Source organism: Glycine soja, chromosome 19 (assembly GCF_004193775.1).
Source record: "Glycine soja cultivar W05 chromosome 19, ASM419377v2, whole genome shotgun sequence".
Taxonomy (NCBI): Eukaryota; Viridiplantae; Streptophyta; class Magnoliopsida; order Fabales; family Fabaceae; genus Glycine; species Glycine soja.
In genome coordinates this window covers 30,305,266-30,449,444 of record NC_041020.1, presented here as the reverse complement: position 1 = coordinate 30,449,444, position 144,179 = coordinate 30,305,266, and the positions used below count along the sequence as shown (strand labels likewise).

At 34.4% G+C, this 144,179-nt stretch overlaps 7 protein-coding genes and 1 long non-coding RNA gene across 16 annotated transcripts in view; 5 read left to right on the top strand and 3 right to left on the bottom strand.

Annotated features, from left to right (window-relative positions):
• The window catches only part of LOC114398716, a 14,675-nt gene extending 9,783 nt beyond the window's left edge, over positions 1-4,892 (top strand). The window contains exons 3-4 of the mRNA XM_028360882.1: positions 1-367; positions 2,699-4,892. The exon at positions 1-367 is cut by the window's left edge and continues 108 nt beyond it. Coding sequence (XP_028216683.1) covers positions 1-367; positions 2,699-4,892 — 2,561 coding nt within the window. The remainder of the gene's footprint in view (positions 368-2,698) is intronic.
• Positions 4,893-6,159: 1,267 nt separating this feature from the next.
• Positions 6,160-6,903, top strand: LOC114398715. Its single transcript, XM_028360881.1, has one exon. It carries the CDS (start codon positions 6,160-6,162, stop codon positions 6,901-6,903), a length of 744 nt encoding a protein of 247 aa, XP_028216682.1.
• A 3,530-nt stretch (positions 6,904-10,433) lies between these two features.
• LOC114399364 (50S ribosomal protein L9-like) lies at positions 10,434-14,230 on the bottom strand. 2 transcript variants are annotated; one of them, XM_028361553.1, is made up of 6 exons: positions 14,119-14,230; positions 13,019-13,203; positions 12,793-12,927; positions 12,348-12,464; positions 11,895-11,999; positions 10,434-10,750 (listed from the first exon to the last, which is right to left on the bottom strand). In XM_028361553.1, exons 2-6 carry the CDS (start codon positions 13,163-13,165, stop codon positions 10,586-10,588), a joined length of 669 nt encoding a protein of 222 aa, XP_028217354.1. In that variant the 5' UTR covers positions 13,166-13,203; positions 14,119-14,230; the 3' UTR covers positions 10,434-10,585. The 2 variants fall into 2 exon arrangements, with proteins under 2 accessions (XP_028217354.1, XP_028217355.1); XM_028361554.1 differs by lacking the exon at positions 14,119-14,230 and adding an exon at positions 13,905-14,050.
• A 16,884-nt stretch (positions 14,231-31,114) lies between these two features.
• LOC114399805 (putative U-box domain-containing protein 58) lies at positions 31,115-36,168 on the bottom strand. 4 transcript variants are annotated; one of them, XR_003663832.1, is made up of 5 exons: positions 33,709-36,156; positions 33,329-33,389; positions 31,890-31,987; positions 31,477-31,537; positions 31,115-31,399 (listed from the first exon to the last, which is right to left on the bottom strand). XR_003663832.1 is itself a non-coding variant. In XM_028362018.1 (3 exons), the coding sequence occupies exon 1, from the start codon at positions 35,564-35,566 to the stop codon at positions 34,955-34,957; it is 612 nt and encodes a 203-aa protein (XP_028217819.1). In that variant the 5' UTR covers positions 35,567-36,168; the 3' UTR covers positions 33,556-33,582; positions 33,709-33,887; positions 34,045-34,954. The 4 variants fall into 4 exon arrangements, 3 of the variants coding, with proteins under 3 accessions (XP_028217820.1, XP_028217819.1, XP_028217818.1); XM_028362018.1 differs by lacking the exons at positions 31,115-31,399; positions 31,477-31,537; positions 31,890-31,987; positions 33,329-33,389 and adding an exon at positions 33,556-33,582 and having other exon boundaries at positions 33,709-33,887; positions 34,045-36,168; XM_028362019.1 differs by lacking the exons at positions 31,115-31,399; positions 31,477-31,537; positions 31,890-31,987; positions 33,329-33,389 and adding an exon at positions 33,418-33,589 and having other exon boundaries at positions 33,709-36,168.
• Positions 36,169-40,830: 4,662 nt separating this feature from the next.
• On the bottom strand, positions 40,831-44,507 carry LOC114399073 (kelch repeat-containing protein At3g27220-like). Its single transcript, XM_028361176.1, has 7 exons — positions 44,136-44,507; positions 43,191-43,379; positions 42,717-42,946; positions 42,213-42,383; positions 41,874-41,979; positions 41,499-41,705; positions 40,831-41,207 (listed from the first exon to the last, which is right to left on the bottom strand). Exons 1-7 carry the CDS (start codon positions 44,412-44,414, stop codon positions 41,040-41,042), a joined length of 1,350 nt encoding a protein of 449 aa, XP_028216977.1. The 5' UTR covers positions 44,415-44,507; the 3' UTR covers positions 40,831-41,039.
• A 23,241-nt stretch (positions 44,508-67,748) lies between these two features.
• Positions 67,749-72,294, top strand: LOC114400705 (cytochrome c1-2, heme protein, mitochondrial-like). 2 transcript variants are annotated; one of them, XM_028363298.1, is made up of 8 exons: positions 67,749-67,911; positions 68,842-68,908; positions 69,434-69,648; positions 70,373-70,652; positions 70,737-70,808; positions 71,464-71,580; positions 71,677-71,742; positions 71,824-72,294. In XM_028363298.1, the coding sequence occupies exons 2-8, from the start codon at positions 68,852-68,854 to the stop codon at positions 71,938-71,940; spliced, it is 924 nt and encodes a 307-aa protein (XP_028219099.1). In that variant the 5' UTR covers positions 67,749-67,911; positions 68,842-68,851; the 3' UTR covers positions 71,941-72,294. The 2 variants fall into 2 exon arrangements, with proteins under 2 accessions (XP_028219099.1, XP_028219100.1); XM_028363299.1 differs by having other exon boundaries at positions 67,749-67,943.
• Positions 72,295-77,944: 5,650 nt separating this feature from the next.
• Positions 77,945-83,259, top strand: LOC114400711. 3 transcript variants are annotated; one of them, XR_003663991.1, is made up of 9 exons: positions 77,945-78,172; positions 78,561-78,636; positions 79,037-79,126; positions 79,455-79,506; positions 79,762-80,402; positions 80,853-80,918; positions 81,105-81,170; positions 81,274-81,355; positions 81,629-83,259. It is a non-coding gene; the product is annotated as an uncharacterized LOC114400711 (long non-coding RNA). The 3 variants fall into 3 exon arrangements; XR_003663990.1 differs by having other exon boundaries at positions 77,959-78,172; positions 79,458-79,506; positions 79,762-79,985; positions 80,262-80,402; positions 81,274-83,259; XR_003663989.1 differs by having other exon boundaries at positions 81,274-83,259.
• Positions 83,260-84,506: 1,247 nt separating this feature from the next.
• Positions 84,507-93,486, top strand: LOC114400710 (transcription factor GTE8-like). 2 transcript variants are annotated; one of them, XM_028363306.1, is made up of 11 exons: positions 84,507-85,026; positions 85,300-86,613; positions 86,753-86,801; positions 86,881-87,012; positions 90,487-90,557; positions 90,701-90,773; positions 91,935-92,015; positions 92,098-92,213; positions 92,316-92,382; positions 92,482-92,615; positions 92,700-93,486. In XM_028363306.1, exons 2-11 carry the CDS (start codon positions 85,366-85,368, stop codon positions 92,967-92,969), a joined length of 2,241 nt encoding a protein of 746 aa, XP_028219107.1. In that variant the 5' UTR covers positions 84,507-85,026; positions 85,300-85,365; the 3' UTR covers positions 92,970-93,486. The 2 variants fall into 2 exon arrangements, with proteins under 2 accessions (XP_028219107.1, XP_028219108.1); XM_028363307.1 differs by lacking the exon at positions 84,507-85,026 and having other exon boundaries at positions 92,485-92,615.
• Positions 93,487-144,179: the final 50,693 nt, after the last annotated feature.

Genomic DNA, 144,179 nt, shown 5'->3' with positions numbered 1-144,179 from the left:
AGGTTGGGAGTGGGGAAAGAATCAAATTTTGGACAGATAAGTGGCTAGGGACAGACTACACTCTTGAGCAGAAATATAATCAACTTTCTCGGATTAGTAGACAGCAAAGTTCCCTCATCTCTAGCATGGGTAACTTTAATAATGATAGCTGGGAGTGGGATCTCACGTGGAGGAGGAATCTATTTGATCATGAAAATGATATAGTTGTGCAGTTTATGGAGGAAATAAGCTTCATTCCTATCCAGAGGCATAGTAAGGATTCTATGGTGTGGCTAGCTGAACACCACGGGCATTACACTACTAAATCAGCTTACAAGTTCACCCAAAGTGCCACTTTACTCAATTCTGTGAAGGCTTTGGGAACCCTGTATATCAGGACATAAGGGGTGGATGGTGGAGTGCCTTGACTAGTTCTATCTGGCACCATAGAAACAACCTGATTTTCCAAGGAAGACCTTTTGATCCATATAAAGTTATGGATCATGCTATATACCTAGTTTGGTCCTGGTTCAAGGCTAAAGATAAAGATTTCAATATTAGCTTAAATCATTGGTCTTCAAATATTTCGAATTCCTTTGGATATTCTGCTGGGCTTTCTTAATTCTGTTGTATTAGGGTGGATTATTGGTTGGAGGGCAGCACTCTGGTGCTTTGTAACTTTTATTTCTGGTACCACTGGTACTAGTTTACCTATTAATAATATATATATTTTGCCTTCCAAAAAAAAATTTAGATTGGCACCTGATTCGTAAGACCTATGCTTCTGCTAGTCTGCTGGTTTCTACCTTGTATATTTAGTACCTCTGGTACTCAGTTATTAATACAACTTATAATTTTGCTGATAAAAAAAAAAGATAATACAAGAGAGAGAGAAGGGCAGTGGCAGTCACAACATATATATAGAGAAGGGCAGCAGATAAAATTACAAAAACATTCAACACTAACAATGAACAAGTTATGAGAGTTTAAATCACAGTAAATACTTCAAAGATATCAGTCCAATGAAACAAAGGTCATGTAGACAGGCATAGCATAAGTTACAAATATACCAGTAATGCATACAACAACAATTTCAAATTAGTTTTTGAATCAAAGATATAAATACCTGACTTTGAGGCTTCAAAGATATAATCAAAGCGCTTCCGCAACAACGCCAATTAGCAGTAGTAAATGATAGCCCTAAAAAAAACCATACAGAATACATATCAAAAGACATTATACTGAGAGTGTATTTAAAACCTTTTTCAGTCATTCTATCAAACAGCTCATTGACAATTTTTTAAGAATACATATCATATGAATCTAAATGACAGACCTCTATCCCAAGTGGAAGTCACTCTTAAGAAATCTCTTCAAGTTCAATTGTGGGAGGCAGCTTATGCATATGAATCTATGTTGAGACAAAAGGCTAGAATTAAGTGGCTAAAAGAAGGGGACAGCAACTCTACTTATTTTCACAGATTGATCAATCATAGAAGAAGAAAAAAATGCTATTCCAGGTATTTTCATGGATGGTGTGTGGATTCAAGATAAATTACTCTAAAAGCCACTTTGGTTGTTTGGGTAAATCAGCAAGTTGGTGCAGGGAAGCTGCCCAATTCCTTAATTGCAGTACTTTGGCATTTCCTTTTACTTATCTTGGAATTCCAGTTGGGGTGTCCTGTAAGAGCTGGATCGTGTGGCAGCCTATTGTAAGGAAGTTTGAAGTCAAACTTGCAAAATGGAAGCAAAGAACTCTATCAATGGGGGGCAAAATCACTCTTATTAATTTTGTCCTCTCATATTCCAAGGCAAAAGATTTGAAACACCAAAAGTCATGGAGGATGCTTTATTCCTTTTGTGATCATGGTTGAAGTCTAGGGACAAAAATTTCTGAACTTCCTTTAACTATTAGTCGTCTAATCTTGGAGACTTCTTTGCTAAATTAGGTTCTCTTGTATTTGTGGGGGGTTTTGTTGTTCTAATCCTGTAATGGTGGGCGGTTTTAGATGCACTGCATCTATGTAAATCACCAGTAGTACTTCTGGTGCTGCTGTGTCCTATTATGATTAATATATAAATTATCTTTTGCTTTTCAAAAAAAAAAATTTAATGCGGCTTTACTTGGCAAATGGGGGTGGCAGCTGGCTAACAATCAAGACCAGCCTTGGTCTAGAATTTTAATCTCTAAGTATGGTGGGTGGAAGGAGTTAATTTGTGGTGGAAGGAGGAATTTCAGTTCCCAATGGTGGCAGGATTTGAAGAGTATCTTCCAGCAGCATCACAATGAATGCTTAACTGATAATTTAAAATGGAGAGTGGGAAGGGGGTCCAGCATCAATTTCTGGAAGCATAAATGGATGGAGGACAACTGTACTCTCCAAGGAAAATATCCCCAGTTATATTTAATAAGTAAACAGCAGAATTCATCAATCAATTATATGGGAGATTTTGTGGAGGGTAGGTGGGAATGGAAGTTATCATGGAGAAGGACTTCCAAATGCACTTTAATTTCTGGTCAACCAATCTAAAGGATGTTCTTTCTTAGAGGGGATGGGTTTGTATTTTTGTGGGCTATATTCGGTCTCTCCTGATGGGATGCAGACTGTAATTGTCTTGCTTTTTAACTTTGTATCTTCAGTACACCTAGTACTGAATTTCATATATAATATATTGATTTTTGCTGTGCAAAAAAAAAATGTGTCTTTGTAATCTGTAGTACCACTGGTACTTCTAATTATCAAAGAGAGGGGCTGACTGCCCCTTTCTCTAATTCAGAAATCAGAGATGCTATTTGGAGTTGTGATGGCGATAAATGTCCGGGCCCAGATGGGTTTAATTTTAGATTTATCAAGGAGTTTTGGGGGCTGCTCAAACCTGATTTTCGAAGATTTGTGGATGAATTCCATGCTCATGGAAGCTTTCCAAGAGGCAGCAATGCATCTTTTGTGGCTCTTATTCCTAAGATATCTCAACCCCAGTCTCTAAATGATTATAGGCCCATCTCTCTCATTGGCTGCATGTATAAAGTAATAGCAAAACTCTTGGCAAATAGGTTGAGGATTCTGCTGGATGAGTTAATTGATGAAAGGCAGACAACGTTCATAAAAAATAGGCACATTCTCCATGGAATTCTGATTCTCAATGAAGTGGTGGATGAAGCTGTTCACAGAAAGAAGCCTGCTATGATTTTCAAAGTGGATTTCGAAAAAGCTTATGATTCAGTATCATGGTCTTTCTTGGACTATATGATGACAAGGCTAGGATTCTGTCCTATATGGAGGAAGTGGATTTCTGCTTGCCTTCAATCAGCCACTATCTCAATTCTAGTAAATGGGAGCCCTACAAAGGAACTAGTCCCATCTAGAGGATTGAGACAAGGAGACCCTTTGGCTCCTATGCTATTTAATATAGTGGCTGAGGGCCTTACTGGCATGATGAGGGAGGCTTTGAATAAAAACCTCTATAGAAGTTTCTTGGTTGGGAAGCAAAGCGTCCCTATAAATATATTGCAATATGCTGATGACACAGTTTTTGTTGGAGAGGCTTCTTGGGATAATATTATTGTGCTGAAGTCCATGCTTAGGGGATTTGAAATGGTCTCAGGTCTGAGGATTAACTATGCAAAAAGCCAATTTGGGGTTGTTGGTTTTCAGCCCAATTGGGCTCATGATGCAACCCAACTTCTGAACTGTAGGCAGCTGGACATTCCTTTTCACTACTTGGGAATGCCTATTGCTGTAAAAGCTTCCAGCAGGATGGTTTGGGAGCCTTTGATTAACAAGTTTAAAGCTAAGCTCTCCAAGTGGAATCAGAAGTACTTATCTATGGGTGGCAAGGTCACCTTGATAAAATCTGTCCTCAATGCGCTTCCCATTTATCTCCTATCTTTCTTCAAGATTCCTCAAAGAATAGTAGATAAACTGGTGTCTCTTCAAAGAACATTTATGTGGGGGGGAAATCAACACCATAATAGAATCTCTTGGGTCAAATGGGCTGATATATGCACTCCAAAAATTGATGGGGGATTGGGGATCAAAGACTTGTCCAAATTTAATACAGCTTTGAGAGGTAGATGGATATGGGACCTAGTCTCCAAGCATAAGCAGCTGTGGGCCAGAATTCTAACTTCTAAATATGGAGGATTGATAGATTTGCAGAATGGTAGAGATAAAGGATGGCACTCCCAATGGTGGAAAGACCTTAGAAAGCTTTATCATCAGCCTGAATTTCAAATTATTCACCAGAATATGACCTGGAAGGTTGGTTGTGGGGATAAGGTCAGATTCTGGCAAGATTCTTGGCTGGGACAGGGAGGCAGCCTTCAGCAGAAGTACAATCAATTATTTGTGATTAGCAGACAGCAAAACCTTCCCATCTCTAAAATGGGAAAGTTTTATCAGAATACTTGGAATTGGGATTTTAAATGGAGAAGGAACCTCTTTGATCACGAGAATGAGCAAGCAATAGCCTTCATGGATGATATATCTGCTATATCTATTCATCAGCAGCTGCAGGACTCAATGTTGTGGAAAGCAGACCCTATTGGGATCTACTCTACTAAGTCAGCATATAGGCTCTTGCTACCTACCAACAGACCTGGTCAGCACAGCAGGAACTTCAAGATTCTATGGAAGCTTAAAATTCCCCCAAGGGCTGAGTTGTTCTCATGGAGGTTGTTTAGAGATAGGCTCCCTACCAGGGCTAATTTGCTTAGGAGACATGTGGCTCTACAGGATATTATGTGTCCTCTAAGTGGAAATCACCAGGAGGAGGCTGGGCACCTTTTCTTCCATTGCAGAATGACTGTAGGGTTGTGGTGGGAATCCATGAACTGGACCCGGACTTTGGGAGCTTTCTTAGATGATCCTGCTGCTCATTTTATCCAATTCAGTGATGGGTTTGGGGCATAGAGGAATCACAATAGGCGCTGTATTTGGTGGATTGCTTTAACTAGTACTATTTGGCAGCATAGGAATTCCCTACTGTTTAAGGGCACCCCATTTCAACCTCCCAAAGTGATGGATGATGCGTTATTTCATGCGTGGACTTGGCTTAAAGCTACGGAGAAAGGCTTTAATATTCCTTTTAACCAGTGGTCTACCAATCTTCTGGAGTCCTTCGGTTAATTTGTAATCTATCTCTAATAGTGGGGCTTTTTGTTGGGTTTGTTTTTGGAAGGTGGCACATTGAGTGTTTTGTATCTATTTCACTCAGTACCTCTGGTACTGTATGGTTTCTATATTAATAATACTATAATTTTGCCTTCCAAAAAAAATATAAATTATCTTTGCAGTTCAAAAAAAAATTATTAAATAGAACAGTACCACAGGTACTGAAAATATAAGATACAAGACACAAAAGTGCCACCTTCCAAAAAGCAAAACAAACCCAACAATAACCCAGCACAAGGACCCCAATACATATAATCAGAAATTTAACCAAAGGCCATCATAAGCACCTTTTGAGGTTCAAAAGGAATGCCATGAAACAGCAAGGAATTCCTAAGCAATCACCAGACCTTTCTATTTCTATTTTTTACACATTTAAAACTCAAACATATAAAATAAAAACTATATAACAAACTAACAAAGATAAAGACAAAAAAAAGGAAATATAAACTCACCTCAGTTGGTGCTGCTGCCCATCATTTCACTCTCACAACAAATAGGAATCATGTACCTGCATGGAAGAAATAATCACACAACACACAATGATCAAAATAAGCAAATGCATATAATTAAGCATGATACAATATCAATATTCATGGAAGTAACAATGACTTGTCAAAAATTTGGATGAAATTCAATATGTAAATCAAAGCTTTGTCCCTGAAACCCTCTGTGTAAATCAAAGCTTTGTCCTTGAGACTGATAAGGTTGCTAGTGAACATACAGCAGATTTAACAGCTGTGTTGGGAAAGGACAATATTGACTCATGAATATTTTATCCTTTAACTCTAGAGGGTTGGGTAGTGGTGTCAAGTGGTCAGCCATCAGAAAAATGACCTTGACCAACAATCTTGATGTTCTATGTATCCAAGAAACAAAAATCGAAGCCATTGATTGGAGGATATGTCAGTATTTATGGGCTGACTGTAATGTTGCCTCGGAATGTGCCCCTTCAATTAATCCCACTCTATTTTTAATAAGCAATCAGCAGACCTCCTCAATTAATTCTATGGGGAATTTTGTGGAAGAGAGATGGGAATGGAAGCTAACATGGAGAAGGAACTTTTTTGACCATGAAATTGACATGGTAGCTGATTTTATAGCTGACATCGAGTCAAACAACATCAATCACTACAGCAGGGATTTCCTTTGTTGGAAGTCTGATCCTAATGGCCTATATTCCACAAAGTCTGCTTACAAAGTGCTGCAGGAGGGTCATGCTAGTGCTATTGAGGACAGGGTTCTTAACATCATGTGGAGTCTGAAAATTCCCCCAAGAGCTAGTGCTTTTTCATGGAGATTATTCAAGAACAGGCTCCCTACTAGGGATAATCTTAGAAGGAGGCAAGTGTCATTGGATACATATAGTTGCCCCTTATGTGACCTTGAAGAAGAATATGTCAATCATCTTTTTTTCAACTGCTCCAAGACTAGGAGTCTCTGGTGGGAGCCTATGAGATGGGTTAATAGAGTGGGTCCCTTCCCCACTGACCCAAAGAATCATTTTCTGCAATTCTCTCAGTGGAATAGGCCAACCTACACAGTCAAGAGATGGGAATTTGTCTGGATAGCTTTGTCAGTGTCCATTTGGCATCACAGAAATGGCATGATTTTCAATAATCAGCCTTTTAATCCAGAAAAGGTCATGGATGAGGCTCTATTCCACACCTGGTCCTGGCTCAAGTGTGTGGAGAAGGGTTTCCAATCGCATTTTAATTTCTGGTCAACTAATCTGAAGGAGGCTTTTTCTTAAAGGGGTTGGGTTTGCTTTGTATGTTGTCCTATCTACCGTTTCTCCCTAGTGGGGTTTAGGCTCTTTTTGCCTTGTATTCCTATCTTATTTTCAGTACACCTAGTACTGATCTTTATATATAATATATTGATTTTTGACAGCCTCATGTCTCCCTTCCTGAAAACCCACTAAAAACTGCCTAACCCCCCTGCTGTTACTCCATAATTTATTCTGCAATAACTGCTTAAGGCAGTTACATATGGTCCTAAATCACTACACATTCAGTTACGATTATCCCTTTGTGCCTAACTAGGGTTTCGAAACATCACAACAAAGACACACCATTGAACAATGGATTTTCATCATTAACATACAACAGAGACATACCTTCGATGGAAGCGCAGACACGAACTCCACAAACGTGAACTCGACAATGTGGTTGCAATCACGAAATCGCAGCCCACTTTGCGAAAAACACGAACTAAGGCAGAAGGAGAAACAACAATAAAGACTGGGTTAAAACGACGAACGCCTAATGTTAAAACGACGAACGCCTAATGTTAAAACGAAAGGACGTACCTCAATGGATAAGTGCCAAAGACGATCTCCACAAACACGATCTCCACAATGTGGTTGCAGTCACGGAAGCGCAGGCGACTTTGACACAAGGAGAAAGAAGAAGAACGATAGGGTTCAAGCGCAAGGAGAAAGAAGAAGAATGATAGGGTTCAAGCGCAAGGAGAAAGAAGAAGAACAATAGGGTTCAAGCGTGGATTGTGCAATTTCAGAAGTTTAATTTATAATGATAACAACATCGGTTTTTTAAAACTAACCGATGTTAACATCAACTACGTAACATCGGTTATAATAAAACCGATGTTAACATCGACTCGATAACATCAGTTTTTACAAAACCGATGTTAACAATGGCATACTAACATCGGTTTTTCCAAAACCGATGTTAACTAAGTCTACTTATTTACAAAAATGCCACCGCGCTTTCGTTAACATCGGTTTTAGCTATAACCGATGTTAATTGGGCGATGTAGAAAGCTGTTTTTTTAGTAGTGTTGGTGTTGTTGGCAAAAAAAATTGAATTCGCAACAACAATCAATTGTTGTCATGAAATGTCTATCATTGCCAACAATTTATTTTTTGTAGCAAAGAAGTCGTTATGAATAACCTTATTTCTTGTAGTGGTGATGGTTTAACCACGGATGATTGGGGGAGATGGATTGTAGGATATGCTAGGAAATTAGGGATAACTTGAGCCTTTGTGGCATAGTTATGGAGAATGTATTAGGGTATTTGTATAGCTCAACACATGAGAGTTTCTTGAGATAATTGTTGATTCTCAAGATGTTGCTTCTATGTTGACAGAGTTAATGAGGGGTGTGCATCTAGGAGGACTATCATGCTAAGGTAGTTTGATCATGCTCAAGGAATCCCATGCCATCCACTGTAGCATCTCATGTATGAGGCATCTGATACGACACAAGCGGAGTGGCAACAACATGTCATTCCATTGGGCGATCGATGTTGTGCCACCCAGGGGTCCTTGGGCTTGCACCCCTGACTATTTGCCTTGGTTTTACTGGGTTTCCATCCCTATGCCATTTCACCAAAGGAGGGACAACCACCATGCCCTCCTATACATTTACCCCGCATCCCGATGCAGCTACCGTTTGGGCAACCACTAGAAGAGTATGTACCAGGTGGAGATTACTCTTGCTAGGTAAATCAAAATGGATTTTGTTAATTTTTCACTAAATTATCACTTTTAAAATAGTTACTGATTGAAATTGTTCTTGCATAATCAATTCCAAATGGCATCACCATGTAGATCTTGTTGGACCTCAGAGTTGTGCCAAAGGGCACAAGTCATCATCTGACCATACAACAAGCTTTGCAATTGCTGCAAGAGGGCTTCGAAGCTAGGCGCAACTTAGAGAGGCAAAGGAAGAGGGCTGCCAAAGGCAGCAGGAAGGGTGGCAAAGCTGGATGATTTTGTAATTATTATTATTTGTACAAATTTTTATTGTTTTGGCATTTTTTTTGTTGATAGTGTGTTTCATTTACTTATTTTTTGTGTTCGTCAATTGTTTGAACAACACACGTCTAGTAGTAACAACAACTCTTTAATTGATTCATAAGACAAACATTTGGATAAATAACAACTAAATAAACACTGATAATACAAACTTTTTTTGAAAATAGAATAAGCAAACAATGTACGATTTTGATAAAGTAAAAACATGACTACGCAGATTTAACACGCATTAGAGCAATGATCTCATCAACAGATCTTGGTTTCATTGGTTTGTGCATCAATGCAAGGATTTCATCTAGAGATTGGCCAAAATTTGCATTCAACTCAATCAGACCTTTGCTACTAAATTCCGAAAAAGATGAAAAATATTTTTCTCATATCATTGTCACATTTAAGCTTCATACATTCGTATTCAATACAACCATTACCAATGTAAATTAATTGACGGTAAAAAAGATAAGTAAAATTTTGTAACCTCCAATTGCATCAATAATTGTTTTTCCTTAAGGCATCAAGTGACATGTGGTCACTTATTGTGACGACTTGAGGACCACTAGGACATTCAAACAATATCCCTTTAAATGATGGAATCATGTTACCATTGCAATACACAAGAGCAAATACACTCTCCATGTGTTTAAGCCATATGGTGAATATCAAATAAAAGTGTTTAGTTGCATCAAACTCTTAGTGATATTTATTAGATGATCTATTGTTCTCTCGTGACCCATATCACATCAACAGTTCAAATGACACCAAAAACAAAAACATAAACGGTTAAGATTGTGTCTATATTTAATACGGTTGGTATGCATATAAGAAAAAAACGATTGTTCACCAAATACTCTTGAAAGAAGTGGTATTCAGTCAATATGTTCAAGAAAAAAGCAATCTCAGTCAATAAATGGACAATAAATGCAGAGTTGCAGTGTTCAATAAAAAACACACATTTAACTTCACATGCGTGTTTTTTCTTTTTTTTTTAAAAAAAAAAAAAACACCATAGCAGAATGAAGATTTAGTTGTGAATAATTTTAACACAACGGAATCGTGATTTTGTTGTGATAAAAATTATTCACAATGAAATTGGGATTCTATTTTTGTTAGGGGGGTGGCACAAAATATAACAGAATTACGATTCTGTTATATTTGGGATAAAGAAATACAATGGAAGCATAATTCCGTTACATTCATATACACGAAATTACTATTCCGTTGTGTATAAGAAGAGGGGGGTGGGGTGCAAAAGCTGATCTGTAACGGAACTGTGATTCCTTGAAAAGGGTGTTTTTGGAATAAAAAAGTTTCGGTCCCTTAATAGGGGCCAAGAGCAATTACCAAGGGGCCAATAGTAACTCCGATAGTTGTTTCTAGTTTCTTTTTGGGGCGTTAAGCCCCGCCCATTACGGGGGCAAAAATATTTGACACCTAGACAACTTTATAAAAGGAATGTCGATAAGACCATAAGGCGTGATACTTAACTCAATAAAAACAGAGAATATTAAGGAGACACTGCTAAATGTGTCGCATTTCTATTTCTATAAATAAAAGCAATGTCAAAATCTTATAATTCTCGGGTTCAATTCAATAACTTATCAGCATCAAACAACAATTCCATCGCTAGTGAACTTTGGATTCAACAAGATGAGTGATTTATTTACTCCTGATTTTAACTTTCAAACTCCAGTTAACCTTGCCCTCTGGCAAGGGGATGGACCTTGGTAAACGCAGTGGCACCTCATATTCTCCCAATGTGGATAAAGGTGATGGAAGATGCAGGTTATCGGGTGCAACGTTTACACAGAGTTGTCTTGCCACCTTAAATTAGAACAACATATAAAAGTCAGTACCAGAGAAAGAATGAGGGGAAAAAAAGAAGGCAAAGAAAGAATATTACACTTCTAGGAATGAAATTAAAAATTGGCACATACACATTTTTCAGACAATTGATCTAGAAGTAACTTATCACTTATTTATTTTAAAGTAACAGAATAGTAATGAGATGAAAATGAATCCTAATTTTCTTTGATAAGAAACCAATATTAAATTAAATTCAATATGATTTGCAACAGAAATACTAACACCTCAAACAAACTTGGATTCTTTCAGTTTGAGAATAAGGACTTTAGAGACAACGCACCAGCAAGAACAATAATCTGTCCATACTCCATAGCAATAATTGGGTGGCAAATAAGGATAATTTTCATAGAAATTCTTTATTTCCGGCACTGTCATACACATCATCCGACCCTTTTTTCCTTGATAAAAAAAATAGAGCGATCCCTAGTTTTACTAACATGTCAAGTTAAGTAGTAGGGTGAACCGTAATATCACAGCAACTGTAATTTATCCATGACATAAGGTAAACATGTATACTAAAGTTAATTGACAAAATTAAGTGAAGGAAAAGAAGGACAGGAGAAAATAGAAGACTATTGATTTGGTGGAAGACAGAGCATTAATACCTATTTACACTAATATTAGACTTCTAATTATAATGAAATAAAGAAACAAATCATGAAATATGAAAACGATTCAAAAGAGGTCATCTAATATACTCTAAAATGTTAAGATACAGCAATAATATTATTTTTTTTGAAAGGAATCAACTAATTATTTCACTAGAAATGAGATTGTCAATACAAGTTGGAATGAGATTGAAAACTTGTCTACAAGCAAAAGATTGAGACACCCTAGCAAGAGAGTGAGCGACTTGATTGGCTTGCTAACAAACAAACTTTACAGAAAAGTTTTGGAAAACAGGGAGTTCTTAATAGCAACTTCTAGATACAGTAATAATATTATAAAATATTATACAGATATTCTAACATGAATCATTCTCTATTCCATGCTCCGAATAATGACAAGAAAGGTACATATATTACAGACTATATTCTTATTTCTTAATTTGTTACTTAGCTAATATCAACAAAACATTTAAACTACAAAGAACAAATATTACCTCAGCCACAAGAATATCTTTTGTCACAGGATAACGTAACTCCAAGGGATCTTCTTTTGATTCACGTGACTTGGCTTTTTGAACATTAATTAACCTCCGCAAGACCTATTAGATCATCACATCCAGGCCCATATTAAAATTATATACCAACTTGTGAGTTCTAACATGAAATATTCTATCAAATTACAACTTTTCAACTACATATTTCTATTTTATAACTTTTAACAGTTTATGGGAGTATCTTCACAAGCATAGTCTAAATTGAAGTTTTAATCAGTAAAACATTAAAAAAAATCTCAGAACAGTTCATCTGTACTTAACTACACCAAATTCCCCAAGGAGTGATAATAAGTACATAGCAATACAATACCAGAAAAAGAAAATAATTGTCCCAGAAACAATAGCAGAAATAATCTAAAACAGCAATGAAACGATTTGAACACTACTACAAACCAGCTTAGCTTTATCAAGACGTAATGCTGCCTTTTCATACTCTTTCATCATATCTTCCTTTGACTCTTTAACTAGAGTAACATCTTCTTGATTTTCTTCTTCAGTTGGTTGATAGATCTGAACCATTTAAAACATAACACCGGCAACTGGTGAATACAGAGAAAAAGATTATGGAGACTGCCTAAGTGTCACGTATGCAAGCATAGAACATTGGCTGCACACACATTCACATAACCACAGAAATAAATGCAAAGGACACAGTTGTTTTAAGGATTAGACATCTAACATCTAAGTGTCACATATCAAGAATTTAAAAGTTTATTCTAGAAGATAATAAAATTCAGAAAATTGTAAGTGGAAATAAATTTACCTAATGATGAATGGCATTGACAAAGTAGTATATATAAATAGGGAAAACAGATATTTATTGAAAGAAAAAAAAAACCTTGCGCTGCTCATTGAGGAGATAAGCAAACTTATCGATGTTAGGGAAAGCAAGGAGCTTGGGCATTAGGTGGTTGCGAAAATATCCAGGGGCAACTTTGACAGTATCACCTGCCTTTCCCAGCTTATCTATGTCCTACAAATTGGAAATTATAACTTTGACAGTCAGCAAATTGAATTAAATGAAATCCCAAAAACAAGCATCACAACTCAATATAAATAATTACAGTTGTAAGGATGACTTGGAGCTTCCTCTTGTAACGAAGTCCTTGGGAAGCATATAGGAGTGGGTTTACCACAACATTATCATAACTGGCATCTCTAAATCTAATGATCTGCTTAACACCATGTCTGCCAAATTGAAGATAACCCATCAAATTTGGATTCAGATTCCAAGTCACTTCTTTTCTAACTGTCAAGAGCCAAAAAAAAAATACCATCAATATCAAACCAACAAATTTCATTTTTTTTTATAAAAATAAACAGTGCTTAGGCTTCTTAAGAATAAGAATAGCAACGAATCTTCCTGTGATGTGTAATTTCTTGTATTACATTATTAGTAATGTTATAAGAACCAAATTAAAAGCCAAAAAAGGCCTTGGGTAACCTATGGTTAACCCAATCCGACAACAACCTTGAGGTCTTATTGCTTTGATTTCAGGTTCAGGTATCAAAACACAAGTAAATTATGGTATTGTAGCACTTTAAGAACACAGATATAAACAGTCATGTGTTCAAAACTCAGCCGGTAACTTCATCAATATAATAATAAACAAAACAAAACTCTCATGTTTTTGTTAAATTACTTCAGATGCAAACAAGAAAATCAACAGGTGTAGTATCACAAATTCAACCGCCAACATATCACACTAGTTTAATTCTGAAAAGTTCAAGCATTTCATCAAACAGGTGGCGGGCAGGTAGGCATGTTCATTAAATCCCAAAGAAGATACAACCCGCTATACACATTATACAAGGCCTCAACCAAGACTCAATTTGATTACAATTCGACCCAAACATAGATTCTGTAACCGAAAAGCAAATAAAAGTGAAACACACACACACACACAAAAAAAAAAGCCTTTGAGAACACAGAAATTGCTAAGAACAAACCTTGTCATGTGGAATGTGAGTCGAATTATATAATATTTTGGTGGCAATAGTAGCATCCGCGGATCATGGTCATGGCATTCACAAAACAATTATTATTAACATTAAGACATTGATTCAGCATTGGGTTTCGATGACAACCAACGAAGATGAACTAAGTAACTACTCAACTAATACATATTGAATTGTTAATAGCTTCAGATCAATAAGGACTAACCGTAAAATCGACGAAGTGGGCTAGGATATGGCTGCTATCAAAATGCACAGTGATAGAGTTTAAAGAATGCTTGACTCAAGGTTCATAAATTAAAGACATAAAGGTTGGGTTTTCATTTACAGTAACTTTATATCATCACACTATTCTAATTGTTTAGTATAAATCTAAAATTATTTATTTATTATAAATTTTCATTATAATATAATTTATATATTGGAAAATATTTATTTATTATAAATTTTAATTGAATAATAATTATTAAATTAACTTTCATCGAGATAAAGTATTTCTTAAAAATTAAACAAATTATAAGTTACCATGAACAGGTAGATTAATTGACACTTTTATCTTAATGAAAAGTATTGACTTTGAGTACTTGGGTATGATAACTTGAAAATTCCCCAATTTACCTCAACAAAATTGTTTGCGTTGTTCAAATTTGAGGTCACCATGCAGCACTCCTTCATATGAATTCTCTACACTTTGTTTTTTTAGCACACTGGGTGTTTGTTAAAATGCATTGTCTCACTTTTCCCTAAATCGTTGCTCATGAGTTTTTGGTATATGTACGTTCTTGGATTAGTTGTTAGAGAACAGCAGAAAAATCGTTTCTCTTTCTCTAATTTCATGTGAAATTTCTAATGACTTTTGTAACTTCTGATGTTCTTATATATAACCTAAGCAACACTATTTTAATAATTTCAATAGTTGTTGAACTAATATTTGTTTTATTAGTCTTTCATTTAGCAAAGCTAAAAAGACAAGAGATGAGGGTGAAGTTGAACTACCCATGTATGGATAATTTTGGAATTCCAATCAAATATTTTGAGCTATCTTATCTCTTGGAAATTAAATAAGGATTGGATTTTGAATTTTGAATTTTGATGCAGGATTATGTTCGCTACCAAACCACCTTGCTACACCTGCGTGACTTGTGCACCAGAATGTTCCACCAACACCATTGTGTCTATTTCAAGCTCCGTGCAAGTAAACCTTAACACCATTCTTTCTTCTTATAGATTTATTATTAATTTAGTTTTACTTGCATTGATGATGTGTTCAAGGTTCTTCATCAGCATAGCTTCATTAGTTTCTTGTTTGTTCTTAAAGAGTTTTATAGATCATTATCTTTTAAGTTGAGATTCTGTTATGTTTTTTTTTATAGTTATGCACAAATATTTAGGTTTAAATGTGTTTTTCATACATGTAATATATTTCTTTTTCATATTGTTATCTATTAATTTCTTTTATTTAGTTACCTGCCATTTTTAGATTTTTGTATTTGATACTCGTCATTAGTTTCAGTCTGTTAAGTCATGACATGACAAGTTAACAGTGTTACATCATCATAAGTAGCTAAGTGATGATGTGACAAATTAACATAGTGTTATGTTATCATTTAATGGACTTAGACCGATGACATCACTACTACAAGAGGGTTTCCTACATTGGTTATTGGACACTTTTCTAGACAGTTTTTAGCTGTCTTTGTAGTCGTCATAGTAGAAAGTGTTGATTTTTTATGATGGTTTGAAAACCATCTTAGAAACTTGATTTCTGTATTGATTTATGCAAAAACCTTCTTGGAATGTCTTTTTTTAAAAAAAATGAGAATTCGAAAGTAGACTTTCTAAGACAGCTCTAAAAAACTGTCTTAGAATATCGTTTTCCTTAAAAAAGAAATAAAAAAAAATTAGGATTTGAAGACAGTTTTCCCAAAAATCATTTTTAAGATGATTCTCTGAAAAACTGTCTTAAAATGTCTTTTAAAAAAAATGAAAATTCTAAAACGATTTTCCCAAATCTAATACGAACACAATCATCTTAAAAAGCGTTTTTTTTTCACCATACAACTCCTTCTCATAACCTATTCATTTAGATACTTTTGCATGTCACTGCCCAAAAAAATGAAAAAAAATCCAAATTTATTATACATTTTTTCTAAAATTGTGTTGACTAAACACAGAATGTACATTACGATACAAATTACAAAATTCATTACATGAACCAATTTAACAGTGAGAAAGATTAGAAATCCAATAGCATGGATTTTACAAACAAGATAGCATGGCTTATATATGTACCACACTCTTATAAGTAACACATCAAGCTTTTGTAAATTAACCTTCTTTATTTACTTTAAAATCTTATATCCCAATAGCATATTGGAATATAGAAAAGGAAACATGGAAACACTTTTTTTAGAAAATAAGCATAGTTTTATGGAATACAAACTTTTCACCTTAACAAAGAAAATAAACTAATGCATACAAAAAATTTGTTTCTTAAACTGTATTTTTGACAAACAAAATAACTTTTAGACTATCTTAAAACTTACACAACAAAGCAATATTTACGGGCCACGCAACTATAAATGTTGCATACCTCTGGAGATATGTCAAGGTATACTACCACATCTGGTGTTGGAAATCCAATCTTTGGGACTTGCAAAAAAAAAATTACAAATACTCTAATATAGAATGAACATAAGTAATTAAGTAAACTCTAAAATATACTACCAGAAGACCTCCTAAAAGTCCTCAACCATGCTAAACCTTTTACCTTACACCTTTCAAAATCAAGTCCCTTGGCAGATGAGAAAGTCATCCCAGAATAAGAATAATGGTCAACAATGAGGGTTGTTCTAGTTTTCAATTTTGATTCCATCAATGACCTACAAGGAATTACAAAACTTGATTGATGATATTCAAATGTGACCTTGGAATTTTATTGCTCATCAAAAGTAATGGAAAAAAATTCAAATGGTTTGAGTGCTACAAAAAACCACTAGGCATTACCAGCTAATAAGCACAGTGTTCCATGATATATACATAACACAAAGTCATGATATCACCAACGTCATAACTTTGATATATTATGTAGTCACTTCACAAGTTTGTACTAGCTTCCCTCGAAGCTAAAGCTTAACTTTCTCGTATGAATATGTCATGATGTGCAACATCATGGATTACAAAAAGTTAAGCTAGAAGTGATGCAACACATCAGGCTTCTGATTACAAAAGGCATATGTTCTTATCATATCATAAGATGTTCCTAGTTTTGCTACTAAAATCATTATGACAACTCGAGTTTTTCATTAAAGGATTAAATGCCTTTATCATGGAATGGTTTTGTTTCTTGCTTTATACCCCTACTCTTCTGAGAAAATTTACATTTGTCAAACATCAAATATCATGAATCAAGAATTTGCAATATTCATCTTATGCAATGTCTATCATCATACTTCAACAAGGACAAAAGCAAAGAAGGTTATTTTTAAAATAACATAAATTTAACTAATATTTAAGGGCAGGACAGCCATAAAATGTACATAATGCAAAAACACAAACTGTTAGAAATACAATATCAGTCACATGATTGGAGTTCATTGATGAAATCATTGACTTATTAACCACAAAACACACATTTACACATTTTAGACAACTAAAAAAGCTATCCATGCAAGACCATCTTGTAATATTGTCCCCTATGAGTAACATAAAGGAATTATGTGAAATTGAGAAAGTACTCACTCATTCCCAGAATTCATCTGAATGGGGTGAAAGTTGCCTAGGGCATGGACTCCATTAACTACATAACAACTTGATATACCACAACCCATGGAGTCAATATGATAGCCTTTGTTTGGGATCAGCTCGTGACATCTTGACCAGATCTTTGGCACTGTTCGATATAGAAGGCCAAGGATCTGATGTGAAATCAATATGGCCATGAAGAATCAAACCTAAAAAATTTGAACCAAAAAACAAATGAACAACCATTGAACATCCTAAATCTCACGCAAATATAGTTACTTACGCATCAATGTTCAATTATAAAACAGTATATTTTACATTGTTATGCAGGATAATAATACTCACGATATGGTTTCCACAGAAGAGATATCCACTTTCAGTCTTTTAATTTCATTTAATCCATCAAAAAACAAAAAGGGCAAAATTATATGAGAACAAGAAATGAAATTTAGGGGGGGAGAATAAAAGAAAGGATGTATATAAAATTGTAATTCTTCGAAAAGATAAAGGCAGTTAAAATAATTGCATGACATTTACCAGCCAAAAGTTTAGCTTTATTGTGATCACTTTGTAGCTTTCCAAGATTTTCCTGCAAAGCAACGAGTGCAGCAACACAAAGGATGGCAACCTGCCTCATTCCACCACCTAAGGTTTTTCTTAGCTATCTAGCCTAAAATAGCATATGCATATAATACAACTTGACTTAGTATCAAGTATTTTTTAGAATGAATATATATATATATATATATATATATATATATATATATATATATATATATCCAACTAGAGCACCTAGGCCTTTTGATAGACATACCTAATTCATATATTCAAGGAATAATCATAAGTTGGTTAGTTCGATTACTATATAATAGGATATAGAGGTAAAAAAAAGTTTGATTTGAATTTGGTAAGAAAATTATGTTTTCAGAACTTCTATGAATAAGATAAGATAGCTAAAACTGCTAAAGTCAACGAATCATACTAATGTTGTTTGTCTTCTTTTAAAATAAACAAACTAAGTTAAATATAATTTAAAAGATTATTAAAATTGAAAGTAATTTTATTAAAGAAAAATAAAAACAACTTTTGCACAAGTAAATTTCATAGGAGTTTTTCTCTCTCCCTTTTTTTATATTTGAAATTCCAAATGCTTTTAAATTGTAAATTAATTTTTATATTAGAAATTCCAAATGCTTTTACTCATACATTACTCAACAATTTTTAACTTTAAATTAAATTAATTCATAGAATTTGTGCCTATCATGGATAGAAAGAAAACTTGTAGAGAAAGCTAAAGAGAAAAAGGAATAAAAGAAGCCATGATTAGCATAGAATGGATTAGCTTACAAGAGCTGGTTATATAGTTAGTTACAAGAATAACTAATTTACAACTAACTAATCTAACTCTAGTTACATTATGATCAAACTCAATTAACCATGATCAAGCCATGATCATGTCCAACATCCATTCCTAGCTTGGAATGCAGAAACTGAAAAAGCGCCCAACATTAGAGCTTTAGTGTAGATATATGTAAGTTGATTTGCAGAGAAAACACAGAGTAATTTCACAAGTCCATTCAACATCTTTCCATGAACTATGTGACCATCAATCTCAATGTGCTTTGTTCTATCATGAAAAGCAAGATTGACAGCTATGTAGAGAGTAGATCTATTATAATGATACAAAACAGTAGGGTGCTGAAAATCAATTTTGAACTCTTCTAGCAGGAAAGTAAGCCATTGCAACTCACAAGTGGCACTTGTCAAAGCTCTATACAAAATCTCTTATGAGCTTTTGGATACAGTGGCTTAGCATAGATATAGACTTGATCAAGGCTTGATCAAGTCTATATTTATGCTAAGAGTAATGTTTAAGATAAAAAAAAAAAAGCAAATGTTCTCTAAATCTTGAAAAATGTTCCTCTAAGATGAAATTGTCTCTAAAGAGATGAAATTAATTTTATCTAAATATATTGTGATAGCCCATTAGGCAATTGACAAGCTAATTATAATTTAAGCTAGACACAATCTTATTTACTCATTTTAAAAATAGGCTTACTTTAGAAGAGCCTATCCATGAAACATGTCCAAAAAAAAAAGAGAGAGAAAAGAGAAACACACTGATACTGAATCAGTTGCTTGAACAAGCCTATCCATAGGGACACCTAGTGACTATAAGATTTACAATAGAAAAGACATGCGGATGTTATTCCCATATCTCCTATTACAAAAGTAAGAAAGTGCAATTAAAAAATCTCAAGCGTGGAATATTATGCTGAGAAAAATAGATCTCAGATAAGTTAGTAGTCCCTTCCCAGCATAACAGACAGTGGGGATACAAATCCTATGAGTATACAAATCCTAGAAGCTCAATGTAATCAAACTAAATAAGAACACGATTTATATTTGAATAATTTTGATCCATTAAACCACAAGGAATCAAGTATTTAAATAAGAAAGAATAGGCAATAAGCAGTCACACAAAAAAAATCCCTTGAAAATACTTCTAATAATGGATAAGCATTGATCAAATGGCATAACAACTTTATATTAAAAAAGAATCGTGTTGCTTAATCAATGATAACTACTTTGGGTCCACTTGCTAGATAAAATACATCCATCCGTAGAGAAAAGGGGGTTATAAATTTATATTATACAATAAGAAATGCAGCATCCTTCATTCAACGTTTCTCCAAGTCTTCCCTGATCTAGAAGTTGGAACTCCCGTTCAAATTTCTACATTAACCTGAACTTTGTTCTTTGCAACATATCTCATCCTATCCCTAACTATATTGTGTAATATTGGATAGCATAAGCATTTCAAATGAAAAAAAAGGTAGACTTCTTTAAATCTTTTAGAAGGTAATGATTCTTGAGTCCATAATGCATGTTGATAAACACAATAATAATAATAGTTCACCTTTCATTTTCAAGGTAAAAAAGTATATAATAAAATTATGTTTAAGAAACTTAGTGTGTATACACCAATAGTTATATATGTTAATGCTAGTTCATAATTTCACTGATTAAGAGTGACAAGAAATGTATTCTTTCAAACTGTTGACATCTTGCCCAATAGACATGAACAAAGCATATTACAGATTTAACCAATCATATAGAGAAACACACAAACCTATATTATATATGAAAAATGAGATTGCACACAAAATTTTAAATTTATCTAAAAAAAATAAAAAAAATGGAATTTATCCATAAATATGTAGTATGTACAACTCCTTTTATCCCTCCACTTCATGCTAAACAGCAAAGAGGACAAAGAAGAGAATTTTGAGCTGATTGAGATGCAAATTCCATGCATACCTCTGATCCATGCAATGCACCAAAAATTATTCGGCTCCTTCCTCCAAACATCTGTTTTGCCAGTTTCATATATTAATCAAAATTTCACTTCATAAAAATGTTCACAGGTAAAAAAAATTTAAAGAAAGTACTGAAATATTTCTCCTTCTTACCTATTAATCCTTAAAGGCACATTTTTAGATAACATAATCACCAATGGTATGTTTCTCAAAGATGAAGATTCCTAAAATATAACATCAGAGAGAATACTATTAAGTTTGTGAGCCAGTTGGTTCCAAGTGGAACAAGTAAGCACATAATTTTCATAGATTCTCAAACGATTTTCACTCAAATCAAATCCAACAACAACTAAAGTAGGACCTTTTGGAAAAGAAAGAAAAACCTTTCCATCACATATTGAACCTAATTTGTTTTGGGGTGGAAAACTAAAAAAGCAGATGGCAAAATTATTCCAGGAGGATTATTACACTTGATAATGAATTTTGTGGTGGTGAGTAAGGAAACTAAGTCCAACTTGACAACTTTATTCCAGGAGGATTATTACATTTGCATCTCATCAGCCATGTTGTGGTCCTTGCCCACACCGCCTGACTTTCTAAGACGGTTTTTAGGAACCGTCATCGAAGGTTCATTGTAAAAACTATTTTTTCAGTAGTGCAAGTACCAAATGCAAAAATTTGGAAAGTTCAGAAAGCAAAAAAAAGGTAATAATCTGAAAAATGGATATATTGCAAGTAAGAAAATATATATTTAAGCCAAATATTTAATAAACAAGGCCAAACAAGTAACAACAATATATCATAATAGTTTTTTTTTCTGTTTTTCTTACAATTTATAAATTTTTCACTTTTTGGGAGGATTTTTTTAGTTTTCTTGGATGCCAACCTGGGTAGGATGAGTCAGGTTGACCAATGTTTTGCTCACCACTATTTCAAGCTCACCTAGGCGGCAAGCTCCTCCCCCTATTTTGCTATAAATAGGCGTGGGAGGCTGTAGGGAAGGGGTCAACACCCTTGGCAAGCATATTTCACTTAAAATTAGTGAAAAGAAGGAGAAAGAAGAAGAAAATCAAGGCTGAGGCGCTTCTGTAACATTTCCGTGATCAATTCCATGAATGTTCTTCGCCGTTCTTCATCGTTCTTCGTTCTTCATCCGGTTAGTGTTTGCTTTCAAGGACTTGAATTTGGTTTATGGACCCTTAGGGGTCCCCTTTATTGTTTGTACATCTTCATCTCCTTCTTTGATCATCAATGATCTTTTTCTTTGTTTAAAGCGAGTTTCGACCGATCGTTCGTGCCATAATCTCGTTTAATCACCATTAAAATAAATTTCAACTGATCGTTTGTATTACAATCTCATTTAACCATTGTTTAAATAAGTTTCGACCGATCGTTTGTGTCGTAAACTCTTTTCATCAATGTAAAATAAGTTTTAACCGGTCATTAATGTGGCAAGTTATCTTGAAAAGGGATTGAAGATTAATGAGTCAAAACCAAATAAAACCAACTCATTAACTTCTTCATTTCATAAAAAAATTGAGAGATCGTTCAAAGGTCCAATGCCTTAACGATTCTCTCCTTAAAAAAATTAAGAGACCGTTAAAGGTCCAACGCCCTAACGATTCTCTCTTTTCAAAGAACAAGAGATCGTTTAAAAGTTCAACGCCTTAAACGACTTTTGTTTGCAACTAAAATCAATCTTTCAAAAAGATAAAAAAAAACAACTTAACCAACATTCAGTTCTTAAAGAACTACGTAAATCTGATTTTTTCATCGCAATTGAGAAATACGTAGGAGTGAGGGAAACACCATTGTCGACCCCAAAAAAATAAAAAACATAAAAAGGAACAAAAGTTAAAAAACGTAAAAAGGAAAAAAGATAACATAAAAAGGGAAAATACATAGTTCACCATTGGATCGTCGTGAAATTTAAGCACCAGGTTTGCAACCCATTTCTGAGCATTCTCACCGTTGGGAATTTTGAAATCTTATCTGAGCTGAGAGAAATACACTTCGCATCGTAACCTTTTACTTTCCCACAGGAACCCAAAACTGTCTCGGTAAAACTATGATCTCTGATTCGTTAACCGTTGGATTGTCGGAAACTTTTTATATGTGGTTCGTAATTAATTTCCGCACGACTTCACCGTTGGGATTTGCAAAGTAAAATCTTTGGCTGGAGAAAGATGCATCGCACGAAGACAGTACAAAATGGAGACTTCAATCCCTTCTCTTTCTCTCTAACGTTTCGAAACTCTATCAGAGCAATCATAGGAAAAAATTGAAGAATCTTAGGAAATTGCTAGAGATGTCACTATCGCTTTCGGAAGACACGTGAGTCCACTTAGAGGTAAGGGATGAGTTATTCACAATTGGGGATTAGTGAGAACATGTGTAGGGGTCCTTAGGGTATCAATTGAAATGAGTTTTGGGGTGTTTCCACAATTTTTATTTTATCCTTATAATTATAACGGTGAATTATATATATTTGATGAACCAGTTGATGTCCCAATGAGAAATTACTGTGAAATCAATGTGTTCTCTTGTTGAGTGTGAACCCTTTAAAAAAAATGAGCTATTTTTATTAACGTAAATTATATTTTAAATAATATTATTTAATGACTTATTTTATACAAATTATTATCTTATTCTAATTTTTCTACGACGATGATCAACATGTTATGTGTATATATTTATTGTAATACTAGAATAATAAATTAAATAAAATTGTAAGGTTAATGCCTAGTGGTAATTTCTTTTGATGTAATATTAAATTAATTGTTATAAAAATTCTTTGATTAAAAATAATGTAGTTTTATTTACTATATACATATACATATATATGTTTTGTGTCATGCAAATGTTATTATTGTGTGATGTGTATATGAGTTATAAGGTGTAATAAGTTATTATAATGATATTATAATATTATTATGAAGATTGAGTAGTATCAACTTGAATGTGTCAATTTTCGAGATACATGTAAACATGAGATGATTGATGTGATATTATGAGATGTTAAATTGTGAGCATGATATTGATTGTGAATAAGTGTGTGTGTTTGACACTTAATGTGACAATAATTATATTGTGAGCTATGAATTATACAATAACCCAACCAGTCTTGATATTGAGAAAAGTGTTGATGCACAATGTTAAAGAGAAATTGTAGATTTCTTATTTAGGAATCAATGTTAAATTGTAGCGCAATGTGTTAAATATGTTTGAAACACGAGTGTGAGGTTGTGGGTATTGTATAATTCATGAGCAGTGCTTATAAATGAAATATGTGGTGAATTATGGAATAACATGTGGTCTTGAGATTATAGTATTGTTATTGAGATTAACTATAAGTGCAAAGTTGAACATGTGTTAATTTGTCAGATACGTGTAAACATGTGATAGTGGATTGTGACGTTATGAGATGTAAAATTATGAATGAGTTTTGGTTGTGAATAAATGGGTGGTTAACACTTAATGTGACATTACTTGTGTTGTAAACTGTGAATTGTACAATAACCCGACCAGTGTTGATGTGCAGTGTTAAAGAGAAAATGTAGGTTTCCTATTCAGGGACCAGTGTTAAATTGTAGCGCAGTTATGTTAAACATGTTTAAAACACAAGTGTGAGGTCGTGGGTATTGTATAATTCATTAGCAGTGTTTGCATGCAAAAATGATTTTAGGGGTTGGACCTGAATCAGGAGGGAGAGGCCCTGACGGACTCTTCAGAGTGTAGGCCTTAGGGGTCACCCAGTTTGAGTGCTCCTTTAAGCCTATGTTGATGCCATATGGTTGGAGCATTCTCACAAAACACTGTGACCCTGACTAGTCTCCCTATGATTTTACTTAGTGAGAGTGACCTGACATACCCATTGTGTGGTGTGTCTTGTTATGTACTCCTAAGCACCCCAGGGTGGTTTTTCACTGACATGGTACCACATTGCATATAGGCTTGAGTCTTAGCATAACTGTTGCATACGCTTGCTAATTGTTTATTTTGAAATTGATATGTTATCAGGTATTGATCAGAGTGTGTGATTCTTGTTTAATGTGATTGACAATTGAAAAGTGTGATTGATGATTGAAAAGTGAATTTTGAATGACAAAGTGGTGGAATTACGTGAGTTATGTTTAAGTAATTTTATTTTGTGTATATGACATGTATATCTAGTTGTCTTGCTTCTCTATTAGTTAGGAATGTGATAACTCATTCCCCGTGTGTTGTTTGTGTTTAGATCCTGTGATGATCTTGAACTTTGTGTTCGAGGGAGCAGATGACTAGGTGAATTGCTCTAAGGAACCTTGTGCTAAAGGACGTCGGAACACAACGCTCTGATAGGATGTGACATTGGGGTATAGGGTTTTATATTAATTGTATGAAGTCTCAGATGGTCTTGTTTGAGCCGAGATGACTTTATTATTTATTTGGACAAGTTTGAATATGATGTAGAAGAAAGTGAATGTGATTCATTTACCCCTTTGAAAGACTAAAATGTTTTAAAAATACTTTTAATTAATAGTTAATTTTTTTATTCCTTTGTTAGTATATATGTGAGGGGTAGAGGGTGTCACACCTTGATCTTTGTTGAAGTTATTCCTAGGATGGGATCTCCAACCTTGGCCTTGATTTTGAGAGAAATTTCCCCCTTGATGGTATCCTAGAGGCCCTCCTTGATAGAACCTTTGATGGTGTGGATTGGTCATATAGTTGACCTCTTTAGATGCATTATCTTGAGCCATGCACATGCATGACTCACAGGCCTCACCATAAATGTTGCATCCCCCAATTTGTATGACTGAAGAATGGACAAGTTGCACTGCATGCAATTATTGAGGAAGTTTGCTCAACGTCTCTATGAGGGTCTCTAGTTGCTTGGCTAGGAGCTTGTTTAGGGCTAGTAATGCGTCTTGTGATGTGAGCTCGAGAAGACTCTTCTTTATAGGTGTGTTGACTCGATCACGAAGGATGGCATGGTCACTGGCTGCCATATTTTCAATCAACTCCATAGCTTCATCAAGTGTCTTTAGTTTGATCTTCCCACCAACGGAGGCATCAAGTAACTACTTCAAATGGGGTCGCAAGCCATCAATAAAGATATTGAGTTGAACTGGCTCGCTGAACCCGTGGGTGGGAATCTTCTAGAGTAAACCATGGAAGCGGCCAAGAGCTTCACTCAATGATTCATCAAGGGCTTGGTGGAATGAAGAGATCTCCACCTTTCCCTCAGCGATCTTGGACTCTGGAAAATATTTCTTCAAAAATTTCTCCATCACCTCTTCCTATGTTCGCAAGTTGTTTCCCTTGAACGAGTGCAGCCATCCTTTTGCTTCACTACCAAGGAGAAGGAGAATAGGTTGAGGTGGATGGCATCTTCAGGATCTCCAGTTATTTTCACTGTGTTGCAAATCTCTATGTATGTAGCAAGGTGGGCATTTAGATCTTCATTGGGTAGCCCATGAAAGAGATTGCCTTGAATCAATTGGATGAGAGAATGTGGATAAGTGATGTTGGAAGCTTGAGCTTTGGGCTGAGCTATGCTTTCGAAATATTGAGGTGTAGAGGTACTAGAGTAGTCTTCTAGAGTGATCCTCTGTGGCCGATCCTCTGCCATGATGTATTCTTCAAAGTTGGGATGTGGAAAAGAGGAAGATGATATAGAGGATGATAGTTCTTGATTCCTTTGTTATTCTCTATTTTTCTTGCAGTGTCATTTCTTCTACACGTTGCTTCAATCTCTAGATCCAATGGAACAAGATTGTTTCCTCGCATACAAGAAAGAAAAAAACTATCGTGCACATTATCACATAAAATAAAAATTAAAGCTAAAAATTAAAATTAAGAGTGAATAAAGAAAAATTGAAAATTGAATTTTTTATTTTTTATTTTTTATTTTTTTTGAAAAATTAAGGAAAATAAAAATAAAAAATAGAATATCCAAAATATCATATCAAGTCCTCGACAACTGGGCTAAAAACTTGTTGATGGATTGGCAAGAGTACCAATTTGTCCCAAGTAGTAAACTTAAAACGGAAGTCTGAGTATCATATCCATAAGAACTTTGGTTGTACTTATGTAGATGAATATTTGATAAAGAAAAAGATTTGGAAAGATTGTAGAAAAACAATAATTTAAATTGACAGAAAATTAAATTAAACAAGAATTTAAATTAAAAGAGAGAAAGATTAGAGAATCCAATAATATTGTAGAAGTAAATTCAGAAGATGAGAATGTTGAGAACTTAGCCTACCAGAGCTACTCTTTGATGTAATGTTAATGATTTTTCTCTATTTATAATTATTCCAATTTACACCTGCATCTACTAGTATATTCTAACTTTGATCCCCCGCATGAAAGAGCCTAATTTATCTATTTTCTCTCCTAACTCCCTTTGCAGAGCTAAAATAGTAAATTGCATTAAGAATAAAGATGTATAACAGGCTAAACAAAAATAAACCTATCCCTAGTGATGACTTTATTTAGATACACTTTCTCAATTATATTAGAAAATAATGTTTCCCAACACTACCCTTAAAACTTACCATGCAAATGGGTGATCAAGCCACAAGCAATAATATTAAGCACAAGAAAGGATAATGCAAAACTAATATTATCAAATAGATAGGAAGAGAAATTACATCAATAGTAGTTGGTTGTCAAGTTTCCAACAAAGGGGGTTTAGCCTCTCATTGTCTTGGAGACTTTACAATTGCAAGAGAGGAATATTTAGTAAAGGGGGAAAAGATAAGAAAGGGAATGGAGGAAAGGAATGACTCTAAATGCTTGCTTCTCCTTCTTCTAATCTTTGCCTTCTATAAGAAATTATATTCTCTTGGAATTTTGATGTGTCTTTTCCTTCTTCTCTCTTCTTTTATAGGTGTAGATTAGCGGGCTTCTTGAACTAAGTTCAACTTTACTTTCCTGAATTAGTCATGCTTTCCATAATTAGTTTGTTTTCCTTAATTAGTCATGTTTTTCTTAATTAGCTAGCTTTTCTTAATTATTCCTATCTTCCTGAATTATCTTGTTTTTTTAGCGTTATTTTACTCACCAAGCATCATAAATTCATAACTTTTAAGATTCTATGCATAAAAACTTAAATGATGTTAATTTAACAATTATTTGCTCAAAAAGGAAAAATTACAAATTCATATATAATTTAATCCCAAAATATACTCATAATTAGGAGTTATCCCTCCCAACGGTGTATAAAATTTCCTGCTTCTTGTTCAATGTGGATATCTGCTTTTTCAGTATGTGGCTAGAACAGTCCATTACATGTAAATAAATTAAGTTCAATTTCAGGGTTCACATGTTACTGGATCTTGTACCATCAAGAGTGCACATTTGACTTACTCCGGTAGCAAGCTGAGAATCAATTGACATAAACCTGAAGCAATGCACTTAATGTCTTTGTTCCTCCTGTTCCAGGCCCATGTCTGATACCGCTGTAAATCTTGCAGTGTATGTGAAGAAGTATTTTACTGGTCTTCCATCAACCGCTATAATCAGTATAAGTTAGCTTGGACGTGATTATATTAGTTTACTACAGGAATTTTTACTTTACTCGTGTAAAGGCATGGATGCTGGTGCCAAGACTGAGATTTAAGAATGAACTTGTTGTAATGTTACTGCCACTATTCTACTTAAGAAGGTATTTAGCTCTTGTAAGCAAATATGTACAGCATTTGATATAAGTGTTAAGCTAATTTAACAAGGTAATTTATAAATTTTCATCACCTGCTTCAGATGTGGATGTACTGAGTACTGGTCAAGCTCCTACGTACGAGGAACCTAAACAAAAAAGGAATTGTCCGTGGGGTTTTACAGTAGTAGATGATGTGGCTCCAGCATACAAAATAGAAAACTACTTGACAACACAACCTCTTCTAAAATTGCTATGTGCTGAAGCCACATCATCAACTATTGTAGCCCATGCCTCAAAACTATGCTCAAAGAAAGACTACCACATTGCTTAAGTATGCTATTGTAATGAAGTAAGAAGAGGGATATTGTTAAATGTTGCCAATGAATTTGGGAAGTCATCTGAGATTGCTTTTGAATTGTTAAGTGGCACATTAAATGGGCTAGAAGTCGATTACTCTATGAATAGAGAGCCTATAATTCTTGTGTTGGATTATGAGGTGCAGGTAAGTGAATTGTTTCCAACTCTCTCCATATTGCTTGGATGGTATATGGTACAATAAATCAATAAAATGCTTTTACATTTTTGAATTCAACCTTTTTATGAAAAAATGAGGGTTAAACATATAATTTAGTTCATATACGTCTCGTGAATTCTCAGTTTGGTCTCTATAGCAATAAAATTTATTAAATTGGTCCTTACATGTGTAAACGTTACTGGTTTGGTCCTTGCCACTCTTAATCCCATTATGCACTCTTAATTTGGTCCCCCAATACATCTGCTAGGCTAAATTTATGGTTCCCCCTTTTAAGGAAAATGACAGCCTTAAGGAAGTGTGCTTTTTGCTAATGTTTTCCTAATTGAGCTATGCATGTCTTCTTGTTTTAACCTATCACCTAATGTGTTTGTTTTTAATACTGACAACTATAGTGACAGATGCTTCCTTGGGAAAACTTACCCATTCTAACGAACCATGAGGTTTATCACATGCCTTTTATAAGCTGCATTTTTGTTGTTCTTCACAAAGATAGCAACCAGAAGGAGCAAACGGGAAGGAATTTGGTGCCCTTTGCTTCGATGGATCCACTGAATGCTTTTTATTTACTAAATCCAGATGATGATCTCATTGGCAATAAGGAATTAGAGAAATATATTTAAAGATAAAAACCAGAAGGTATTTTAGCAATTTGAATTTGATTAGAATACAATGGAGGAAATATTACATATGTTTATATCTCTGCTGATTGTTTTATCTATACTTGTACTGAATAATTATGTTTTTGTTTTTTTTTCTCATCTTGTTACTTTACAGGGAAAGGATGATTTAAAACACACCATCAAAGAATTGACTTCAGAATTGAAGGGTCATGACCTTTTCATATATTCAGGGCATGGAAATGGTAAAATATTTTTTACACAACACATTATATATTTGTCATTCCCTGTGGCTCCCATGTTTATACGGGTGACAAAATGTGTTTTTACAAGAGGACAGTACATTCCCTGGCATGAGATTTAGAAACTAGACAAATGTTCTGCTACGCTTCTACTGATTTCTACCGAGCCTTCCTCTTTGCTCTAACCTTGTAGCCATTAGCCTCAAATTCTTCAGACAACTTGCATTTCGAGCATTCCGTTAGCATATTTGATCTTTCTTTAAACCATGCTTCAAGCACAACCTTAACAAACATATCTAACATTACTTGTTAGAATTAGTTAATTGTAGATCGACTTACAGCTGTCATTTAGTCTTACATGCAGCTGTCATTAAGACAACTCACCTATAAATACTCTATTGTAACCCCTTTGTTAATATAATTGACTGAAAATAATATCAAATCCATTTACTTTCCTCTCTAGTTATGTTTGAGTTAATTTAACGGTGTAGAGTGAGGTCAAGAACCTTACTATAGTAACTTCCATTTTCTAAGCTTTCATTTAGTTTGTTTTTTTCTTGCCCCTGCATAGGGGCATGTAAACTAACACTACTACAACAGGCTCATTTTACATCGGTTAAATTGGTCATTCTACATCGATTATGGACCGACGTTGTAGAAGACGTCGTAAAAGGGGGGGTTGGTGTTCTACGACGGTCGCGGAGACCGTTGTAGAATGGCGTTAATTCTACAACGGTCGCTTGGTTGGACCGATGTAGATTGACTTCTATTCTACTACGGTCCCTTGGCATGAACCGATGTAGAATTCCATAATTTAACATCAGTTGTCTAATTAACCGATGTAGAATTCCATCATTCTACATCGGATTTGGCCGTCAAACGTCGTTGAATAGTAGCCCATATCAGGCATTCTACATCAATTTTTCAGCTAACCAATGTAGGATATTCATAATTCAACATCAGTTGTCCTAATAACCGATGTTGAATCATTATTTTTTTATTTATTTTTTCGTATTTCTTCATCAATGGCAATAACAATATTACACATGCAGTCACAAAACTAATCACTGTATCTTAGACATTCAAAAAGTCTTGAAATAAAAAAGGGAAGTCTGATTATCCTTCTCCCATATTATTATAAAAAAAAATACAATCACACCATTATTCTTGCACTTCTATTCAAATTTAAAATGGAAAGAAGAAACATCAATAAACACAAAAATGAATTAATGAAGTTCTGGTGTGTAACACACTGGTGTGACTTTTCCAACTGAAGTATCCTGGAATCCAAGTCCAAGTATGCCATCAAATGGAAGTGCTACAAGTGCCAAAGATCCTTCCCTTGTAATCTTAGCAAATTCCTTGAGGATGGGAAGCAACAAGCTATCAATGAAACCAAAGAAGCATATAAAATTCAATCACAATTCTGACTGAAAAATAATAGAGGGCAAAATACTGACTTGATCTTTGATGATGATATCCCTAACTTGTACATTATCTTGGCTGAAAATAGCAAGCGATCTGCACGTGCCATATGTGTTTTCAAAACATGTTCATTCAAAAAGACAAAATTCAAATGAGTAACCAAATGCATCAGCTTCAGATCATTGAATTGAATAACTTACAGAGAAGATGCATTAATACACCTGCAGTAGTGTATTAAAGTCATATTTTTTATATTTAATTTATTTTAAAAGAATAATTTATGTATTGACGATAAATATATAATTTTCCTCTATCACTAGCTTTGTTATTTTCACCAACTTCTTCCATCTTCGTATCGTTTTTTTCATCAGAATAATTGTTTTATGGCTTACATACCAAAAGTCAAGCAACAAACATAGAACCTATAGCTTAGAGCTAATTGACTCACTAGGAGAGCTCTTTCTTGCTTGTAACTGATTGAACTCTTCATCCGTTGAAGCATTTCGCTCGAGCAGCTTCTCTTAGTGTAGCCCTGATTGATCATTTCTGAATGCCGCAGCAGCAACATATTCAATGAACAGAATGCATTTGTGATCAAAAAAGAAGTGTTACTAAAGATCACAGCTCAAAGATGGTACTTACAACTGAGATATTGCAAAGCCAGGGTGAAGAGAAAATTAAACAGAAAAGCATAACCAATCAATGCTCCTATTCCAATCCAATACCAATAAGCTTCAGGGAAAAATCCATGAGAACTCAGTATCAATACTCCCAATGTTTCATTGGAATTAGGACTAACATGCAAAACATCTCAGCCAGTATGAAGACACAATAGCAACTTTTTTTTATGAAATTTCCTTAAAAGCTATATTCTTGCCCCATGTTTCTTTTTTTTTTTTATGAAATATTAAATTTTACTTAAGAATGTGAAGTAGATGCCGGTTTTGCGCGGTCCCACCTTGCCATCAAGTTTTATGTGTGTTTTTTTTTCTTTTGTTCTAAATTGTATGTTATCATCACAAAGTAGTTCAAGTAAAAAAAAAAAATTACTCTTTTCAAAACTAATTTCCAAAACATATAAATTTAAAAAATTCTGATGCACAGCTAATAACATCATTACAGAAATTAGTTTCTACTAGGAGCGGATCACGGATTTTTAGCAAAAGAAGAAAAAAATGCAAGGAAAAGAAAGAAAGGAAAAGAGTAAAATGTTTTAAGAAAGAAAGAAAACAAATCATTAATTTTAAAGGTTTGTTTTAAACTTTCCACCGAGTGTACAGTAATTAAACTCACACAAATTATTTTAAAATTTAAATTTACAAAAATTTAAATAATTTTATTTTAAAATACTAAAACTAGCTAATTTACCCATATCAACAACTACAAATATATTATTGTTTCAAACTAGAATAAGCAAATAGTCAAATTTCTCATATACTTATTTGGGCGTTCCTAGGCCCACCTAACACCTCTGGCCAACAGCAAAGAACACAAAGGTGAACCAGAATAAAAATATAAGACATGCCCAAAAGAAATTTTCAACAAAAATATGCAGCATATAAACATGAAATTTTTCTACTGCATGTCATGAATTAACGGCTTTCCCATAAATAAGAATAGTATAGAAGAAAATTGTTATATTTTATCAACTACATCACACCATATAAATATATTTGAATGCTAATTGATAATCATGAATGGAGCCAAATGTTGATTAAACGCCCAAGCAATCAAACGTGTAGAGTCTCATTATACACTTTAAATAGGACTTAGATTGCCTCATATTACTAACATGATAGCATTATAATAATAAGAAGAAAAATATAAATTAAGGAAAATCAAATAAATAACTATAACTGGTTATACTGAAGAATTGAAATAACTTACTATGTATGACAAATCCTAGTCACCATGCCCAAAGTAGCTTCTTTGGAATTAAGGAAGTTTACTGCAAACACTCAAGAGCATATTTATAAGGCTAGCATGCATATATGTACAGAAAAACTCACAAGAATTGAATGAAAGAGTTACTTGCATGCAGCTAATTAAAATATTAAATTATGCTCCCTGCTTTTCTAGTAGGTTAGTAGCCCTGCTTTCTAGGGAATAAAATAGCCACAATGGCTGCTTTCTCCAAGAAACTATATACTTAAAATAAAGAGTGTGAGGAAATTATTTAGACGTCACAATTTTATAAAACCACACAATAACTTGCTAGCTCCCACAAGGGTGAACAAAGATAATAATAACTTAATAAGCTTAATTACCGGAACTGTTCGGTGTGCTCTATTCTTGAAGCCTCGGGAGTGTCCTCATACAAAGAACCAACATTGTATGGGAGTTGCATCTTTCTTTTCTTTATTGATGCAGCAATAACTTGGAAAATGTGGACAATGGGGCTCCCGAAACTCCTCTTGTATCTGTATCTTTTACCTATCCCCACAAACTCAAAGTAAAAAAATAAAAAAGTTACTAGGTGTAATAATAAAAACAAAACTCAGGAGGAGAAGTCCGTGTAATTCACTCTTATATAAATGAATATGCCAATAAGGTTGACTAAATTTTTATGACAAAAGTAGTCACTAGTAATTGATGTAACTAACCAGCGTTTGTATTGAAGCAAAGATTCCAATTGTCTTGTATCGGCCAAGGAAGGAATCTGCTAGAAAACCTCCCAGCAAACACATGTAGATCTTATGCTTGCCTTTCGATATAAACAAAAAATCTTTTCATTGAGTAATTTTAACAAACACAAGTTAATCCACACTATATATATCTTCAAGTTAAGAAAAACACAAGACTTGTACTTTCATAGTAATTTTAACAAACACTTACAGCACAATATATTAGAAAACTCATTGGTAAGAACAACTCCATCCACACCAAGCTAATTACTTTCATAGTAATTTTAACAAACACTTACAGCACAATATATTAGAAAACTCATTGGTAAGAACAACTCCATCCACACCAAGCTAATCCACAGAGATGCAGGTAAGAACATCCAATCAATAATCAATGTATACTCGTGAGGACTAGAAAGCACTGCTGGACCTCAAGACCATTTATTCCTAGGAGCATGTACTCGTGTCGTCCAATTCAATAATCAATAATGTGGTGGAATATAAAGAAAAAAAATAAAGCAACTCCTAACAAAGGCGTACATAGACTTGGTGTGTATAATTTGGTTTCATTGCGTATCCATATATATTAACGAATAATTTCTTTTAAGGATGAGTTATCATATGGTTTAGGAAAGATAACCAACCTGGATGACGAGGACGTTGGGCAACATAGCATTGAAAGCCTCTTAGGTTTCCTTCCTCTCCACGGCGCCCAGCATCACCTTCAAGCTGAACCTCTCCATGACCACCACCGTCTCCGACAACACTATCCCTCGCAACTCAACAATTTTATTCTCGAGATTGACCTTGACCTCCTCAATCTCACTCCTCCCCTTAACAGCTTCATCAAGCTCATGCTACTTATCCTCCAACTCCTTCTGAACCACACTCAGAGCCTTATGAACACCATATGTTTTCCTCTGTCAACATTCATTTTCACCTCCTTCTTCTCCTTCAGATGAGCACTTATCCCCATTTTCATCTCCTCTTCCTTTTGCATGGCAATGCCAAGGTTCCCTTCCAATTCGAGAATCTTCGCACGCGTAATCTCTTCTTCCTTCTTCGTATAATCGTTGAGTTGCTTCAACTCAGTTTCTAGATAACCGATTTTCGTCTCTAGAGCATTGTTTCGGCTTTGAATCTCACTCTTCTCCCTACTCACCGCTTCAATCGCCTCCTTCAACGTTCCAATCGTAGTACACGACTCCTGAGAACTCTTAACCGCCAAATCTCGCTCAATTTTCAGTTTCGCAATGTCTCTCTGTTTTCGAGACAAAACCTCTTCGCCTTCCGACCTATCCTTCTCCGCTTCCTCCAGAAGCTTCCTCTCTCGATCGACGCTCGCCTTCAGTCGCTTCATCTCGCGAACGAGTCTGTCACGCTCCTCAGCGAGAGCAGTTGTTTTGTTCTCGAGACAAGCGACGAGGTCGCTGAGCTGGTGCTTGAGAGCAGAAACCTCGTAGTCCCTATCTCCGACCAGCGAGTCGAAGCGGAGGTTCATTTCCTAGAGCTGGTTCTTGAAGAAGACAGAAACAACAGCATTTTGGAGGTCAAAGGTGAGGTTGGTGTCGAATATGACAGCGGATTGGAGAGAGTGAATCTGCTGGCGGTGTTGGGTGGTCTCCTTGAGAAGGAGGGCGTTGAGGTTTTTGAGGTTTTGAATCTGCAATGTTGAGGAGGAGTCATCAGCCATGGAGATGGGTTGTTGTTGTGCTTTGGGGTCCAGAGATTCAGACATACACAAACGTTCTCTGCCAGAGAGAGGGAAAATGAAGGGTTAGCTAGCGAAGAAGATAAGATAAGAGAGAAAAAATGAAGGGTCAGCTAGCGGAGAAGATAAGATAAGAGAGAGAAAATGAAGGGCGAGTGTGTATACACCGAGAATATAAGATAAGAGAGAGATAAAATGAAAAGTCAGTCTATACAAAGACGTGGTATAGAAAATCGTCGTGGTCTACTTACAAACAAAGGCGGTTTTTCTAAAACCGTCGTGGTAACATGCATATCGAGGCCGGTTTCACAATAACCGTCGTTAACATGTCAAAAAGTTCATGTAAATTTCAAAAATGCCACCGTGATATTTACTACATCGGTTTTTTAATAACCGATGTAGATTTGACGATGTTAATTCATGTTTTTGTAGTAGTGTAAGACTTCATTCTTCAAAGAAAGGAGTTTGAATCTTGCAGCACACCATGATTGTTAATTGACCCTAGCATGGGTTGTCCATCATTTGATCTAATAACACTTGTCATGAAAATTATTAAGGAGATAAACAACTCAGTGTGGGTGTTCAATTTGTATGTATGTACGAGTTGATAAATTGATGTTGTACATACATGGGATATCTCATTCGAAATTTTATTTGTTACCATTCATTTTGTATTTGGGTTAAATATGAATTAAGTTCCCGTAAAATAAGGGCTTTAAAATTTAGTCTGGTTAAGTTTAAGCTAGAAAAAAGAGCTTTAAAATTTAAGGTAAAATTGTTTGGATAGTTTTTATATATTTTCTTAAAAGTTGATTTTAAGTTAAAAGCTGTTTGTATGGATAAAGCTTCAACTTGAATTAAAATTGGTTTAGTTTTAAATTATAATGGGTTAACTCAAAAAAATATGGACTCGTGTAACTTGAATTAATATATATATATATATATATATATATATATATATATATATATATATATATATATATATATATATTAATTTTTTTACTTTCAAGGTTTTTGTAATTTTTAATTTTTGAAGTTAATTAAATACAAGGATTTAAATTCAAATACTACAAATCGGTTTCCACTTCTTTGTTTAGCCACTACTAAAATTACTCCGGTTGCATCGGATTTTCATACGATATTTATAACTTAGAGTTTGAAAATGAAGGATTATATTACATATATGATACATAAGCTTTTGGCAACATTTTCAAAATGGTCTAATAAATTCAATCAGCACAAGAAACAATGTATAATTCTCAATGAAAGTAGAACCTATTGCCTCACACACTGCTACACAATATACATTCAGCATCGCTTGTTTAACATTGGTTACAAGCAAAATCAATGTTAAACTACATCAATTTCCAAATTGGGTCTTTTATAATAAGCTCTGGCACCCAAACCCTTGACATTGCAACCTTACTCCCTTACTCACTCTCAAGTCTTGGACTGCATGGTTCTTTCCTATCAAAATAATCGACAGTTGCTCAAAGTCCACATAAACCTCCATGAATGCGTGAACCTCCATCAGACATTGGCACAATTGTCTCAACTATTTTTGGTAACATGGACTATTCATCAAACATTGCATCTCTACTAATCACCATCTTCTTGGAAACTGGATCCCAAAACTTGAACACCTTCACACCTTTGGAACAACCTACAAAAACACATTTTTTCGACTTTGGATCAAGTTTAGATCTCTCATCATTGGGTATATGCACAAAAGAAGGACACCCAAATATTCTCAAATTATTAAAATCAATAAGGTTACATATCTAGACTTCCTCTGCAACTTTCCCATCCAATGATGCTTGTGGTATTGGTTGAGCAGATAACACGCCATATTCACTGCTTCTGCCCAAAAGCCTTTAGAAAGGCCAGCTTGTAGCCTCACACATTAGGCTCTTGCAGTAAGGGAGATATTCATCCTCTTTACAACACCATTTTGTTGTGGTGCTTTTCGCACATAGAAATGTCTTTAAATTCCATGATCCTTACAAAATTTTTTAAATCATGAGTTTATTCATTGTGTGTCATTATCAGACCTTAAGTACCTAATCTTTTTGCCTATCTGGTTCTCCACCTCAGTCTTACACAGCTTGAACTTCTCAAAGACTTCAAATTTTTGTTTCATGAAGTACACCCTAACCTTGTGAGAAAAATCATCAATGAGATCACAAAATAGTGAGAACCACTTAAGGACGAATCTCTAGTAGGACCCCACACATTAGTATGCACATAATCTAGAATTCCCTTGGTGGTATGCTTTGCAGCTTTAAATTGCACCATGGTTTGTTTCCCAAGCACACAATACTCACACAAGTCTAACTTGCAACCTCAAACTTCTTTCAAGAGTCCTTTCTTATGAAGCTCCATCATCCCGCGCTCACTAAAATGACCTAAACTCAAGTGCCACAATCAGGTAGCATCATCATTAGACTCAAAAGATGCAACTTGGCCTACAACTATGCTCCCCAACAACCTGTAAATATTTTCTACAGTCCGTTATGCTTTCATCATAGTAAACGCCCCCTTACACACTCTGAGGGTTTCTTGATCTCCATAAGTTTTGTAACTAAAATCATTGGCCTACAAGGTACCAAATGAGATCAAATTCTTCCTCAACTCAAGGATATGTTGGACATCACAGAACGTTCCACTCCACCATGATCCATAGCAATTTGCACATGTCTAATTCCAACAACAACACACGCTTTATCATTACCCATATAAGCACTATCAAAATTACCTGACTTGTATGTGGTGAACCTCTCGTTGTTGGGATTCATATGGTATGAACATCTAAAATCAAGAATCCATGCATTTGTCAACTGACTGCATTAGCCATCTCCCTCAGTATAGTAGACATTTTCATCACTGTAGTTGCTTGAATTGTTAGTCTCTACCACATTTGCTAAGTAGGATGACCCTTCATCAAATTTCTTCAACTCTTAAAAGTCCCTCTTGAAATACCCTTTCTGGTTGCATTTGTAGCACTTCGTTATTTTCTTGCATTCTCTGAACTTGGACTTCTTCCTTTGCCTACCACTAGAACCTTTGCCTTATGTCCTTCCAACTTCATGTTTCCCCTTCACATAAAGATCATCGCCTTGCGAACTCCCTGCTGCATTTTGTCTCCGTTGAGAGTGAGACAATAGTGCAGCTTGTATCACCTTCAAACTGATTGAGTATTTCTCATACGTTAAGGTTGTCAACAAATGTTCGTAAGGATAAGACAAATAACATAGTAGAATATATGCCTTATCCTCATCCTCAATCTTCACCTCTAGCCTTGTCAAATCGCTGATAATCTAATTAAAGACTTATGTTATTGGAGATCCGAACCCTTGTACATCTTCAGCTCGTACAATTTATGCATCATATATAGTTTGTTTGTCAGCAATTTTGACATTATTGAATTTCCAATTTCTTCCATACCACCCTAGAGACGTCAATTCCATCACGTCATAAAGGACCTTATCTGCCAAACACAAGCGTATGGTTTCCACAACCCTCTCTTACAACTCCTCCCTATCCAAATTCTCCATCTTCTCAGGCTTTGAGTCGCACAACACCTTCTAAAGACCTTGTTGTCCCAACAAATCCTTAACTTGTTTCTGCCACAATCTAAAATTCTCAATTCCATTGAACTTCCTCACTTCAAATTTGGTCTCTGAGTCAAGCTCCATTTGATACTAGTTGTTTCCAATAGCAACCGGAATTGTAAAAGGATGAGAGAAATTGTAGCATCCCTAATTTTTGACTACTCAATGGCTCTCACATTATGACACTTCACGTGATGACACTTCACTCAACATCCTTGTTGATCATAATCCTCCACTGGTCAGAACCCTCCGTAGGTAGCCCTTTTCGAGAACTCAAAATCAATTGTGCTTGCTTCTAGGATCAATGACTGATCCCACAAACCAACACAAGACTTTTTAGCATGTTTTGTCCTCACTCGCACACTTTCTTGGAAACTTCCTAGAAGGCACCCATCGCATAACTACTCCAAGTTAAGCATGCTTAACTATGAAATTTTTAAGTGATGGACTACCGAAAAGGAGAAGCATCTTGTTGGTATAGATAGTATCAATTAATTATTTTAAGTCATCCTCAACTACACAGTCTCATATATGTACAACCTGAATCCCTCTCATTCTAGTGTGATTAGATCAAGTGTTACAGAAATCACAAACACAAGAGATTTAACGAGATTTGACAAGTGTCCCTACGCCCTCAGGAGCAACAGTTTCTTTTTCTTATTCTTCCACACTGGGGTTACATCAAAATATCTAGTATATGTGTACATTAAACTGCGTACATTATCTTTACGTGCACATTATCTTAATCTGCGTACAATATTACGCATTCCGTAAGGTTTTGTCCCCACACCCCAACTCGCTTTGTAACTCATCGATAAGTAATCCTTACGCTCCACTCCAACTTTGCCCTACTCATTAAATGAGTCATGCACAACAATATTGTTTTTTATTAAAAGCAAGGTAACCCTCAAGACTTGGAGATCATTGAAGGGAATTTTACCTTTCCTAACAAAATTTTCTCCATCTATCAATTGTGTTGAACTTTGTTTGTGATAATACTATTGTTTTCTTATAACAAACTTATAATGCATTTTCTCAGTTACTTGGAAGAAATTAAGAATATGTTAGGTAAAGATAATATTGCTTTTCTTATTTATTGTTTCCTTTTTAAAAGTTTATACAAAAGAAAAAGACAGATAAAAGAATATTTTAGCACAAATTTATAAATATAAGTAGATATAACTATATAACTAGAGGAAATCCATAAATAATAAGAAGAAGAATTGTCTCTTCTTCCTTGGGTTGCACAAATGACTCTAATTGACTGTCTTTACTTTATGATCTAACAGATCCTACATTGTAAGCGGAAGCCAGAAATACAAAACTAATTCCATTGTGCATTTATCTGAATTCTGAAGCATATCTGGATTATATTTGGTGTTGTTTTACTATTTTGCATGTGTAAACCAACCGTGTGTAGTTTACCAAAAAAGAGTGGCAAGATTAGAATAACTGCAATTTCCAATATATCCATTAAAATCTGAACTCTGTACACAAGGTAGACAAATTTTACATAACTATTTCCTAATTAAGGCATTGAATTAATTGAAAAGGAAAAGATAAATAATTTGAATAGGCATGTGGCAGCAATGTGAATCAAAAATTGGAAAAAAAAAAAAACTTTTAACAAGACTCAGCTTTTTTATCTGAAACTATGACAAATGTAATTTCGTTCTCCACGTTTCTCCAACTACCTTTTTTGGTTGTGGGTTATCTGGCCCTCTGTCCCTTTGTCCTGATGTAAAGTATAGCCATCCATCCCAAAAACCAGTTAATGTGGTTTTTATGCGGTAAGGAAGCTTTCCGATCACTGACCATTTCTGCAATCAGTAATAAAATTATGTCAAATGATCTGAAGGGAATATTAGTCACCACAATGAATTCATAGGCAAATTCTTATTGAATGGTTTTCTGAAGTTTGTTGTTGCTTCTAAAAAACAAGATTCTAGGGACAATTGACTGGTGGGTTATATTACATGAATGATCCATTCATTTGACACCACTCATAAAATTACAATAGCCAAAAAGCGAAGTGAGAGACCAGGAGGTATTAATGGATAAAAAGAAATGCACAATCTATTTCTAATGAGCAAAAAGACTGAAAAATGTACCATTGTGTCTAAATGAAATTGGAAAACTTCCCCAACCAGCATCATCCTTTTTGTCACTGGGTGCTTTTCTGTGGTACCTCCAGTGATGATTATTGAATTGTTGACAATAACCCATGCACACTCTATGTGAGAATCTGGTTTTGGCATAGGTGGCAAAATTTTCCATTTCATTTCATCATCCAGCATATAAACATCTCCATAGACCACCTGAAACGTAAGAAAATTTAATTCCACAAGTTCCCTTGAAAAGATCATATATAGAATTCAATATATGCTGGTCTCTCAACATATTAGGCATGAAAAAGTAACTGCCATATTATTATATGCAATTTGTAAATCATGTAGTATGATGTTGACAAGCGGAGAAAATTATACTTCATGTCTGCGTGAACACTTGAATATAGGCGAACCAGGTTTGGCCATAAAATCACCTTCTTGTCCACCAATAACAAAAAGTCGATCATTGACTGCAATGCAAGCCCTGCACCAAATAACTAGAGTTAGATGAAAAACAATCAACTTCCTTTTGAAGACAATGAATATCACACCACTTGCCAAGTATTCCCACAAAAAGCTTCTTAGGCTTTAATAACATAGGTTTGGTTTTCTCAAAACATGGATTCCTATTATAAACTAAAGATTAAATGAGAACATCATGGTTAACTATTGAACAGGAATTGCAGCCTACTACTAGAATCTGAGCAGTCTGCTAACCTATGTGGTCCACCACGTGGAATGGGAACTTCGTCCCGCCATTGTTGCTCCAATGTTTCACCATCCTTCACAGCCAAACTCCAATGATCTCTTCCAGGTGTATGGCGATTCTCCTTGCTACCACCCATGACATGGAGTCTTCCTTTCCATAATTGAGTTGCAGGAGCATACCTGGATTGAAATTCTCATCTTAAAATCTTCCGTTTCACAATTAAATACCTCAACCAACTTGTCAAAGTCTAAGCCTCTAGTAAAAGTAAAACTCAATCAATCATCAATGTAGTGAACAGTGAGCAATTTAACAGGCATTTCATTTGTTAGATACAAGGCCTATAGTTTTAAATTGCAATCTGCTGCCACAATTGTAGCTGCAATAACCACATTACGACCACAACTATGGTCGCATCAACTGCATTTGTCTGCAGTTCAAAAAATAACATGCAACACACATTGACAAACAGCAAATGAGTAAGTGCAGTACTGATGCATATGTTCATGGTGTACCTGGGGGCTGGCAATGGTGGCAAAGGTTTCCATTTCTTTGTTGCAGTGTCTAGCGAAAAGGAAGCGGTAGTAGGCCCACTGCATTGGGTACCATATTGTCCTGAGACAATGTATATATACCTGCCATCAGATGCTATGCCCAAATGTGAATGAGCCATTTCATTTGGCATTTTAATCTGATCTACCCATTTGTTGATGCTGAAATCGAACACATCAATATGCGAGTGCACCTGAAGAAACAAACAAACACCAAGCTCATTTATCACCATTTTATTAAATATAAGAACTGAAAATAAATAATCTTTTTAGGAACTAAAAGAAATTGTAATACTTTCATAGATAAAAAACATGTTAAAACTTGAATGAGCATTAGTCCTTCAAATTACATTAGTTTAGTCCTGAAATTATGCCATTTTAGTGTTTCAAATCCCTGTACATGAGGTCACTAAATAGGAGGAAACGCAACACACTCACATGGTCAAGATGGGCATATCCTGCAAACACATAAAAGGTATTCTTAATCTGTATAGAGTACCCATCTAGCCGAGGCACTGGAGCCGACGGCATCTGCTCCCATTGCCATTCTGGAGCAGGCAAGTCCGCAAATGTAGCCGAAAGGAATCTCTGGGGACCCATCCTTTGTGCAATCTTCCCATCTTTTCCCTGCAACAATCACAAAACAAATCAATTCCTATGTGTTGGAAATCCTACATTAACCAGTTACATTGTTTTAAATTGTGGTCAGCAACCGCAATTGCAGCCACAGCGTAAAGGTTTTTTGACATCAGCCACATCTGTCCGCAATTTTTCCCCCAATGTCAAGGTTTGGGACCAAACCGCAACCGTCAAGTTATATGACCAAAACAGTGTATACAAGTGATGGTCAATCCTTGCCTTTTTGAACTAACTGCCGATAAAAAATAAAAAAAAACTTTTGAACTAATTGAATTAAGTTAGACCTAACTCAAATTTCAAGGTGATAACAAAGTCTAGTCTATCCTAGCTATTGTTGTTGGACCACCCTTATCTGGTTGTTATTAGATCATCTGCAGATGTCCAAATTTTACTTCAAATGTCTAGTCTTTGACGTAAAAGAATGTTTTGGAGATCCAATATTGACAACTCTTGAACTCTCAACATGTTATCGGGTCGTTATTGAATCACCCGTAAATGCTCAAACTTTACACTCATTAACACTGGAAATCCTATATTGAGTGGTAACACGAAACAATCCTCAACCTGTAAGCTAACTTTTGGATTAAGCTGAAAGCCTGAAACCCAGAATGTTGGAGATCCCGTAGTATATAAGTGAGGACAACCTTTATCTTACAAGCTGGTTTTGTAAGGTTCTGTTTATGTCCATACCCCCAAGTTCTAAGAACAAAGAAGAGAAAGACAGGGTGTAACAAGAATTCTTACCTTGTTGTTGCTGTTGTGAGGAGTGGCGGCGAGTTTCAGGATGAGGACGGGTGCGTTGGTGTCGACCCAGTTGGTGGCGATGGAGAGATAGTGAGTGGAGAGGGAGGCGCGGAAGAGGTTGGCGATGATGGCGAGGCCGAGAAAGGCAGAGAGGCAGAAGAAGATTATGATTTTGGACGCAGAAGAAGAATGGCTGCGGTGGTTGTTGTGGCGGTGAAACCCCGCTGTTAGCGATGCCATTGGTTTTTTGGGGTTATTGGCTTGGAATATGAGAGCCATATTTTTATTTACGTAGAGGCAGAGAGAAGCGTAATTGGATGGTAGAGGAAACAAACAACTGTTGGCGCCAATGGTTTTGTTTTGTGTCTCTCAGCAAATTTATCTATTCGTTTCTGTGTTCACTATATACCACGCGCACCGACGCGGCAAATCTAGCTTTTTCATGTCTTACATATATTCGTTTCCGTGTCGTGTTCACTGTATATTACTTTACCCTCAGTATAGACACGTTCATGGTCCATTTATTAAGAATCTAATTGGGGGAGTGGAGATATGGTGCCCGGAGGAAGGGTTGGAGTCCCAAGAAAGTCATGGATTCAAATTCTTTTATGTTAACTTAACATATTAATTATTAATATTTGTCATTAAAAAAATATACAGTCAACACCGACTACTTATGCATGGATTCAAACTCTTTCATTAACATAATACATTAATTATCAATATTTGTTAGTAAAAAAAAGTTTAATAATCTTTTAATTATAAATTATTGTTGATATGATTTTTAAAGTAATTGTTTTAAAATTCAACAAATTTAACATTCATGATAATTATAATTGAATAACCGTGTAAAACTAATTTAAATTATTAGTGTGATACAATCCTCGTAAGGAGGGACCCATCACCAGATTCATGATTAGGAGACTCTAGGAAGATTGGACCAAGGATGCATGAGAAGGCCTTATGATTTTTATTTAGGGTAGATTTTGGGCTCATGGACTAAGTATGAGTCCAATTATCTTTTTACATATTAGATTAGGGTTTCATTATTTTTTGAGCCTTATATTTAGGGTTTTGTAGTGTAAGGATGGTACTCCACAAGTTTAGGGTATCCTAGTAATCTAGGATTTTCCAGCCCTTGTATTTTAGGACTAGTTTTTGTATTAGGGATAGTTTTGTAATTTCACATGCATTAAGTGCACTATTTGATGTGTGTGTTAGGAGAGAAATTTAATTGAACTGGGAGAAGCCCAATCCAATTAAATTTTGGACCAAGGAGGTGGTGAGCATTTGCTTGCTACACCTCATTCTCACATCATATAGTCACACTTTGTGCATATCCTTCATGTTTTACATGTCTCATGACACTTAAGCACACTTAGAGAAGAATTTTGGATTTGATCTTGGATTAGTGGGCTAAACCATAGCTAAAATTCACTATTCATAATTAGTGAAATTTGGCTCCACTAATTCAAATTCAAATTCAAGTGAAATTTAAACAAAAATTCAAATTTCCCTCTGATTTTGTGTGACACTTAAGCTATAAATAGAGGGCTTGTGTGTGCATTTTGCAACTTTGATCATTTGAGAAATTAGACTTCAAAGTTCAGACCTCATTCTCCCTCTTCTTTCTCTCAAAATTTCGTTCCCCTCTCTACCTCTCCCTCCACTCATCTCCTACCTTCAAGCTCTTATCCATGCCTTCCTCTTCTTCTTGAAGTGGCGTCTTCAATCACCTTTCATCCTTCTCCATTCCGCTGTCATTGATCTTCAAGAAACAAATGACTTTATTGATGAAGAAGATCCAAGGCCTGCAAGCTCTACATAGAGATACATTATGTGGTATCAGAGCATCTCCGTCTAGGTGATGTTCTTTTGTTTCCTCTATCTTTTGTTCGATCAATTCACTTTAATTCCTTGTTCTTCATCGCCTTCTCCATGTATCTCCTCCATTGTTTTGTGGTTTGGTTCTATTTGAAGTAGATTCAAAAAAATAAACCGATTAAATCATAGATTTACACTTGTTCTTGCATTTCTATGGTTCAAATTTTATAAATCTACTATTGAATCATGTTTTTGTGTTGATTTTAGGTTCTATTTTTTTCAATCATAATCTTCTTGTGATGAACCTTTAGATCTCAATTTTCTTGCAAAATATTGATTAGAAAAGAAAACACAAAAATCTAAGTGTAAATCACTTCATTCATGTTGTCTTAGAGTCATGTTTAGTCATAATAATTGTCACATTATGTTCTAAGTTTGTGCTAAATTTTGATTTTGTTGATTGAATTCTAGATACATTTGTTCACGTATTTTTGTAATTTTTAGCCTATCATTTGAATTTTGGGTCTAATTCATGCATGCTATTTAGTTCATAACATGTTCTGAATCAATTCCTAGAAGTAGAGTTGTTGTTCAAGTTTTTTTGTTTTCTAAGTTTCCTATATGATGCCTATGAAGAAATTGAGTTGTGCTGCTGAGTTGTGGCTGGATTTGTGAATCAAAATAAGTCCTAAGCTCTCTTGAATTGTGTTATCCGAGACAATTGAGCATAAGCAAACACAAATTGTAACTATCCAAGCCTTAAGCAACATAAACACTACTCTTGATTTCTAGGTTGAAATTCTGGTTGTTGTCAGTTCAGGCACACTGTCTTCTTAACTTCTCTATGGCTTGAATACTTCGAGTTTTGAGCTGAAATTTTAAATTGATAAAATAGACATCTGGACGCAAACAATGGAAAAATAATGAACAAAAAAGAAAAAGAAATGAGTGAGAAAAGGTGATAAAGATTAACACCAAAATACACGTCCAGAACAACAACAAAAAATAAAAACAAATATGTATGCTTGATTTGCTTGAAAATTTTTCATTATTTTGAGTTGTATTACAAGCCTATTTGAATTCTTGGAGTTGTTCATCTTTTAGATGTGTTGCCAAATTGGCATAACTAGAATTTTTCTTTGAGTCTTGTTTTTAATTTGTCAATCTAATCTAGTGTCATTCTAGGACTTCCTTTGTGTTCCACCTTGGCTTGTGGTGTTGTCCTTTTGCTTTATTTTTCCTCAAATCTCATTGAATTAATGTCATCATAAATTTCCTTTTGGTTTAGCTTTCATTTCATCTTTTGGTTTCTTGCTTGTCTTCTTATTTTTTTGCGTTTAAGTATTGCCTAGAATAAGGATTGGAAGAGGAAATTGGTGCATTGCTTGAAGGAAGATTTTAGAGTCTTCGAGGTTAACCATCCTAGGAGCACCATTGGATTTGAAGCAACCAAAGCCTCACCAAATTTTGGGTGAAACACTTGAGAAAACAAACAAGCATTGAAGAAAAATTTGAAGACCTTAATTGCTTTGTTAAATTTGTTATAATAAAATAATTGAGTGCTGAATTTTTTCAATTGCAATTCCTTGTATTTGGATATGGGGAGTCTCCAAGAGACCACCCAAACCTCTATTTGTGTGTAATAGCTTAGTGTAAATCGTGTAGACTAAATGAAGAGCCAGTTGGGACCTCCAAAGGGTCATCCAAGCCTTCACATAGGAAACCGTCTAGCTTGCTTTAAATTTCCTTTACATTCCATTGTCAAACCGCCTAGATAGCTTTTTTTACCTATTAGTTTTTACCTTATCTTTCACACCTCTTTTAGTGTTTATTTTGGCTAGTTTCAACCATAGTTTCTTTTACCTTTTGTTTTAAAACCCCCAACAAGAAAGAACCATCACTTAGGAACCAACATGAGTCTTCATTCTTCATCTAGTGTTAATGGTGAGGGTTCTACTCCTAAGGACCCCTTGTATAGGATATTAGATGAGTTGAGATCCCTTAAATAATGGAAATAAAAACAAGAGAGAAAATAAAAAGAAAAAAGAGAGTGGAAGAAATAAGTCAAGATGAAAGAGAGAAAATAAGAGAAGAAGAACAAAGAAAATTAATGAAAGAATTAAGAAGAGGAAGAAATGCTTCATATGGTAGTCATGAGTCTTGTAAAAGCTTGAGTGAAGAGTTAAGTGACTACTATGGAGGGAGGCATAGGTCCCATACTATACTTCACTCCCAAAGAAGAGAAATAGATAAAAGGTCTCAAGAGGTTAGCATTAGTGATGCAATCCTACCCCACAAGGGCATTGGATAGAAGACTCCAAGTAGATTGGGCCAAAGATGCAAGAGAAGGCCTTAGGGTTCTTATGAGCCTTAGGGTAGATTTCAGGCCCATGGGCTAAGTACGAACCCACTTATCTTTGTACATATTAGAATAAGGTTTCATTAATTTTGGGTCTTGTATTTAGGACTCCATAATGTAGGTAAGGTACCCTAGAAATATAGGGATTTTCAGCCCTTGTATTTTAGGGCACCTAGACTAGTTTTTGTATTAGGGGTAGTTTTATAATTTCACATGGACTAAGTGAATATATGATGTGTGTGGTTGGAAATAAATTTAATTGAATTGGTAGAAGCCCAATCCAATTAAATTTTAGAGGGGGAGGTGAGCATTTGCTTACTACACCCCATTGCCACATTATATAGTCACACTTTGTGCATGTCCTTCATGCTTTACATGCCTCATGACACCTAACCACACTTAGTGGAGAATCTTGGAATTGATCTTGGATTAGTGGGCTGAACCATAACTAAAATTCACTAATCATAATTAGTGAAATTTTGGCTCCACAAATTCAATTTCAAATTCAAGTAAAATTTGAATTGAAATTCAAATTTCCATCCAATTTTGTGTGACACTTAGGCTATAAATAGAAGTCATGTGTGTGTATTTTTTCAAACTTTAATCATTTTAATATTAACTTCAGATTTCAGAGCTCTTTTAGAGCACAAAATTTTGTGCTCTTCTCTCCCTTTCCCTTCATTCATCTCCTTCTTCCTCCAAGCTCTTATCCATGGCCTCCTATGGTGGTGAGCTTCTTCTAGACTCATCTTCTCCTTGAAGTGGCGTCTCCTCTCTCTCTTCCTTCTCCATTCCACTGCCATTTATCTTCCAAGAAGCAAAGGAATCCATTAATGAAGAAGATCCTAGGCCTACAAGCTCCAATGGAGCTTACACCATGTGGTATATCCCATATTTCCAAGGAAAAGATAATGTTGAGGCCTACCTAGATTGGGAAATGAAGGTTGAACAACTCTTTGCTTTCCATCATATTAGTGAAGCGAGAAAGTTCCATTGGCTACCCTTAGCTTCAAAGGGTATCCCTCTATTGGTGGACTTCCCTTGTTAGGGAAAGAAGGATTCATAGGGATCCTCCAATAGAGTATTAAAATGATCTTAAGAGTGCCCTTAGGAAGAGGCACATTCCTTCCTACTATAAAAGGGAGCTTATGGACAAGCTCCAAAGGCTTAGACAAGGAAGTATGAGTGTCGAAGAATATAGACAATAAATGGAACTACTCCTTTTAAGAGCTGGACTTAGGGAGGAGGAAAGAACAAGCATAGCTAGGTTTCTTAGTGGGCTTAATATGGAAGTGAGGGACAAGGTTAAACTCTTTCCATATAAGGACCTAGATGAGCTAGTCCAACTTTGTATAAGAGTGGAGCAACAACTTAAAAGGAAGCCTTCTTCAAAATCTTGTGGCTTTCCCTCTTATCCAAGGAAGGACCAAGCCCAAGGAATTTTGGGTGCTGCACCTTCAAAACCCAAGGAAGATAAGGATAAGACCATAGAGAAACCCACCCCTAAGACTAGCTCCCAAGCAAGAACTAGAAACATTAAATGCTTCAAATGTCTTGGGAGAGGTCATATTGCCTCTCAATGCCCCACAAAGAAAACCATGATTATGAGCAGTCAAGAGGAGACTATTTCTTCTTCTTCCTCTAGTGGAAGTGGAGATGAAGCAAGGGGTGAAGAGTCTAGTGAAGAAGTCTACCCCCATGAAGAAGGTGGCCTCCTAATGGTTAGAAGGCTCTCTGGAGGCCAATCTTGTGATCTATCCCAATCCCAAAGAGAGAACATCTTTCATACAAGATGCAAAATTTTAGATAAAACTTGTTCTCTCATTGTGGATAGTGGATCTTGTTGCAATTGTTGTAGCACAAGATTAGTTTCCAAGTTGAATCTCAATATCATTCCCCACCCAAAACCTTATAAACTTCAATGGCTCGATGAGCAAGGGAAAATGATAGTTAACCAACAAGTGAAGGTACCTTTCTCCATTGGAACATATAAGGATGAAGTTATTTGTGATATAGTTCCCATAGAGGCAGGGCATATTCTCTTTGGATGGCCATGACAATTTGATAGGAAGATCATTTATAATGGCTTAATTAATGAGATTACCCTCACCCATCTTAGCACTAAATTTGTGTTGCATCCTTAAACACCTTCACAGGTAGCTAAGGATCAACTTACGATGAAGGACAAGAGGGATGAGGAAAAGTTAGAAAAACAAAAGAAAAAAAAAAGATAGTAAGGCCTTAGCTCCAAAGGTCAAAGAGAACGAAAAAGAGGGAGGGTGTTCCTCTAAGGAAGTTGTAAAGAAGAAGAGTCATTTTGCAACAAAAGGAGATATTAAGAGAGTTCTTCTCCTCAAGCAATCTTTCTACCTTCCCCTCTCAAGGGAGACTTCCCTTAGCACTGCCACAATTCCCACACTTGAGACCATTCCCCCAAAGGTCCAAGAACTCTTATAGGAATTTGGTGATGTATTTCCCAAAGAGATACCCATTGGGTTACCTCCTCTTAGGGGAATAGAACACCAAATAGACTTGGTCCCAGGAGCAAGCCTTCCTAATAGGCCAGCTTACAGGACTAATCCTCAAGAGACCAAGGAGATTGAATTCGAAGTTAAGAATTGTTGGAGAAGGGCTGGGTCCAAGAGAGTGTAAGTCCTTGTGTTGTGCCTGTGTTGTTGGTGCCCAAGAAGGATGGTAAGTGGAAAATGTATACATATTGTAGGGCCATCAACAACACAACTGTGAAGTATAGGCACCTCATTCGTAGGCTTGATGATATGCTTGATGAGTTGCATGGTGCAAACATATTTTTCAAAATTGATCTTAAAAGTGGTTATCACCAAATAAGGATGAGAGAAGGTGATGAGTGAAAAACTACTTTCAAGACCAAGTTTGGGTTATATGAGTGGCTAGTGATGCCTTTTGAGCTCACTAATGCACCAAGCATCTTCATGAGGCTAATGAATCATGTCCTAAGGGAGTTCGTAGGTAGGTTTATAGTTGTTTATTTTGATGATATCTTAGTCTATAGTAGGGACCTAGATGATCACTTAGGACATCTAAGGAAAGTAATTTTGGTTCTTAGGAAACACGCTCTCTTTGCTAATATAGATAAATGTACCTTTTGTATCGATAATGTAGTCTTCTTAGGTTTTGTAGTTAGCAAAAATGGGGTCCATGTGGACCCTGAGAAAATCAAGGCCATACAAGTGTGGCTCACCCCAAAAAGTGTAGAAGATATTATGAGCTTCCATGGGTTGGCAAGTTTCTATAAAAAGTTTGTTCCTAATTTCTCTACACTTGCTTCGCCACTCAATGAGTTGGTGAAGAATAATGTGGCACTCACATGGGTGAGAGACAAGAGCAAGCCTTTGATTTGATCAAAGAAAAGCTCACCAAGGCACCCGTTCTAGCTTTCCTTAACTTTTCTAAAACTTTTGAGCTAAAGTGTGATGCTTCTGGTGTAGGTGTGGGAGCTGTGTTGTTGCAGGGTGGGCACCCTATTTCTTACTTCAATGAGAAAATTCATGGTGCCACTCTCAACTACCCCACATATGATAAGGAGCTTTATGCCTTAGTTAGAGCCTTCTAAACTTGGGAACATTACCTTGTTTCTAAGGATTTGTTATTCATAGTGATCATGAATCACTTAAGTACATTAAAGGGCAATGCAAGTTAAACAAGAGGCATGCAAAATGGGTAGAGTTCCTAGAGCAATTTCCATATGTTATCAAATACAAAAAAGGAAAGACCAATGTGGTTGGAGATGCTCTTTCTAGTAAACACACATTGTTTTCTTCCCTTGGAGCTCAAATTTTAGGATTTGATAACATAAGGGAATTGTATGTTTCTGATGAGTACTTCTCTCCCATTTATGCTAGCTGTGGGCACAAGGCCCAAGATGGATTCTATATTGCTAAGGGGTATTTGCTCAAGGAGGGAAGGCTTTTTATACCCCAAGTATCCATTAGAAAGTTGTTGGTCCAAGAGAGCCATGAGGGTGGGCTAATGGGGCATTTTGGAATTGATAAGACTCTTATCTTCCTCAAGGAAAAATTCTTTTGGCCCCATATGAAAAAGAATGTCCATAGATAATGCACTAGGTGTATGGCTTGTTTATAAACCAAGTCTAGGGTGATGCCTCATGGGCTATACACACCCTTACCCATTCCATTTGCATCTTGGGTAGATATTAGTATGGACTTTGTTTTTGGGCTTCCTAGGACCTAGAGGGGTGTAAACTTTATCTTTGTAGTGGTGGATAGGTTTAGCAAGATGGCACATTTCATACCATGCCATAAGGTAGATGATGCTAGTCACATCTCAAGACTCTTCTTTAAAGAAGTTGTGAGGCTTCATGGTTTGCCTAAGACCATTGTGTCTGCTAAAGATGCTAAGTTCCTTAGCCATTTTTGGAAAACTTTACGGGCTAAGCTAGGAACTAAGCTCCTTTTCTCCACCACTTGTCACCCATAGACTAATGGGTAGATAGAGGTAGTGAATAGAACTCTATCCACATTGTTAAAGGCTCTCCTAAAAGGTCATCACAAGTCTTGGGATGAGTACCTTCCTCGTGTGGAATTTTCCTATAACAAGGGGGTTCACAGAACTACCAGGCAGTTACCTTTTAAGGTTGTATATCGGTTCAATCCTCTCACACCTTTGGACCTTATTCCTCTTCCACTTGACACTTCTTTTATACATAAAGAAAGGGTATCTAGGTTAGAGTTTGTGAAGAAATTACATGAAAGGGTTAGAAACCAAATAGAGAACCAAATAAAGGTGTATGCAACTAAAGGCAATAGAGGAAGGAAGGAGTTGGTGCTTAATGAAGGGGATTGGGTTTGGCTCCATCTTAGGAAGGAAAGATTTCCTACTAAGAGAAAGTCCAAACTTAACCCTATAGGTGATGGCCCTTTTCAGGTCTTGGAAAGGATCAACAACAATGCATATAGGCTAAACCTCCCAGAGGAGTATGAAGTTAGCAACACCTTTAACATTACTGATTTGGTTCCTTTTGTAGGTGTAGCTGATTCAGATTATGAAGGGTATGCAGATTTGAGGAAAAATCCTCTTCAATAGGGAGGGGATGATGCAATCCTCCCAAGGAGGAGACTCATCACCAGAGTCCTGGCTAGGAGACTCTAGGAAGATTGGGCCAAGGATGCAAGAAAAGGTCTTAGGATTCTCATGAGCCTTAGGGTAGATTTTGGACCCATGGGCCAAGTATGAGCTCAATTATCTTTGTACATATTAGATTAGGGTTTCATTCTTTTTTGGGCCTCATATTTAGGGCTCCATAGTGTAGGGAGGGTACCGCACAAGTTTAGGGTACCCTAGTAATGTAGGATTTTTCAGCCCTTGTATTTTAGGGCACCTATACCAGTTTTTGTATTAGGGGTAGTTTTATAATTTCACATGAATTAAGTGCACTATTTGATGTGTGTGTTGGGAGAGAAATTTAATGGAATTAGGAGAAGCCCAATCCAATTAAATTTCAGACCAAGGAGGATGTGAGCATTTGCTTGCTACACCCCATTGCCACATCATATAGTCACCTTGTGTTGTTCTTGACTCATCTTCTCCTTGAAGTGGCATCTTCAATCACCTTTCCTCCTTCTCCATTCCGCTGTCATTGATCTTCAAGAAGCAAAGGATTCCATTGATGAAAAAGATCCAAAGGCCTACAAGTTCTACATAGAGCTACATTATAGTGTATGGCTTATTTTCTCTAAAAAAAATAATTATTTTTTATTTTGAATTTAATTACTCTTTTATTGAAAACATAAAATTTTTATCACAAATTATTAATATAAGCTAAGTTTGTTCATTTTTACAATAATTATTTTTAAAATATATATATGATAATTTTTAGTGGATTTTAAGTTTAAAGATTTGTACTCAGACACATAAAAGTTAAAGAATTTAATATGCTTTTTTCCAATAAAAAAAGCTAGTTTTAATTTTGATTCCTAACTTAATATTTTTATCTCTCAAACTTAAAATCATTGATTTTTGTTCCAATTAATATGTCAAAAATCCTACATCTATTACAAGTTAAGGCTAAGAATAATTAACAAATATCCTCTTTCATCAATCCATTGAGGCATCAAACAAAATCGTGACAAATCACCGAATATCAAATTGGAACAAAAGGACAATACCTCAAAGACAAATAACCTTAACAATGCATGAAGGCTTGAGGTTTGAAAAGGACAACCTTTACGCCAGCAATAGTATTTTGTAATGTCCTCCTCCACAACTTTAGTCATATAAAAAGACATCATCAAACTCATTTGTCTATATCAAACTTAGAGCTTGGGGGCTTGTGTACTATACAATCTTGTAACTCAGACAACTCGGCAATGTACAATCCAGCAACTTCACTCATCCTAGAGATGCACTCTTAATGGGGAGGTTGGCAAGCAGTTAAGGAAGACAATTACCAACTCAATAACCTCTCTCGTATCAATGATATATGTTGTAATTTTAATGTTTATTTCAAATGATTTTTTTAAAAAAAATATTTAATTAAAGAATATTATAAATTATTTATAACTACCATAATTTGTTTCAAACGTTAGAGATTTTGATAACTAACATAATTTGTTTTTAAATGTTGGAGATTTTGTTAACTAACAATATTTGCTTTGACCATTTAGAACAATTAATTGATAATATCTTTCAATTGTGATGTTACCATATATTTGTTTAACTTATTAACACTCACCAACCAAGCACAACAACCTGTGCCACATATTGCACCATGTACTACACAAAGATTATAAATGCAAATGCCAAAAAGCCAAGGACCACATATATTGCAGCCATATATATGCCTTTCCTTTCCTACGTACACATAATTATAATTCCTTTGGCATTTTTGTTTCCAAAAAAAAAAAAATACAGGTGCACACTTGAGCAACTTGGTTTGATCATATTTTTTTATATTATTATTATTTGCTCCTCCTCTTTGCTTTAATTAATCTTTCTCCCTCTTTATTCCTGGGTTGTTTATCTTTGCGAGTTCTATAACCTTAGCTCTGCTAATATGTTCCTGTTGTATCCTAGAAGGTTTGCATGGGATACTATAGATAAACCTTTTAGGTTAGTGACTGCCATGCCTCAGGAAGTTCAACCGCATTCGTGATTTTCGACTTCAGCAACAACAATCTAAAAGGTTTATATCATGGCTGAAGCCGCAAAACTTGTCAACAATGTCAATACTTCCAACCCTACGCCACTAACTGCAACCTTTGCCAAGCTGCTGCCTAACGTCTCAAAAATTGATATCTTCACTGGCCAAAACTTTTGTCGCTGGCAAGAACGCATTCATACGTTGTTGAACATGCATGGAGTTGTCTTTGCTCTTTCCACTCCCAAACCTGATGCTGCTAGTGATGCTAGTTAACTTCAACAATAGGTTCAGGACAATAAGGTATGCCATCACATTTTTTAAAGTGCCTTGTTTAATGATCTTTTCAATGTCTATTGCTCCTACAAGGAATCCAAAGAGATCTGGGACTCTCTCATACTCAAATACACTACCGAGGACAGGGTCAGACAGAGATTCATCATCACCAACTACTACCGTTGGACCATGAATGAAGAAAAATACATTAAGGTACAAATCAATGAATACCACAAGTTGCTAGAAAACCTGGAGACTGAAAACATCTCTCTGCCTAACGAGTTCATTTCTGAACTCTTGATTGAGAAGTTGTCGGAGTCCTGGACAAACTATAAACAATAGTTAAAGCACAAACACAAACATATGTCACTGCCAGACCTTATGTTAACTCGTTGGAAAGTGTAGCAATTTGTCACAAGTAGTAAAGTTAAAACCGAAGTCCGAGTGTCGAATCCACACGAACTTTGTTTGTACTTTAGTTGATGTATACCCAATTTGAAAGCAAGAGATAAGGAATTATAATAGAAAGAAGAAAGAAAGAATTGGAAATTAAAAGGAAAGAAAAATAAACAAGATTAAATGCAAATGATAACTTTAGAATTCAAATATGTTGGGACCTAGCATGCCTAACCACCCTAGATGCAATATTTATATGTTTTTATATTTAATTTTATTTCAATTTCCACCCACATCTACTAAGATACTTAACCCTGATCCCTCACAATGAAGAGCCTAATTTATCTATTCTTTCTCCTAAATCCCTTTGTAGAGACAAAACAGTAAATTGCATGAAGTTTAGAGATGTACGCATAGGCAAGACAAGATCACTTTATCCCTATCTATGAGTTGTTTAGATGCCCTTTCCCAGTTCTTTAGAAATTAAACACTTCCCAATGCCTAACCCTTAAATAGATGCATGGATGATCAGGCCATACAATAACAATAAAGCACAAGAAAGAAACAATAGAAATTGGCATTGCATTAAATAAATAGTAAGGAAGATTACATTACAAGTGCCTTTGGCTATTAGGCTCCTAACAATGGGGGTTTAGCCTCTCATTGCCATGAGAGACTTTACACTTTAGGAGATAATGTAGATTGAAGAAGAAAAGGGATGGATAAAGGAAGAGGGGAGAATGGCTAGAGAGAGAGGGTTTCCCCTATGAGAGATGCTCGGGCTTTGGGTGTATTCAATAAAGGGCTCTGAGTCTCGGTGTGTCTTTCTCCTTTGTTTTTTACTCCTTTTATAGGCCTAAGGTAGCTTAAAATTCGTGTGACCCCGCACTAACCGAGCCTTCTGGACTTAGCAAGTATGGCGGTGATCATGCACTTAGCGCGAGAATCTTCGCGCTAAGCTTGAGCTAGTCGCTAAGCGAGGGGGCGTGCTGGGCCTGTCTTGTTCGCTAAGCAAGTTGTTCCAATCTTCAACTTTTTCTTCAAGGCTTTTTCTACACGTTGCTACTTCAATTTTTCTCCAGAGCACTTGTAATTTTCTTCTTTAGAATCATGCTGGTAAAAAATTTACATGATATTAAATTCCTCATTATTTCATTAAAAAAACAGCAAAGAAAATGAATTCTAATCATTCTTAGTCAAAATTGACTATCAATTAAACTCAAATTTTGCAGTTATCACCTTATGACCCACATTATCATTGAAGATACAAATAGGAAGGAAAGTTTTGCAGCAAGGACCAAAGCAATTTCTATCAAGGCAAACACGGTACAAGACAAACTGTTTCATAAGAGGTATGTTAACAAAACTTATCACAATAACAAGAAAAAGTACAAACATAATAACCCATGTTCTGCTCCTTTTAATCCATCTCACATGCTCATGCTTCTAATCCTTCTTTCAAGAAAAAAAGCATGTTTTGTTTGTGGGAAGCCAGGACATTTTGTTCCTCAGTGCAGGTACAAAGTTGTGAGAAATGACAATCCTCCTAAGCCTAGGGCTAACTTGGTTGAAGGAGATGACATTATTGTTGCAGTCATTTCTCAAGTGAATATTGTCACCAATGTGAACAAATATGTGGTAGACTATGGGGCTACTAGACACATTTGTGCTAATAAGAGTATGTTTACCTCCTACACTACTATGGGGGATGGAGAAGAACAAGTTTATCTTAATGATTCGAGAACTACTCTAGTTCAAGGAAAGGGAAAAGTTCTTCTTAAGCTCACATATGGGAAAACACTGGCTTTGAATGATGTGCTACATGTTCCCTCTATTAGAGTTAACCTTATTTCTTTAGCATTGTTGGGAAAGGTTGGGGTAAAGATATCCTTTGAGTCTGATAAGATAGTTATGTCTAAGAATAATGTATTTGTGATCAGGGTTTCTTTGTACTCAATGTTTCTAAAGTGATTAATGAGAATGCATCTTCTTATGCTTACTTGATTGATTGTTATGATATATGGCATGCTAAATTAGGACATGTTAATCCAACGTATGTTATGAAATTGCAATGCCTAGGTTTAATTAACATGCATGATAAACAAAGTAAGAAATGTGAAATATGTGTTGAATCAAAATTAACTAAGAAACCATGTCCTTCTGTACAACATGAAATTGAACTGCTAGGCTTAATTCATTATGATCTTGTTGATTTAAAACAAACTATGACAAGAGGAGGTAAGAATTATTTTGTAACCTTTATGGATTATTACTCTACATATACTAAAGTTTATCTAATTAGACACAAAGATCAAGTGTTTGATATTTTTTTATCTTATAAAGCCGAAGTTGAAAATCAATTGAATAGAAAAATAAAGAGGCTAAGATTTGATAAGGTGGTGAGTACACTTTGTTTAATGACTTTTGTGAAAAGGAAGGTATAATTGATGAAGTAACCCTACCTTATTCACCCAAGTCCAATGGAGTAGCTGAAAGAACCCTTAAGGAAATGATGAATGCTATACATGTTAGTTCCTCTACTCCTAACAACCTTTATGGAGAAGCCCTTTTGATTGCTTGTCTACTATCCTTATACAAACAAATCCCTGGATGGCCAGCTGTCGCAATGTGGTGCTCCCGTTTCCCACCCAAAAATGTCAACATCAATCTTTGGTGACGTGTCGGCCTAGCAAATTTTAACATTTATGCTTTTTTTTAATAAAAAAAATTAAATGAGTTACACGATGCTTTACCCATTCCAAGACGTTTGCATTTTCAAAAACCGTAATTAATGCGATACCAATTATCTCCCTTCAGAATTTGAAAACGCACAATTATCTCAGTTGATTGAAAACGCACATTCTCTCTCTACCATTTCCCATTCTCATTCTCTCTCTCATTCTCTTTCTTTTTTTTCCTACTCGTTCTTCATTCTCTCTCATTCCACTGCAATCGAAGACAATGCTTTGGTGCTGTTGTTCTCCAAATGTCGGACGGGAATGAGGGAATCCATTATTCTCCTATTGTTTTGGCCGAAAAATCGAAAGGTTATTGCTTGATTTGCCCGTTGGTTTCTCTCACGTGAGGAAAACGCAAAGGCTCAAGGTTTTTTCCTGGGTTTGACAATTCTTTGGTTGGTTTGGCCGAAAAATGATTTATGGGTTCTTTTGTCTCCTATCCTTTTGTGTTTTCTTTTTTCATTTGGTTGTTTTGGCCGAAAAACCCAAAGGCTGATGCTTGGTTCTTTTCTCTCCCATGAGGAAAACCCAAAGGCTGAAGCTTTTTTGCTTGGTCTGGCAGTTCTTTGCTTGGGTTGACCGGAAAATGGTTTCTAGGTTCTTTTCAAGACTATCCTTTTGTGTTTTCCATTTTCCCATTCTCTCTCCCCATTCTCCCTCAGTTCTCTTTTCTCCCTTAGTTCTCTCTCCCCAATTAGTATCTTTCCGTTCTCTCTTTTCTGTTCTCCTCTATTCTTTTTCTTTTCTTTTTTTTGAAAATGATCTTCTGTCATTTTTGCTACAAGAGTTGTTGCTGATTTTTTGCAACAATATGATTCACAGGGCGGTCTGGAAGAATAAAGGTGTCATTTCTATCTATTTTTTCCCCATTTTTTTGTCTAATTTTTATCTTTTTTTTTTGTTGCTGATTCTTCTCCGCTTTTTGTTTCTCCTCTATTCTTTTTCGTTTTTTTTAAATGATCTTCTGACATTTTTGCTACAAGAGTTGTTGCTGATTTTTTGCAAAAATATGATTCACAATTAAAGTCTTGAAGAATAAAGGTGACATTTTAATCTATTTTTTTCCCATTTTTTTGTCTAATTTTTTGTGGTTTGATTTTTGGGACAGGCTAACAGTGGTGCTAAAGGTTTGATCTTCAAATTAACAAATAAAGAAACTGTCACCCAAAGCATTATCTGGAATATATTAGTTGCAATTTTAAAGATTTTTCCTCCACATTTTATGTTTATTGTGTTTATAGAATTCAAACTCAGATCATGCAACATTTTAAAATTTCTAATTTGAATTTGAATTATTGTATCATTAAGAATTTATTTAATTTATTCAATGTTGATGTTAATAGTAATAGTAAACATATTATTCCGATTGAAATGGATTTGTGAGATCAGAATGTGAAGAACACTTAAATAGTTGAGCCCAAGCTAGGAAAAAAGTGAATGAGCACTAAATGGTCGGACGCTCATTTCTGTGTTCTAACACTCAACTGCTACATTTAATTTTGTACTCTACCAAAAAATCATTTTTCAAATGGGATTGAAACTGTGGAGGCAATATTCATTAATGTTAGATTGTTGAGAGTTGAAATAGGTACCGTGTAGAAAATTTAAGATGTTACGCTAATGTTGGTAATCATTCACCATTCCTATGACTTTACAAAGGGTTTTACAATAGAAAATTAACTTTTTTTTATCAGAAAAAAGCAGCATTGTCTACAATCCATCATAATAAAATAAATAAATAATAAATATAATTTAAAAATATCAAAGCTAAAAAATTAACTTTTAAAATTTAATTTATTCAAATAAAACACGGTAGATGTGAGGATTTATTATCAAATTCGTCATCAAAATAATTCAAATTCATCAATGTCAATCAACATTTATTAATTTTTGATCTTTTGCGTTTAACTTGCTTCAGTTTTCCTTGAATGAATGATTCTTAGGCTGTTTGGATTTTGTTGAGCTTTCACTTCAATTTCTGGATTTCGAAAGATCATATTTTTAATTTATATTCATTTTCTATATTTGTTTCAACGATTATTGATGGATTTGCATTTTAAATCAAATGACCGAAATCAATTTGCATGAGAATAAATAATTATCAATATCAGTACATTTAGTCATCATTATAATAAATTAATTTTATTTTTAAATTTAAATGTTAACATAACATTAATGTTTCAAGCGAAAAATAAATAAATAAATGATAAATATAGTTTGAAAATGTCAAAGATAAAAATTAAACTATTATAGTTTAATTTATTCAAATAAAACATAGGAGATGTTGGGATTTGTTACCAAATTCGTCATCAAAATAAATCAAATTCGTCAATGTCAACCAGCTTCAATTTTGTATTTTTTTTTTCTGTAATCATTGTCAATTTATTAATGTTTAATTAATAAGCATATTTTTTCGTATTTTTGTTAATTTTCATTTCAAATGCATGAGTATAGATGTAGTGCTAATGTTGTTGCCATAGCTGTAGTGTTTTGAACTGGTTAGTTTTTGTGATTTGTGACCCTTTTTTTTTGTTTCATGAGGTCGATATTGTTGGTTTTGAATTTAACAAGTATTTTTTGAAAATGATGGATTTTTGGTTCTGTTTTAGATTCTACAGTGTGATAGTTTGTGGTGGATTTGCATTTTATCAGCTGTGATTTTCTTTATTAAAGTTCTATTAGGAGATTGAAATGATGACAATTTAAACGTTGACTTATTCCTAATTAGTAGGTACTTAACAATCAATTTAAAATATTACACTATCAATTTTAACATATTATTCAAATCAGCTTCAATTTTGTATTTGTTTTTGTTGTAATGATTGTCAATTTATTAACGTTTAATTAATTAGCATATTTATTTGTATTTTTGTTAGTTTTCATTTCAAATTAATAGGTACTTAAACAACAAATAATCATAATTTTTGAATTAATAAGCATATTTTGTTAGGATATTGAAATAATGATAATTTAGACGTTAACTTATTCTTAATTAGTAGGTACTTAACCATCAATCTTAAATATTACACTATCAATTTTAACATATTATTCAAACCAGCTTCAATTTTGTATTTGTTTTTACCGTAATCATTGTGAATTTATTAATGTTTAATTAATAAGCATATTTTATTTGTATTTTTGTTAGTTTTCATTTCAAATTAATAGGTACTTAAAAATGAATTTTAAATATTCTATTAGGATATGGAAATTATCATAATTTTCAAATTAATAAGCATATTCTGTTAGGTTTATGCTCTGTAATTTTTGTGTGTATTGCTCTCTTTAATTTATGGTGGAGGGGATTCAATCAAAAAGAAGAAGAAGAAAAAATATGCAGTCGACAATTTGAAGGCACGGGCAGACACTACTAATATCTGATTGTAGCCATGTGCATCCCAAAGGTTCTTTCATGTGTCTTCTTCTCATATTTTTATTAATGTTGTAAGATTTCGGTTATCATCTATAATGTTCTATGAATTTTAATTGTAAATTAAACGTGGACGAAAGATTTATGCTCTGTAATTTTTGTGTGTATTGCTTTCTTTAATTTATGGTGGAGGGGATTCAATCAAAAAGAAAAAAAAAATGTAGTCAACAATTTGAAGGCACGAGTAGTCATGTGCATCCCAAAGGTTCTTTCATGTGTCTTCTTCTCATATTTTTATTAATGTTGTAAGATTTCAGTTACCACCTGTAATTTTCTATGAATTTTAATTGTAGATTAAACGTGGACGAAAGGTTTATGCTCTGTAATTTTTGTGTGTGTATTGTTTTCTTTAATTTATGATGGAGGCGATTCGATCAAAAAAAAAGAGAAAAAAAATGCAGTCAACAATTTGAAGGCACGGTCTGACACTACTAATATCTGATTGTAGTCATGTGCATCCTAGAGGTTCTTTCATGTGTCTTCTTCTCATATTTTTATTAATGTTGTAAGTTCAATACCTTTGGGTATCAAACAATTTTTCAATTTCTTTTTAATTTTGACTAAACAGTTTATGATTTGCTTTAATTAATTATAAACTTATTTCGTTGACTTATATTTTTTCTCAAATCTTTTTTCTACCTCTTGATGTTTCATGACTTAGTGTTCTTGATCTTTCATGACTTAGTGAGGTACATATTATCCAATCATGTAATCGTTTGATTCACATATTTTTATTGTGCATCCTTTCTTTTATTCTAAACAATATCAAACAATATATAATATTAACATGTTGCCTTAAAATCATACTTTATTACCTACATGTAACTCAATATTAATTATTCCAACTTTTCAATACTCAGATAGGAGTATGAGCCCGTGCATCCGCACGAGCCAAAGTCTAGTTTTTTACAAAATAGAATTTCACATAAGAAAACATGTTTGAGCCCATATGAGTTATGGAAAGGATATAAATCAAACCTAAAATATCTGAGAGTGTAAGGGTGCCTAGCCAAAGTGATGTTACCCGATCCAAAGAAAAGAAAAATAGGATCTAAGACTTCTGATTGCTTTTTTATTAGTTATGTTGAACATAGTGCTGCCTATAGGTTTCTAGTTCTTAAGAGTGATATGATTGAGTGCAATAGCATCATGGAGACTAAGAATGTTGAATTCTTTAAGGACGTTTTCCCTTTGAGGCCTAGTGTTAGTTCCAGTATCGTTTCTAGTCTTGAACAACTAGCTGAAACCTATAGTGAGCCTATAAGCGAGGATTTGAGGAGAAGTAAAAGACATAGGAAAAAGAAATCTTTCGGAGATGACTTTTATACATATCTTATTGAGGATGATCCCTTAAGTTTTTCAGAAGCTATTAGTTCTTTATATGCAAACCTTTGGGAGCAAGCCATTAGGATTGAAATTGATTCTATTAAAAAGAATAATACATGGACTTTAGTAGATCTACCTGAGGGTGCAAATCCTATTGGATGTAAATGGATCTTTAAGAGAAAGTATAACCCTGGTGGATCTATAGATAAGTGGAAGGCAAGGTTGGTTGCTAAAAGGTTTACTCAGAAACCTAACATAGATTTTTTATATATATACCTTTGCACCTATTACAAGGATTTCCTCCATTAGGATTTGGATAGCCTTAGCTGTAATCCATAAGTTAGTGACTCATCAGATGGATGTTAAGACAACTTTCTTGAATGGTGATTTAGAGGAACAAATATATATGACTCAACCTGAGGGATGTGTGGTGGATGGTCAAGAGAACAAAGTGTGCAAACTTTTGAAATCCCTATATGGTTTTAAACAAGCGCCTAAAGAATGACATGAAAAGCTTAATGAGACTTTACTTGTTGATGGTTTTTCTAGTAGTGATGCTGATAGATGTGTGTATACAAAGTTTGTGAATGACGATCATGTTATTATACGCAATGATATAGTTTTTAAAACTAAATCTTTCTTAGCATCTAAATTTGATATGAAAGACATGAGTGAAGCAAGTGTTATTTTGGGAGTTAAAATTATAAGGAAGGGAGATAGTATATTACTATCCCAAGAGCATTATGTTGAGAAACTTCTTAGGAAGTATAAATATTATGACTTTAAGTCAGTGATTACCCCTTATGATGCTAACTATCAATTAAAGAAAAATAGAGGAGAACCAATTGCTCAAACTCAATATGTCAAAATCATTGGGAGCTTACTGCATTTGATGAACTTTTCTAGACCTGATATTGCATATGTAGTAGGCAAATTGAGTAGATATACCCATAGTCCTAATCAAAACCATTGGGATGCACTTGCTAGACTCATGAAATATTTGAGAGGTACCATGGATTATGGTATTGAATACAAATGCTAACTGGATCTCTAATTCAGATGAGACAAAATCCACTAATGATTATGTGTTTACTCTTGGTGGTGATGCGGTAGCTTGGAGATCAACTAGACAAACTATGGAGTCTAAGTTTGTTGCTCTAGAAATGGATGATAGTGAGGCTAAGTGGTTGAAAAATTTCATAGCTAATATTCCTTTAGGAATGGAACCGACTCCATCAATATATATGCATTGTGATTCCTAGTCAGCGATAGTTGTGGCTAAGAATAAAACATTCAATGGAAAAAACAGACATATACAACTGAGACATAATGTGGTTAAGTAGCTACTAAAAGATGGAATAATTTCCATAGATTATGTGAAGTCAGAAGGAAACTTAGCAGATCCTTTGACAAAACCCTAGGGAGGAATATGATATTAGAAACATCGAGGGGAATAGAACTTAAGTCACTTGAAAACAAACAAGTGATGGTATCCCAACCTTTGTGATTGGACATCCCATGAAGAAAGTTCATATAGGTAAAAACAAGTCACTTGTCAATTCTACTAACACTTAAATTGATATATATCAATTTTCTTTTGGTCCCTTCCTATGGTGTGAGAAAGTGTTAGAACCACATTAATGAGATGATAAACTTTATAATAAACTTTATGTGTTTGAGAAAGCTTTACATCTTATAAAATTTTTAATGATTTTCATATCCCTTATGGGTGGTGTATGGTTTATAACATGCACTTGATGAAATCACCTATATAAGTGTCAAGTGGTGTATGGTTTAGAGCATGCACTTGATAACAAAAGACTGAATGGGTGTCTTGTGATTGGTAGACCACTATCGCACACCAAAAATTTTTTGTTCATATAACTTGCTACATCGACTACATTGTGTATTAAATCCTATCAGTCTAGGTCTAGTTCATATAGCTTGCTATATTAAGTCCGATGCATTAAACCTCATGTCAACCCATAAATTTTCTTTTATTTTTTAAATGTAATTTATTCTTTTAAAATATGTGAGAGATTGTTGTAATTTTAATGTTTATTTTAAAAGAGTTTTTTTAAAAGATTTAAGTAAAGAATATTATAAACTATTTATAACTAACATAATTTATTTCAAACATTACAGCGCGTTGGAGATTTTGTTAACTAATAATATTTACTTTGATCATCTAATACAATTAATTGATAATATTTTTTAATTATGATGTGACCATATATTTTTTTAACTAACTACCGTTCACCATCCAAATACAATAACCTCAGCAAGGTATTGCACCACGTACTGCACAAAGATTATAATAAATTAAAAGATTATATATATCCTAAGAAATATACGTGGGACATCACAAATAAACTTTTTAAGTCAGTAATTATCACGCCTCAAACAATATTTGTGATTTTCAACTTCAATAACAACCGGACACCAAGTAAGTAACTAAGGCATAATAATACATTAACCAAACAGTCCAATTGCAAGTTCCCCCGCCAACATGGAGGAGATTGGATAGTACGTAACAAGCAAGAAGGAGAAGGAAAAGGAAGGTAATTCCCGAGGAGATCGTTGAAGAGTATTTGTGAGCTTCCAAAAGTCAGTAAGAACAATTTTTTCTCGTGTAAAATAAATGAATTTTTGTTTTATTCCCTATAAAAAAATTTCTTTAATTTCCATATTTTCAAATTTTAAAATCATCATTTTTTAATCCCTAATATTTATTTCAAGACAGGTAAATAACATTTATTTTAAAGTTTAAAAAAATAGGAGTTACTGTTGTATGACACTATCACCTACATATTATTGAGTGTCATCTAAAATGGCCGTGTGCCATTTCGTTAACACACCAGAAGTCAACTATTAAATTAAATGATGTCATATAACAAAAGAAATAAGAAAAAAATTGATTTTAGATTTTGAAGGAATAAAAGAAGTTTTGACTTGGATGGACTAAAGTGGTGAACTTAATAGCTAGAGAATAAATTGAGTTGTATGATTTGAAAAAAAAAAAAACTGTTATTTGTTTCTATTTTTATTTTTATTCTCACTTTAATTATAAAAATTTTATATTAATTTTACTTTATTTACTATTTTTAAAATTTGTATAGAAAATAAAAAATAATAATAGAAAACAATAATTCATAGAGGAATAAGGTATTCATAGTTATAAGTATAAAATGAAACAAACAAAAAACAATGTAACTACCCCCCCCCCCCCCCCCCCCCCTTATAGCATGATAAAAAAAGTCATTTGCATTTTTTTGCAAACTACTTTTTGGCAGTAAATAAAAAAACATTTGAAAGGGCATTTACTTTGAGCTTCACCGCTCCTGCACTTCCCATTTTTATGAACTCTTTTCTCCTAAATGATGTTTTGGAATGAGTATTTCATAAAATTTGCAATTTAGAATGAGTATTCCATCTCAGAATGGTTACTTCGAAATATGTTTTGGAATAAGTATTCTAAAACATCTATTTTGAAAGAAAAAAATTCAAAACATTTTTTCATAATAGGCATTTTGAAACATATTTAGAAAGTCTATTATGGAATGATTATTTTGTAATACACTTGTAAATCTAAAATATATTCTCGAATACCTATTCTAAAAGCCAAAAAATCAAAATTTATGTATTACAAAATATGTGTTTGGTAACATATTCATGGATTTACAAGTGTATTGCGGAATAAGTATTCCATAATAAACTTGAAAATCCCAAAATGTGTTCCAAAACCCCAACACCTAGCACCCACTCCGTAGAAACCAAACTCCCACACCAAAATCCAGCACCACAATAGACTAGAAGCCAAACTCTCACTTACCTTGGTCACCGTCACACTTAGAGGGTGATAAGGGAAGTGTGTCATGTGACTGAGGGAAGCAGCGAAATCGCGTGTGGGATTGCCGACTCAGGGAAGACATTTGGGGGAAGAGACTGCTGAGACTTATTAAGGGTAATTTTGTTCACACAATGAAAATGGGAAGTGCAGGAAGCAAGTAGTGAAGTGCAGAAAGTAAATGTCCTTCGAAAATGACGGGCATGGACTTGAAACCAGCGGTAGGCTCGAGGCCCATAATGAAAAGCCCAAAAGCTAAGAGCAATTGTGGTGACGAGATCGGAACGTGTGGTGGAAACATGCGAATGGCTGCTACTACTGCTCCTTGGTTTTTTTGTTCATTTTGTTGTATTGTTGTCTTCAACTGAATCTGCCACACCACAATACACCACACAGTTCCCTCACTTCTCTCCTTTTGACCATTCAACCTTCGCCTTTGCCTCCTTTCGTGAGTCCACTCTTCTCTTCTCTTCTCCTCAGGTTTCTTTAATCCCTCGCAATTGCGTCTCTATTGTATTTTAGGTTCCCCTTTTAATTTTATTATTAATTGTTGTTTGTGAATAAGTAAGATGTTGTTTAATGTGGAGTGTGTTGTTTTAAATATAACAATTTAGAGCTTATGATGATTTTTAATTTGGGTTATCAGAAAATTGCGAGAGTTACTTATTGGTGAAGGCATAATCTTGATTCAGAAAATATGCTGGTTAGAATTATATAGTAGATAGCCAAAGTTGTGTCGTCGAATAGTGGATTATTGTCTGTAAATTTTTATTATTATTTTTTGCGTGTGTGTGTGTAGTTGATGTCATTTAGAGCTACATCCCTTCCGCATTTGCTACGTGACGGATATTGTTATTGTTGTTGTTGTTTTATCACCATCATCGTTATTACGCTGTTACCTGGTTAGTTTTGGACTTATGCTTGTTTACGTTTTTAGGGAGTAAGAAGGTAATCATTAAATCATTCTTTGTTTGGCATTTTAGATCATCTCATCCATTTTTGCCTTTGTTTAGGGTTCTCTTTTTTATATATGTTTTATATAGAACATATATGTTGTGATTGAGTTTGGAATTTGTTCAGCAATTAATATGCATCATTTTAAAGCTATCCACATTTTTCTAGAGTGTTTAAGGCTATTTTGTTGCCTGGAAATCATCTAAGCATAATTTTGCGTTACATTTATAAATGTGATAGCATTTCCTGTGGCAAGTCACATTGCTAGTTTACATGATTGTTCTGTTGCAGATTAAATTTGATTTATTGTTTGTTACTTTCACATATATGTTTATTTTTTGTAACTTTATGTCTAGTACTTATATTAGATGGATAATGCTAATTATTTATTATCTGTTTGTGTATTTTTGGGAACAACCTACAGCGTGACTGAGATGGCTGGAGGTGTTATTCAGCAGATATTGAGGAGGAAACTACACCCTCGGTTTACTGTAAGCCACTGACCCTCAATTGGATGCTTTTGCACTTAATTACCTTTCGGGGTCTATATATGTCTTCATGACCTATGATGGAGATCCTTACAATAAGAGGGAGGGGGGGGGGGGGGGGATTGCAAAATGGTTTCTAATTATGAAATGCAAATCTGTCTTTTAATTCTCATTTATCTGGAAATATTTGTATGGATTAGTCCATTTGCTAGCTTTTTTTTCTTTACCTCATCAAGTATATCTTTGGATTAGCTTTCTTTGAGGAAATAATCACTTTCTTTGCCAGCTTCATGAGAAATTGATTATTTTCCCAAACAATCACTAGCCGGCCAAACATGCAAGAGGGTTGAGAAGTTGGATCCAACCAATATGATCTATCTTTCAATATAAGCTCAATCTTTTTACAGACTTATATGTGGATTTTATGCTTGTTGTATTGTTTCAATTTGTTGATGAAAATTTGGTTCCCATGCAACAAGATGATTGTGTCTGTTGCTATTGCTAATAGCTGTTGTATATTCACTGCAGAACTCTCCCTTGTTGTCACCCATCGTAGCCAAGAAAGATGATGCTGGCTCTTCTGGCAGTCAGTCCTTAAGAGCACTTGCATTAATTGGAGCTGGTTTATCAGGCCTTTTCAGTTTTTCAACAATGGCAGCAGCTGATGAAGCTGAGCATGGCCTGGCATGTCCAAGCTATCCGTGGCCTCACAAAGGAATTCTTAGTTCATATGATCATGCTTCGTAAGTTTGGCTTGAATTTTCCCTATATTGTCCTATCTTTCGCTCAACAATTTCGTTTACCAAGTTAGAAAATTGGATACTCAATCTTATCCCTGCTGAATTACATGTAATAATGTTTAGTTTATTCTCTCTAATTAATTAACCTTATTTTATCTTTTATCCCATCCTTAGATCAGCAACTCATCCTTCTTTTCCCTTGTCATTACATATGGCTTTGATGTGTTATAAGTAACATGGTTTGAATCTTGTATGTGACTCACATTTGTCCTCCATTCATAGTCAATATCTAATAAGTCCTTAAATGACATAAACGATGTCACATTCATTCAAATGCCCTCAATCTGTGAGGATACCATTACTGAGAGCTATATGACATGTTATCTTCCTTTTTTTTTACTTACGTAGTAAGGACCAATTTGATACACTTGTATCTTTGGAGGACTAACATGATGGTTTACTGTATTTATTATACATTGATTGCATCGTAATTTATCTGGCAAAAGAGTTTAAACTCTGATTTTTGCCAAAGAAATAATTTCCTTCTTTAAGGACATTAGCTGTGGCAACTGGCAGGGTTCATAAATGATGAATACATGATAATACATGTTCTGCTGCTATCATGTATTTAAACCATATTTCACATTAAGGTTATATTAGTATCTATAATTTAATAATAATTAACGCCTTAAATTCTTAATGCTTTCAATTAATTTTTCATGGGCAGGATTCGTCGTGGTCATCAAGTTTATACAGAAGTCTGTGCTTCCTGCCATTCTATGTCTTTGATATCGTATCGTGATTTGGTTGGTGTTGCTTATACAGAAGAAGAGGTAAAGGCTATGGCAGCTGAGATTGAGGTGGTTGATGGCCCTAACGATGAGGGTGAGATGTTTACACGCCCTGGTAAACTCAGCGATCGTTTTCCTCAGCCATATGCAAATGAAGCAGCTGCTAGGTTTGCTAATGGAGGAGCTTATCCTCCAGATCTAAGTCTTATTACCAAAGTAATGCTAATTATTTGATAGTAATATCTTTGAAATTTTCTAATGTATGTCTACCTGAAAATATATATCCTTTTGATTTTTCAGGCCCGTCACAATGGTCAGAACTATGTTTTTGCCCTTCTAACTGGTTATCGTGACCCACCTGCTGGTGTTTCAGTAAGTTCTTTTTTATCTAAAGTCTTCTATTTTATTTAGTAAAGTAATTTTATAAATTTTTCTAAGTTGACTGATGGAAAATGTTAGGCCACCAATACCTAGTTCTAAACCAAAATAAAACATTTTGCAAATCTGTTATAGTGGTTATGACACAGGTGTATGCCTAACAACCGTCAAATACTTTTCCTTTTCATGCACACTAATGAGCACATGTCTGCATGTGTGGCGTAATGATGGGCAGGGCACAGTTGAAGAGCCTTTGAATCTATCTTGAGATTTATTTTCTGTACAACACTTCATGGATAACTTGTATCATGCCTTTTGATATCCCTTGCATATCATATATGCCATTTTCAGGTTCAATGTAATCCATTCATAAATAATAGTAAGACCCACATCACACGCTGAGACATAGGCACACATCTGCACGCACACTTACATAACACAGGGAGTGCTTATAGTGAGGAGAGAATTTTAACCATTAGATTTATGTAGATTGTCAAAATTAGAACATAAATGCAAATGGTATAATTGATACTTTTCATGAATTCTACATATATGGTACTAGTTCATATATCATTTTGTCCCTATACCGATGTACTGATATTGTGTTCTTAAACTTCTTTTCATGACTATGTTCAAAATAATAATGTAGATAAGAGAGGGACTTCATTATAATCCTTACTTTCCTGGTGGAGCAATTGCCATGCCTAAAATGCTTAATGATGGTGCTGTGGAATATGAAGATGGTACCCCTGCTACAGAAGCTCAGGTATTATATTTGTTTCTGGAGGAATGGTTTAGTAAATCTTCTTACAAATAGAAATTGGAAAAAATGTAGCTCATTTTATTTTAATGTTTGTTGCAGATGGGGAAGGATGTTGTGTCATTCTTAAGTTGGGCCGCCGAACCTGAGATGGAAGAGAGAAAACTGGTCCGTTTCCTTTGCTATCATGTTTCCACCTAATCAATAAAAATATTCTGTTTTCTAACTACACTTTTTATGCATATGCAGATGGGATTTAAATGGATATTTGTACTGTCACTGGCACTACTTCAGGCTGCCTATTACCGCCGCTTGAGGTGGTCAGTTCTAAAGTCTCGCAAGCTGGTTCTTGATGTTGTCAACTAGCTCTGCCTCAAGTTTCATTTTCACTTGAACAAAGATTACTGTTGGCAATAATCTGTCAGACGATTAAGATGTTTCATCATTTCAAATTCGTTCAGCAAAGTTGATGGTTAATGGAACAACAACCGGGAGAGTGTTATAATTTTTGTTTGAGATAAAAAAAATGTTCCATGCACGTGATGCGTTTGCTTTTTCTCATCATCCATCTCGGACCTCTGTATTGTTGGGAGGTGTTCCTCTGTTTGATAAACTATTGAATTTTGTGGAACTTGCCTATCATTATGTTGGTCGTTATTCAAGAAAAAAGAATAGATAATATGCCCACGTGGACATTGGAAGATGGATTTTTTCTCTTCAGCTTTAGCGGTATTCTGTTGTGTGCCGGTGGTGTTTAGAGCAGTAGCAGTTGCTTAAAAATAAGCTTACGTTGCATGGTGAGTTGCAAGAGGTAAAAGTTGTTAACGTGGAAGAGTTACTTAACCCAAATAATTTCTTAAATATAAAAAAAAGGTAAATTATACTTGCACCCCTGGATTTTTTTAAAATTGTACCTGTCACTTCTTCTTTTCACCCTACATAAAATTCTTTAATTATTTAGGTCACATTACATCCAGATCTCTTTCTTCCTAAACATTGTTTAATAATTAAACATTAATTAGTTACATGATTTTTAATGAAAATTTATGTCTAAAATAGTTTCATCTTCTTCCTCTTAACTCCATAAAAAATATAGTATCATTTTCAACTTGAAAGTATTTTAGCATTTTTTCTTCTTTTTCTTTTTTTTCTAATTAAACATAAATTCAACTTTTTGTTGAACGTAAACTCGCATTGTTAGTAGCATGTGTTAACACCCTTCTTCTTTTTTTAGTTTAATTTTTTTTTGTTCGTGTTGAACCATTTGGTTGTTGTGTTTTTGTTAGACGTGTTTTGTTCCTGCATTTGTGCTTTTAACTTTTTTCTTTGAAATATTTATTTTTGATGGTTAGATGTTTGATATAATGTCTCAATCAAGAATTACATCTTTAAGTGTTAACAACAATGAAGTAAGAGTTAAATATTAAAGGAAAAAATTGTTATTGTCTTAAGAAAGATCTAGGGTCAATTGTTAATTTTTTATTGAGTATTTAACAAAGATGTTAGGGCAATTCACTTTAATTAAGGACAATAATTGAAGGGGTAAAAGTAATATAAAAAAGAAAAAAATATCAAGTATAATTTGAAAAAAAACGCATGGGATGCAATTGTAATTTACTAAAAATGATATAGACAAATAGAAAGAGGATTTGATTTACACTAATTAAGTACACTCAGACTTATATTGATATTATATATATATATATATATATATAATTTGTATTGGTATAAATTGATCTCTTCTTGAATAAATTTCACTAATATATACATGCATCATGGGGAAAATTAAAAGTTAATTAAAATTTTCATCCTTTAATAATTCTTAATATGTGGTTATGGTCTTCCTATTTTACTTTTCAGAATTTTGGTTTTTCTATTTTAGAAAATTTATAATTTTGGTCAAAATCTTAATTTTAATGCAATTGAACCTAATATATTCACTTAAGATACGATAAAAAATTAATTTAATTAATTAAAATAAAAAAAAAGAAATGAATGTATTTAAAATTAAAGATTAAACCAAAATTATAAATTTATTAAACTATCAAAACCAAAATTATGAAAAACAAAGTAGGTTCGGGTATAAAAGAGACACATTTAATTTTAATACTCACCTCCATTTCTATAGAGTTTTATCAGATTTGGTACACCCTTAGATAACCCAGCAAATCATTTTTATGCTTTTAATTTATTTATATTAAATAAATTATATATAAAGCTATTATTATATTTTAATTCAAAAAATATATAAAAATTATAAATGACAAAGAAATTAAAGATAAAGAATTAAAATTATATTTTATTTTATTTAAATGTATAAATTTTTAAGTTTTTTATTTTATTATTATTATTATTATTTAATTATTAAACTAACTAATTTATATTTTAATAATAAAAAATAAAATTATAACAATAAAATCTTATATATAAAAAAAAATATATCGGTGACCGATATGAAAGAGTATGGAGATAGTTAAATATCCATCTCATCTCTATTTTAAAAATTTTGACTAATGCTTATACAATACTTAATTAAAATAGATATTTTCAGTCAAAGTCACAGCAAATTCGAGTTGGAATTCCGTACTTGCCTGCTTGAGGTTCTTTACCATACCTAAAAATATTGGTTATATCAGTAAAACTTTTCTAAATTAAAATTAAACTCATACAACTAAACCTCCCATTTAGTGTAATAAAAACAATAATGCTTTTTTAATCGAAACGTTCCATCAAAATTGAAAACGAAAGTATAAAAACTTTTTCCATGATTTATTCTTTTATATTTAATTTCATTCTCTAGTTTTTTTTTTTACAAAAAAAAAATCAATTTCATTTCATTCAAAATGTTTAAAATGTTTAGGAGTATAAAATCTATATATATAGAATTGAGGATAATTATGTATTTTCCTTCCCCACTCATTTCAAGACTAAAATTGTAAATCTCAAATTTTCCCACTCATAGTTTAAAGGATAAAAAAGGAATTTTATCTTTCCCGCTCTTTATAAGAATAAATTAGTAATTGAAGATTTTATTTTTGTTACTGGAATTTTTAATATTTTATGAATTTATGATTTATAGTTTATAATATTTAGCATATTAAAATTATATATAAACATTAAAAATGCTTAATTATTTTTTATATATAAAACATTATATTTTATATTTTAATTATTTTATAAGCTACAGATTCCAGGTTTATAATTAAATAAATAATAAATAATTATTTTATGTTTCAAAAGCATTATATTTTTAACTAAATTGTTAACGTTTAACTGTTAATATAAAAAATATTTTAAATCTAAATAAATAAAAAATATTATATATAAAACATTATATTTTATATTTTATTTATTTTATAAGCTAATTATTTCCGTTTTATAATTAATATAAATAATTGTTTTATATTTAAAAAAATATTTTTAAATAAATTTTAATCTTTAATTGTTAATATAAAAAAATTTACTCACTCATTTAATGTTAAATAGCCGTTAAGGTAACAATTTTTCTAAAAAAATTACAGTATATAAAAAATAAAATATCAAGTTAGGATAAGTAACATTAAATAAAACATATTAATCAAAATTGAGACAACAATTATTTTTTTACAGAAAAAGCAACAATGATTTCAATATGACCAATTTAGCATTTCATTATCATTTTGGAGGATTCTTTTCTTGCTTACTCAGCCCAAAGACAATATGAAATATTTGAGGGGTTTGTGTGTTTATTTGTTATAATTTTTTGTACTCTTGGTTTTCCTTCATATGAAACTATCCAACTTCCATTCATTGTATTTGAAAAAGGGCAGGAAACATCTAACTCACAAACTCATTAGTAGGATAGCATAGCCATAGTTGGTATACAAGAAAAGATGGCTTGACTGTCAATCCATTAGATTGACCCTTTTGCATTATTATTTTTTTCACTTGGGACCTATAACATAAACGTAATATCATCTTATCATGCATTTCTAGGTTTATAATCTAATCACATTTAAGTTTTTTATTTTTATTTTTATCATTTAATTTATTTTACATTAAAATAACTATCTAAGTTATTTTTAAACTTGTTCATTTTACATGTTTTTCAGGTTCCTTGTTTAGTATTTGGAATGTGATTTTTTTATACACAACATTTTACTCATATAGTTTCTTTTAATTGACTATGCTTTTTTATTTTATTTTTTATATTTTCAGGTTTAACATATTTTCATAATTTCCAAAAGTTCTTGAGGCATTTGATTAACCATCAAATCCATGGAATTTAGCAGATTTGGGGTAATTTCGTTTTTCTTAAATTGATTTATATCCATTTATTCTTTTTATCTTTCTCTCTCAATCTTAACTTTCTTTATTTACTTTTTTATTTCTATTTTATATTATTTTTTACGGAAAAAGCAGCAATTGTTTTAATACTTAAATCACATCCTAATTATATGCATACAAATCATAATCACTTTAACTAAAACAACTATTTGTCAATTACAAATAGCAAATTATTAATTGCATTTAATATCTTGCAATTAGGGGTGGGAATAGGCCAGGGTGGACTACATGGACTTACGATCTGGCCTACATAAAGTCTTATCTGAACTGACCTATTTAATTAAAAGGTTAGGTTCAGTCTTTTTTAAAAGTCTATTAAATTAAATAGATCAGGCGTAGGCTTATTAAAAAGTCTTATAAGCCTCATAGGTTGGCCTATATATATATATAATTAATTTTTTTTTTGAAACTATCAGACTTTAATTACACATTATAATTTAGGTGTGAGTCATGTGTCCTTTTATATTTCTCATTATTTTGATTGACTTTCCTTTTTTTAACTTTCCTATTACGTTCTTATCCCATAAAATATTAAATATTTATTGTGAAGAAGACTTTTAAAAAGGCTATCAGGTCAGGCCAGACTTCTAAAAAGGCCAGGCCGAGCCAAAATAAATAAAAACTTTTGATAGGCTATAGATCAGACTTAGACCTCAAATTTATCGTAGGCTAGGCTCAAGCCTGTCAAAGCCTGATCTGGCATATTCCGACCCCTACTTGCAATTGCATATAATATTTTTTATAATCTTTATACAAGATAATTATTAACCAGAAAGATTTCTAATTAAATAAATAATATTATATAAAATTTTATGTTTTTGTATTTTACATTTCTAGTTTATATTTAAATAGATAATAATTTTGTATTTAAAAATATTTTTTTAAATAAGATTTGAGTGTTTAATCGTAAAAAATTGGACAAATCTTTACTTTTTATTTTATAATTGAACTTGTTACGTACAGTAATAGTAATAATTATATATTAGAATTTAATTATTTGATTTCGGTTCAATTTAATTTTAGAATTTATAAAGTTGTGGCAATATTATTATGGTTTCCAATCAAATCATGTTTATTGATTTTCCACAATTAAGGTATTCTTGACAAAAAAAACTTTAACAATTCTCTAATCAGTGCCAATTAAATTGAACCAAAAATATTTTTTACAACTTAAATTGAATTAATTAAGTGTTGGATCAATTAAAAAATATTTGTGCCAATTAATATTAATTAATCATTTTAATCAATTAAAAATATTTATGCCAATTAATTATATGTCTTATGTTTTTTGAATTATTTCAAAATATTGTTAAGATCTAATTATTATCTTTTTAAGAAATTTTTTTCATTAACTACTATGCTTGATTTGCGGTATGTATTTAGTTAATTATTTCCCTAATTTCAACATTTACACACTAATTGTATTCAAACTGCAACCCTCTGATCCGAATTTTCTATTTAAACTGCAACCTTCTGATAAAAATCTTATTTTGTTACTATGCATGAGTTTGCCTCCATACTCACAAAATTATGAAGATCCCTTTCAAAATATATGTTTTTCTTTCATATTTTGGTAAAAATCATTATGTGATTGAATCATTTCGGAATACTATTCCATATGACTGATTTAATATTTCATTATCATTTTGGAGAATTTGTCTCTTGCTTACTTAACCCAAAGACAATATGAAATGTTTGAGGGGTTTGTGTGTTTGCTGTATAGAGAGATATTTGTTATAATTTTTTGTATTGTTGATTTTCTTTCCTATGAAACTATCAATGAAATGGAAGTGAGAAGCAAAAACTAAAATATTTTTGTACTATCTAGTAGCTGACACGTGGCAGCAAGCTGAACAGTTTTCAAAAATATATAGATGGACAATTTTTTTATAAATATATACAAGACTAGAGTAGTTGCACCTTAAATGACTTTTCTTTCAAGGTCATCTCCTATCAGTGGCGGACACTGAGTATACTACTGAAATTGAAATCTAATCTATTATCTATCTACTATATTATAAAAGAGAACCCCAGAAATATTATTGATGTGCCCCTTCTTACAAAATTGACACCTGTTCCTTTTCCTGGATTTATGGTCATTTTAACCTTGCTTCATTTGTTGGCACATGTATTTTTTCCTTCTTCATTTGTTGACACCTGCAGTTTGTCTTTCTTCATTTGTTTACGCGTAAGTTGAGGGAGCTGGTGCCGGAGCAAGCAAAAAGCCATACCTCAATTACATGCCACAGCTTCCTTTATTGCTCAAATTCAGGTTTTTCCTTTCTTCTTCTTCTTCTCATTTCCAATTCAATTTTCTTTCTTTTTGAAATTCACCGTTTATAGTTTCTGAATAACAAATGTGGATATTTAACGCCTAATCAGGTTTCATCTTTTATGAATTTTCTTTTGATAACTGTTTTTCGTTGCATGTAATTTTACATGATCTTTTGCTTATATATTTTTGTGGTCTTTATGGCTGCTTCATTGCTGTATACTGATTTTGTTCAGAGTTTTATGGGAAACTCTACGAGTTTTCCTGCATTTTCCTTCGTGCTTACTTATCTGGATTTGCATGCAAGCTTTGCAACTCACAGCATCTTACTCGCAAAGGTTTTTTCTTTCCTGATCTTTTTTTCCTTTCCTTCTATCTTTTTCAATAGGCTGCCACCGTTTTCCTCCATAGGAAAGAGATTCGTGGGACCATCGAAGGTTACAGAGGATATGGATACTGATCGTGTAAGGCCCTTTCCCTTATTGCTAATTCCCACTCCCTTTATTAATTTGCTTTTCATCTTTTATTGATTTGCTAATCTCCGTAGGTTTCATTTTTTATTAATTTGCATTTCATAATTGTTTTTATTCTCTGTCGAAGATCATTAACATTATTATTCCAAGCTTGATTACTGTTTTTTATTTGGCAAATTCGCAGCATGTAATTCTGTAAAGCGGTCTAGCTTGTGTTTTTGGTAATTTTCAACATGGGTGGACTTTCTATATTGTTTCCTGGGATACTTAATTACATGGACTAATAAATTCATCTAGCTTTATTGATCTTTTTTGGCATTGTTATAGACAGTTCTATGTTGTTTGTTTTTTGACTAAATTGGGTTACAATTTTGTAACACGGGGAGCTTAGTAAATTCATTAACCACTGGCATGAGATCAAAGCAGCACCTCTAGCAAGGAAGAATAGTTGGCAACTAACCATCATTAACCTTGGACTGAGGTAACTATAACAGCTCTCCTTAAGTTCTTTTTTTTTTTTGTTAATTATGTCAATGTTTGAGGTTTTGAGTTTAATTTCCCTTCCATTATGTTCTACATTTTTGGTCTGCTACTTTGAGTTTCAAATTAAGAATATAAATTACAAGATACATGTTTATGTTATTTTCAATTGGAAAGATTTGCTTACTTTACTTTCCAATTAAAATTTGAAATTGGATCTTACATCATGGATATGTAATTAACTTTCCCATAAACACCCCTATTTGTATTTTGATACCCCATTAGTTCCTCACCAAGCTTGCTTCACAATGTCGGCTTCTTTTTTTCAGCAGCTTCCATTCTCACTTGTTAAAGGCCCGAGATGGTTTTCCCTTTGCTGGTGTAAGATCTTTGACTCTTCGATCTATAGTGGTCAATATTCTTGCCTTTTGCTGAAATTAAGCATTACAATTTTCAGTTTATAGAATTAAGCTCTTTTTAATTGTTGTCAAGTCAACTCAATTGAGAAAATTAGAACCACAAATCTTTTGGTGTGTTCAAAAATTTCTAAGAGCAAGATCCATTGAAATGATTTTTATGGTTGAAGAGATATTGTTATATTTGGCATGATGTGGATTATTTGTTTTAACTTTGCAGCTTATTGATTTACAAGGTGCTTTGATAAAGAGGTGTTTGGGTCTAAAAACTCTTAATCAAAGAAGAAAATGTTTCACCAAAAGAAAATCAAGGGTATGTAATCATTTTGTGTTGGTGCCTAATCAATCTTGATATGAAATAAAAGGGTACAAAATTGGAAATCGGTTGCTTCTCATGAGACTGAATAGTTATTCTTGAAGGTTGATGCTACTATCTTCTAAAAGGTATATTACATTATTGAAGTTTTTAATTTATATTTTTCTCTCAATGATTTCATTTACATCATTGCATTATGAAGTGTTAATCCCCTTCTTTTCCCTTTTTCTGAGCATCTTCCTTTCATTTTTGGTGAGTGGTTACATGTATATATTTATGTACACTTCATCTCATTTTTTTTAACCAATTGATTGCTTGCAATTAAGTTGATGGTGCTTGCATAGAACAAAAACAAGGAAAGAGTTATTGCTGTCAACACTCATGGTCAACATGTTCTCTATTAGGCTGAAGTGTATCAGCACTAGAGCTTTTGTTTGCATTTTCTTGGACAAGGGACTCCAATAGGTGCTACTGGGCACCGTGCGCCACTACTTTGCTGAGTTGCCTCTCTCTGACATTGACACTCGCACTTATACATCTTTGGGGTATTACTACTGATTTGTTATCGGACATTTGATTTTTTATTCTAATTTTTTACTTTTCTATTTTCTAATTATAATTTTTTCTTCCCAATATATTATAAAGTGCACGCTGATATGTAAAAGGTTTTACATATGAATGATTAATTTACAAAACCAAGTGATTTATGAACTAAGTCAGAGCAAATATATTGCTTCTATTGCTTTGCTATTTTGTGATGAATTGTTGATCAATAGCAACAGTGTGTCTTCCTTTATAAGTAAAAGGTTATTGCAGATTGCAATCCCATATTATTTATGTGAATGATAAATTTAAAATAAACCTGATATTTAAAAAGAACTATTATGAAAAAAAAAACTTTGATTCTTTTTTAGTTGTCTATTTGTTCTGGTTGATTGATCTCTCATTGAATTTTTTAGCCCCTTTTTATGTCTGTGTATATAAAAATGTTTCAGGCTCTGTATGAGGAGTTAACTAGAAAAGTTGTCACTTTGGTGGCAGAGAATGAAAACCTAAAGAGGGTATGGTACTATCTCTTATTTGATATCTTATTAACATTTTCCTTTTCCACTTCCTCTTTATTTTGTTGCACTTATTTGTACGAAACATCTATTTAAGATATTTATAATTTCTCAATTTATTTAATCCCGTTTGATGTTTACCTGATCATTCACCATATCTCATTTTGTGGCATTTCTGACAAAAAGGAGAAAGAATTGGCTTTGAAAGAGTATGAGTCTTTGGAGACTACAAATAAGAACTTGAAGACACAGGTAAGATGTTTTGCTGTGGTAGAAATCTGTAAGCATAATATAACTTTTGTTTGCAAAGAAAGTATATCAATACAGGTAAATCAACATTATCTTCCATTTGCAGATAGCCAAGTCAATAAACACTGAAGTGGAGAAAACTCCTGTTGAGCCTGTGTCATCTGTGGCTGAGATAACACCTTCATCCGGTAATGGTCCATGGTTCCTTTATAACCTTTTTCCAGTTCCACAAATATTTTGGCCTTCCATCCTTCAATCTTCTAATCCAATTCATCTACAAAATACATCATTTAATTCCATCGCCATTCCACCTAATGCTAATGTTTCATGTTCTTCTGAGTCTGAATCACATCACAAGCAAAATAACCTTATAAATGATAATCGAACTCGAGTAATCACTTTTTAAAATTTTATTTTGATCTATCCTTTTGATTTTTGAGGTTGTAAGTTTCTTTCTTTAGCTTAATCACTAGAAGAAGATAAGAAAGCTTTTGAAATGACTGAGTCAAAAGAGGCAACATTGCTTGAAGCAGAGAAGATTTCCTGTCGTAAATCTGAAGTGGATTTCAAGTTCCTGTGTTTTTTGCTGGTTTCTCAAGTCAAGAATTGGGAAGTAACACATTCCTGTTTTTGGGATTTATTGTTCTTTATTATTATTATTATTATTATTATTAAGTCATGTTTTAGGAAATTGGACGATCTGATGGTGCAACTTCTCCAGCAGTTGAGGCTTTAACCTTCTCTCATACTTACTGTTTGCTGCTAGCTTTAATTCAATTTAGTTGTCCACCATTTTTTCCTGCATTATTTAAATTCTACCCATCTTAATTCTTTGCTTTATATTTTTTAAGCATTTAATTTAAACCTGATTCTTGCTCAGTTTCAGTTGGTGATATCTGATTATGCTACGATTGACAGTGTAGTGTGCTTATTAGATAAAAGCATTCTGAGTGCACATGCTTTGATGCATTTGTTTTTTATCTTTTCTAGACTCTAGAATGTCATGTCTCATGATAATTGAGATGAACTAATTTTGAATTTTGTCATTAAGTTAGGCCATTTTTTTTATATAATCTTGGACTGCTTTGGTCGTTCAACTTCTTTGTAAGGAAAGAAAAGAAGAATAGTTTCAAATATGTAGGTTTCCTGTTTTCGGGATTTATTGTTCTTTATTATTATTATTATTATTATTATTATTATTATTATTATTATTATTATTATTATTATTATTAAGTCATGTTTTAGGAAATTGTCGGATATGATGGTGCAACTTCTCCAACAGTTGAGGCTTTAACCTTATCTCATACTTACTGTTTGCTGCTAGCTTTAATTCAATTTAGTTGTCCACCATTTTTTCCTACATTATTTAAATTCTACTCATCTTAATTTTTTAAGCATTTAATTTAAACATGATTCTTGCCGAGTTTCAGTTGGTGATATCTGATTTTGCTTGACAGGGTAGTGTGCTTATTAGATAAAAGCATTGTGAGTGCACATGCTCTGATGCATTTATTTTTCATCTTTTCTAGACTCTAGAATGTCATGTCTCGTGATAATTGAGATTATCTAATTTTGAATTTTGTCATTAAGTTAGGCCATTTTTTTTATATAATCTTGGACTGCGTTGGTCGTTCAACTTCTTCGTAAGGAAAGAAAAGAAGAATACCCTAATTGTATTTTTTCTCTTATGTATATTATTATTATTAAGTCATGTTTTAGGGAAAGAAAAGAAGAATACCCCAAATTAAATTAGCAAATTTTAATGTCTAATGAAATTTGACTCCATTTGAGAGAATGAAAATCTATACTGTTTGCAATTAAACCTTATATAGTTGAATCCTGTTATTGGTAGAAAAGGTGTTGTCCAACCATGGTACGATTTTCTTGAAGAAATGAATTTTGATGATGGAGATGAAATCTCTATTTACTATAGGTATTATGAAAAAATTTGTGATATCATAATTAGGAGGCAGAAGGATTGGGAGGATACTGAGCAACTAGACTACCTTTAGTTCCAACAAACTCTATTAATGTTTACTTATCCTATTTTGTTGTTAATCAACTTTGTTCTCAATCAACATTTTGCTATTAATCTCCATTTTCCTGTTAATTAACTTTATTATTTTGGTGTTCATCAACATTTAGAAAATGCTTACCAAACAACCCGTGCATGTGCACAAGTTACACGCTAGTTTTATATAAACTTAAAACCAAAATGCAACCATTTATAAACTTAATAGATTGAATTCAAATAATTTTAAAATATTAAAGAATCAAAATAACACTATTTGAAACAATATCGTTTTAATTAATGTCACATCATCAAATAACATGTCATTTTTTAACATATTTAATATTTCTACTGAAAACAATTAAAACTAAATTCTTAAAAAACATAAAAAACTAATAGGAGACTTTTAAAATTTAAAAAATCAAAACCAAAAACACTAGAACATAAATAAAAAAATGATATTTAGTCCAAAACATATATATATATATATATATATATATATATATATATATATATATATATATATATATATATATTACAAATAAGTTAGTAGAGAAATATTAATAATACACTTTTGTAGAGACTTTCTGATTCAATCTAGACCTAATTTTATTTTTCTTTTTAAGTTTATAATATTTTCAATGAACTGGCAACATTTGATTAAATGTGTCTAACGCTTCACATTCAAGTTAGTTAATGCAAGTCTTTCTCTTTTTTTTTTTTGATGTCAAAAGACTTCAAAACAATTAGTATATGTTTAGAAAAAAGTTGAATCAAACACATACACACGTTACGGAGATCAAAAGTACAACGTAGTTACTTTGACATTTATATTTTAAAAAATGTGACTTTCCTGTTTAACATCAACATAATACATATTCAAACATTCTTTTAGTTGCTTCAATTTAACACATCTCCTCCTTTCTCAATTGAGCAAACAAACACACTAGGCATTTTTTAATATTTCTCTTTTAATCACCTATTTTTTTATCTTTATTTGTACACTTATTCTTTTCAATTATTCATTTCTTTTATATTTATCTTTAAATTGATTCCCAATAATGCTTTTTAAAAAATTACAACTATAATTACATACTTAATTTTTCAAATTTTATTTAATTGATATTTAATTGAGTCTCTAAAATTTTTAAAACCACAAAAAAATATCACTTTTTTACAATCTTAACCGTCATTAACTAACTTCAAGTCTAAATTACAAAAAATTGACAAGATTAAGGAATCAATCATAGTATTATTTTTGTCTAAAGACTTAGTTAAAAAATCAAATCGCTTAAAAACCAGTTAATTAATTAAACCTAAAGATAATTAAATTTATAACTAATCGTGTATAATAACCAAATTGTTCCAAAATTCGGTCTCAATCACAAGTCTTAACCCCAGGTCGCATCGCATCCGTTAACTGTACATCGTACGGCTGAGACTCTTTATCAAGCGATGCAAATTGCAAGGAAGGCGGCATTATTGTTTTATTATATTATAGGAGACGAGAGCTGAGCTCAGAGCAAAAAAAAAAAAAACTGCTCTTCGCTTCCGTCTCGTTCGGTTCAACCACAAACCTTCCTCTGAATCACTTCTCTTACTCTGCAACAACGTCGTTTTCCTTCTTCTTCTTCGTCTTCTTCTTCTTTGCTCACCCGGCTCAGTTCGCGCTCTCAGTAAAACGCGCTCAAGTGTCGCCGTTTTCTGCAAATTCAGCTAGGGTTTCACTCTCGCCGCGATCTCTCATCCTAGCTCGCCGAGTTCGGGTTCTAATCGCCGCGTCTAAGTTCACTGTTTCTCTGAATCGAAGAAAGGACTTCGAATTTCGCTGCTTTCAGTTAGTAGCTGGTAATTGATTTGGGTCTTTGGTTCCATTTCAAGTTAACCTGTGTGGTGGAAGCTGTGTAAATAATTACCTACACCAGTTATATATCAGTGTTTTTCTTGTTAGAGTTAATAAAAAAGGGGATTTGAATTTCTCCTACTTGTTGAGTTTGTTCGCTTCTTTAATATTCGGTGATTTGTCTTCCCCTTTTGTACTAGGGTTCCAAGTTGCAAAGATTTCGGTATTAGATTTTTTAGTTTGTTTCATTAATTAAATTACTGTGTAACTTTCAACAGTAATCCTGAACTTCACCTGGCCGTTAGGTTTGGTTAAGGAACTGCGGTTTTTGGTTAATTGAATAAATGAGCATGATGATGGCAAAGAGTAGGCTGTCTGGGGGCTATTTTGGAAATGCACTAGATACTGCTGGTGAATCTGAGGGTTCTGGTAGCTCGGGAAGAATAGATACTGAAATTACGGTTTCGGAGGATTCGAGTATCCCCGCGAGGAAATGTATTAGTTTGAATTCGAGTCGCCACGATGTGTTTGGTGCTCCCGTGCAAGTTGTTCCCTTGTCGAATATGCCACTCTCTCATAGAAAAGATCTGGGGCAAAGGTTGAGGTCCGAGCTTGAGCAGATTCGGCTGCTTCAGAAGAAAATTGAACAGCAGAGGACGACTGCTGTTGTGTTGTCCTCCTCCAGTGATATTCTTAGCTGTAGTAATGGGAATAATGGGCATCGAGTGGAAAGGGATAAAAAGCCGGCGATGTCCAGTTCTGCACCAAGGAATAAAGCGAAGCCGGGTAATAAGAATCAGAAGCCTCGTGGATGGAACCGGGGTTCTTCTGGGAAGTTTGAGTCTGCGGTCCAGTCTGCTTCACCATCCACTGCGAATGCTATGTTGATGAAAGATTGTGAGTTGCTGTTGAAACGGTTGATGAATCACCAGTATGCTTGGGTTTTCAACACCCCTGTGGATGTGGTGAAGTTGAATCTTCCAGATTATTTCACTATTATTAAGCGTCCCATGGATTTGGGAACAGTAAAAAACAAGTTGGCTTCTGGAGAATATGCTGGCCCACTGGAATTTGCTGATGATGTGAAGCTTACATTTTCAAACGCAATGGACTACAATCCATCTGGGAATGATGTCCATCTCATGGCTGATACCCTCAATAAATATTTTGAGTTGAGATGGAAAGCAATTGAGAAGAAATTGCAAAAAAGTGATTTTCTGCCATTACCTGCAAACCCTGACAATAGTGAAGGTGTAAAAACTAAAAGACAAGCACCTCTTTCAAAAAAGAGGAAAATTGCCTCATTACCCCCTCAACCTGAAGTTATGCCACCTACAAAGAAGGTTATGTCGGATCAAGAGAAGCATGATCTAGGTCGAGAATTGGAATCTCAGCTGGGAGAAATGCCTATGCATATAATTGATTTCTTAAAAGAACATAGTTCAAATGGTAGAGAATGTGGTGATGACGAGATTGAGATTGATATTGATGATCTCAGTGATGATACCCTATTCACATTACGCAAGCTTTTGGACGACTTTTTGCAAAAAAAGCAAAAGAACAAAGCAAAAGTTGAAGCGTGTGAAGTAGAGGTACCTCCCTGCTACCTAACCCTTTAATAAATTAAGCCTTTATCACATTGTGTTTGAACTATACCCGTCTCCTTCTCCACAATGAGATGTCAGTCTTACACACATGATTTGACTTCTGGTTATCTGTTTTCTGTTGCAGGTGTTGAATGATTCTGGACCAAGCAATTCCTCATTGCAACCATTTAAAGGTGTTGTGTTTGTGTCTGTGTGCACACGTGTAAATGCATACTGTATTGGTTGTTGTATTTAAATTTGTTCTACTTGTAGGTAATGATCCAGCGGATGAAGAGGTGGACATTGGTGGAAATGAGCCCCCTGTGTCAAGCTATCCTCATGTGGAGATTGAAAAGGATACAACTTATGGAATGAACAAAAGCCTAAGCCCAGGCAGCTCAAATGGTAAGTAAGATTTAAATTTCCCTATGATGTTCTTGAATACTTTGAGTAATATGTGACTGTGGTTCCTTTGTCTGTGAAGATTTTATTATAGGAATTGGATATATTTTGGTACTTGACACTTGAAATATCTTATTATTTAATTAAGTGTTGCCCCGAAATGTAGCTTGAATTCCTTTTGATGTTTTTAAACCTGTAATTTTTTCTCCAGTCATTTGTTGTTGATGGTTTTGTAAGATGGATATTTCAGAAAAACAATATGTTTGCATTATGCATATCATGCTTTTTAATTTTCATATTAATTCATGATTATGTGATCCGCCGTCTGTGTATTTCTTAATTTCAAAACAAAAGATATATCATTCATTTGTGCTACTAGCAGCTACTATCTATATCTATTTGTGCACAATAGTGCTTCTTCAAATACTCTGAAAACCTACTCCAAATTTTGCATGCTACCTGATAATTTGAACTACTTATCACAGTCTTCAGAGTTCAGCAGATTGCCCCAACATGCTGAGAAAGGGAAATGGGATGTCTGCTTGTTTTACTACCATCATACCAATACCGCCTTGTTTTTTTGTGACAATTAGTTGATTAAAAATCTCAGTTCTTCATATCATATGTGAATGTGAATGGTTGATGGATTACATGACTGGTGCAGTGTGTCTACTTTTTGAAAACGTGAAATTATACTCTTTCTGTGGTTGTCCCTTGTTTGTGGTTGTTGAGTCTGAAAAAAATCTCATGAGTATTTAGTGATTAGTGGTTAGGAATGTTTTCCTTGGCTTTTGTTATGGACGTTGCAAAAAAAAAAAAAACTGTAAAATATTTCCAATTCCAATATATGACCAAGTAACCACCATACCATAATTAAAAATGTTTGGTCGATGAGTAACTACTTATCAACTAAATCACTAGTTTTGTCACTTGCTCCTAAATTGGAAATGCCTTTTTACCAATAACCATTTAGTAATTTTCCTTTTTCTTTAATTTCAAATTTTCAGTCATAAAAAAATCAGTTATTAATGTCATTTTACCAATAAAATAATACCATTTAGTATCATTTTATTATGTTTAATATCTTTTTCTGCTTGAAGTTCTACTTTCCCTCTTTAGATAATCTTTCAAGCTAGGCTCCAATTTCATATTTAGTTGTCTCATTTGTTATACTGTATTTTTAGAAAATAATCTTTGAAGTCTATGGTAACATGTATGCAAAGTGCAAACAAGTGAATTGCATTTGGCCATCATATAGAAAGCAATCGCTTGGTTGTCAAATAAGGGAGTGAGTTTTAACATTTCAATGTTGGATCATGCGGTGGGTGATTTGTAAGTCTCATCATATTTGATAATTGATATATATGTTAATGGATATTAGCCATGTTGTGATGTCACCTCTTAGGATGAGATTGTCCTTTAGAAGGATAAAGAGGAAAGAGAAGTCAGAGGGCAGAGATGGTTAAATCTTACTAGGATGGCTATTTTAAGTCATGGCATTTTTTCTGTATGTTGATTTAATGCTTATTGTTACAATAAAAATAAGTAAAGACAATCTAAATTATTCATCCAAAATTTAAAATTTCGAAACAAGGTTTGAAATAATTCTCATTCATATTTAAAATAGCAAATTAACGAGTCTTTAAGGAAAGTAAATTAATATACCCAAAATTGGGCATCTACATGCTAATCCACATATCAAAGAACTATACTTATTCAGACACAAGCGGCCATTTATTCAAATGAAATACTAACCAATCTAAAAGTAAACTAAGTTAAGGAAATACTGAGTCTCCAAGTCTCCTCACCGATGTCGTCTTAATTCTCTGGATTCTGTAAACATTACTTTTAGTTAGATATAATCCCAGTGAATAAAACAATTTAAAAAAAGGAGTTTGCAAACTCTGTTTGCTCTTAGCTGATCCAATGATAAAAAACTTAATCATGGTATCTGCAAAATAAACTCAAAAAGAATTCTTTTAATTCAAGTATGCACCATCCACTTCATAATAAAAGAAAAAACTGATTTAAAAAATTGGACATCCATACCCAAAGCATTTAATTGTAAACATGACCTGGTGATTCCCGGAATCACCTAACTTGACCCTTTGGTTTTTGGAATCAGTGTGGATTTCATATTCACTAAGGTTTATGAGCTCATTTTCATACAATGGTGTTCTACTGTCAACCCCATCCCAGATGTAGGCATGTTCAATAATCAAATAGCTGCTTTCCCCATCTCAGATGGAGGTATCTCATATCCCATCACGAATGCAGACATACTGAAAATTTTAGATATTTGCCTTTCCCATTCTAGATGGAGGTATGTTCAGTGTTGTTAAATGGTGGCACCATGGATGCTATGGCGGAATGCATGGTGGATTTTTTTGCCAATCGCCGTATTCCACCATCCGCCATTGATAACATTGGGTATGTTGTATCACATCCTATTCTCGGAATAGAATGTATTCTGTCATTCCTTCCCAAAAGGTAATGATTGACATAACAACAATAAACTTTGCCATTCTCGATGACTAACAATGGGACTTTCAACCCCCCTCACATAAATCAATTCCATTAGAGAACAAACCTTCAATAATATTTCAAACAAACACTTAGACCACCTGGAATATCTCCAATTTTCTTGTCAAAACCTAAAGGAAATTGCATTCCCCCATAAATAATTAAATCAATCATAGCAATTAGGTTACACATATATCCCCAATTATTCTTACCAAGAACTCCAATTGAAGTTTAGAAGAGAGGTTGTTCTACTCTCCTCTAAACAAATGTTGATGGTGTTTCTCTTGGTGTATTGGCTGGCACTCCCTGAGGTTTGGTTTTTGGCCTAATTTCCCAAGAATGGTAATCGATTATTTTTGTGTGTTGCATGGCAACCTCCCCCACTTAGGCAAAACTAAACCTTGTAAACGTGAACTCCTTCTTGGATAAGAGGATTTTAAGAATTTGGGATGTTACAATTGAATTGAACTTTAGTCATTTTAATTTTAATCTTATTTAGGGAGAGAAAGTTGTGCTCTATGTATTTTTCTAGTGCCAATATTTAAATGTAGCACTTGATAATTGTGTTAGGTGCATGTTTTAGCAACTTAGATGTATTTCTTATTTACTAATACATGTAAGGATTATGTCAGTTTTTGTGAAAAAAATATTGAATATATCGCAAGTTTGCTACTAACTGCTTGCAGAATTTTATATATATACATATATATGTATGTATGTATATGTATATATTTTGGTTGTACATTTTTGTAACATTTTTTTGTTTTCAATAAGGATATGGCTCTTTCCCTCATCAATAGTTCTTTATGGGTAGTGCTAGCTTATGATACTGTTGCATTGTGTTTTAGGGCCAAAGTAATTTCTAGGAGTAATGTGCCTGTATTTTTGCTTTTGATATTTAATTCGAAGGCTTTTTATGTTAATTAGTGGCCATATATAATGTCTGCATTGCAGATACGGACTCTGATAGTTCTTCTGATAGTGAAGCTGATGATGTTAAAGCAAGACCAGCAAATGCAGCAAAGGTCTAGTTTGATTATTAAATGAGAGATTTTTTTTTATTTAGTTATCTCTTAATTTTTATTGTTTGATTGCTGGTGTTGTTATAGATCCTGTGTATGGTTTTTTGATACACTGTATAATAATTCATTTAAGTATTCTTCTTCAGGCACCAGAAAATCTGGGTTCTGAAGCTCAGTTGGATGAAATGACCATGGCTGCTGCTAGTCTTGAAAGAAATCGTGAGTAATTGTTTGTCATTTTGTGCTATTTAATGTTGATCTAGTATGATCTGCAATATGAAAAAGAGGTCAACTTACACTACTAAAACTTGACTCTTCCCTCACATTGTTGTCTCCTGTTTGTGTTGTATGGTTTGCTTATTCCGCAATATCTTTTTCTGTAGATTCTTAGTTGGATATCTTTAGTCAACCATACATGCTATTACTGTGCTTTCTGTAATCCTGCTGCTGCAAGTTAATAATTTTTAGCATAGATCTGAGTGCTGAGGTGCTTCCCTTTGTTGAACAGATTTTTGAGGATTCATATTGATCATCGATCATTGTAAAGAATTAAAGATAGCAGATTGTAGAAATAAACTGTTGCAAGCTAAGAGTACACCAACATTTGCTGTGCCATTACCCTCTGTTGACTCAATAAAACATGTTGGATGTGTGGCATTTATGATTTGATAGCTTTAACTGAGCTTGTGTAATTGAATGAACCCTTGAGGCAATACCGAAATAGTTTCATTGGAGAAATATCATTTAACATGTCAGACTAGTGATGGAATATTATAATGACCCCAACATAAATACTTGGGTTACTATGACTTGGCAGGAATAAATGTTTAGTTGATCTTGATATGCTCTTCATATTGCTTTGGGTAAAGTAATGCTGAATTTTGGGAATTTAAGCCTAAATCATATTTGAGTTTCTAGAATTGAGGGCTTGCATAACCTGTGAAGAAGGGTTCAATACCAAACTTTACTAAAAACAAAAACTTTTAAAATGAATTGTTTTCCATACACATTGTCAAACTTGAATGAAACTGAACAGTATTCTCAAAAAGTAATTTGAAAGAACACCCAAGTGAAGTGTAAAAAAGGCAATGAAAATGTTCCTGCTAATTTTATTATATAAAGTTATTATTATTATTTATGAGCCTTATTTTCATGTAACAATGACTTGATGTGAAACCATCTATTGATACATTTAAGACTTGGATTAGGGAATAGGGACTATTTCTTTACTAATATTATCAATGTTGTGATAAGTTTATATTTCTGTAGTTACTACTTGCTAGCCTTGAACTGTGTTAGTTTTTCTTTAATATTATTTACGATTAAGTTTCTTGGCCATTGCTATACTGACTTAGCTCTGACCCTTTATTTCTTGCTCAGAATCTGTTAGTGGCTTAGATCAACTTGATGATAACTCTCAGCATAAGCCAAGTTCTTTTGATTCTGATTGCCAACAAGATGGTAAGAGTGGGTGAATTTTGGAAGATATTGTTTTACTGTTATGCAGGATGATAACACACTGATAATCTTTTCAATGTTGTAGGGGACAGTGCTGCAACTGAGAGACAGTTCTCCCCTGATAAACTTTATCGAGCTGCTGTATTGAAGAAACGATTTCTTGATACCATCTTGAAAGCTCGAGAAAAGACACTGACACAGGTAAGTTAAATCGCATTTTTAAGCTCCATGAAACTTGCTCTACTTGTGTTATCCTTCTGATCATTGTTGAATCTGTATTCTGATTTGCTTCAATTGGGTCAGGGTGAAAAGGGGGATCCTGAGAAATTGCGCCAGGAAAGGGAGAAACTGGAGATGGAGCAAAAGAAAGGTGATTTAGGCATCGTACTTGTGTGTTCTAATAAAAGTGATTTGCCCAGACTGACTGTCTAATAACTAACCCTCTCTGTTGATCCAACTCATTGTTTAGCAGAAAAGGCTAGGCTACAAGCAGAAGCAAAGGCAGCTGAAGATGCTCGAAAGCAGGCAGAGGAAGAAGCTGCTGCAGAAGCCAGACGAAAAAGGGAGCTTGAGAGAGAAGCTGCACGGCAAGCATTGCTCCAGGTAAATAACAGTCTCTCGCCAAAAATATTTCTATCTGCTTGTTTACTCTGGATTTGATTGGAGCATGTACTGGCATCTGCACAGATGGAAAAGACTGTTGAAATCAATGAGAATTCTCGAATTCTTGAAGATTTGGAACTGCTTAGAGCTGTACCCACTGAGCAATTGCCAAGTTCTGTAGATGAGACGAGTCCTGCACACTCTCAGGATGGTCTGGGTAGTTTCAAGTTTGGGAGTAGTAACCCCTTGGAACAACTAGGATTATATATCAAAGCCGATGATGAAGAGGAGGAAGGAGAGCCACCCTGTATTCCAAATCCTGTAAATGATGTAGAAGAGGGTGAAATTGATTAAAAGTTACGCACACATATTGTATGATAAATTGAGGATCGAAGTATACTTAATCTTGATCCCAAAAAAGTTCCACAAATTAATGCATTAACATCATAAGTGGGACGGAGCATATTTTCTTGTGGAAGCATTCAGTTTCTAGAAAGGTAATATATTCAGTTTTGGGCTGTGATGGCAATAGAGGAGCAGTTTGAGCAGAAAGTAAGCTATGTTTCGGGCTGTTTGCAATGAAAATAGAAGTAATACATCAACCTTGTTTTTATCAATACTGGCTGGTGGCTAGAGGCTAAAGCATCGCATCCCTTCGTAGTTCGTATGGATTATGTTGTACAAAAGATAGAATTTGTGAACATACACTGCTGTAGCTCCATCTTTGGATACTTCGCACTTGTATTTGTGTCTGGCTATTCCTTTATTAACTTATAATTTTGGTTAAAATTTTAAGGGATGTTTCATCTTCAGACATTGTAAACGTTTAGGTATACAGCGTAAGTTAAGGAAACAAGATATGATTGGCCCATCTTTTTTTCTGCTTATAAGCTGTTAGGCCCTCATTTAAACATGTTAACCATATAAAGGGGAGAGGACAAGTGGCAGAAAAGAAGAGGATTATGGAGGAAAAGGAGGGAGTAGGGAATGATCGAGGCATAATAGAAAGGGACAGGTGGTGGCAGGGCGGGGGGGGGGGGGGGGGGGGGGGGAATAGTGGAGAGTGTGAGGTATTTGGGGGAAGGCATGAGGAGAGAGAAAAGGGGGAGGAATCAGTGAGGTTGGTTGGTACTGGGTGTGAGTGGGTGACTCACCTCAGCAGGGTCGTTTTGGGTTGTCCTGCTTTCATTGTTTTTAACATTTTGTAAGGAGCATAATCTCCATTCCATTTGCACTGTTTTATTAGTTAATATTATTACATTCATTTTGTGCTCTATTCATTTGGTTTCTAACAAATTGGTAACAGAGCACCTCTTTGGGTGTGTATGGTATCTACGAGGATGAAGGCAAGAGTAGAAGCATTGGAGTGAAGGATTGAGATGATGGGATTGTCATTACTGGAGGAAATGAGAGCATTGTTGGCTCAACGTCAAAATCATGATGAGACAGATCTAGGAGGTCATCGTGAATGGAGGGAGAGCGATCATGCGAATGATCAAATGCGAAGGTTGGAGGTACCTTACTTTTCGGTTGAGGATCCGTATGGATGGATATACAGGGCTGAATGTTATTTTGCGATTAACCAAATTCCTGAAGTAGAGAAGGTGCTCGCAGCGTCGATTTGTTTGGATGGAAAGGCTTTGAATTAGTTCCAGTGGTGGGAGACAAGGAATGAGAGGATTACACGAGTGATGTTTCGAAGAGCACTATTGGGAAGGTTTCAGAGTGCGTCGTCAAAAAATCCTTATTAAGTTTTGATGATCCTCTAGCAATGAGGAACAATGGCAGAGTATATTGAGTAGTTCGAGTTGGTGTCATCCTCGTTGAGGCATGCTGTCGATGAGGTGTTATTCAGAGCATTCATGAATAGGCTCACGGAAGAGATTTAAGCGAAGGTCTGACTGTATCGAAGTGGCGATTTGGAGGCGATGATGAAGCTGACAAAAAGGGTTGAAGAAAGAAACCAAGTAATTAATCACAAGGAGAAGGGGCTTACAAAAAGGATTGGGCCGTATTTCAACATACCCGCTTTGGCCAGTAGATGGACTAGGTCAAATGATCAAGTGACCGAAATGAAGCTGGACTTGAAACCAACAGAAGTGGGCCTCGTGGGCTTACGTCTGGATCAAACGTTACGGGGGTACAGGTACCTTGCATCGAGAAAGTCAAGGGAGTGTGAATAATTGATCAGAAGGATCCAGTAGCAACGACAATCGTCGTAACGCTCTATTTAGAAACTGAGGAGGAGATGAAGGACAGGTTCCGCCGCCGACTTTGTTTTCGATGTGATGAGCCATTTTCACTTGGCCATGTGTGTCACAACAAACACTTGCACATGTTGATGCTAGGGGAGGGAGAGAAGGTTGAAGACAAAGAACAAGAGAATGGGGAAGAGGAAAAGCTGCTGGCTGGTTCGAACATGCAGTTGAATGTGGGGAGTATAGCAGGCATGACAATAAAGAAATCCCTTAAATTGTGGGGAACTATCTCGGGAAAAGGGTGGTGGTATTGGTGGATACAGGCGCATCACACAACTTCATATCCAAGCAGGTAGTGGACGTTATATCACTCCCAATAGAAGAAAAATAACACTTTGTGGTAGAAATTGAGGATGGCCATACGGTGAGATGTGGAACTACAGTTGCCCAATTTGCTAGTGGTGCATGACTTTTATGTTTTCTAGTTGGGGGGAATAGATGTGGTTTGGGATATGAGTGGTTAGCTGGGTCGGGAAAGATTAAAGCAAAATTTGTGGAACATGTGTTGTGGATTAATGAGCATAGGAAAAAATTGAGGTGAGGGGGGGATCCTAATCTGTATTGAATCTGAGTGTCTACAAAAGCCATGATGAGGGAATTGTTGAATGAAGAGGAAGCATATTATGTGGCATTGGATATATGGACTGCAGAAATTCAAGAACAAATAGGAATATACAGGGAATAACAGGGGCATTGGCTGAGTTTGCTGAGTTATTTGGGGAAATTAATGAAATGCCATCCAAAAGGTAGTGTGACCATGGAATTGTGATCAAGGAAGGAGCTCAAATTCTAAATATTCGGCCGTATCGTTACCCACATGACCAGAAGGATGCTATCGAGAAATTTGTAAGAGATATGTTGGCAGCATGCATGATTCGACCAAGTGTAGGTCCTTACTCTAGCCTTCTCATTTTAGTTTAGAAAAAAGATGGAAGTTGGCATTTTTGTACCGATTATAGGACTTTGAACACCATTACTATTCCCAATAAATATCCTATTCCTACGATAGATGAGTTATTGGATGAGTTAGGGGGATCAATTATTTTCTCCAAGCTTGATTTGAAATTTGGGTACAATCAAATAAGGATTAAGGAGGAGGACATTCATAAAATGACCTTTCGTATGCACGAGGGCCATTATGAGTATTTAGTAATGCCCTTTGGGTTGATAAACACCCCTCGATGTTTTAAGCTTTGATGAATGAGATTTTTAGGCCGTTTCTAAGGAAATTTGTGCTCTTGCTCTTTGATGATATTTTAATATATAGTGCAGATCAACATGCCCATATTGAACATTTGAGAGCAGTTTTGGGGATATTGAAGAAGCATCCTTTACGGGTCAACAAAAACAAATGCAATTTTGGTACTGAGGAGCTTGATTATTTAGGCCATATAATTTCAGCAAGTGGCATAACGGCTAATCCTGGTATAATCAAAGTTATGGAGGAGTGGCCTATACCCAATGACCCCCAAGCGTTTGAGGGGTTTCTTAGGCCTAACAGGATACTACTGGAGATTTGTCAAGAACTACGGTCTTATGGCTAGGCCATTTACGCAATTGTTAAAAAAATTATTTCAAATGGGGAGAAGAGGCTTTGGCAGCATTTTAGAAATTAAAATAGGCAATGGTAGACATTCCTTTGCTGACAATGCCAAATTTTCAATTGCCTTTTGAAATCGAGACAAATGCATCTGGAATGGCAGTGGATGCTATATTGATGCAATCAAGGAAGCCATTAGCTTTTTTCAGCCAAGCTTTGTCAGAAAGAGCTAGGAGGAAATCAGTTTATGAGTGGGAATTGATGGCAATTGTGTTTGCTGTGCAAAAATGGAGACAACACTTGATGGGCCATCCTGTCATTATTAAAATTGACCAAAGAAGCCTAAAGTATTTGTTAGAACAAAGGGTGTTAGTGGGTGAACAACAAAAATGGGTCTCAAAATTGTTGGGCTATGACTTTGAGGTGCAATATAAGCTTGGCAAGGATAATAGGGTGGCTGATGAATTATCTATAGTGGAGTTTTAAGCACTCTCATGTGTTTATAATGACGATTTTGATCGTATATTAGAAGAGATTAGGGCTGATCCAGTGTTAAGTGGAGTGATCTGAGACTTGCAAGCAAATCCTAAGTCTCACCCTGAATATTCCTTTAACCGGGGCTATTTGTGGCATAAGGGTCGGCTAGTCCTGTCCTCTAAATCTACTAGCATACCCATGATTTTGGAGGAATTCCATTCTTCACCATGGGGTGGGCACTCATGCATTGTCCAAACATATAAAAAAGTGGCAGTGATATTCTTTTGGAAGGGAATGCGGAAAGATGTAGAGAACTTTGCTCAAAGGTGTGTTACTTGGAAACAAAGTAAGTATCAAGCTTTGAAACCTGGGGGACTATTGCAGCCATTGCCTATTCCCTTACAAGTGTGGGAAGATGTATCTACGGATTTTATTATAGGTTTATCTAAGTCCAAAGGGAAAGATACTACTATTATGGTGGTTGTGGACGGACTCATGAAGTCAGTCTACTTTGTACCTTTAAGTCATCCTTTTACTACCATAGATGTGGCTGAAGCTTTTGTGAAAGAAATTATCCGTTTGCATGTCTTCCCTAAATCAATTATAGCGGATATTGACCGGGTATTCATGAGAAATTTTTGGAAGGAGATTTTTAGGTTGGTTGATTCCAAACTCAAGTTTAGTTCTACCTATCACCCTCAAACGGATGACCAAAAGAAGGAAGTGATTAATAAGACTCTAGAAACTTATTTGAGGTGTTTTGTGCATGGACATCCAAAATAATGGGTGTTGGACAAGTGATCTCAATAACTTAAGAGGAGGATGAATTAAGTTTTAAAATTCTCACTAACAAACTTTTAACCCCTTTCTAAATGATAGACTCAGAATGCAGAAGAAGAAGAAACAATCAATTTAATAATGTTCTTTAAACTTGCAAGACAAAATTGATTGCAATAACATATGAGATAAGGGAAGAGAGAAATGCAAACTCAATTTATACTGGTTCGGCCACTTCCCGTGCCTACGTCCAGTCCTCAAGCAACTCACTTAAAATTTTCACTAACTTTGTAAAAATCCTTTTTACAACTTCTGAACACCCGAGGGATCCCTTTCTCTTGTGTTCAGGAAACTCACAATTCAATAGGCAACCATTCTCTTGATTACAACTGACTTTCTGAGATGACTAGAAAGATTTCTCTCCTTTAGAGTGGATGATACAAATTGAAGTTCCTAGAGGAATTTCTCTTTTTAGATATGATAATACAATTTGAAGTTCCTGGATGAACTCTGGATAGATTTGCAAGTGTTTGCCCAAGAGTTGTTGAGAGAGCATTTGGCAATGAAGTTCTCTTAGAATATCTCTCTCTTGTTTTTCAAAGTCATACACACATATATATAGGCCCTTCGTGCCTTTTCAAAATGGTTTGAAGAAATTGTCTTTTCAAAAAGCTTTTTCTAAAATTCTTCACTAGTAATCAATTACAGGTTTTTGGTAATTGATTACAAAGTTATATTTTGAAGGGTCGTGACTTTTCAAATTGTATTTCAAGAGTTCCTTTGCTGGTAATCGATTACACATCAATGGTAATCGATTACAACTTTTAAATTCAAATTTTAAAACCCTTCTAAAAGCTGATTTTTCAAAATTGTCTTCTGGTAATCGATTACACTGTCTAGTAATCGATTACCAGAGCCTTGATCTCTTGGAAACACTTGTTTTGAGACAAAAGCTTGATCTTGAATTGATCTTGAAGCAATGCTTGTTTGTTGAAGCAACCTTGTATTAATCTTGAAGCAATGCTTAACCTTTGAATGTTTGTTGAAGTAATCTTGAAAGCAATCTTGTTTGATTATTCTTTGGCATCATCAAAATCATGTATTCATATATTCACAATGGGGGAATTGGTTGCATTGGGCTGAATTCTAGTTCAATTCCACCTATAACAAGTCCATTCACATGACCCCTTTTAAGGCTTTATTTGGGAGGGACCCTCCTATGATAGTCAAGTATCAGCCAGAGTCCACAAGGGTGTAGCAGGTGGACCACATGTTGGTGGAAAGGGATGCTAAATTGGAAGAATTAAAGGTAAATTTAAACAAAGCACAACAAAGAATGAAGTGGTTGGCTAATAAAAAGAGGCGTGAAGTGGAATTTAAGGTGGGGGATATGGTTTACTTGAAGGCATAACTGAAATATAAATTGTTGGCTAAAAGGGTGAATGAGAAATTAAGCCCAAGGTTTTATGGTCATTTCAAGGTGATAGAAAGAATAGGACAGACTGCTTACAAGTTGGAACTACCACCAGACGCTAAAATGCACCATGTGGTTCATGTGTCCCAACTGAAGGTTGATATTGTAGTTAATGGGTTGTGTCAGAGATTGCCTGCCGCTCTGACTACAGAATGGGAATTACTGGTAGAGCCTCAAGAAGTGGTGGCAGTGTGCAAGCATTTAGATGGAGCGGTTCAGGTCTTAATCAAATGGGTGAACCTGCCTGAACATGAAAATACCTGGGAGGATAGTAAGGTGATCGATAGGGTCTTTCTTGATTTTTACCTTGAGGACAAGGTGCAGCATGTTGGAGGGGGTATTGTTAGGCCCTCATTTAAACATGTTTATCATAGAAAGGGGAGAGGACATGTGGGAGAAAAGAAGAGGATCGTGGAGGAAAAGGAGGGAGTAGGGAATGATTACGAGGCATAAGAGAAATGGACAGTTGTTAGGGACAGAGTTGAGGGGGGGGGGGGGATTTGGTTAGAAGAGTGTGAGGTATTTGGGGGAAGGCATGAGGAGAGAGAAATGGGGAGGGATTAGTGAGGTTGGTTGGTCCTGGGTGTGAGTGGGTGACTCACCTCACCAGGGTAGTTTTAGGTTATCATGTTGTCAATGTTTTAAGGTTTTGTAAGCAACATAGTTAATAGAATTCTACATAGCCTTTGTCTTATAAAGACTATCTACTTCACTGTTACATTCATTTTGTGTTATGCTGGTTTGGTTTCTAACCTAAGCTGCTTTAGATTTAAAGCTAAAAATAAGAACTTAAAAAAATAAATAGTTGTTTGGTAGTTTTTTTTTAACTTAAAAGCTCATTTCAAGTTAAAAGTTGTTTGATAAAAAAACTAAAAGTTTAGTTATGTTAGTTATTTCTTACAATGAAAAAGTACATTAAAAAATATTGTATAAAATTAATTTAATTTACATAAAATTATTTTATTAAATTAAATTATATATTATGAGGAATGCATTTTACTAAATATATATGAAGATATATATAAAAACTTAAATTAGTATTATATATCAAATTAAAACCTTAAAAATTACATGTTATGAGAAATTCATTTTAATATGTATAAAGATCAAATTACACTAGTATAACTTTATTAACTATTGTATTATTTTTATAACTTGATATACAATATAATTTTTATTAATCCAACAGTTGAATTATATTTATATATTATCAAGATTATTTCTGTCAATTTTTGTCTTCGTTGAATAACAAGAAGATAATCAAATGATTTATATTTTAATATATTTTGAAATATTTATATTACTTTATTTTAATCTATAAGAATTAGGCAACAAATAATTTTGGATTAATATGAATTTTGAATATGTAATCTATGCGAAAAGAATTTTTAATTTAATGATAAGTCTTAGAAAAATATTATTCAATTGAAAGAAAGTTATAAAATAATATATTTATCGTGTTATACCGATATCATTTAATCTCTCCTCATATATATATATATATATATATATATATATATATATATATATATATATATATATATATATATATATATATATATTCATTAAACGTACCTTGTTTTCTTTTTATATAATAAAATAAAAGTATCCTACTGTAACTCAAGCACCCAGAATTTAAATATATATGCCCGGCCTCCTTTTCAATAAAAAGCTTTGTTAATAAGCGGAAAAAAGAGAAAAAAGGCAGTAGTAAGGAATCGAATGGTGTACTTTCTTAATAAGCTACTAAAAAGTCGTGTATATGGTAGATAATGGAGTTTTTTTTAAGCTCCCTATTTCAACTTTTCTTTGTTAATAATAAGCATCTTTTTATTTTAGAGCTTTAGTATAAAAAACTGATGTCATATAAACATCACCATAAATGTTCTCAAGTCATAAAACATAAAAGTATTTGTGTCTTAAGCCATTACATCTTCAAAACATCATAAACAAATCTCAAGGGTCCTGTTAAGGGAATAAATACAACATAAATTCATGAACATATTTAAACCCTATGTTGATCCCCACTAAGATAAACATAAATAAAAGATCAAAGGTTGTATCTTGTTTCTAAGTCCACCATCAAGTCCACATCAACCATGAGTGACATGCACCTAAGAAGCTACATCATAATCTGCTTTGTGTCAAATGACACAATCTTATCTTTCTCAAAATATTTTCCTTTTTTAGTCAAAAGTGGAAAACAATTTTGGCTTCTTTGACTGCTCAAGACATTTCTTTTCAACTAAAAGAAGACAAGATCATTTTGTTCCATTTTTAGTAGAATAGTGAAGGATATTCCATTAGTAATGAAAAAAGGGGTTAAGGGGATCCATATATCTTGTTTAGGTCGATCAAAAGGCGTATAAATAGCTAGAACTGAATGCGGAAAGTATGGAAAAATATCTTGTAATGTATTTAACCAAAAAATTGATTATGCAACTAAGTTGCGTAAGAAAAGTCCAAAGCCAATCCCAAGAAACAGTGAAGCTTCATATGGTCTTTCTGACTAGGTGCAGGTAGTTTGCATCTTCACAGACATGTCTATTTTACCGAGTCTCTCTCTGAGACTGTGCCCAAATCATTATGTCTCTCGTGCAGGTCGAAAAATAGTAGCAAAAGCTATGCTTGTCAATCGAGTAGGTGATTAGAGTAAGCTCATTTTAAAAGAAACAACATATAAGAAAAAATATAAGATCACCAAGTTTAAAAGAGATATAGAAACCATTCGTTTTTTCAATAACCATGTACTAATACTACTCATCAAGACTCATCAAGTAACATATCATACTCAAGTCACAATTATAAATGCATATGCCTAACTATCGTGTTATGCTATGTTGACTCTTTATTCCTTGAAGATTTCCCTTTTTGAGAGATTAACAAGTACATCCCTTAACATAATCACACTTTATGATCTGACCATTTGGGGACACTTGATTTAACCCTATGGAGAAAGTGTGGTTTTATAATAATGGATGAGCGTGGGTAGTGACTTACGTTGGTAAGGCTTGCAAAGATCTTAACCTATCTAAGAATTCGCCCACCCATCCATTATATAGGTCCATTCAGCGTTAGCCACCATGACAACCTCCACCACTAGGTTAAAGACCTTCTTAGCACCCTCAATTTATGAGCCTACTCACATGCAATGTCATTCCTCAATGCATGTATGTTATGATCATTCAAATCCAACATTATATCACATCATCAATACATTCATTCATCATCATCAATATTCTAACGACCCAACTCGTCGCTACGATATTAACACTCTAAACTGCGAAAACTTCAATTTTTAATTGAAAACTCCGTTAATTTGCTTATGAAAAATGAAAGTAAATTTTTTACGATATACATTCACCAAACAACACACCATTACTTAAATGAATACACACACACACACACACACACACACACACACACACACACACACACACACACACACACACACACACACACACACACACACACACACACACATATATAGGTATAGTAACTCGGTACACATCATTTACATAATGGAAAGTAAATTAGTTCATACATATAATTAAATCTGTAATTAACAAAACACAACTCTCTCCCAAAATAATTCCAACGTCATCACATTGGCTTGGCGGCTTCACAAAAGAATCTCACTTCACGTACTCTACTGCTGTCATTCTGCTCCCACAAACAAATGTTCGCGATCATCACAAGTACCAACCACATGGTACAAAAATTGCAAGGGTGAGTTTATTATAAAAGAAATTAACACAAAAATCAAATAACCATAATTAGTAAGAAAACATTAACAATTACCATAATCATACACAAACATCTAGTAGTCCAACATACACTCAACAAGTAGTCATCATCCATCCATAATTCCAATCAATCATGTTCAGTATGATGTATACACCTAACCTTAACTCTCAAATGCAATGTGATACCATTCATCAAGGAAATACCTTAAGCGTGTCCACACGATACTCTCACTTAGGAAAACTAGGCAGTAAGTGTCGAGGTCACCCAGTTATGCACTGGCAACTCCCCTCCATGAGAATCAGCCTGAGTCTCAAGGGAGTTCCAAACCGAGTGACATGCCCTCAAGTACAAGTATTCCTCCTCATGAGAAACTACAAGTACTTACTAACAAAGTTTATACTATTTCTATGAAATATGAAGTATGAAACATGGGCTCCATCAATGAACTAACCGTGGATAATTAAAGATTCTAAGTCATCCCCTTCCAAAGATGCTTAAAATTTTTTAACCACTTTATTTCCCCCACCAGGAATATCCAACATGGTCACTGCACCCTCATGTACATACACAACATATATCATCACAATGACATTTTCAACATCTCATCTCAATGTCATTATCAACATCAACATTGTCTTATCTCAATGTCATTCTTACCTCAACATCATCTCATCTCAATATCATTCTCAACATCATCATCATCATCATCATCTCATTTCAATGACATTATCAACAATAACAACATCATCTCATATCAACATAATCATTAATAACAACATCATCTCATATCTATTAATATCATCAGCAAATCATATTTTGCATATACATACATATACAGTTCATGCCTGAGATTCACAGTCCCCAAGTCTTCAGACAACACAAGTCTAATAAAAACAATAATGTCATTTATCAATAACAGACATATCGAATCCCATTAGTCAAAACATTGTTTTTCTTGAAAATCAGCATGCAACAGGGACAGACATACATCCCCATAATTAGGTTTCCTGACCCCAACTATGGTATCAAAAGCCATAAATTATAATAAACTCCCCTCACCTATCGTGAGCTTTACATCAGTTCCTCTTTGCGTCACTCAGAGACCTCTCTTGTTCACGTTTGTCAGTCCAAACACAAGGTTCTATATATCAAATTGAAGGAAATTTAGTATAGATTTTAGAAATAAGGTTAATGAAAACATTCGATATTAATTACCCTTGTCAAATCATAAAGGGCTAAGGGGGTGTTTCAAATTCTACTAAAAGGAGATGTCATTTTAAAATTTCGATCACGCCAATATGATCGGGGTTTAGTGAAGGTCACGGAAATAACATCAATTTTATAAAAAGATAACTTCTACAACTTTTAAGGGTTCTTCAAAGGAAGTGTAAAAACACCCTATTACAGTACCCAAAACACAAGAGACACTAAGATAAACTCAAACTAACTAAGAGAAAGGCTTAGAGGTCAAGATTACCTCAGAGAAGCTATGAAAGAAAGGATTGAGGGATTTTTCTCCACTAAATCCTTGGGGTGGATTCTGAGAATTATGCTCCGATTAAAATGTTCCTCTTGGTGTGGTGGTTTGGCGGCAAGCAACGACGGCTTTTGCAGATGAAGGTGTTAAGGTTTGGGTGGGCGTTTGGAGAGGAGGAGAGTGAAAAAAATCATGTTTTCACGCTAAAGAACGTATTTATAATCTGCAGATCTCACTTAGCGAGCTCGTCTCGCTAAGCGGGAGTCTACTTTTGTCACTAAGTGCGACAATTCTTGCTGAGCGCAATTCCTCTTGCGCTAAGCGCAAGAATTCTCGCTCGCGCAATTCCCTCTTGGGTTGGAATTGTGCTTAGCGCACTTCTTGCGCTAGGCGAGAGGTAAAAAGTTGTAATTTTTAAAATCCCAACGGTCAGATTGTGGGAACATGTGTCAAGAACCTACAGTCAAAATTTGAAGATGATCCAACAGTTAAGGAATCCAGGATCAAAGTTTTACCATAATAGGTTTAGGTGAAATTTGAAATCTCATAATTTCAATTTAGGTCAATAAAACTCCACATCAACCGCAACTTACCACTCATGAGTCTAAGCCTAGAGTTATACAATAAAACTTTCTATCCAACCACGGAGTCCTTCTTAGCTATCAAGCTGTCATGGAACTTCTTGGTCTTCTCCTTGTAGAATTTGGAATTCTCATAGGCTTCTAAACAGATCTCATCTAGCTCACCTAGTTGCAACTTCCTTTTCTCTCCAGCCTGATCAATAGAGAAGTTACAGGTCTTTACAGCTCAGTAGGCTCTGTGTTCTATCTCTACAAGAAGATGACATGCCTTGCCAAAGACAACCCGATAAGGAGACATTCCTATGGGTGCTTTGTAGGCAGTCCTATGCGCCCAAAGATCATCATCCAGCCTGGAGCTCCAATCCTTTATGTTCGGTTGCACAATCTTTTCCAAGATCCTTTTTATCTCCCTGTTTGAAGATGGTGGACCAATAGAAACCGCAGTCAAGCACCTTGCGAGTTGTCCTCTGTATGCCAAGATGGCCACCTGGTGCAGAAGAATGACAAAATTGCAAGGCCGAGTCAATCTCATGGTCTGGAATGCATCTCCTAATAACCTGATCACTGCATAACTTCCACAAATAGGGGTCATCCCAAATATAATGCTTAGCATCACTCTTAATTTTATCAGTTTGAGCTTTAGATGCTAAGGGAGGAAAAACAGAAGCAACAAAATAATTCACAATATTAGCAAACCAAGGAGTGAGGAAGGAATCAGAAATATTATACAGAATGTATAAATGGTCATCCGAAAAATCATCCCGAATGGGTGAGTCCTCAGACGCACGCTCAATCCTACTCTTAGAGCCAAAGCATCCACCTGATCAATCTAGGCTTTGATTTAGCCTTCTTTAACAGGTACTTCAGAGTTGCATGGTCAGTATAAAAAATAACATAAGTACCAAGCAAATATGAACGAAATTTCTCAAGAGCAATAACTATCGCTAATAGCTCATTCTCTGTGGTAGTGTAATTTGCTTGGGTAGCATCCAAAGTTCTGGAAGCGTAGTAGATCACCCGAGGCAGCTTGTCAATCTTTTGAGCAAGGACAACCCCCAATGCATAATTGGATGCATCGCACATCAGCTCAAATGGGGCTGTCCAATCAGGTGCCTGAATGATAGGGGTGGTAGTCAACACACGCTTGAGGCAATTAAAAGCCTCTTTGCACCGGTCATCACAATCAAACTCCACATCCTTTTGCAGCAGATTGGATAGTGAAAGGACCACTTTGCTAAAATCCTTGATAAAGCGCCTATAAAACCCTGCATAGCCAAGAAAAGAACAAACCTCTCGCACGCAAGAGGGGTAAGGAAATTATGAAATAACACTTATCTTTGCAGGGTCTACCTCTATGCCCCTACTGGAAATGATATGCCCTAAAACTATACCTTGTTCTACCATGAAGTGACATTTTTCAAAATTTTGCACAAGGTTAGTTTCAATGCATCTATTAAGAACTCTATCCAAACATGCATCAAAAAAGGATCCATAAATAGTAAAATCATCCATAAACACCTCTATGCAACTCTCTAAAAAGTCACTGAAAATGCTAAGCATACACCGCTGGAAGGTACCAGGGGCGTTGCATAGGCCAAAGGGCATCCTCCTATAGGCAAAAGTGCCAAAGGGATAGGTGAATGTGGTCTTTTCTTGATCCTCAAGAGCAATATAAATTTGTAAATAACCAGAAAAGCCATCAAGAAAACAGTAATGAGACTTACCTGCCAAGCGCTCAAGCATTTGATCAATGAATGGCAGGGGAAAATGATATTTTCTGGTTGTCTGGTTCAGCCTCCTATAATCAATGCAGACTCGCCAGCTGTTCTGCACTCTTGTGGGGATAAGCTCATCCCTCTCATTCTTGATCACTGTGAGGCTTGTCTTCTTAGGAACCACTTGGACTGAACTCACCCACTGGCTGTCAGAAATGGGGTAGTTGATTCCAGCTTGCAAGAGCTTGGTCACCTCCTTATTTACCACATCTAGAATGATGGGGTTGAGTTGCCATTGTGGCTGCCTCATTGGCTTAGCTCCATCCTCTAAAAGTATTCTATGCATGCAGGTAGATGGGCTAATACTAGGAATGCCTGCTAAAGTCCATCCAATGACTTTCTTGTGCTTCTTGAGCACTAACAACAACTTCTCCTCTTACTCAACAGCAAGGGAGGCAGAGATGATCACTGAAAATTTTTCCTTGTCTTCTAAGTAAGCATACTTGAGGTTTACTGATAAGGGCTTCAACTCTGGTGTGGGTAGTGGCTGAACAGTGGGAGGAACCAGGGTAGGAGAAGAAGAGGAGGGTTCCTCAGCCTGTACCTCATAAAGCAAGTCAAAAGTATATGTACTTCCTGCAACATAGTTAGTGCATTCTTGCTCTAAAAAATCAACATCAAGAGGTACAACACCCAGAAAATCAGAACCAGACTCAAATTCAAATTTACTCTCAGCATAAAAATCAGATACATGATCAAATTCAAACTCAGATTCAGATTCAATGCATGAGGAATGACAAGTATGTAGATCAGATAAAAATGGATGTTTCCTACCATGAAGAGAATCAAAATCAAACATATAATCATTAACAATCTGATCAAGTATCTCAGCACGAAAAACAGAATGATCCTCAGATGGATGTTTCATGGCATCAAGAATGTTAAAATGAACAACAATATCACCAAATTCCATAGACAATGTGCCAGCATAAACATCTATCTTGGTTCAGACTCTTTTCAAAAATGGTCAGCCTAAAATAATTGGAATTGAACCATGGGAAAATCCCTCTTCCATATCAAGAACATAAAAGTCAGCAGGAAAAATAATTTCACCAACCCGAACCAACACATCCTCTATGAAACCTGTGGGGTGAGCAACACTTCTATTTGCCAGTTGAATCATCACACCCGTAGGTTGCAAAGGTCCAAGAGATAAAGAATTGAAAATGAACATAGGCATGACATTAATTGATGCTTCTAGATCTAGCATGGCAATCTCAAATTTGTTGTTCCCAATAATGCAAGGTATACAGAAAGTACCTAGGTCCTTACATATCTTAGGAATGTGAGGAACATATTTACCTATCAATGCTGACACATTTCTGCCCATGGTAATCCTTTCATTGCCTTTGAGCCTCCTTTTGTGGGTGCACAACTCCTTTAGAAACTTTGCATATCTTGGAATTTGCTTGATGACATCTAGCAGAGGTATGTTCACCTCTACTTTCCTGAAGGTCTCCAAGATCTCCTTATCCACTTCTTCCATCTTTTTGTTTGGAATTGCTCTAGGTGGAAATGGAAGAGGGATAGGAGGCTGCTGCAAGTCAGAACTACTAGATGAAGGTCCTCCTGCATGAAAATTTTTGTTAGCTCCCTCATGATCAGGAAGCTTTCTCCTTTGTGCAGTTAGCTCATCCTTTTTTTCAGGTGTAGAATGAAGCTTGACAGGTTCAGGTGCAAGTGCTGCTACTGGTGGAGGGACTTCAATTTGCTTGCCAGACCTCAAGGTGATGGCACTCACATTCTTCGGATTCTGCACAGTTTATGAAGGCAATTTGTCAGAATTTTGGGACTAAGCTTGGTTCAACTAAGTAGCCATTTGCCCCATCTGATTTGTCAGATTCTGAATGGAGGCTCTTGTCTCTTGTTGAAATTGCATATTCTGGATGGTCATTTGCCTCACTAACTCCTCTAAGGAAGGTTGAGAAGGGGCCTTAGTTGCTTGTAGTCTTTGTTGCTGCTGCAGCTATATTGGAGGAGGAACATAGGGCCTGCTTGGACCAACAACATTCTGGAAGGGAGGGACAGGCTGTTGTTGCTGCTGTTGTTGTTGTGGAGGATTTGCCCATCTCAGATTTGGATGATTCCTCCAACCTGGATTGTATCTGTTGCTTGAAAGATCATAATTATTCTGTTGTTGTTGGTTTTGCTGTTGAGGGGGTCTATTATAAAAGTTTGCAGCATAGGCTTCAGGTTGTTCATTGACTCTAGATTGTTGCAAAGAAGGACAAAGATCTGTATGGTGATCAGCAGAATAACATAGACCACAGACTCTTGCAACAATAATAGGTGCAGATGCAGATTTCTGATTTATGGCAAGCTGAGTTACTAGGTTGACCAAGGCATCAAGTTTTCCCTCAAGCTTCTTATTTTCAGCAGATGAAGATGAATCCGTGGCCACATCATGGACTCCTCTAAGGACAATAACATCATTTCTTGCACTGAATTGTTGGGAGTTGGAAGCCATCTTCTCAATCAGATTCCTAGCCTCAACAGGAGTCATATCACCAAGAGCTCCACCACTGACAGCATCAATCATACTCCTCTCCATGTTGCCAAATCCAAATTCACACCCCTTCCTTTATTTTTTTAAACAGTTAGGAATTCCGGTGTGCAAAACCCGAATTCTGACCCTTTTTATTTTTTATTTTTATTTTAATGTATTTGAAGTAAAATATTTAATAGTTAAAAGTAATAAAAAATTTCAATAATATATTAAGTTATTGTATTTGAAAACGTTTTTAAATAATAAAATTTACTAAAAAGTAAATAATAGAATAGAATTTTCTTTTCCTTTTGTGAATTATTTTATTTTAAATTTTGTTTTAATTTTTTAATAATAGAAATAGAATATTAATAATTAGTAATGTATGTAAATATTTTATTTCAATAATATAATTAATTATTATAATCATTAAATATTAATATATTTTAGGTTAAATTACTCATTTGGTCCCTATAGTTTCATGATTCTTACTTTTTTAGTTTCTATAGTTTGAAAGTGGTCTTTTTAGTACCTATAGTTTACATTTTAATTCTCTTTTAGTCCCTGTAGTTTTGAAAGTGGGTTTTTTAGTTCCTATAGTTTCATAATTCTTACTTTTTTAGTCCCTATAGTTTTCAAATTACATGGACTAAAAGAGAATTAAAATATAAACTATAGGGACTAAAAAGAACACTTTTAAATTACAGGGATTAAAAGAGAATTAAAATGTAAATTATAGGGACTAAAAAGACCACTTTCAAACTATAGGGACTAAAAAGGTAAGAACAATGAAACTATAGGGATCAAATGAGTAATTTAACTTATATTTTATAACTAAATTATAAGAATAATTATTGCTAATAATTATTTTTTAATGAATGGTAATTGTAATTGAACTTGAAAAATAATCATTTTTATAAATATAAAACAAACGTAGAGTTTCAAAGTGTAAAAATAAGAAATAACAGTAATCAAGACAAATGATATTTTGAAGTAAAATTATTATCTTTTCTTCTAACTTTTGGAAATTTTTTTTCTTGTTGACATTGTTTATTGAACATGAAAGTTGTACTACCGGTTTCATTGACACCAAAACTATGAGAATGGAACATTATTGGAATCAAGATACTTAATACACACAACCTTAAAGGTGTCAAAAGTTACACTCGCGAAATGAAATTTTGAAGTAAAAGTGATATTTTCTAGTTTTTGGGATTTTTTTTATGTGATTTTAAGCCAGTTGGAGTCGTGAAAGTTGTATTATTGACTTCATTAATTTGAAAACCATGAGAATGAAACATTATTAGAACCAAAATATCTGATACACATAACTATGTAGGTGTCAAAAGTTATACTCATGGAATGAAATTTGAATTAAAAGTTATTTTTTCTTCTAATTTTTGGGAACATTTTTTATGTGATTTTAAGTTAATTGGTGTCATGAAAGTTGTATTGTTGACTTTATTGACATGAAAACTATGAGTATGAAGCATGCTAGTTAACCCACCCAGATTGTTGAACCAACAAATTATGATATCAACCATGATACATTTTCAACCAAACTCAATTTGAATCTTATCAACCCCAACTTCATTACAATAACACTTAGGTCCAACAAAATGATTGGGATGCTAACATTGTGTCATACACACAATTGTTGGCCGCCCCTCTGTACACACAATTGTTCCCATCAACATCAATTTATGATCGTGAACCACCTTCTCCTCGTGTGTCAGTGATTACCCCAATTGCGAAAGGGAATAAGCCCCTGCCAGAGGATTTGTCAATTCCTGAACAATCTCAACCACATTATGCAAAGGCCAGTGCACTAGACAAAAATGTTGGTCCTTTTAGTGAGGATGATGAAGAAGTCATATGAAACCCTGATGACAATGAAGACGAAAATGACGAGGACAACAATAGGGTGCAACCTATTGATTAACCATCACCAATACAACTTGCCTACAATATCCCAACACACATGTGTAACATAGGCAACACCAAACATTGGCAAGATTAGGAGTATGTGCACTTGCTAGACCAACTGGAAGAAGCCAACCACGTCTCTGGAGAAATCTCTGAAAGAATGAGATTTTCCAAGAAAAATTGAACTCACAATTACACTAAATCTGTACTGTGTAAATAATTATGTTTTTTACTTTGTGAATAGTTCTAATTCTAAAAGGTGAAAATTGGATTGCAAAGACCCAAAGTGTGAATGGAGGCAAAACATTTTAGCAATTTTTCGATTTCACTTTTGTCATAACTTAAGTTTTGTGAAATACTAATTTCAATAGCTCTACATGTTAAAGCATCAACAGGGGCACAAACTAAAAAACAATGGGAGATCAAATTACTTAAGAAGGACATTGTTAACACGGGTATGTACAATAATTAAACAACTTACTATTTTTACAACATTGTTTTATACTGACTAACATTTTTAATGTGTTTTGTTAATCACTTCTTAGGCTATGCCAAAGTCTGCTTATTACTACAATAATCTCCAAGTTGAACATCCAGAAGCGGCAAACTGGCTTGGTGAAATCCCTAAAGATAAATGGACAATTGCATTTTCCTCAAGGCAATGTTAGGGACACATGACTATAAATCTAGTAGTGCATGAACAATGTGCTAAAAAAAGTAAGGAGTCTTCCTATTTTTTCGATGGTCAATGCGATGTATGAAAGGTGTAACAAATACTTTGTCACAAGGGGGAAGCAAACATAGGCGGTTTCAAGGCCCGGCTACCCTGGGCAATTGCTCAGGCTCTGGCATAACCCTTTTAATTTTATGTTACTAATATTTTTCTTTTTTTTTTTTGGTGCTGTACTATTATTTTTCTTTATTAATGAATTAAACGGGCAACTATCATGTTTAGCACGCAGATTCAACAAAAAGTATCTTGATGTTAAATAGTTAGTTGAACTAGCTGGCATAACCCTTTTTGTGGACTGTGTATTCTTATCCTTCACTCTTTTTTTTTTTTTCTTGGTAGAATTTTCCTTCTCATTTATTTACCCTTTGTAAACAATAATTACGATAATTCATGCAATAGGGTAATAACAACTATAGAAACACCAATCACATGAATTCATTATTATTGGTCAGCTTTTTCACAAATTTACTATGAGCTTAAAGCAAATATCATGTGATGTTGTTCTATAAATCTAAGTTGTACATTTATCAATTACTAGTATTTTAGTGAATGTTTATTTTATATAACTAAAATTTATAATTTATAATAAATAAATACTTATATATAAATTATGAAATAATTTTACACAAACATAAAAATGGAGAAAATTAAAAGAAAAATATTAAAGAAATGGCAAGAAATTGAAAGGGCAAAACAATTGTAAGAGTTAAAAATTAAAAGGGCAAAAATATAGGTAACAGAAACAAAAGAAGTAAAGCTTCGTCACCGCAGCAACACTGTAGAAACCTTAAAGCTTCCGCCATCGACACCTACTGGTTCTTTTCCGACTACCGCCTTCCCCTTTTTTTGCGGTTAGTAATTGTTTAATTTCAACTGATTGTGGTTTTAAATTGAAACAATTAACACAAAGGTAGCAGAGAAGAAGAAGAAGAAAAATTTGGGTTTATTTGCACCGCCTAGTAGTAGCAGACACAGAGAAGAAGAAAAATTTGGGTTTGTCTTTGAAAGGTTAAATATTTTATGTTATATAGAAGTACTAACATTGTGAAAATGGGTCCCATATTTTTCAAGTTTATCTAAAATCTCATATGGTGAAATTATAATATTGTATCATACTGATAACTTCAATAAATTTCATTATAAAAAATATTTACTTTATAATATATTTTGTCATTTTGTGTGCTGCTAAGTGTCAGATTAAGCTACTACACAGCAAGATTCATTGGTTATAAAAGTTTTATTGATAAGTCAAACTAAAGTGTGTATCTAGTAATATTATAAGCATATAGTATTATTTATAATAGCAGTAAAAAGATCTTTTACAGTGGAATCATACCACTTGTAAATTTGTTTATTGATAGATAAATTATCTACAATAAAGGTTTCTTTTGGTTATCTAATTTTATTAGTTTCTATAATGGTGTTTAATTGAATATAATATAATGCTTGTTCCTACTCTTTATAAATCATAAGAGATTACTTTTATTTTGAAAAACTATTCTTATTTAAATTTTGATTCTTATGATTTTAATTGTTAATTGAATATTAACTTAAGATCATTTAATTTCAGAGATGAGGAGATTTTTGGTTGATAGAGCAAGTATTGAGAATGTGAATGTTGTACAACAAGAAGCCGAATTAGAACCGTCACCTAATGTGGTTAATGAGTTTAACCCAAATGAGATTGTGCGTGATCCAGGTCATAGGAAACAAACGAGCTTTCAAATATATTGCAAAGAAAAGATCTTAATATTGTGAATGCCATGGAATTAGTTGATGTTGTCAAAGCTCGGTTGGGCACAATGAGAGAGAGTGGCGGGAATAATTTTTTTGCCGATGTCCAAGGATTTTGTGTTGCTAAAAGTATTTTGGTACCAAATATGGATGACGAAATACCAGTTCGGGGTCGTTCAAGAGCAGAAGGGAGGACTATCACTAATCTTCATCATTACCGTGCAGAGATTTTTTATGTTGCTATTGATAAAATATGTGTGGAGATGGATCACCGCTTTAGTGAAGGAAGTAACATTATACTTGATTGCTTCTCATGTCTTGACCCCAAGAACTCTTTCTCCAAGTTTGATGTTGATAAGCTTGCTCGTCTTGCTGATATTTATCATGCAGACTTTTCTGATGATGACCGAGGAACAATTAGGGATCAACTTGAAACTTATGTGCTTCAAGTGAGAAGAAATGCTTCTTTTTCCACTTGTGAAGATGTTCAAAGTTTGGCTATGAAGATGGTTCAAACTGAGAAACATTTGGTATTTCCATTGGTTTATAAACTTATTGAGCTAGCTTTGATATTGCCGGTGTCGACAACATCCGTTGAAAGAGCTTTTTCAGCAATGAAGATTATCAAGTCTAAATTGCGCAATAAGATCAACGATGTGTGGTTCAATGACTTGATGGTATGTTACACCGAGCGGGAGATATTCAAGTCACTTGATGATATTGATATTATTCAAACATTTACCGCAAAGAAGTCTCGGAAAGGACACTTGCCTCGTAATTTTATTTAACCCGCTATTGTAAGATTATGTTTATCTCTTTTATTTTAAACTATATTTTTGTTGACAAAATGACGAGTCTCTTTTATTTTGATTGATTACTATTTACATATTATATACAATGTGAATTTGCTATCTTTAAATTTTTGCCCAGGCTTTATAATTTTTCTGGCTCCGCCACTAGAAGCAAACAATGACATTGATGGCCGTTGGTAAAGACTTGACAAACATTGCTGCCAAGTTCATTGCTGATGAAGCTGACAAATTACATTTTTCATAGTAGAAGAATCCTTTCATCCTTCAAAGCGGTGTTTTCTAGAAAATACAATGTAGAACATGCAAACAATGTTGTGATTGTGGTAAATTTCAAAATCTCTACATGCCACATTCACATGCGATTGCTACGTGTAAGTACGTGCATGTCAGTTACGGACAATTAATCAATAAAGTTTACACGCTTAATTATGTATCCCATGTGTACAATGGATCATTTGGGAAAATGAAGCACCCAAGTTATTGGCCAGAATATAAAGGCCCACCAATGCGCCACAATCGTGAAATGCAAAGGATAAAAAAAGATCACCCAAATTCAATTCGTATTCGCACTAAGATGGACTAAAGAGATTTGGGGCAACCAAGGCATGGTTCAATATGTAGAACCCCAGTCATTCCAAGAACAAGTGTCCACATCCTCCTGGATCAAGTCAACCTCAATGACAAACCTATTGATGTTGTATTGTCTTATTATGTTTGTTAAATAATATTTTTTCAATATTGTTAAACTTGAATTCTCCCTCTGTCTATGCATTAATGTTTTATTGTGTGTTTTTCTAAAAGACTGAACAAATAAATTCATCAAATAACAAACATAGAAACATTGTTGTTAAACAACACGCATAACATTACAGCATCTACAAATTTATTATGAAAATTTCAATAACTAAAATACAAATAAAACATCTCCGTGTATTACATTTGGATAAATTTTAATTTTCATTATTACTAAAATATTTTTTAAATAGTAGTATAACATTTACTCTTTAAAAATACTTCAATATATTAATAATTAAATACAACAAATTAAATGTTCCAGAGATATTTTTTGAACATATTAAAAATTAACATTGCTATGTATTATTATTTAATTTTAATAAATAAAATTATTTTATTAACATATTTATAATTGTTAAAAAGATGTAGCATTATTTTATTAAAAAAATAAAAAAGTTGGAATTATTTTAAAGTATATTTTAATAATATTAAATATCTTAATAAAAGATGTAGCATTATTTTATTATTAATTAAATAATAAAATATTTTACTTGAAAACAGATTGAAAAACAAAAACAATAAATTAAATATAAAAAAATTAATTTAACAAAATTTAAATTAATTTTAAAAAAATACATTAGTTTAAAAAAGAAAAAAAAACCAGGGTCAGGATTCAGGTTTTGCACACCCGAATTCCTAACCTGTTAAAAGAAAACAAAGGAAGAGCGGGTGTGAAGTCGGATTTGCCAATACCGAATTCACAACTTAAACAGTAAAGATAGGTAATTGGGTAAATAAAGTAGAAAAGTGGCTAGTTGAGGAAGTTAATTTCCTTTTCTGTCTAAATGGGTAAAAAAATACCCTATCTCATATATGGTTAATGAAAAATTATTAATATTGGGTAAATAAAGTAGAAAAGTGGCTAGTTGAGGAAGTTAATTTCCTTTTCTGTCTAAATGGGTAAAAAAATACCCTATCTCATATATGGTTAATGAAAAATTATTAATATTAAACATTTGATAGAATTAAAATCTGGCATGAATAATTATTTATTACGGGTGTTTGATTTCTATTTTGAATTTTTTTTGCTTTCAAAAAATACAACTAAATAAGGTTGTTGGAGGGTAGTGTATGACAAAGTACAGTGGAATTTATGGAAAAAGATTTTATTTAATAGTTCTATATATCCAAGAATATATTTTAAATTATTTAGTGTTTGGCAAAGGGTAGTGGCAAATTCAAAACTCTAGAGGTGAGGCGGGTGTAGAGTAGAACATGGAAGTTGCTGCCTGGAAGTGTCCGTAAAGTGGTATGTATAAGATCAATTTTGACGCCGCTATCAAAAAGGAGTCGGGGACAGGTTTGGGGTTTATATATTGCCCGTGATCATGAAGGAAAGTTTATTGCAACGGCTACAAAACTGGTTGAATCAGTGCTGGAACCCAGAGAAGCTGAAGCCCTAGCGTTCAGGTGGGCAATCGTGTATGTAACTGAGCTTTGTCTGATGAATGTGGTATGAGTCAGATTGCCTCCAACTCGTGCAAGAATGGAATAAGAAGGATGCTAATGGTCGCTCTCTGTTTCATGGAATTGTGGACGACTGCCGGAGTTTCCATCGAAACTTGAGAATAAGTAACTTGGTTTTCGCCAAAAGAAGTTGTAATAAAGCAAACTCACTTCTTAGCTGCATTAGCTTTTACTTGTTTTGACAAATGCTGATTGAGGAGGCTCATTTCCAAATGGACCAAATCGTAGTAAATGATGTAACTATTGTTTCTTCTATTCATCAATAATTAATATTCAACATTTAACTTTTTTTAAAAAAACTAAGAGTAGTGTATGACAAAGATTTTGTTGCCTATAGATGGCCTAAATAATTGAAGGGAGGAATGCAAGTGGGAAACAATAGGTTTCAGAATAATTTTTTTTAATTTAAAATATATACAACTGTTATCTTATTTCAATACTCTTTGCTCCTTAGTTTCTAGTAATAAATTAGGAAAACTGGTTCTATTTAATAATTCTATGGTGTTTGAAGTCCAACTAATTGATAAGACAAGAGCTGGCTTCTTAGCTCTTTGCAATCTATTACTTTGTTCAAATAACTGAAGGTATGAATTTTGTTACTTTATTTTTATTTATGTAAAATGTATCATTGGTTTTGCATATTGTTCACGTTGGAGAACACCAGGGGGAGAGAGGATAGAGAGTTCTAGCTCAAAGCCAACATCATCATCTTTCCCAACTCTACCTAACCATGAACTTGAGATGAGTCATGCATCTTACCTCTATTTATGCACGGTGCTCTTCGACATAGTTGTCCACGTGTCACGGTCTCATTAATCCCTTTTGGCCACGCCTCTATGCACCCTTAGTTTTGTCCCCCTTGTACATAGTACAGGGTGCATTGTTGTGCGCCCTTGACATGTTAGACAATAGTGGTCCCTTGACCTTGTTGCCACGTCTCTAAGGTATTGCCCCATATTGTACTTTCTATTGCTTCATCTTCTCGGCCATAATGATATTTGGGTATCACCTCATCTACCTGGCAATATCATGACTAGTCGGTCATTGTGATATGTTGCCTAGCTCCTTGGTCATGAGGTCTTATGGTGTAAGTGCATACAAGAGTTAGTCACCCTTCCCATCATGGTCGATAACCCAAGATATCCCTCTTGGACGGTATACAACCCCTCAAGCATTGAGCTTAATGGTGCAAATGTTTAAGGATGAGTCGTCCAATGTTCTCCTGTCTGCTTTTTCGGGATATCTATATTGGAAGGTGTACAGTCCCTCAAGCATTGAACCTAATGGCATAGATGCTTAAGAATGAGTCGTCCAATATTCTCCTATCAACTTTATCAGGATATCCATCCCAGATGGTGTGCAACCTTTCAACCACTGAGCCTAATGGCGTAAATTCTTAAGAACGAGTTGGTTGTTCGGGGTGCTGAGGTGGATCTTTTTCCTTTCAAGAGTTGGTTGTCCCAATATGTCTTATAACATAGTGTGCCACATTTTCAGTAAATTTGTCACCTTAAAATTTGTGTTTGTGGTTATGTAATGTTGTTGGTTTTGATGATGCCATAAAGCAAACTACAAAAAGGAAAAAGCAAAATAACATGAAGAATATTGAACACGAACAAGTCAAGCAATTAAAAGATTCAAGACTTAGGTTAAATTGTTAAAAGGTTTTTCCAATAAGCATATTTGGCCATTTGATTAATTTGAATCAAGTCTTCAAGTTTCTTTTAAAAGCGTTAAAGTTTTTCTTCAAGTTCTAGAAACAATGTAATTGATTACCACATCATGTAATCGATTACTAGAAATTTGACATTTGAAATTGCACCAAAAAGTATGTTTTGAAGAGTTATATCTTTTGTGAATGATCCCTAATGGTTTACACGAATTTTACCTATAAATTTTCATCATTTTAACATGTTTAAAAAATATGAAAAATTTTTGAAAAGATTTTGTTAGCAATCATTCTCATTCATCAAGTTCTTGATCAAAACCTTGGCCAAATACACTTATTATGGAGAAACCTTCTAGTGCTTCAATTTGTAACATTTCCTCTAAATCAAAGAGTGAATTCTTATATTCTTTGTCTAAACATATGGAAAAAGTGAGGCATCCCTTGTAAGAACAAGAGTCTGGTATCTCTTGATTCTTGATAGACTCAAACACAATGGGTGAGACATCCCTTGTAAGAACAAGAGTGTGAAATCTCTTGATTCATGAGAGACTCGAACACAAAGGGTGAAGGATTCCAAGGTGTAAGAGTGCTCTGTTTTGTAAGGATTTGAAAGATAGTGAAACTCTCTTCGCAGGTTGCTTGGGGATTGGATGTAGGCACAAGAAGTGACAAAATCAGTATAAACTGAGTTTGCAATTCTCTTTTCCCTTATCTCTTTACTTTTATTGTAAATTTACTATATTCATTTATATTGGTAGAGATATTAATTGTTTTCTTTTTCTCTTTTTACTCTAGGTTTTGATACATTATCATATTTATCATATAAAAAGGAATTAGAATGTATTAACAAAGAAAAAGTTTACAAACTCAATTCACCCCCTCTTGAGTTCATTGAGGCCACTTAGATAATAGTATTGACAACCGAGAGAATAGCATGCTGCTTTGTTATATGCATGCCTTGTGCGCCACATTTGTGTGAAAATTATATGTCGTAATGATTGGTAGTGTCCCATCATATGCCATCTCCCCAGCTGCTAGATTAATTCCTATATAACCGATTGCGACCATCAAATCTATTGAGGGTTGGGCATTCACAAGGTTTTTTCACGGTCTTTTCTTATATATAAATATGAGCGCCATTAGTGCTTCCTCTTCCACTATTTTGTGTTGTTGTTATTCATCAAAAGCAATTTGGGGAACTTTTGAATTTGAGTTCGACATTTTGCGTCTGTAAGAAGAAGAAGATATCCTCTACAAGTACCCATCTTTGCTATTCTTTCCCATTTGGTTGCTTTACAATATGTATATTTTTTGGGGCTTTATACTTGATATTTTTGCTTGGGGCATTATGATGTGTTTTTCCTGTGTTCTCCTTGTTCATTTATTTTCTTCAGAATACGTTGGCTCACGGTTGCCTAAATTGGAATGTCTTTTTCAGGAGATGAGGGTGATGACCAACGCATTCATCCCTCCATGAGTAGGGTCAAAGCGCCATTGGATGCTGATGTTGACCCGTCCTTTTCGTCATTAGCGACTGGTCATTTGGAAGCTTCTATAGAACCGAGGGCTTATGCGGGTGACCCTTATGTCATTATTCACGACTCTTCCACCGAAATTATCATTGTAGCGAGCTGTGAAGAGGGTGGGGGTATCCGACATAGAAGAAGAAAAAGAGTATGTGTTATTGATAGTCTATTTTGATGATATCAAGGAGGTGCCTAATGGAGGAACCGTGGATGAGAGCGATACCTTAGTGGGTGAGGAGGATGTTGGTAATAGGGTTGAAAGGGAAGTTCTCGCTAACCCCGAGTATGATTGGGTGGATGAGAAGGCCCTTGCAACCTAGTCTGTATATACTAACTTGAGTATGGTGGGAATTTTGAAATAATTGTTTCTAGGGTTGATGGTTCCGAACTTGTCGACGTGTAGTCATGCGGCCTTGAAGAATGAATTTGTCAATCGACTGCAGTGGGAGTGAGTGAATATACTTATATGTACGAGTATCTTGTGTGAAAATTCGACATTGTTTTTCCTTTGTCGAATTTTGAATGTGTTGTGTTGTGCAACCTGAACTCTCTCCCTCCTAACTCCATCCTAATGGTTGGGCATTTATGCATGCTTTTGAACTCCTACATGAGGGTTTAGATGATGTTTTCATTGTTAATCTTCAATTATTTTTCCTTGCGTAAAAATCCAAGTCGGTTGGGTATCGTTTATTGGTTGGCATCGGCATGGTATCCTAGTAACATATTATGACAATATTAAGTCCTAGGGGAATCATTATTTTCGTGTAAAAGGAGGGAAAAAATGTCCTCGATTGTTATCAGATGACTTTGGGATTTTGACTTTCCCTTTATATTGGAATCATAATCCTGCAGTAAAGATCATTGTAGAAGAACGTTTCATGGAGACCTAGAAAAGAAACTGATCGCCAAGCTTGATATGTTGCACTCTTCTAATATCCTTTGTAGTGCCCTTCTAAAGGTTCGCAATGATGATTCTGGTGGGTTATATATGTATGTTTATATTGATTTTGGCTTTATTGTTTCTTGGCTATCATTCTCCTTGAAATATATTGATCTATATGTAGGTAACTCTATTATGATCACCGAGGACCATCTTTGTCATGGTTACAAACAAGGGGTAAAGTTGCATGCTAATGCATCAAGTAAACAACTCGCAGAAGAATCACCCAATCTGCCTTCTGGTGGTGCTTCTAACCCTATCTTCATGGCGCCTGGTCATTGATTTGACTATCGACCAATCCTCCCCTAATTTGGTTCAAACTCAAATTCCTTTCCTCGTGGTTCCACTTGTGTCGTCTCTAATTGTGGTGTTGGATGTTTTGGAATTTCTTAGTACCGTGTTGGAAAATATGTCACGTTGGATTGAGAAGGAGTATGGCCCCTGGGAGGTCCTGAAAAGGAAATTGGCCAGATTTTTGGATCAAGCCAAGAAGGAAGTAGGTTTCGTGAAGTTGAAGTTGGCCAAGAAAGAAGGGTTGATCACTCTCTAACTAAGAAGTTGGAGAAAGCCTTGGTATCTAAAGTATTTATCGAGATGGACTTAGAACATCTTTGGAGACTCAAATAAAGGATCTAAGTAGCTTTGAGCTGCAGGCTAAAGAGTCTGGCAAGGAGGTGGAATTGATGAAAGCCATGTTAAGGCAACAAGAAGTCGACATTGACGTGATGTGATGGCTTTTGAGTAATTTGAGATGGGATTTGACTGGGCCATGTCACAAATTTGAGTTCGTTATCCAGACTTAGATGTCTTGTAGGTCAAGATTTTCAACAAAGTTATTGACAGAAAATTGGTCGAAGAAGAGACTCCCCAAAACAAATAGGCTTTAAAAACTTCATTTCAATTTCCTTTATCGTGGCCATTACATGTTATATTGTTATTTCACACATTTATGATATTAGTGTACAAGTACTGACTTATGAACAATTATAACTATGATGTTTTAAATTATGTCGTTGGTGTATAATTTTGCACATTTGAGTTTTTTTCATCTTTATATAAGTGCAAGCTTCTGCTAAATGTTGACTAGTAGTTTCCTAACCCTTCATATGTGAAGTTTTTGTCGCATTTTTTTTCAATGTTTGATTGTGCATTTTTCGAGGTGTGACTGTCATCATGAATGCACACTTGTTTCCCACAAATTTGGATTGGTTGTTATTGTGCGAGGTTGTTGGCACTTTTGACAGGGTAATTTGGTAGTGTTTACTATGTTGAGGCCTATAATAGGCCTAGTGTTGCATGACATGAAGTGTGCATGACTATTTCCTCTATGTTGCTTCTTCTCTTTTTTGTGGTTTCTCTTTCTCCATGGTGCTTCTTGGTTCTTGTGAATGGTGTGGTAGAAAGGATGTTGTTGTCAGTGTTAGCCTCTTAACTTAGTTATGGGTGTGGGTGTTTCCTTAACCCTTAACTGGTTGAGTGGCTAACATTGGTGGCGATCTCACACATAACTCCATTGAAAGGCTATAAGCAATTGTGCGGGGTATTGGTCTGCCATAACCTTACTACAATCATAGGATTGTTGATGGCCATTTTAGGGTTGTTGGTGGTAGTTCGTGGGTTGTGAGTGGTGCCTCACGAACCAGGGGATCTACCTACTGTTGGTGATCCCTTGAATTGACGTGTGCGACTACTTCAATCGACCATCTTCTTAGTGCTTTCCGGTGCGGTGTGGTCAAGTTGACATTTTTATCCTTCTTTGTGTAGACCCTTCGGCGATATGAATGGTTTTGAAATGTAATAGTATGGGTTTGTGACTTTGCATGGAAATGGTGCAATGTCATCTTAACTGAGTTGAGAGTCTAAGGTGGAGACGACTTTGAGGTGATGAAGAAGCCAACTTTTGGGAAGAAAAAGTGGGGGTGGCAAAACTCAGGCGTGTGGCGGATTGGTGTGGAGGAATAAAATTAGGAGGGGATCCTCACATAAGATTCTAACCTATGCTCCTCCTCTAACATGCCGATCTTGCCCTTTCACTTACCTAGTTGGGTTTATGGTGTGACCAACTTGCTTTATAGCTTGGTTGGCTTAGTTCAACAACATCATCGCTGTTGTCGTGCGCTCTCCTTCTCTTGTAGGCTTGATTGAGGATGGTCATCAGGGTTCTAACAACTCTAGTAGACTTGATTGGATAGTCTATCCTACTTATCCTTTCTGGTTTCATTTTATAATTCCTAAGTACGAAACTCTTGTTAATCGATTTGTAATTTAGTAGAGTAATGTATCTATGTCTGATATTTTCAAATAAAATTTTATTTCTTTTGCATTTGCACTAATGTCCTTTGTTATAGTGTTTCTATTTGTGAGATTTATATTCGTAGGAAATGAGACAAAAAACAAAGTTTTTATTCACGCGTAAAGGTCTAATTAAAAATGGCTTATTGTTTAAAAGATGAGGTAAGTTTCTGTTGCTAAAAGATAAAGTTGATCTTTGTTAAAATTGATTCGTAAATGATTTATTGCTTATAAGATGAAGTTACTTGATCTTTGTAAAAGATAAAGTCGGTTTTCGTTAAAAGCGGTTTGTAGATGATTTATCGCTTATAAGATGAAGCCATTCGATCTTCATAAAAAAATTGATTTATAGATGATTTATCGCTTATAAGATGAAGCTAGTTTGATCTTCGTAAAAATCTATTTGTAGGCGATTTATTGGTTGTAAGATGAAGTTGTTTTTTTTGGTATTGTGTGCAACTCTATAGAGTTAAAATTGTAGTAATGCTTGAGTTGAAAGTGAAGTAATGTCCAAGGAGGCTGGAATGCCGACCTATTCTCGGGGATCCTTATTAAAGGGTGTCTGAGAGTTGTTTATAAATTTCGCGCGGGTCTTTTTATCGTTGGTGCTCAGGGAGGCCATAATGCCAACCTACACTCACAATTCTTTTTTAAAGTGTGTTTGGGAGTTGTTTATAACTTTCTCGTGGGTCCTTTTTATCATTGGTTGGCAATTGTTTCAATTTGAAGTTCCTTTTCATTAGTCGTGTATGTCCTTGCAAAATCAGTGCTTTGAAGAAACTAACACTTTTCAAGTCCATACATCTATCTCTTTGGGCTAAAAAATGGAAAATTAATATGAAAGTAATTATAATACAAAAGTCACATTGGATCTCATTGTGCTTCTCAACTATAGTACTGCTGGAGATTTTCCGAGCTCTAAGTCCGAGGGACTTGTTTTCCTCTGAGTTATTCCAACATGTGGGCTCTTTTGTCGACTTTCTCTCAAACCCTAAAAAGGCTTTCCCAATTTGGTGACAACTTGTTGGTGGTAGCATCTTTTAATAGTCTCTTGAACACTAGGCGGCCTTTCTTGAAGCTTCTTGGGACCACTTGAGCAATGTAACGTTTGGCGACTCTCTGTTTAATGGATTGTTCTCTCACATGGGCCACCTCTCTCTCTTCTTGCCACAAGTCGAGTTGCACCCTTAAACTTTCTTCATTTTTCTCTGGTTGAAAGAAGCTGACCCTAGGGGATGGTTCCCCAATCTTTGCCGATATCACAACATTCGTTCCAAACGAGAGTGTGGGGATGCTCCACCGATGTGAAGATTTGCATTATCTTTAATTGAGAGCAAATTTCCACCACTCGAGATGCTACAAATTGTGTTCTGTTGTTTGACACAATTGTTGTTGGTATCCTAAATCTACATATGATCTTTTTCTAGTAAAACTTTTCACCCAATCTGTCGAGAAGGTTGTCTGGTTCCACTTCTACCTATTTGGTGAAGTAGTCCACAACTACTATAAAAAACTTGACCTATCCTAGAGTATGAGAATTAGGACCCAAGATATCCACTCTCCACATATGGAATGACCAGGGGCTTGATACTAGGCGTAGGTTTTCTAGCGGCGCTTTATGTAAGTCAGCATATCTTTGACCCCTGTCACATTTTTTCACAAATTCCATGCAGTCCCAATCCCCTTTCAGTGTCAGTCAATAGTACCCTGCTCTGGTGACTTTGGTGGCTAGGGGTCTACCCCTGATCAGAGTACTACAAACTCCTTTGTGCACTTTTCTAATGACATGTTTTGCCTTTTGTGTTGTTAGGCATTTGAAAAATGGGAATGTAAATCCTCTCTAAAATAGTCGACCATCAAGAATAGTGTATCTACTTGCATCCTTTCGAATGTTTTAAGCTTCATCAGGCTCTTCTGGAAAGAAATTTTCTTCCACATAAGCTTTTATAGAAGTCGTCCATGATTTTTCCTCTATGATCATACACACCTTCAAGTCATCGATGTTGGGGCAACTAATGGTTTCTTGGATGACCAACTTGTTGTTCCCTGGTTTCTTTATTCTAGCTAGCTTTACTAGCAAGTCCGCCTTACTATTTCTCTCTCTTGGTACATGGACCAACTCAAAGGAGTCAAATTTCTCTTTTCTTTCATTGGCGATGTCTCAGTATTTCAATAGTTGGGAATCCCTAGTTTGCTAGTTGCCATTAATCTGCTTCGTTACTATGGTGGAGTCACTTTTGGCCCTCAGGTTTTTGGCTCCCACATCCAATCCAAGTCTCATTCCAACCAATAGTGCCTCATACTTTGCTTGATTGTTGTTGGCTTTGAAGTCAAACGTTAAGGATTCTTCTAACATAAGCCCATTGATCCTTCCAAAATAATGCCTACCCTATTTCCGACTAGATTAGACGATCCATCTACTCAGAGTATCCAATTTCCTTCCTTTTCCCTTTCCTCATATGGCAGGGTTATTAGCTTCATTACGAAATCAATCAACACTTGAGTTTTTATAGCCCCTCTTCTTTCATAGGAGACATCAAATTTTGACAACTCTATTGACCAAGCCATCATTCTTCCTACCAAGTTTTGCTTTCATAATATTTGCTTGACTAGTAGCTCAAATTTGATCACTATGGAATGACTTTGGAAATACAAATTAAAGTTTCCTAGCTATGACCACTATGGCCAACACTGCCTTCTTTATCTTCTGATACCTTAACTCGGCTCCTGACAACGCCTTACTAAAAAAAGATGGGTTTTTGCTCTTGATCACGCTCTTGAACTAGCACAACACTGATTGCTTGGTCACTAATAGATAGGTACACGAGTATCGACCCACCTGGTTTCAACTCTGTCAAGATGGGTGGAATGGTGAGAAATTTGGTGAACTATTTGAAGGCAGCCTTGTAGTTTTCCATCCATTGGAAGCGCTCATTTTTCTTAAAGCACTTGAACAGAAGGAGTTCTTTCTCTGCTGACTTTGACAAGAATCGGAAAAAAAACATGATCCTTCCCGTTAGTTGTTGCACCTTCTCAATCGTCTTTGGACTTCTCATTTCCATGATAGCATTGCATTTATTGGGATTAGCATCAATTCCCTCTTTGTCGATATGAATCCAAGGAACTTCCCCACCTGCACACCAAAGGAGCATTTTTCTGGGTTCAATTGGAGGTTGTGTTTTCAGACAGTGTCAAACATATCTTGTAGTTATTGGCAGTGCCCTTAAGAGTTTTCCGACTTGACCACCATGTCTTCCATATATAATTTTAATGTTTTACCTAATTTTCCTTCAAAAACTCTATCCAACAGTTACTGATATGTTGCCCCAACGTTCTTAACCCAAATGGCATGACGTAACAAAAGTTTTCTGCCTCAGTGGTGAATGCAGTCTTTTCCTTATCTTGAGAGCCTATCGGGATTTGGTTGTATCTTGAGTATACATCCATGAAGCCGAGTAATCCACACCTAGAGGCTCCATTTACTAGTCAACCAATGCTAGGTAAAGGGTATGGATCTTTTGGGCAAGCTTTAAGTCGATATAGTTAGTGCACATGCACCACTTGCCATTACTTTTATTTACCATGACAACGTTCGCCAACCAAGCCGAGTATTCAACTTCCTTAATGAAGTTTGCTGCTAGTAGTTTTTCGACCTCCTCCTTTAACACTTTCTTTTTATTGTCTCTAAACTTTCTCCTTTATTGGGTCACCTTTGCATTCAGATTTAGGAAAAGTTTGTGTGCAATAAAGTTGGGATCTATTCCTAGCATTCTTGTGCCTTCTAAGCGAAAAAAATCTTTGTTGAGCCTCAGGCATTTGATCAACTCTTCCTCCATGTTTGGTGGTAATGACAATTTGATCTTACTTTTTTGCTCGAGGTTGCCAATTAGGATTTCCTTCAAGTCGTCTGCTGGCTGGAGGAGTCATTCCACATGTTCACATTGAGGGTTTAAGTCTAAGAAGTTGATTGATTAATTTTTGTCAGTCGATCTCTTTTGCCCCATCTTATTTGTAAGCTTTCCTTGTAACTTTTTCACACCATCTTCTAGTCGACCCTGACCGTACCAATTCGGTATTGATCCATAGGATACTTCATACATAGGCATGGTGTAGAAACCATTGCCATAAGTGATTTAAATTCAGTCTTCCCATGATCATGTTGTATGAAGTTATTGCGTCTACAACCATATATCGGAGGGCAAGTGTCTGTGTATTCTTCTTGACTCCAAAGGTGGTGCATAAGTCAGTACGACCTTAGATCCCCATTTGTTTTCCTAAAAAGTCAACCAGCGACCCTGAATATGATTGTAGCTTTTCTTTTGGCATTCCCATCCTTTTGTAAAAACTTTAACGCATTCTGTTCACTGAGCTCCCTTGGTCTATTAGTACTTTCTTAAGACCGAATCTTGTGATGATGACTGTGATTACCATCGGGTCATCATCATGAGGCTCAATACTCTCTGCATCCTTTGTCGTGAAAGTTATTATTGGGGATGTATCTGTAATGCACTCTTTGTCAATTGTCATCACCATGAGAGATGTTTGATGTGTACCCTCATTCAAAGGATCATAGGCTTTTGGAAGGCCACCTATTTTTTAAATGGTCCCCCCTGGGAGGTAACTCATGCTTTTGGAGTTCAACCTCTCTTCCCCCTGTCGTCATAACTTTGAGAGCGCTCAAGTCCTACCATTTTTTGTTCATTTCATCATACACGTATTTCATTAGATGACCTCTCTGGATTAATTTTTCAATTTCTATCTTCAATTTGTACAATCTTCAGTGTCATGGCCCCTGGTCCGGTGATACTCACATAACTCTTGGGCCCCAATTAGACTTCTGTGGACTTTGGAATGTTTAGCAAGTAGGTGTGATGGATCTCCTTCAGTATTTGACCTCTTTGTGCTTTGAGTTGAGTGAAATTGAGGATTGACCCAGTTTCTCCTATGTTCTCCATCCGCACCCCACCAAGGTTTGGCTTTAGGGTGAAGGCAGTCTCCTCGTTCTTAGGCAATATTTTGGGCACGACTTTTGTCGACTCCCTATTCTACTTCTCTTGTCTCACCTGCATCTTCCTCCATTTCTATGTGCTTCTCGACTCTGGCACATATCTCCTCTATATTCCATGGTCTTCTCAACACCAAAGAGTAAAAAAATGTCGCGACCAATAGGCCTTCTGAAAAGTTTTCACGATTTTTTTTATTAGGGTCATCAACCTTTAGCATTGCTATATTGAATCGAGTTAAATACTTTATCCAAGTCTCACCCTTTTGTTGCTTAACATCAAGCAAGCCAGCCACCTTGCGTCGTTTACTTTTACTAGAGGAAAACTAGGACTCGAACTGCCTAGCGAACTCTTGAAAGTTGAAAATTGATTTTGGAGGAAGACTCAAGAACCCTTAAGCGTAGCTAGGAAAACCTTATAACTTATGGCGTCCTTTCCTTCATTAATGTATACCTGAGTTCTGAATGTCTGAAAATGTTCTTGAAGGTCTTGAGTGCCATCAAAGACATCGGTGGCTAATACCTTTAGCATGGGCAAAATCACTTCCTGGTCAATTTTCTCCAAGAAAGGCTAGCCAAACCAGAAGACATGCTGACTTGGTTTTTCTTTTCCCAGATTGGCGCGGATTTCCTCCGATTTTTATCTTAGCGCTTCTTCCCTTTATTGGGATTCCATTATGATGACAAGGTATCATTCGTTTGCATCCTTCTATCGTGTATATGCTTTTGTACATTGTTGTTGAGTTTCCTCATTCAGTTTTTGTTGGGCCTCGTTTTCATTTCGCAAGTCCTCCACATCTTCAAGTAGTTACTGGAGTAACGAATGAGTTCTGAAGAGAGGCATCATGTTTTGTGTGTTAGTCAGAGAGAGTTCGAAAACAATATAGTGGCAATTTTTATTCGCCTCTATTTGCAAATGAAACCCCTAGAATTTCTACCTTAATGTTGTGACTGCCAATTTGACAGAAAAAACCAAATTGATAACAAAACTAATAACTAAATTGAGGACCAAATCAAACCTTTTAATAATTTGGGGACCAAATTGAATAATTTAAAATAATTTGAGGACCAAACTAATAACTAAGCCTTAAATTTTCGAAACCTAGTTCAATACTGACATTATGTTCCATCGGTGTTAAGTCAAAAGAAATTTGTGTCTTAAGACAAATCTAGACCATTAATTATTTTGATTAGATGAAAATAAATACAAAGGTTAAAATCTGCATCTTATGCACTATTAGAACATGTTTCATGAAATCTGCATCTGATGTTTCAAATGATAACAAGATGGAATCATAATCTGATACGACATGAAAGATAACATTTAAGACTTAATTTAATACTCTATGTATGAGATCTATTTTGCAGACATTCTCCTAGGATTTATCGAATCTTGTGAAGAATAAAGGAAGTCAAGCTTTGAAGTTCCTTAATCGCCATCAAAAGGAGCACTCTACTGCACTGACTTGCTCAAATGTAAAAGGAAGTGATTTCCTGTGGTAGTGTTCAAGATGCTAGCGACAAGGAGTGGTTTCTCAGCATGAAGAAGTACGTGCATTTAATGCACATATTTAATGTCCCAACAACCAAATTCTTCAAATGCAAGCTTAAGAGAGGAAACATATTCGTTTAGAGACAAGTGATACTTGATTGAAGAAAACCTATAAATACCTAAAGCTTTGAAGACAAGGAGAATCAATTGTAACACTCATTATTCAAGTTCTTTTTGTAATAAGCTCTTTGTGTAAATTCTTGTCATGTTTAGAAAAACTCTTAAAACACTTTGATTATCTTGAGAGGGAAGACTAAGTACTGAAACTGTTCATCCATTTGTAAGACGATAAAGTGTTAGAACTAGCAGTGGCTTGGTAGGATAGAAAATATTTGTTGTAACAAGCTTGGTGTAGAGCTTGAGTTAAGAAGCCAAAGATGACAATGATAAATACTTGTAACTTGTTGAAGTTAGTGGAACCGGGTACTTTACCAAGAACTAGATGTAACAACCCTTGTTACATTGACTTCTACTCAACCTTTGTTTAACTTTAAATAAACTCTTAATTAATTTATTCATGAAAATATGTGTAATTTTTCACGTGTTAAAAACATCACTGAACAAAAATAGAAATTAAAACACAAACATCATAGTGGAAGGAAACATAACTTTTTATTAATCAAAAGGTGTGTCAACATAGTTAATAAATACAACTAAAAATTGATAAACATCAAATTTATTGTATTCTCATATGCAATTTGAGACTTTTATTTGATACTTTAGTATACTTTAGACCTTGTTTTAAATCTAATTCATTATGTTTTAAGTTTTTAATATATTTTAGATAGGAATTATGTTTTAGAAGTTTCTAATATGATTTTGTGAATTTTTATAGAGAAATAGGGCAATTTTACAAGGTAGCCTCGGTCAAACGAGGTATAGGCCTCTCAAGTCAACTCAAACAGAGAAGGAGATGAAATTTTACAGAAGATATCTCGCTTAAGCGAGGAGCACGCCAGACAGTGCATCCAGAAACTGAATTAATTCAAAATAGAGATTATTATTGAGATATAGCTCGAAGATAATTGAAGAAATCACTTGAAAAATAATTGCAACAATTAAAACAAATTATATTAGTTGAAGAGATAATTTCCTTGTATAGATTATATTATTTTGTAAATTAAGGATATTATTTGCATTTATTAAACACATCTATGATTCTATAAATAGAGAGACATAGGCAACAACAAAAGATGCAACCTCTACACACCATTGTTCATTGAAAACCCTTTTTTCTTCTCTCTTGTATTTCATGAGTGGCTAGTTTCTTTCTTAGTTAGGAGAGGAAAGGATTGAACCCTATTCGATGTAGTTTTCTCACATTGATATATTTTTTGAGTTCATTATTTGCCTTCTATATTTAATGCTTTGTGAGCTTGTGCACTTCACAAATGATTTTAGGAATTGACGTGCACTTTGGCAAGTCTCGTTGAAACCCGAGGTGAATTGGATACTTAATTGGGGTTATCTCTTGGATAGAATAATCTTGGTTAAGCCCCCCTAATTCCTAAATGATAATGTTGATTGCTTATGCTGGTTTGCCAAGGGATTGAGAATCAAACCAAGTGATTTAGGGTCTATCACCTCAGGGATTAAGGATAAAATACATTAGTGAATTGGGGAAGAACGATATAACGACATAGAAGTGTGAGGAATTGCAGCAAATAGGGGGATTCTGAGTACAATCTTATCATCTCAACATTATTGTTTCCGTCTACAATTATTATCATGTCAACAAGTAATTTCTTACCTTTTCTTTTAATTTCTATTATTAAATTTTCAACACATTAATCTCTCTAGAAAAGTATATGTTTTATTTTTCTATTTTGATTAGTTTTAGTTTTAGGTAGTTTAAAATATAAAAATATTTTTATCTTAAATGTTTTAATTTGAATATTCATCCTTGTACTATTGCCCTGGGAGGCGACCTAAGCTTTGGTTCAGTACCACAAGTGGAACTCAGTCACACTTGATCGACATAAATCCTAACATAATCAAAACATTAACAGAAACCAAATACAACTGAAGGTTAGATCATATCACTGAAAGACTACAAATCAACTATCTCTAAGAAAATCCTAACAAAGCAGTGACACTAACATACTAATTCCTTCCCTAGGAATCAAACTCGATAGGATTTTAGTGGTCGTTCCCAAGTATAAGAGGTGATCCAATAAGGTACATAACCTTCTTAGGGATGACAGGAGTTGCCTCGTATTGCTTGGCCTCACGTATGTCCAATACTCCAGGTGGAAAGGTAACTCAGTTGTAACCAGTGGAGCGCCTAACAATGGAAGGTTACAAACGCTGGGACCTCCACGATAGTGATATCTACACTTGTATCCATGGAAATACCATTACCTAGTCAGGTTGAATGAAACTTCTAGATTCAGTTGTAACTACCGGTGTGCCTAACAATGGTAGGTTACAAACAATAAGACCTCCATGATATGATATCTAAACTCACCTTTATGGAAATACCAAAGCACAATCAGATCAAATGATACTTCTAGATTCCATGTTGCAGGGTCCATCTATGCGTAAAAATTAAAGGGAAATGGGGTGAGGTTGTATTCTTTCGATATCACTCCATGGAAATAATGACAATCTTTTCTCACCCCAACACACAAACAAACAACATAGAACTATATAGATATACACATATAAGGTTAGTAGTAGGGACTCTAGAATAATTTAAGTCTTATCTCGTCGTCCTCCTCCTCATCATTCTCTTCACAACATCACTATATGGATCCATGCACCTAGTTGATCAACCATCAACGCAAGTCATCCATGGGAAGCGATGGGGAGTAAGTATATCTTTACCACTGCCACTGTCTCATACTTGTGCAGTCAACACATCCACTTGGCACCCTGACACCAATATCAATTGTTAGTCAAATATATAATCTCATTATGCGTAATCAACCAGGAAAAATCCCCGAAAGAGATATACCATCCGCTCCATCATAAGTGTTCTTTGTGTTTATTGAGATGTATCAACTGACGCTACCAGTCTCATAACATAGGGAGCTAACCTACCCATTGGGATGTCACAAAATTGATACCTTCCACCCCTTAGACCTTTTGCTTGGGTCACGCATATCAATTGTTGGTGTACCAAACTGTAGTTTCTTGCACCACATCCAAAACTTCCAGCTAACTTGACTAATCCAAGGCTTTTAGGCTCTAAGATTCATGCTCGTGGATTAACCATCGAGATCAACACACAAGGGACGTTCTCACCCTTTAACAATAATAATATATAAGGATAAGGTACAAGAAACATCAACAAAAATAATAATGGTACACCATCACATTTCCAAGGCATAAATTCAATATATAATGATAATAACGTAATCATTACGTCACATGTGACACCCTCTACCCCTCATATATATATTAATAAAGGAATAAAAATTCAAATATTAATTAAAAGTATTTTTAAAACATTTTTAAATACAAGCCTTTCAAATGGGTAAAAGGCTCACATTCACTTTCTTCTACATCATATTCAAACTTGTCCAAATAAATAATAAAGTCATCTCGGCTCAAAGAAGGTCATCTAAGTTTCATACAATTAATATAGAACCTATATCCTAATGTCACATCCTATCAGAGCGTGGTGTTCCCGTATCCTCTAGCATGAGATTCTTCATAGTCATCCACCTATTCATCTGCTCCCCCGAACACAAAGTTCAAGATCATCACAGGATCCAAACACAAACAGCAAATCGGGAGTGAGTTATCACATTTCTAACTACTAGAGAGAAACAACACAACATATAGTAGCCAAATACAATTTACTTAGCATATCTCACATTATTTCATCACTTTGTCATTCATCAATCACGCTTTTCATCCATCAATCACACCTTTCAATCATCAATCACAATACACAGGAATCACACACTCCGATCAAGACATAATAACACATCAATTTCATAATAAACAATTAGCAAGCGTATGCAACAGTTATGCTAAGACTCAAGCCTATATCCAATGTGGTACCATGTCAGTGAAAAACCTTGTCGGGCGCCTAGGAGTACATGACAAGACAAACCACACAATAGTAAGTCAAGTCACTCTCACTAGGTAATATCATAGGGAGACCAGTCAGGGTCACAGTGTTTTGCGAGAATACTCCAACCATATGGGATCAACATAGGCTTAAAGGAGCACTCAAACCGTATGACCCCCAAGGCCTACATTCCGAAGAGTCTGTCAGGGCCTCTCCCTCCTGATTCAGGTCCAACCCAGAAAATATTTTAGCACACAAACTCTATCTATGAACTGTACAAAACACACGACTCCTCAATTGTTCTCAAAATAATTTTAACTCATCGTCCTTTAAGGGTCTTATCATTAACTCGTCGCCCTTAAAGGGACTTAACATTAACTCGTCGCCCAAAAAGGGACTTAGCATCAACTCGTCGCCCTAAAATGGACTTAACATCAACTCGTCGCCCTAAAAGGGACTTAGCATTAACTCGTCGCCCTTGAAGGGACTTATGATCGTGTGATTGTACATTTCATAGCTCACAACTCAATGCACATATATATCTCAATCATATACATACTCAATTTATCACATACACTTAATCCCAATCACAATGGTATAATCTCAATTTAACATGTTATCACACCTCATGAATCATATACACTTTACCTATGAACTATGCAATACACACATCTACTCAATTGTTTTCAAAATCATTTTAACTTGTCGGGTTCCCACAGTGGATCTCATCACAATACTCGTCACCCTTAAAGGGTCTTACAATTGTGTGATTGCACAGTTCATAGTTCACAACTCAATACACACATCTCATCTCAATACACATGTATTTCATCATCTGTCACATGTTCAATTTATCACATACTCACAGTTTGAATCATCATTTCATAACCTCAACATAACAATTTATACAAAAGATTTTATCACAACATAGAATGTAAAACCTCTGAAATAGTTCCTCACAATTGTATCAAAATTAATTAATCAAAATCATGGGTTAACACAAAGACATCAAGAGCACTCAAGTTTATCAATCAATTCTCATCAGGACATCAATTGGTACATAGAACACAATAATATTGTATTCATAATCATAAAGAAAAATTATAATTCAATAAACATCCCAAAATAAACCCAAATTTAGTTCTCTAAGGATCCCTACACATGTTCATTCTAACCCCCAATTGTGATAAACTCATTCCTTACCTCTGAGCGGACTCACGTGTCTTCAGCCAGCGATAGTAACATCTCTAGCGGTTCCCTGAGATTCCTTCCGTTATTCCTCCGACTGCTCCGATAGAATTCCCAAACGTTAGAGAGACGGAGAAGAGATTGAAACCTCTACTTGTACTGTCTTCATGTAATTCCTTTTTTCTCCCTCCACGAATATTATCTCAAAAATCCCAACGGTGAAAGCGTGCGCAATTGGATTTCGAACAACATATCCAAATTTCATGAAAATCCAATGGTTAACAAAACCGGGATCGTAGTTTTACCAAGACAGTTTTGGGTTTCTGCGGGAAATCAAAATGCTACAATGCGAAGGGTTTTCCTCTAATCTCAGATATGATTTTGAAATTTCCAACGGTGAGAATGTCTGAAATTAGGTTGCGAACGTGGTACCCAAATTTCACGAGAATCCAACGGTGAACGAGTCCGAGATCGTTGTTTTTCTGAGACAGGTTTGGTGGACTGCGGGAAAAAGAAAGAGTTTTGAGAGGAGAAGGGGAAAAACGAAAATGAGGGTAAAAAAAGGCACTTGACTTAACATAACTATTTATACATAGGGTATTAAGCCTATTATTTGCTCTATATTTATTTATTTATTTATTTTATAAAAACAAACTTTATTTTATTTTCTATCAAACAAATAAATGAAATACCCTTTTTATTTTCTCTCAAATCATTATTTTAATTAATAATTATATCTCCTTATTTATTTATTTATAAAATCTCATCATTTTTCTAAAACTCTATTTATTTACAAATAACAATCCTTTTTAATCTAGATTACAAAAATTGGAATGTTACATCACATGCTTCATATTATTTTCTTAATATTCTTCTCTTATAATAATAATAATAATAATAATAATAATAATAATACTAACAACAACAACAACAACCTTGTAAAAAATAAATGACTCTGCCACTTTTGGTCCATTATATTTCATATTTGTTTTACTTTGGTACATATAATTATTAAAAGTTTCATTTTGATCTTTTATATTTTCAAAATGAATCTTTTTTGTCATTTTTTTTAATTTTCCATTTGAAACGTTAGTCTTCTGTTAACATTAAAATTTTAAAATAACTAATTTAATATAGTGACGACTAAATATTGCCATTATCATTTTTTAAAACTAAAGGAAGAATTAGATATCCCACTTATAACCTCCTTCTTCTACAGAACCCATAAGAACATGAAAATTTGAAGACCCAACTAGATCTTTCTTCACAACTTCATTTCATCAATCATTACCTAAATCAATCCTTCTTCTACAACACCCAACATTGCACCAAACCCATCCATCCTGAATACCTCGCCAACCCGCCTCCTCTGCCTCCAACGACCACCACCACCCTCCGTGCCTTCTCCAGCTGCGTGCACAACCGGCTCTCTCTTGTGTCCTCCATCACCGTCGTCATGAAGCGATCCACCTTCGCGAGGTTCAAATGGAATCTTAGATTGCCATGCAAAATTCATCCTCGGCCACTAGAGTTGCACCCAAGAATCATCAAACTACCAACTCAAACCATGACACAGAAGTAGATGAAGCAGCTACACCACCAACTCGTGCAAGATGTGAGTTTCTTTTTTTTTTCTTGAGCATTTTTTTCTACATCTGAGTATTTTTTTCTCTTCCAAATCTAATTTTTTTTCCAGATTTGAGCCTTCCTCTCACCCATTTGAACTTCAACTGCTCATCCCTTTTAGATCTGTTTTATCTTTGTACTCGATTACAACTTAACCCTCTTTTCCGGGTTTAGTTTCTTTGGATCAATTTTCTTTTACTTGTTCATCTTTTAAGGTTTAACTTCCAAATCAGATGTTGTCTATTTCTACTTAAGCTTAGAGTATTCAATCCCTCTTAACATAGATTTTCTTAATAAATGAGTGATGGGTTCGTTAAATAGGATTGGCAACTTCCCACCTTATGTGTTCCGTGGGAAGTGATATGAAAACTTAAAAAAAAGTTTTTCTATACTGGGTTTGATGGAATTATTAGGCTAATTATGTTGTGTGTAACTTTGGTACTTGGCACGGTAGAATATGATGTTTCCTTATGCTAATCACATTGGTTTAATTGGAATATGTGGAGAGATGGCAAGATATTCTTGTTACAAGTATAAAGATTCTTGGTTGTATTGTATTAAAAATATAGTGGTGATTTTTAGATATTAAATTAATTATTTTAAAATTTTAATGTTAACATAAGACCAATGTTTTAAACGAAAAACTGAAAAAGGACTAAATGATACATTTTAAAAACATAAAGGACCAAAATGAGACTTTTAAAACTTAATGTACCAAAGTGAAACAATTATGAAATATAATGAACCATAAGTGACATTATGCAAAAATAAATTTATAAGAATCATTCATATTTATATAATTACAAATAATTTGATAACTCAATTATATTTAATTTATTTTTAAGATAGAAATAACCATTTATAAAATCAATTTTTACACTTATTTGTATATATAAATACACTTGACACATATATAATAACGTAATAATAATTTATTTCTATCTAATTCTTAAAATTTCATAAAAGAATTTTCCTTGTAAAATCAATTTGGAGTATATAAAGGTTACATTATAATAACAACATTTCCTTTTAAAAAGAAGAATAATAATAACTTTGACAACTTATATAATTCCAACATTCATTTGTAATAAAAGTTTTTCATAAGAGTTTTATAGTAATGATTATCATAACTTTTATAAGTGTAATTTAGATAAAACTATAGAATTTTAAAAATGTATTTTCCTTCATGAATAAAGAGCATTTATTTTCTTCAAATAAATACTATCATTGTAATAATAGTTGAAATTCCTAAATACTAACATTAGTAGTCAAAGTCACACCCCACATGAAGATCAAAGATTTAGATCTTTCAATTTCTCTTATGATCATCTTGTTCATATACATTCATACAAACTCATCATGATGTTTATTCAAAATCAAAATATCAATTCATACAAATTAATAATAATATACTAACAATGTTTATAGCAAGCATTATAACAATATAAGATTAAATCATGGAATGAGAAGGCCTTGAGGTTCATCTCTACACTCATAAATATCATCCTACTGAAAAACACAACCTCATTGATACCTATTTCTCCTAGGCTTGGACGAAGATGAGAATCATCTCCTCCTTTCCTCTCTCAAACTCGTGTCACTCTTCCTTCACCACCAAGGGAGAGCTTCAAACTTTGCTCCTCTATAACCTTTTCTCTACTTTCTCTAAAACTCTCTACTATGAGAATTTTGATGCGAGGAACTAAGGAGTGAGAGGTGGTATTTACAGGCTAGTTGGGTAGTAAGGAAATAAATAGGACTAATAGTGGATAATCAATGGAAGAACCTATAAGTCCTAAGGTTACTTAACCTTTAAGTCTATTATTAATACTTTCTCTTTATTTTTATTTTATTAATTAGATATTGTAGATGCTTCCAGGTTATTTGAACTAAAAATCTGTAGCATTCCTATTTTTAATATTAAAAAAAAATAGAATTTTGCTTCCAAGATATTCTAGAAACAGAATATTGATGCACCACAAAACACACTCTGCACCCCCCTTTTAGTGCAATCCCATTTTACTTACAATACTTCTAATACTACTATTTACACCACTTGTAGCCCCTTATTTTATTTTATTATATAAGCCCAAAAACTAATATATTCCTATTTTAGGACCAACATTGTAAGCATATACATGATAAATTATAAATTAATGTAATTAAATAAAACATACCCACAAAAATATAAATATTGAACAATTCACACAAATTAATCCCTAAAAAGAATTATTCACAATTTCTTGTGATAATAATCCTCTTTAAAACAAAAAATATTTATTTTAAGAAATTTTTAATTTCCTAAAATAAATCAATTCCTATAAGGTGAAAATTGGGATGTTACAATTCTCTGCTCCTTTTAGGAATTTCGTCCTCGAAATTCGCTTAGAAGTACTATCCTTCAAGATGAGGTCTTCTATTGAACAACATTCTTCAAACTATCTAGTGAATAGTTTGATCAAACAAACATTTTGGAGATACGGTTTTTCTTTTGTCTTCCTTGGTTGTCCTTGACCGTGGTTATCTTCTTTGTTGTAGATGTAGAAGCTTTGTTAGACTTAACCAATCAATGATACCTTTAGTTATCTCAACCCATAAACTATCACACATATCACCCACTACCGTTAGTACTTAATGTAGCTTTGAGTTGATTAGTTTCAAAGTCACACCATCATACTTAGAGTAGATGAGGCATAGATGAAAAGTTCTACCCTTAGTAAAAAATCTTAATAAGGTAAGAGCCTAACATATACCATTGCTAAGTAGAACTATCACTTGTCAAAATGACACATGATGATTTTTTTATCAAGTAATATTTAAGGACATGGACAAGTCAAAATAAATTATTTTAACTGGTCTTTGAATTGATGATAAAGGAATGTCAATTACAAAACTATCACTACTAGAAAAACCCGCTTTTAACATTGGTTATTTTGGACATTCAACATCGGTTTTGAACCAATGTTGAAACAACCATCGTTGAAACGACCATCGTTAAAAGTAGTCATTTTTAACATCGATTATGAAAACCGATGTGGTATAGTAGTACCAAATAGCAACAAAAAACATAAATAACATCAATTTTTGGGAGAACAAATGTTGTTTTTTCATTTTTTTATATATTTTGTTTATCTATTAAATGAACACAGACCTGAAAATTAAAAATAGAACCAATCTAGGCCAAAACCAAATCAATCCAGATAGTATATATTATATTCAAATTATTATTGAATAAATATTAATAAATACAATAATGTCAATACATAAATATCATCTATAACCTAAGATTTATATAAGTCTAGCATTTGCAAAAAAATTTAAACACTACTTAGTGCTTCCTTTTTAACTCTTAGAAAACATATTGCCCACTAAATGCGAATTATCTTTATTCTCTTTGGTTTCAATGATCTTGGATCAGTAAAATACTACATGATATAATAAAACATAGTTTAATCATTCTAAATAATAACAACTATAACAAATGAAATTAGTTTTGAAGTAAGCAATTATCATTTTCCAATTATCCTTGAAACCTCTTAGGACTATGTTGACATCCAATGCATGTTGTAATAATCGCACTTAGTGCTTCCTCTTTGCTTATTACACTAAATTCAATAAGATGTTCAAAGTTATCCCAAAATTAGTGTACAAAATAATAAAATGTCATTTTGAAGAGATCAAACATTTACTTTAACTAGAATCCATTTAGCAATTGCCTTGGATTTACTTCTATGATTATTGTTGAAATCCTTTAAAAGCACTGGTTAACAGAAACATGCATGTATTTTGTACAATTATAATATTGATGTCTAATACTAATGACAAAGTAAATGTGTTACAAATTAGAACTAACTTGTTAACCATTCCTTTCAAGTAGCTGTTAGGACATATAACCACCAGTTGCCAATGTCCATTGCATTGGAGAATATTAAGTTATTATAATGCATACATTATCTAAATTGATTTGTTCAGTTTTACTTACTCATTCAAGTAGGCTCCTAGGTAGACATCTCTTCGTGAATTCTGCATCCATTTCTTAATATAATCATCAGATTCAAACCGTGATTGCTTAAATCTCTGTATGAACTATGGCTCAAGGAATCCATACATAGAGACATTCCCTGATCGCATACTTAACTCATTCATATGCCTATTTTTAAAATAAAGTAAATTATGCATCAATTTAAAACGATGAATTAGGTAATGGATTGTAATTTAAATTTACTTACATAATCCATAATTGTATAATAACGACGTTCAAACATCGACCACCATGTGTTATTTCCCCAAGATCTTCATGCTTTATGTACAAAGGGACATTATCATTGTACACCCCAAACACAATTGCATCCCACAACACCTGCATAGGCTTGAGGAAAAGTTGTGGGATCATTAATGTCATGTGGTATATGGGATCATCATCAGGTTCCGGCTATCAACAGGCTTCGTTGGTCCCTTTGGTACATGTTTATCCTACATAGATAATAAACATAAGTCAATGACAATCAACACTTTTTTATTTGTAAAAAAAAATCCTTTTTTAATAATAATAAACACAACAAAAAGGAAATACCTTTTTTGAAAAAAGGTTGTACAAGATTGTTTCGGTCAAGCAAGGAAGGTGTTAAAGGCATGCCCGACTAACTGAACCTCTTATGTGGGTACAGGGACGTGAACATCAACATCTCAAACTTCCTCAAAACCTACCTTCACCAGATCATTGCCCAAAGGGATGTGGTACACGGTTGCCGACCCTTAACCCGTGGGTTGTGCGGGTTTGGTCCACGGGACTTGCGGGTTGCCTGTAAGCCTGCTTAATCCATGGTTTGAGAATCCACCAACTACAACAACAACACCTTGTTTTATTTGTGTGGCCCACATTGCTTTTTAGTATGTTGGATTTTCTCTTTTTCACTTTAAGGACCACTGGACCAGTACCACTTTAAGGACCACTACAACACTTTGCTTTATTTGACATAGGCATAATTTTGCTCACTCTCTCTTACAAACCTAATTCGACTAAGCAGTAAGCAAAGCACACAACAACACACTTACACAGTTACACACCACAACTTTTCTTTCTTCTTCTCCTCATGGACTCATGGTTGTAGCCTTACAACATTTCTTCTCATCTTCTTCTCCTCACGGTTGAAGCATTTCTTCTCCACACGACAAGACGTGACTCACGCAGTCACGCAACACACCGCAGCCTTGGGCCACCATGCAAGGTACATCTCTTCTCTCTCTCTAGAATTTTTTTTGTCCTATTTTTGTTGGGGCTTTTTTTTTTTTTTTTCTGAAATTGGGGTTTTTTTCGTGAAATGCTCAATGGATGCCTAAGAGATTCAACTGATTCATTGCTGTTGTAGTCTTAAAATAAAAAAAAAATGTGAAAAGTCTATAAGTGTTGATTCGTTGAGCGGGGCGAATCCAAAAATACTATATAACAATGGATTGTTTAAAAAAATCGGTCCGCTACCAATGCGGACCACGGACCCCGTGGGTCAGTCCATGGACCCGAGCCTGTTTACCCGCCCCTATATTTAAGTGAACCTGTGATGTCCCATACATTCTTGATTGAAGTAAATTTTTTAACTTCACTCCTATAATTTATTTGCTTGGTTTTGATTGTATTACTACTTGACCCTTCCTTGTTTATATCATTTCTTGAACAATTTTTCTTAAGTGCCTTTTCTCCCTCGATAGTGTTCTACTCTCCTAGCTATCCTCGCCAATAATATATTTGGCAGCATTCTAATCTATTGATTATTGATATGTAGGTATCAGGAATACAAAAAACTGTCATGTTGGACAGACTACTATTGGAATTGTTGCCATTTGTGTTTATGTCTTTTCTTGAGTGCTGGAAACTTAAGACATAAACTCATTACTGCGGTCTACCAAAAGTCTGTTAACACTACATTACCTGTTCCACATTGCTTGTGCTCTAGATCTGATGTTTAATTGTTACAAACTAGAAATAAATTCAACTGAAGGGATTATGCAAAGGTAGCGAGAAAGAAACTCAAAAAAATTTCTAATGCCAATTCTCTCTTCGTTGCATTCTAAATTTCTAATACAAGAGTGCCGGAATTGATTTACTTCACTTACGAACTTACATGCCAATATATCACATACAAAATCTCATCATAAGATTCAAGACCGCGTTTTATTAATTGTAACTGTGGAGCTGTTAAAATCTAATACACTGATTTAGTTGGTGTCAAAATTAGAAGGTGACCGATTGTAAAGTACATTGCATACCATAACATACACTCATACATTGAATACTGAAGTAAAAGCCAAGTAGGATTACCATCTTCTAAAAGAAGTGTCTCGAGAATGAAATTGAAATTTTTCAATGCAACTTTTTGAGCCTCAAATCTTAATGCACTTATTGTGATCATGCAACCAAGTGAAGACCAATTCAGTACACTGAGTACAAAAACATGGTGGTCCGTTCTCGCCATCTCAAATTCATTCAGATTTAATGTCTTGGTGGGAATATTGCAATCAGAATTGATATCCGTAAGGCATTCGATATGCTGGACTGGGGGTTCCTTCTGTCGGTTCTGGCTAAATTTGGTTTTCACCCCAAATTTTGTTATTGGATCCATACTCTTCTCATGTCTGCTAATCTTTCTATTTCAGTCAATGGGCTTTTTTGTCTTGCCAAAGACGTGCTCAACAGAGGCATATATATCTAATCTAGTTTCCAAGGGGGAGCTGATTCCTATCGCGAGCCCTACATCTTTTCAAACTCCATCTCATGTTCTGTATGCAAATGATATTATCATCTTTTGTAGAGGCAAAAAGAGAAACGCCCGAAATATTATTTCTTTTCTGAATCTTTGTGCTGAAGCCTCTGGCAATAAGGTCAATAAGGAAAAACCTAATTTTTTCTCTGGATGTATAAGCCAAAACCCCATCTTTGTACTGTCTTCGTTGCTTGGTTTTCGTCATAGTAGTCTTCCTTTCATTTACTTTGGGGTACCTTTGTTTGTTTGAAGGTGAGTCGAGGAAGACTCACTTACAACCAATTACAGACAACATCATATCTAAGTAGGCTGCTTGGAAAGGTAAACTTCCTTCTATGATGGGAAGAGTTCTTTTGGTAAAATGGGTCATTCATAGTATGTTGGCGTTTTCATGTCTACATTTGACCAAAATCTCTTTTGAATTCCATAGAACCGTGGATAAAAATAAAAAAAATCATTCAAGTTTAATCAAATCCCGGATGCAATTTTAGTTTTAGATTTACGCACCCTACATTAAACAATATTCTAAAAAAAATTGATTCTTATTTTTGAATTTCAATTCAAAATAAATTAGTTCCTAGAATTAAAAAATCTACCCATGATGATTATAAGAGGTTAGTTTTTTTTTTTAAGATAATGAATCAAAATTCTAAATTTTAATAATGGGGATTAGAAGACGTGTTTATATTTAAGAAACAAAGAAATTTCTAAATAATTTTTTTAAATTCACACAACCTAAATTAAAACAATTTGATTCTTATTTTTGAATTTCAATAAAAAAAATTGCCAATACATCAAATTAATTCCTGAATTTACCAATTTTAAATTACAAAATAAAAATTTATTATTTCACTTATGATTTTATCCAAAATGTTCACAATATTCAATTTTGCTGGAAAAAGTCATTTGAATCAAACATAGAAATTATATGT

What these genes read in the sequence shown, in the direction of transcription:
- LOC114398715 (XM_028360881.1), top strand. Translation starts at nt 6,160, where the DNA reads ATGGGGAATTTTGTGGAAGAGAGATGGGAATGGAAGCTAACATGGAGA.
- LOC114400705 (XM_028363298.1), top strand. Translation starts at nt 68,852, where the DNA reads ATGGCTGGAGGTGTTATTCAGCAGATATTGAGGAGGAAACTACACCCT. An exon ending in ACCCACCTGCTGGTGTTTCA is followed by an intron (nt 70,809 to 71,463) that starts GTAAGTTCTTTT and finishes ATAATAATGTAG; the next exon opens with ATAAGAGAGGGACTTCATTA. An exon ending in CCCCTGCTACAGAAGCTCAG is followed by an intron (nt 71,581 to 71,676) that starts GTATTATATTTG and finishes TGTTTGTTGCAG; the next exon opens with ATGGGGAAGGATGTTGTGTC.
- LOC114400710 (XM_028363306.1), top strand. Translation starts at nt 85,366, where the DNA reads ATGAGCATGATGATGGCAAAGAGTAGGCTGTCTGGGGGCTATTTTGGA. An exon ending in CTCATTGCAACCATTTAAAG is followed by an intron (nt 86,802 to 86,880) that starts GTGTTGTGTTTG and finishes TTCTACTTGTAG; the next exon opens with GTAATGATCCAGCGGATGAA. An exon ending in AAGCCCAGGCAGCTCAAATG is followed by an intron (nt 87,013 to 90,486) that starts GTAAGTAAGATT and finishes TCTGCATTGCAG; the next exon opens with ATACGGACTCTGATAGTTCT.
- LOC114399364 (XM_028361553.1), bottom strand. Translation starts at nt 13,165, where the DNA reads ATGGGTTATCTTCAATTTGGCAGACATGGTGTTAAGCAGATCATTAGA. An exon ending in GTCTTGATAAAGCTAAGCTG is followed by an intron (nt 12,000 to 12,347) that starts GTTTGTAGTAGT and finishes ATGATCTAATAG; the next exon opens with GTCTTGCGGAGGTTAATTAA. An exon ending in AAGATATTCTTGTGGCTGAG is followed by an intron (nt 10,751 to 11,894) that starts GTAATATTTGTT and finishes TTCTAATTTAAG; the next exon opens with GTGGCAAGACAACTCTGTGT.
- LOC114399073 (XM_028361176.1), bottom strand. Translation starts at nt 44,414, where the DNA reads ATGGCTCTCATATTCCAAGCCAATAACCCCAAAAAACCAATGGCATCG. An exon ending in GATATGCCCATCTTGACCAT is followed by an intron (nt 42,947 to 43,190) that starts GTGAGTGTGTTG and finishes TTGTTTCTTCAG; the next exon opens with GTGCACTCGCATATTGATGT. An exon ending in AATTTCATTTAGACACAATG is followed by an intron (nt 41,208 to 41,498) that starts GTACATTTTTCA and finishes TACTGATTGCAG; the next exon opens with AAATGGTCAGTGATCGGAAA.
- LOC114399805 (XM_028362019.1), bottom strand. Translation starts at nt 35,566, where the DNA reads ATGAACCTCCGCTTCGACTCGCTGGTCGGAGATAGGGACTACGAGGTT.